General features: G+C 52.5%; 5 protein-coding genes across 6 annotated transcripts in view; all 5 read left to right on the forward strand.

Moving 5' to 3' along the window:
• The window catches only part of ZNF398 (zinc finger protein 398), a 22,881-nt gene extending 13,297 nt beyond the window's left edge, over positions 1-9,584 (forward strand). The window contains exons 5-6 of the mRNA XM_081147202.1: positions 3,762-3,875; positions 5,123-9,584. Coding sequence (XP_081003328.1) covers positions 3,762-3,875; positions 5,123-6,279 — 1,271 coding nt within the window. The 3' untranslated portion in view covers positions 6,280-9,584. The remainder of the gene's footprint in view (positions 1-3,761; positions 3,876-5,122) is intronic.
• A 7,288-nt stretch (positions 9,585-16,872) lies between these two features.
• On the forward strand, positions 16,873-37,384 carry ZNF282 (zinc finger protein 282). Its single transcript, XM_081147201.1, has 8 exons — positions 16,873-17,170; positions 19,628-20,047; positions 27,382-27,508; positions 28,285-28,404; positions 31,728-31,847; positions 32,975-33,088; positions 33,774-33,887; positions 36,548-37,384. The coding sequence occupies exons 1-8, from the start codon at positions 17,006-17,008 to the stop codon at positions 37,348-37,350; spliced, it is 1,983 nt and encodes a 660-aa protein (XP_081003327.1). The 5' UTR covers positions 16,873-17,005; the 3' UTR covers positions 37,351-37,384.
• Positions 37,385-43,345: 5,961 nt separating this feature from the next.
• ZNF212 (zinc finger protein 212) lies at positions 43,346-56,151 on the forward strand. 2 transcript variants are annotated; one of them, XM_081147217.1, is made up of 5 exons: positions 43,346-43,454; positions 51,008-51,385; positions 51,470-51,596; positions 53,315-53,404; positions 54,170-56,151. In XM_081147217.1, exons 1-5 carry the CDS (start codon positions 43,431-43,433, stop codon positions 55,027-55,029), a joined length of 1,479 nt encoding a protein of 492 aa, XP_081003343.1. In that variant the 5' UTR covers positions 43,346-43,430; the 3' UTR covers positions 55,030-56,151. The 2 variants fall into 2 exon arrangements, with proteins under 2 accessions (XP_081003343.1, XP_081003342.1); XM_081147216.1 differs by having other exon boundaries at positions 54,167-56,145.
• A 5,892-nt stretch (positions 56,152-62,043) lies between these two features.
• ZNF786 (zinc finger protein 786) lies at positions 62,044-95,246 on the forward strand. The gene is made up of 11 exons (XM_081147708.1): positions 62,044-62,219; positions 65,272-65,673; positions 65,758-65,884; positions 66,042-66,170; positions 69,339-69,455; positions 70,501-70,611; positions 72,451-73,302; positions 86,656-86,822; positions 88,781-88,907; positions 90,193-90,345; positions 91,828-95,246. The coding sequence occupies exons 1-11, from the start codon at positions 62,196-62,198 to the stop codon at positions 93,921-93,923; spliced, it is 4,305 nt and encodes a 1,434-aa protein (XP_081003834.1). The 5' UTR covers positions 62,044-62,195; the 3' UTR covers positions 93,924-95,246.
• A 6,551-nt stretch (positions 95,247-101,797) lies between these two features.
• On the forward strand, positions 101,798-118,617 carry PDIA4 (protein disulfide isomerase family A member 4). The gene is made up of 10 exons (XM_081147544.1): positions 101,798-102,145; positions 107,984-108,146; positions 109,733-109,938; positions 111,664-111,802; positions 112,896-113,101; positions 113,220-113,378; positions 114,186-114,337; positions 115,599-115,755; positions 115,974-116,207; positions 117,427-118,617. Exons 1-10 carry the CDS (start codon positions 102,058-102,060, stop codon positions 117,840-117,842), a joined length of 1,920 nt encoding a protein of 639 aa, XP_081003670.1. The 5' UTR covers positions 101,798-102,057; the 3' UTR covers positions 117,843-118,617.
• Positions 118,618-121,896: the final 3,279 nt, after the last annotated feature.

The following is a 121,896-nucleotide window of genomic DNA, read 5'->3' on the forward strand; positions in this document are numbered from 1 at the left end:
AGGAACTTTAAGCATCATTATTCAAAAAGAATGGTTAGCTTCCCGGGATTTCCCAAGTTCAGTGAAGACATGCTTAGCCAGTGAGCCGTAGTAACAACAGCCACTTACAGTTCTGGAGAACTGGCTTGGTTTTTTCAGCCCTGCATAGCTTTTATGGTCAGCTGCTGGCTAATACTGTAACGAAAGTTTGGAAGGAATCCAGGTGCCCATCACTAGGGAATTCTTGAATAAACAGTGGTGTAGCTACACAGAACAACTATGAAAGGGAGTGAGAAAGATCTCTGTACGCTGCTATGGACATGCCCAGAATATACTGTCAAGGAAAAAAGTCAAGGTACAGCACAGTTTGTGTAATGTGCCACATAAAGGGGGGACCACCAAAATGTGTACATACTTGCTTATGTTTTCACAGAGAAACAGTGGAAGATTAAAACAAAAACCAGTAAGGACAGCTGCCTATTCAGGGAGAGGGAGACTAGAGGTGGAAGCTAGACTTCTCTGAATGTTTTTACCCTCACCTGACGATACGTATTATTGATTTGAGAGAAAAACGTTGATTTCCCGTACACCCCCCAACCAGGGATCGAACCTGCAACCTAGGTACGTGCCCTGACTGGGAATCAAACCCATAACCTTTTTGGTGTATGGGATGATGCTCCAACCAACTGAGCCACCTGCCCAGGGCTATAGTTTTGATTTTGGAACCTTATAAATATTTTACTTAAAATATCAAATAAGTCAAACACATGCTGAAATAAGTAAACTGTGTATCATGTTGTACAAATGCATAGATTTCTTTCAAATGACTTTAAAACATAATATCTTACTCTATGTCCCTAGAGGGATGGGATATATCCTAATGACCAAGAGAACCACAAAAAAATGGAGTTCATACTTTTGTTAATAGTATTGGTATTATTTTGAAATATATGTTCATAAAAGTAGAGGTCATGTTAATGTCATTAGGAACCAAAATTTTCAGGGTAAGAGAGAAAAGATACAAGTATTAAATCAAAGGACTTGATTAAAATCTTGTAATCTTAAATATGAATATAAACGCATGACACTTTTTTCTTCTAAAAGATATGTATTTTATAGTTCCATCCATTGAAACACCTAGAAGCAATATTGAACCAACACTTAGCAGTTAGCATTCTTATCATCCAGACCATGGTCTCTAAATTCCATTCCTCAGAGATCATTGGTTGTGTGCTTGGAGCAGGAAATGTCCAAGGTGAACCTGGGATATAGTTTGTCATATCAGAAATGAAAAAACAGACAGATGTTTGATGATGTGAAACGACATAGAGCAGATCTGAGGGGGCTCCTGGTGGCCAAAGAAGGGACAACTTGAGCATTAAAAAGAATAATGGCTACCATGGGTGGAAACTCATCAGATGTGTGACAGTCTATGAGTTTATAATGGTAAACCAAAAGAACGTCAGAGCCACTTGAATCCCTTCGAGGTTTCTGTAGCACTAACTTGTTAGTCAGAAATTTGATGCAGAGAAGCAATTAAGCATTCTATTTTATTAAGACTTTTAAATTGATTCTTAGAAAGAGAGGAAGGGAGATGGAGAGAGAGAGAAACATCACTGTGAGAGGGAAACATTAATGTCGATGGGCTGCCTCCTACACGCCCCCCGGGGGGGATTGAGCCTGAAACCCAGGCATGTGCCCTGACCAGGAACTGAACCAGTGACCTTTTGGCACACGAATGATGCCCAACCCACTGAGCCACACCAGCCAGGCAGCAATTAAGCATTTTAAAAGACTCATATCACTGATGAATAGAAACTTTGTTCTCTGGATATCTGTTAAAAGATCCTTTCCCTTATACCTAGCCTTTTCCCTCTTGCTTCTTTCTTTATATGTGTGTATAAAATGGAGGAAAAAGAAAAGATAAGGTGGAGTATGTTTGATACATTTCAACTTTATAGCTCAGAGTGGGATTTTGGAAAGGCAACCTGCCACGTGCTACAACCTGTGCCAGCCTCTGTGCAGCCTGACAGCCTTTGGGGCTTAGTCTTGTCCAAGCTCTTGTTCCTGCTTTGGGTACACCCTTGGACTTTGGTGGTCTCTGACCCAGAGGCACTGGGAAAACCAGTGAGTTCTCATTTTCTAGGAATAAAGCCATAACCTGCCTACAAGGCTTTTCTGAGAAATAATACAGAGAGCATGAATTTACTCTCTGAACCTTGTCAGCTTGTCCTTTTAGGCCAAAAAAGGTTGTATAGGCCTTGGCTGGAATAGCAAGCACAGCTGTTCCTCGCTGACCAGATGAGGCATGTTATCTGTGAGGCTTCTGGAGGCTGTTCTTTTTTCTTTCTGAAAGAACCCCCAAGGTCTGAGGGACTTAAAAATACAATTCTCCCCTCTCCCAGCATTCAGGAAACAGTGGCCTGAATCGTTTAATAGGCAAAGGTAATATGATCTCTCCTAGAGCCAAAATTAGGAACCTGAAATTTATGTTTCTGAGGAGTCAGGTCTGTATTTATACTGACTTGACTTTGTATTCTGGAAGTGTTGCTTTTTTTTTTTTTTAATTTTTTTTTATTGACTTAGAGAAGAAGGGAAAGGGAGATAGAGAAACATCCATTGGCTGCCTCCTGCACAGCCCCTACTAGGAATAGAACCCACAACCTGGGCATGTGCCCTGACCACGAGTCGAACAAGCAACCTCCTGGTGCATGGAATGATCAGCCCACTGAGCCACACCAGCTGGGAAAAAGTGTATTTGTGTGTTTTTTTAAATATATGTTTGGGTTTTTTTATTGATTTCAGAGAGAGGAAAGGAGAGGGAGAGAGAGAGTTGAAACATCAATGATGAGAGAGTTGTCATTGATCGGCTGCCTCCTGCACGCCCAGGACTGGGGATCGAGCCCACAACCTGGCCATGTGCCCTGCCCGGGAATCGAACCGTGATCGCCTGGATCCTAGGTCGATGCTCATCCCCTAAGCCACGCCCGGCCAGGCAAAAGTGTATTTGTTTTTTAATTAACATTTAAGAAGGAAATTTTTGGTCAATCTTATTTCTTTGCTTTTTTTTCCTTCCTGTTGTATTTTAAAGCAAACCTCTGAAAATGGGGTGTTGCTCCATAAATACTTAGTCTATTTAACATCTATAGGCCTTGTCTACTTAAATGGAGAGAATATTCCTTATTTCGTTATTTCATAAAAAAGCTATGAGAGAGAAAAATGAAAATATTTTAAAAGTAATTGTGCTAATGAAATGAAAGGTATTATTGATTTTAGATTACTTCAGGGTGTTATCTCCAAAATAAAAATTGATTTGTTTTGAAATGGGCTTACTAAAAATAATGAATTAAGCTGAGTAGTACATCATGTAAAAATAAATAAATTTGAACTGGTTCCCTAGGTGGTGTATGCATTTTTTTATTTTATTTTATTATTTTATTTTTTTTTATATATCTTTATTGATTTCAGAGAGAGGGCAGCAGAGGGAGAGAGAGATAGAAACACCAATGATGAGAGAGTCATTGGGGATGGAGCCCACAACCCGGGCATGTGCCCCGATGGAGAATCAAACCCTAATCTCCTGGATCCTAGGTCGATGCTCAACCGCTGAGCCACGCCCGGCTGGGCGGTGTATGCATTTTTTTAAAGGCTGGTTCTGTTTTGTTGTTATAGTTAGTTAGAGTTAAATTTGAGTAAAATGCAGTGTTCAACAAACCAGCATGATTATTTTCACTTTCTGATTCAAGTCCCTAAAGGCCATTGTCTTTTACCCCCACAAACAGAGCCTGGCATTTCAACATCAGATATTCTGTCTTGGATTAAACAAGAGGAAGATCCCCAGGTTGGGGCCCCACAGGAGTCTAAGCAGAGTGACATATACAAGGGTACCTATGCTGGTGAGTAATGAATGGAAGAGACCTCCATGTCCAGGTCCAGCGTATGCCAGGAGTGACTGAAGACACAGCAGGTGAAATGGGTTGTGGAGGCAAGGAAGTGGAAGGAGAACGGGAAAGGGGGAAAATGGCGTGCTCAAGTAAGTTAGAAACAAAACCGAAATCAAACTAAGAAAAATTAAAATGAGGAAACACACTCTTAAGTGTGAAGACAAAATAGAATTGTCAGAGGAAGAAAAATGACAGGTAGACCAAAAACATGAGGATGGGGAAAGACAGAAGAACATTTAAAGATCACGGAGAAAGTCTAGAACATTGGAACAAGCAGTGGAGACAGAAATGTCACTGGAGAGGCACAAGTGGGACCATCAATAAAGAGCTGGCCCTCAGGAGAAACGCTGGTGGGAAACAAACAAACTACCTTCTTTCTAAGATAGCACATCTGTATTTTGCCATCTGAATTACAGAAGAGAATCTCAAGGTCAGAAGGGACCCGATGGTTTACGTAACTTAATGCACCTGATTTTTAATATCTTCTATGTTCTTTTAGACTCTAGGAAATAAGACAGTTTCTGCTCTTCAAGATATTTATACTGGGGACACATATCAATACTAGGCCTGCCTGTTGTTAAGTGTCAAGGGTGAGTGGGATGGATGACATACAAGAAACGGGAAGTTTAGAGAACATGTATTGGCTTTAGTTCACGTTTTTAGATAAGGCCTATGGAACGGTGTGAAGCCAGACCTGGGCCGCGGAAGACGGGTGTGATGGGGCCAGGGTCACGCGGAGAGCGGGTGCATTCTTCAAAAGGAAGGGCAGGATGAGCAGAGGTGGGAAGCAGAAGTGTGTGCTTCGTTTTCAGGGACAGGAAGGAGAGAGCTAACAGTCGAGGATTTATCTGGCAGAATACAGAGGGAGGGAGTAGATTAATACAGGGTTTTAGGCCTGTCACAGTGGGCAACAGAGGCTCAGAGTCTGTGAGCAGAGGAGCAACCTAATGAAAGTAATGCTCGGAAGGTTGATGCCAAGGTGGTTCTTTCCACCAGAGCGTTGAAGAGGCTCAGTGGTAAGTTCTCCGATGATTCGCCACAGGGACCGTGGACGGTGCATGAGGAGACCAGCCCTCCACTGGGCTTCTTATCAGAGCCAGTTGAGAGCTCAGAGCAGTCAGAGCTGGTGAGGGGAGAGGGGTGCGCAGAGTTGCTGTGAGACTTCGGTGATGGGTGTGACTCTGAGTCCTTTCTTTCAGATGAACAGCTGGTCGTCAAAGCCGAAGGCCTTGCCCGAGCCTCTCTGTGCCCCGAGGTTCCAGTTACCTTCTCTTCCCCACCTGCAGCAGCAGCAAAGGACACTTTCTCTGATGTGGCTTTCAAAAGCCAGCAGCCTGCACCCATGACACCTTTTGGACATCCAGCCGCTGACCTGGCAGAAGCCTCTGAGGGACAAGTGACTTTCACTCAGTTGGGCAGCTACCCCCTGCCGCCTCCAGCTGGGGAGCAGCTGTTCTCATGCCACCACTGTGGCAAGAGCCTCAGCCAGGACATGTTGCTGACCCACCAGTGTGGCCACCCTGGTGAGCACCCCTTATCCTGTGCCCAGTGCCCCAAGCACTTTCCTCAGCAAGCCGAGCTGGGCAGCAACCCCCAGGCCCAGGCCAGTGAGACGCCCCCCACCTGCCCGCACTGCGCCAGGACTTTCACTCACCCGTCAAGACTCACCTACCACCTCCGGGTGCATAACAGCACCGAGCGCCCCTTTCCCTGTCCCGACTGCCCCAAGCGCTTCGCGGACCAGGCCCGTCTCACCAGCCACCGGCGAGCCCACGCCAGCGAGAGGCCCTTCCGCTGCACGCAGTGCGGCCGGAGCTTCAGCCTGAAGATCAGCCTCCTGCTCCACCAGCGCGGCCACGCGCAGGAGCGGCCTTTCTCCTGCCCGCAGTGTGGCATTGACTTCAACGGCCACTCGGCCCTGATCCGCCACCAGATGATCCACACGGGCGAGCGGCCTTACCCGTGCACGGACTGCAGCAAGAGCTTCATGCGCAAGGAGCACCTGCTGAACCACCGGCGGCTGCACACGGGCGAGCGGCCCTTCAGCTGCGCGCACTGCGGCAAGAGCTTCATCCGCAAGCACCACCTCATGAAGCACCAGCGCATCCACACGGGCGAGCGGCCCTACCCCTGCGCCTACTGCGGCAGGAGCTTCCGCTACAAACAGACACTGAAGGACCACCTGCGTTCGGGCCACAGTGGAGGCTGTGGGGGTGAGAGTAACCCATCTGGACAGCCGCCTGACCCCCCAGGTCCTCTCCTAACTGGCCTCGAAACCTCCAGCCTTGGTGTTAATACTGAAGGTCTAGAGGCCAATCAGTGGTATGGGGAGGGCAGTGGAGGGGGAGTTTTGTGACCCTCCCTCTCCAGGTGGTCCATGCTCTCACCCAGGGCGAGAGAAAGGCCCACGAGCCCCTCCACCTCCGCAGTAATCACTATTGACTGGCACATTGATGCATTTGGGGCCCTATGCACTTGACTAGAGATATGCTTGCATTTGGGGACTTTATAGCATTACAGAATCACATTTTGAAACCCAGAAAAGCCTGGAAAGGAGCCCAGCATCCCCTTCTTTTAAAAAATGTGACCTTAGCAGAAATTGCAGAGAGATAGGAAATCAAGATTTGGCCTCTGGTAATTCATCACAGGGTAATAGATTGAGAATGATCGCAGCCCCAGGTAGAAACAGGTGCATAGGAAGAGCCCCCAAAGCTGGAAGCCCATCTGAGGCAGAGCTGTTTCCCTGAGCCTTTCATTAGCCCCCTGATGGTAAGACAGTTGTCAGAAGACAGTGTGCAAGCCTCGTCCCCTTTCCTGCTCCTCCCAACACCTGCTAAAGTCCGCTCGTGTGCTAATGGACTGCCTCTCCCCAAATGACAGCTCAGTGCAGCCTTCCTAGGTTCCCTAGACTAATTCTTCTGAGTACATTTTGTTAAATATTGGGTGAACAAGAAATTTGACTTTAAAAGCTTCTCAAGAACAGCACTTGACTTTCAGCAGCTTGATCTGCAGCATTCAGCCTCACTGGCATTTAAACTGCTGGAAACCTCTGCCGAGGCCCTGGTTAAAAAGTTGGGGGCAGTGTTCTCAGCCCCAATTTAAAAGCTAGAGATCCCAGAGAACAGCCTAACGTTTGTGCCCAAACCATGTTTCTTGGAGTCACTTACTTCCAATTTCTCCTTCTGGTTTACAGGCCAATAAGATGGCTTTCCCATTCCTGGTGTTTGATATTGATAGTCCTGAGCGGAAAAGATCACAGATCTTTCCATAAGCATTACGGAGTTTCAGAAAGTGCCAGTGGACATCCAGTTTTCGTCTCCTCAGTAGTGAGGTGCTAGTGTTATAAGGCAGCTTTCTTAAGCCCTCAGAGTGTTTGCCCATCTGGCCATTCCCACATTGGCAGTGGACAGATTGGGGAACTTCACAGATCACTGACAGCTGAGCACCGGCCACAGACAGGGATGGCCTCTTCCTGCTGGTTTCGCTCTTGGGGACCGTGGCTACCATGTGTCCTTTTGTGGGGAATCCTTCAGTCCCCTGGGAGCTTCTGAGCCTTGTGCTGCTCCTAAGTGGCTTTGTCATTGGGTGTAAGTCCCTTTCTTTCCCTTTACAGATCTCAGATTTTTGTTTGGAAAATGAGGCTGGGGAAAGAGAAAAAGTGAGCTTCTAAGAAAAATTTTTTTTGTATCTTGTGATACATTCTCTCTCCTGCCAAAGTCCTATCTCTGTCTCTGGCTTCTATCCAGGCAAAGCCAAATAAGCAGCAAAATCAAAGCAGAGACATTCCTGCTGGAACTTGACTGAAGTCAGCCTGATCTGTTGTTTTGCTCTTGCTTGGAGCCTGAGGGAAGGCAGAGCATGCAGAAGCCCGAAGTCAGGCAGAAAGGCTGTTCATACCCGCACTCTCTGTTTCCCCTGAGTCTTCCTGAGGTGCCTGGGGACAAGGTCTGCGGGTAGTTAGGACACTTTGCTGATGAAATGGTACGGGGAGGACCCCCTTTTTCCCTTATCACCTAGCCCAGCCTTTGTCCTGCCTGGTGGTGCATAACCACACTAGGAAAAAGCGTCATCACCCCAGCCTGCTCCTGGGCAGGCTGTCTGAACATGCTGCCCCTCAGGATAGTCACAGTGATAGCATCTGCTCTATGACATCCGCAGTACCAGGAATCGTGGAGACCTAAGAAATGTTTGTGAGACCATAACTTACAGAGTGAAGGCGACGGAGAGACCTAAGGGTATAGAACAAACCAAGACGTGAGGAGCAGAATGCTGGCCTGTTGAGAGCTTCCTAGCTAGGATGTGGACTCATACTAGGAGAAAATTGGGGGGTTCTGGGAATTCTAGTTTTACAGGTGACCCAGTAGGAACATGAGTGTTTTGATCCAGCTCTGGTTGGCATCTAGAGAAAAGGGAAAGGAGTCAAAGTCTCACCTTGAGGTGGTGCAGCCCCTTCTCTGAACAGGTTTAAGCACTTACATGGTGTGCTGGAGGAGGAACTCCAGGTTTCACGTCCGACTGGGTAACGTGGAAAATTCTTTCTTACTCACTGATTTACTGAGACACGGAGCTTACTAATGAAAGAGAACCCCCGTGGGTTGGAATGCTGCAGATAGTCCCTCAGGTCCTTGTGCAAGGAGCTGTGGTCAGCAGGGTCCCAAGCTTTGGCAAGAAGTGAACACAGTTCAGATACCAGTGAAGCAGGAGCCATGATGCTGAGTGAAAGGGATGGGCAGGGCCGTGGCAGGAAGACAGAGGTAGGGGCTGTCTTAATCTCGGCCCTGGTACAGACTAGGAGTTCAACCAGGGTGCATTCTGGTCTCCTCTCCCTCCCAGTCCTCCACCAGGTAGAACTCCAGGCCAGCTCCGAGTTTGCCTGAGGTTCAAGAATGGGTAAGTACAGTGGACCAATGGAAAAGGTTAAGTCCAACAGAAAGGTTTCAGGTTGTGGAGGAGCTTAGTCCATCAAGGGCTCCTGAGAGAAGCCGTGCCCTTAATTCAGCAGTTAAAGATGTCCCTGAGGGTGGGTTGTCATGAGCAGATGTGACAGGAGAGAGGAAAAGCCAGGAACATGCTCATCTGTCTGCCCTCTGGACTAAGAAGTATTGTCACGTGAATAGGCACCATCCCACCAGACTGGGTCCAGGGCTTGACTGTAACCAGGTTCACTCTGCTTACTAGGTTTTCATTGTCACTGTGAGATGAACCTCTGGTTCAGCTACAGACGTGAAAATAAATGGAAGTTGATTGTCTAGAAAGCGAAAGCTATGGCTGATCCTTTCTGCTGAATATTCGATGTTGGCAACACCATCGCTGGGCTCTACTTTACATACTCCCCTCATTGGTAACAGCCCACAGAGGTCCCACTAGGGGCCTGTGGGGCTGCTCTTTGGGGCATTTTTGAGAGATTTGAGTGTCCCTGCCTATCTCAATCAGGCCCAGACCCTATGGCTCACTGGGGAGTAACAGACGCTCGCTGTCTGCAGGAGCCTTGTTGGTATAAAAGGACCTGAGTTCCTACATCTGTTCGTTCCAAATGGTTTGGAGAACCCAAGTTTCTGCTCCAATTTCCCCTTAAGGAGGGACAAGAAAGCACCCTGTCCCTCCCCCCATAGCAGCCCAAGGGCTGCTCAGCAGCTGTGAATAAAAGCAAGTCTTTCCCCACAGGGCTCTTATAGACCAGGGACTGTTTATGTTCAGATACATGCTTTGTCTGTGTGATTTGTGGATACCTTTGACCCTGTTCCCTTCACTGCAAAGGAGGCAGGGATTGTACAGAGAACATTCTTTGACTAGTGTCAGGCTCACACGGCAAAAGGTAGTCAAGTTAGGTCAGGTCGGGGGTGGGGGAATGGTGGCGGGCAGTGCTCAGGGCCTAGCCTGAGGCCACGTCAAGGGAGTGAGGACAGCTTCATGGTGCAGAGCAGGGGTGGGGAACATTCGGCCCGCTGGCCGCGTATGGTCAGGCCCACTTGGTGAGTTAATTCACCAAATACAGCAGGCTAATTCTTAAGTTGATATTTTGTATGGCCCACGAATGATGTTATAAATATCCAAATGGCCCTTGGCAGGAAAGTTCCCTACCCCTGGTTTAGAGCATGCACTCAGACCTAGATTCAAGGCCTGCAGAGGGAGCATAGCATACATGCGTTACCATCATGGCCTAGTGTCTTTACCTGCAAAACTGGAAGAAGGATACCTCTGTCTCAGAGGTGTTAGGTTAGGGAATACCTGGGAGAGGGCTGAGCGCAGAGCCTGACACCTTGTAGAAGGTGTCAGGATGGCAGCCGTCAGGTGTGCAGGGCCAGCCAGAGCAAGGGCCGTAAAGCTTGCAGAGCCCGAAGCAGAGTGTCTATGGCACCCCGTGATTCCTGACATCTCCGCTTTTTGCTTTTTGCTTCCGTGCAGCCTGCTCTTTGACTCTGCCTTTCCTGTACTGGCTCCCACACATTCCTGTGGGTCAGGACACCCTGTGGCTCTGGTTCCCTTGGTTTTTCTTAGTTTGGATTCTAAGGGCTCTGGCCCAGCTCCTCTATACCAGACCACAAGTTTTCCGCCAGCCCTTGGATTGGCTGCCCATGGGTTGCATGCTGCTCTTGGCTCAGTCAGCTGTGGTCGGGAAGGAAGGTCCTGTGGTCCCCGCCCCAGGGTCTGTGACTTGAGAATGGGCAGACGCTGGCACAGTTTGGCATTTCTGCTACCACTGGGAGAGGAGAGCAGCTGCTTCACCTGCATGTGCCTCACCTGCATCAAGGTCCCTTAAAGCCTTCTACTCATGAGCACTGTCAGAGACCAGAGCTTACTGTCTCTTGCATAAGGGACCTGGAAGGTGCTGTTAACACATCTTGCAAAAGGAGTGATTTGTCACTTTCTAGGGTGTTATTCCTCCCTTGCTGGCCCTGCTCCAGTTTAAGTGTATAACTCTGCCCATAACTTCATATATGCACACACACATATATATACATGTGCACACACGTACATAACAACTTTTGTCAACTTGGTCAAATTGCCTCTTCAAGACAAAAAATCATGTCACCCCTAAGACCATCCATCCACTAAATGCAGAAAGATACAGTCTAATCAGAGAAGCCTCAAAGGCAGCATGCTGCAACACTCTGAACATTGTCAGGTTGCTTTTGAAGTAAAATAGCGGGTAAGCCGGGCCAGTTTGACTCCGTTGTTGAATGTTGACCCATGAACCAAAAGGTCACGGGTTCAATTCCTGGTCAGGGCACATGCCCAGGTTGTGGGCTCCATCCCCAGTAGGGGGCATGCAGGAGGCAACCAATTGAAGTGTCTCCCTCATTTCTCTCCATCCCTCTTCCTCCCTCTCTCTGAAAACCAATAAAAACATTAAAAAAAAAAAAAAGCAGCTAAAACCTCAGTGGGCTACGTGGCTTTGTTTTTATTAGCAAAGCCGGTATTTGCTGTGAAATCTTGAAGCTGGTCTAAAAATTAAGCTACCCGAGAATGGAGTCCAAGTCTTGCTCTGTATTCCCCCTGGTGCCGCGTGCTGTTAGGGGTGTGGATGGTCCATGAATAATTGTGCAGCGGGAAGACCACCTGAGCAGGGCTTAAAAACCAGACTCTGGTCCGAGCTTCACATTCTCCGCCTTCCTGAAGTGCAGCAAGCCGCTGGGTTTGTGGAGGGGTCGTTTCCCGGACTCTGATGTGCACCCTGAACAAGATGGTGGTGTGAGCTCGCAACTTCCCGGTGGCTCCCCTGTCTGGTTTCTCTCCAGCTTCAGCCCCTCCGAACAAGCACCTTGGAGAGGTAAGCGTTATTACGGAATAAAGAGTCTCGTTCTCGTTACTCCAAAGCCACACAAACTGACAAAACTTTAGCAAAACTATAACATTTTGTTGAAAATAGTGTGCCACTGATTGCATTTTTTAAGGGTAGGAAAACACACCAAAATAACTGGTGGTTCTAGAGTGCTGGGGTCATTCAGTGGTTATTTTATCCTGTAAATTCTGTGTAACATAAAATATTTTGTGTATAGCATTCTTAATGCTTTTATAAGAACAAGGATTGTTTTATTTTTAAATATGTCTTTACTGATTTCAGAGAGAGAGTGGCCCTGCACGTGTGGCTCGGCGGTTGAGCATCAACCTAGGATCCAGGAGGTCAGGGTTCAATTCCCGGTCAGGGCACGTGCCCGGGTTACAGGCTGGATCCCCAGTCGGGCGCGTGCAGGAGGCAGCCGATCAACGACTGTCATCGTTGATGTTTGTATCTCTGTCTCCCTTCCTCTCTCTGAAATCAATAAAATATATTTTTTCTAAAAAAAAGAAAAAAAAAGGAGAGGGGGAGAGAGATAGAAACATCGATCGGCTGCCTCCTGCACACCCCCTACTGGGCACTGAGCCCACAGCCCTGTGATGTGCCCTGACTGGGAACGGAACCCGCAGCCTCTCGGTGCCTGGGGCGACGCTCAACCAACTGAGGCTGTGCCAACGAGGGTTATTTTAATAAGCATGGTCCTGGAAAGGAAGGCAGGAGGCCAGAGTTTTTGTGGGTTTTTTAAAATATATTTTTATTGATTTTTAGAGAGGAAGGGAGGGAGAGGGAGGGAGAGAGAGAAACATCGATGAGAGGGAAAGGAGGCCAGAGTTTTAGCCTTGCTCTGGTTTCTCGTGTGGAGCGTGAGGTCATGCGCGCTTTGCCAAGTCTGCATCGGCGTTGGACGCTCAAATGAGGGACGGCCTCAGAAAGGGCTTTGGAACATACTGCAGGCCTAAAGAGAGAGCCTTGATCCAGCAGGCGCAGGAGAACTGATGGCTGGCCGGGGAAGCAGTGTCGGGGTGTCGTCGGTGCCCCTCACCCGGGCCTGGGAGGAGGCGGTGTCTTCACTCCAGTTTGCCTGCCTGTGCGGGGCTGGGGGTGCCTGAGACTGCAGCGTGGGAAGCAGAGGGAAACGGGAGATGCGCCGGCTCAGGCGGGAAACCACGTGGGATGCACAAAATACCAGGTCGACCTCGATGATGTGTTGACTTCCACCAGCAACGTACGCGAGATGACCAGTTCCATGTGTAGGAGGAACTGTAGTAAGTCAGGAAGGCGGGCGGGTTCCTGGAGCAATCGGGTTAAACAGGCAGAATTCAAGGCCAGGGGCGTTCCTAAAGCGACGCACACCAAGCCGGTTCTTCACTTCGAATTTAGAGTTTTTAGAAATTATATAAGAAAAGCCATATCTACAAGCCAATCTCATGAGTAAACAGCAGGATCAAAACAATGAACAAGAATAAGTAAATCAATCTTATTTTGTTTTTAGCCGATAAGTGATCCTTTAGAATGACCCCCGGGCGACCCTGTGGGGCTGAGCCGAGGACCTGAGGAGTAGCCGGAAGATATTATGTTGGTTCTTGGCCGAACGTTGGAATAACCTGGGCGGCTTAAAACACTATGAGCCCTGCCGGTTTGGCTCAGTGGTTGGAGCGTCGGCCCTGTACTAAAGGATCCCGGGTTCGATTCTGGCCAAGGGCACATACCTCGGTTGCAGGCTCGATCCCGGACCCCGGTCAGGGCACATGCAAGAGGCAACCCGTCGATGTGTCTCTCTCACATCCATGTTTCTCTCTTCTACTCTCTGAAAAGCAATGGAAAAAATACCCTCCGGTGAGGATTTTATATAAATAAATAAAGTTAAAAAGAAATAAAACACTGTGGATGGTAGAGCCCACCGCAGGCATGGTCTCATTCACCTGGGAGGGAGCCCGGATGTTTTGTTTTTTTTTAAAGTTCCCCCAAGTGACTCTGACGCGCCTGCGAGTTTAGAAGCTCGTGGAAACAGAAAGCGAATCCGGGGACTGGAAATGACCCGTTAGCCTGCTCGGCTGGAGAGTAATAAGGGGTCTTCGGGCGCACAGCGGGGAGTCATAATTTGATTCCAGAGGCAGGACGCAGAAGGAAACGAGGCAACGGGACGGTGCTCGGGGAAGTTCTGACGGATCTCAGCGGCTAGGTCAGCAGCTCCGGAGGCCGTGGGAGAAGCAGCATGCAGAGCTGTGCCCACTGCGGGCGCTGCGGCCAGAGACCTGGTGCATCGAACACCGGCGGCATCCCCGATGGGCACAGGCGGTCCCAGGGCCCGCGCCCGGCCTCCGCAACCTCTGTGGCGGTGAGGCCAGTACCTGCCTGTCAGAGCAGCTTACAGAAGAACAGAAAGGGATTTAACAACAATGCATGGTTTTAATATCTGTTGCTTTTAGGAAAAAAAAAAAAATTATTCTGCAGGAACACTAGGCTTTATTTAGAAAGATTTTTGACATATTAAAAAAAAAAAGCCGATGGGTTGCCGCCCAGCCGGCGTGGCTCAGTGGTTGAGTGTGACCCATGACCCAGGAGGTCACAGTTCGATTCCGAATCAGGGCCCACGCCCGGGCTGCAGGCTGGACCCCAGCGGGGGGCGTGCAGGGGGCAGCCGATAGATGACTCGTCTCATCATTGATGTTTCTCTCTCTCCCCCTCTCCCGTCCTCTCTCTGAAATCAATAAAAAATATATATATATATTTTTTTAAAGTTGAAGGGTTGCCCATTGAGAAGATTCAAGCGAACAGACTGCAGTTATTTCCAACATAAACCCCGTCTTCTGCGTAAAGGGCTTTAAGCCGTAGGTGCCGCTGCATCACGACCGTCGGGTGGCAAACTCAGGCACCGGGCGCTTACACACGCGTTCGGTCGAGGAAAGCACCGCGGAGGCGCCGAGGCCGAGGAGAAGCCAGCGAACCTCACCCGTCCACGGCGTCAGGACCTGTGAAGGTGACGGATGAACCGGAGACGGGAACGGTAACATTTCCCCGGACAAAGCGCAGAGCAGAGACGTCCAGGAGTCAGTGAGGAAGGGGGAGAGGCGTGAAGACCTGTGTGCGCGTCTGGCCTCTCGGTGTGACTAAAAACGGCTGCAAAAGGGGGATCCAAAAAAAGGCAGGGACGTGGAAAACTCAGCAACCTGACCTTGGAACTGTATCACGCAAAAATGCCCGGCTGTGACCCCGCGTTGTGACTCGGTGCCTCCTCTGAGGAGCCTTGGAGCTTCGCCGCCTGCCCGGCCCCCCCCCCCCCAAGGCCTGCCTCTGATCTGTAGTCACATTTTGGACGTCGGTGACTTCGAGGCCTAAGGAGTTACCCTCCCTGGGAGGCTGGCACAAGGGACAGGGTCCTAGAGCGAAGACCGGCGTTGGAATCACAGACCTGCCGTGGGCGAGGGGAGCTCGAGGCCCCCGGCTCCCATGTGTTTTTCTCTGTTTCACGGATCCCGTTGTTGTCCTCAAGCCGGCTCAGGGTGACATCAGGCACCGGCGACGCCAGGATAGGAGCGAAAAGGTCACTTAAAACCTTGGGACTCACCCAGCCTCTGTGCTCGGAGATGTAGCCCCCGGGTGGACGTGAATTTCCCTGGAGCGTTTCAGACTCGACTCGCCCGGTTCCCCTCGTGAGGGTGGACGCGATGTTCACCGTCGGGCGGCTGGTGGCCGGGGAACAGGGAAGGGAGCCCTGGCTCCTGGGCACACCACCTCTGTGCCCGAGTGCTCCTTGAGGACAATACCAGGTCCCCGGGCGCTCACTCTGCGTCCCGGGCGTGTGTCTAACAGGAAGTACTTGGGAACTGTCCCTCTGAACGCGGGCTTCTGAGGACGCGTTCACTTGGTCCGATGACGCCCTTTGTTTTACTAAGGGCAGCAGGACAGAAGGGTGCCAGTCTGGGGTAGGTCTGTCTCCACGTGGGCGCTAACAGGCCCTGGAGATCTGCGTCCTAAGGAGGGAGGGACCAGTCCCTCAGGAAGGCCGAGCGGCACGACTTTGAGGGTAATTACGCGGACTTGCCGTTTGGGGGTAACTACCTTTGTTGAGCCCGCTCTGTGCGGGCACTGGTCTCATCTCACCCGCTTTTCCAACTGTCGAGGCCGCATTATTTTTTTGTGTGTTTTTTTTTTCTGATGGGGCTTTTGAAAACCCTCACCTGAGGACGTTCTTTCTTTTGTTTCCCAGAGAGAACGGAAAGGGGGGGGGGAGAGAGAGGCCTCGACTGAGAGACACATGGCTTGGTTGCCTCCGGCAGGCGCCCGGGCCAGGTGGGGCTGGATGGCGCCTGCAGCCCAGGCACGTGCCCTTGGCCCGACTGGAACTCGGGGACCCTTCAGTCTGTGGGCCGAGCCTCCAACCGCTGAGCCACACCGACCAGGGGCTATTATTATTATTATTATTTTTTCATTTATATATGAAGAGACCCAAGTGATGCTCAGAAGTCAAACAACTCGGTGAACAGTTCCGAGCTGGTGATGGGTGATTCTGGAATTTAAACTCGGGTGTACCCAACCCCAAAGCCCAGCCTCCGCCCAAGCGGCGCCTGGCACCTAGTAAGTGCTCAGTAAATACCTGTGGGAGGAAGGAAGGGGCGCTGCCCTTCCGCTGTCCTCCAGTCGCCTACCCCGGCCGCCCCCTGTCCCTGGCCTCGCTCTTCCAAGTGACTCTGACCCACCTTTCAAGGCTTTGGAAGAAGCTGCTGTTAAAACGCAGCGCTCCTTCCCTGGGCGGGAGCGGTCGGCCCCCGAGCGCTGACCCATCAGTCCGGACCCGGGCAAAGAAAGGCCCGGGCCGGCCGGGGGGTGGGCTGGGGGGAGAGAGGGGAGGGAGGCGAGGCCGGCGAGGGAGTGAGGGCAGGGGAAGGCCGAAGGAGGGGTCGGGAGACACAATTTTTTCTTGCAAAATATTCAAAAAGGGCCAGACACCGTTCTCCTCGGGACGCCCAACGCGTCTGCAGAATTCGCAGGCATCGGCCGCGCGCTTTGTCCGGGACGGCGGGGCAGCGGCCCGCAGGCCCCCGGTGGGGGCGGCGGGGGCCGGGCCGGGCGGCCCGCGGGCGGGCGGGCGGGCGGGCGGGGCCGGGCGGCCCGCGGGCGGGCGGGCGGGGCCGGGCGGCCATTGGCTGGCGCGCGCGGCGCAGGGCGGGAGCGCCGCCCAAGGGGACTGTTTGCTCCTACGGGCTGTAGATGGAGCTGTCCGGCCCCGGCGAGGGGGAAGGCGCCTGGAAAACGTTCTTCTTCTCCCTGGCCGGCCCGAGCGGGGAACAGAACTCCCAGGATGCAGTTTGTGTCAACACGGCCGCAGCCTCAGCAGCTGGGCATCCAGGGCCTGGGGCTGGACAGCGGGAGCTGGAGCTGGGCCCAGGCTCTGCCCCCGGAGGAGGTCTGCCACCAGGAGCCGGCGCTGCGCGGGGAAATGGCCGAGGGAATGCCGCCCATGCAGGTGGGTGCAGCCCAGCCCAACGCCATGGCCGCGCCGCCGGGCCGTGGGGGCGGGGCTGCGGGGCTGCGGGCACCGGGGGCCCTGGGCGCGCGGGCGCGGGCGCCGAGGCCCCGGGCGGGCTCGCGTGGCAGGCGGGCGCCGCGGGCCCGAGGCAGGCCCGGCCCCGATCCGCGATCCCCGATCCGCGATCCGCGATCCGCGATCCCCGATCCCCGGCGCCCTGGGCCCCCGGGTGCCCGCGCGCGCGCCCAGCCGCAGGCCCTCGAGGCCGCGTGCCCGCCGGGCCCGGGGCCGGTGCCCAGGGGAGGCTCCGAGGGGCCCGGCCGAGCCGCGACCGCGTCCCCACCCCGGCCCGGGCTCCCCTCCGCCGAGCCGGAGGGTCTGCCGGCTGCACCCCGGCCGCCTCCGCGGGTTTACATTGTAGCCACTCGGACGAGAAGCTGTTTTAAATGTATTACCATGTTTCACCGAATGTAACGAGTAATTGCACTTTTCCCCGCACCGGGTGTGACGGGGCCCCTGAGAGGTGACTTTGCCTTCCCTCCAGCGGTTGGCAAACTTGGCTGCACATTGTGATCACCCCGGCAACTCTGGAGACTCTCCCGCCCAAGCCTCCTCCCGAACCAGTGAAATCGGCCTCCCCGGGGGTTGCGAGGAGGCGCCGGGCATTTCTGAAAGCTCCGCAGGGACCTCAGGGTGCAGATGCGTCTGGGAGCCAGGCCGTGGTCCTGCCAGAGGCCTGGAGGGGAGAGCGTGGAGCAGGCCCTGGGCTGGACCCCCAGAGCCCCTCTGCGCCTGGCCTGGTTCTCAGCGGGTTCTGGCGGGTCAGCCAGGAGCCCTGGGTGATCCTCCTTCAGCTTTAGGTCTCTAAGCCTCAGAAAAGTTAGCTGGGCCCCGGTGACTTCCTAAACTTCCACCGTCAGCCCTTGTCACCTTCTGTGGGCCAGACAGGCGTGAAGCCCCCGTGAGCCCCGTGCAGAGGTTTGATGGAAGTACTGCCACCTCTGAGCTGGTCTGGGGCCCAGAGCCCTGGCCCTCTCTCAGCCCCCTGCCTGAGATTCCCTGGAGGCTGTAGGATGTGCCTCCGTGGCTGTCACAGCTGCTCCCAGTTAGAGAGGGCAGTTGGCATGCCTGTCCCAGGCCTGCCCGGGTCACCTCTAAGCAACAGGTCTCCGCTTTGCCCAGCGTGGGGGCCTCTTCAGCAGCAGCAGGGAGAACAGAAAATGACACCTCTTCCTGTCCCTGGTGGCAAGGAAAGGCCGTCATTAGACCTGCCGTTGTCCAGTAAGCCCCGGGCGCTGGTACGTAGGGGGGCCAGTTCCCAGACCACCAGTGAATGGTCACCACCCTCCCTTGGTCGTAGGACTCAGCTCCCAACCTGCACCAAGGGGGCCTCGCCTACCAGGTTGAGGGCCTAGAGCTGGGGGGTGGGGGAGACCCTGGGTCATGGGCTACCACCCCTCTCCAGGAGGCAGGGAGGGGGCTAAGAGGTCTTCTCTTCCTCTTAGGAATGTCCCTTCCTCCCCTCCTCAGTGAATGACGTTTTTGGCAAACCTATTTTCATGTTGGAAGGGATATGAATCCATCGTTATATATGGAGAAAAGGGCTGCTCTTCTGCTCTCTCGCTTGGGCTCCCCGGTGTCCCCCGGGGTGCAGCCCTGCTGGAAAGGTGTCCGCAGCGCTGACCCGAACTGTGTCTTGCTACCTGCAGCAGCTCCAGGTGGCAGTGAAGTAGGGTACTTTAGAATAACCAGCTGCCTCTCTCTTTTTATTTCTATTTCTTTTTATTTGTAATCCTCACCTGAGGATAGAGGATATTTTTTTCCATTGCTTTGCAGAGAGAGTGGAAGGGAGAGAGAGGGAGGGAGGGAGAGAGGAACATCGATGTGAGAGAGACACATCAATTGGTTGCACGCTCCCTGAACGTGGGGATCGAGCCTGCAAGCAAAGTATGTGCCCTTGGCCAGAATCGAACCCAGGACCCTTCAGTCCACTGGCTGATGCTGTAACCACTGAGCAAAATCGGCTGGGGCCAGCCACCTCTCTTTAAAGCAGAGGGCATCGTTAGTGGCCTGACCTGCTTAGAGTTCCCTGGGAAATGAGGGTCAGATGACTTCCACGAAAATTCTCACCTTGAAACAGAAAACACAAGGCCACCCTTAAGGGTTCATCATGAAGTCTAGCCGGGGAGGAAAGTAGCTGTTCTCTATGACTCAAAGACAGTCATATGTGACATTTTAGGCCAAGAGTCAAGGTGGGTGAACTAGTGACCAGCTGGGCCCGGGTGGGAAATGGGAAGGTCGGGTGGGTGGCTGCTCCAGCCATTGCTGGGGCCGTTCGTGAACACGAGCCCGAGAGGCGGGGGCTTGTCAGAAGAGAGAGAATCTGTGGCCTTGGATTAGTTGGGCTCACACAGCGTCTCATCCCGGGTTGTCCCTTTCTCCCTCTGCACCCAGGCTCAAGAATGGGACATGGACGCCCGGCGCCCAATGCCGTTTCAGTTCCCGCCCTTCCCAGACAGGGCGCCCGTCTTCCCTGACCGCGTGATGAGGGAGCCCCAGCTGCCCACGGCCGAGATCTCGCTCTGGACCGTGGTGGCCGCCATTCAGGCCGTGGAGAGAAAGGTGGACGCCCAGGCCAGCCAGCTGCTGAATCTGGAGGGACGGACAGGGACGGCCGAGAAGAAGCTGGCCGACTGCGAGAAGACGGCCGTGGAGTTCGGGAACCACATGGAGAGCAAGTGGGCCGTGCTGGGGACGCTGCTGCAGGAATACGGGCTGCTGCAGAGACGGCTGGAGAACATGGAGAACCTGCTGCGCAACAGGAACTTCTGGGTCCTGCGGCTGCCCCCGGGCAGCAAGGGGGAGGTGCCCAAGGTATGCGATGGTCCCCAGGGGCAGGGATGGCGGCGGGGACCAGCATAGGTGGACAGGTTCTTGATTTTTTTTAAAAAAACCTTTTAACTGATCTTTAGAAAGAAAGAGAGAGAGAAACATCAATTTGTTGTTCCACTTGTTTATCCGCTCATTGGTTGATTTAAAAAAATATATATATATATACATATATATTATTAATTGCAGAGAGAGTAAGGGAAGAGGGAGAGATAGAAACATTGTTGATGAGAGAGAGTCACTGACCGGCTGCCTCCTGCCTGCCCCCCACTGGGGGTCGAGCCCACAACCCGGGCCTGTGCCCTGACCGGGAATCGAACCGCGATCTCCTGGATCCTAGGTGGATGCTCAGCCGCGGAGCCACGCCGACCGGGCCTTTGGTTGATTCTTGTATGTGTCCTGATGGAACCAGCAACCTTGGCATATCAGGACAGGGCTCTAACCAACTGAGCTACCCGGCCAGGGCCGCAGAGCCTTGATTTTATTTTGTCAGTCTTTTTCACAAACTCCTCTGGCTCCCCGGTGTCTCATTGAAAGCGTCTTCTTAAACCTGCCTCCTCTAAACAGCCTGGTCTGGAACGTTCTGCCTCTAGCTGGTGCCCACGGAGTCTGCATGTCTCTGCCCTTGAGACTTACCCTCCCTGGGATGTCTGGGTGTCTGCGAATTCCTGAAGCTCTCACGCCTGAGTTTTCCACTTGGCACCGACTAGCGGCCATTTGTCATTGGTTTATCTTCGTGTGTGCTTGTCCGAACGTGGCTGGCGACAGACCCAAACCACGGGATCCCTTGAAAGTCATGGTCACTACCCTCCGGTGTCCCCGCTCGCGGTTCAGAATTCAGGCTCAGGTTCCTGTTCCGTTCTCGGCCCGTGACCCCGCTCTAGTCCACTGAGAAGACGGAGCCACTCACAGGCAGCCGCGGGATTCATCTGTCCGTCTGTCTGTCTGGTGCACTCTGCCTGTCCTGTTCCCTTGGGCTCACTGTCCCCTGTCACTTACTCCAGGAAGTCACCCCAGCGTGTCCCCCTTCTCCTCTGCGTCATCAGCTCTACCCTGTCTATGTGACCCGCAGGCCGCGTGACCCAAAACCACCCCCAGCCCCTGCATCGCCTTCCAGGTAGTGCCTCGGTTCTCCGCTCCTCTGTGGAGCAGAGTCCCTTCAGCGACTCGTCTGTATGTCTCCAATTCTCGCTTCCCCATTTTCTCTCCCTCCCTTTTTAACTTTTTTCCTTTAATATGTTTTTATTGATTTTTAGAGAGAGGGGAAGGGAGAGAGAGAGAAACATCAGCTGCCTCCCGGACGCCCCCTAGTGGAGAGTCAAGCCCACAACCCAGGCGTGTGCCCCGACCGGGAATCGAACCGCGACCTCTCGGTTCCTAGGTCGATGCTCAGCCGCTGAGCCACCCCGGCCGGGCTCACCTAGCTCTAAAAGGTAAAGACACTTGATAAAAAGTAATAACCTCCGTGTTGTTGTTATTATTGGCGAAAGCCTCAACCTCCTCGGATATCCAGTTGGTGTTCACCTCTCTAGTTCTTCCAAAAATGTAATTGTTTTTTTCCATTGTTTTTTTCAAATCTATCCATTGCGGTTGCTTTGTCTCCTAAGTCTTTTTCGAATCTGTGGGTTCCTCCTCCATCTCTTTTCATCTCCCCCCGCAGTTCATCTGTGGAAGAAACTGGGCTGTCGACTCCCAGACTCCGTCTTTTCCTTCCTCTCTCCCTGGATCTTGCCCACGCTTCCTCGAATGTCAGTAAATATCTTCGCTTTGGCAGGACCCAGCCGAGCTGGTCCTCCGCCTGACACCTGTTCTGCCCAAAGTCGTCTTCATCTCCGGCGACGACAACGCCACCCTTCCACTTGCTCGAGGCAGGAGCCTTGGGGTCACACTCCTCCCCCTTCCTCACACCTACTTCCAACACTGAGTAAATGCCGTCTGATCTTTCTTCAGAATAACACCCCAGAGCCTGACCAGTCCTGCCACCTCCACCGCCCCCGCCACCGTCACCTCTCACCTGATGATTGCCGTGGCCTCCTGCTTGCCTCCCGCCCCATACGATTTATTCTCAGCAGAGCCCCAGAGGGATCCTTTAAAAATATCAGCCAGTCGTAGCACCCCTCCGCTTAAAACCCCCCCATGGCCTCCCCTCTGACTCCACGTTAAGCCCCTATTTTGCCAGTGGCTGTCCCTCTGACCACCTTTCGTCTCCACTTTGCCCCTCGGCCTGCTCCTTCCTGGCACAGTGGCCTCTTGTCATTCTGCGATCACACCGCCCACCCCCCTCAGGGGCTTCCCTCCACTTAAAAGTTCCTTCCCGCCCGGCCGGACGTGGCTCAGCGGTTGAGCGTCGACCTAGGATCCAGGCGATTGGGGTTCGATTCCCGGTCGGGGCACATGCCCGGTTTGCGGGCTCAATCAATGACTCTCTCATCATTGATGTTTCTGTCTCTCTCTCCCTCTTCCTTCCTCTCTCTGAAATCAATAAAGATATATTTAAAAAAAAAAAAAAAAAGTTCCTCCCTCCCCGGCCCCCCCACCAAGGTCTGCTCAGCCGCCCCTTGATCGGTGTGCCCTCCCGTGGCCCTGAGAGCCGCATCTCCCCAAGCCCGGCGCACTCTTCCTCTGTCTCCGCTCTCGGGTCCTCCAAGTCCTTATGTCATCGGGCACCTTAAGTATTGGCGTCCGGTTTTGTCTTCTTGGTTGCTCTTCTCTGATCACGATGTCAGTTCTGCTTGGCTCACCGCTGTCTCTGTGCCTGTAACAGCGCCTGGATTCTGGTTGGTGTGAAAAAACACTTGCTGAGCCACTCCGGCTGGAGCTCACCCTTCCCTCTGAGGGGCCAGGCCTTCTGTGTCTGTATCCGCAGGGGCAACGCCCAGTGACTCCGCCAGAGTCGCTGTCAGACAGGCGTTGATTGAGCCCTCCCGGAACCAAGTTGGAACAATGGCCTGCTACCTCCCTAAAGCAGTCCCTTGTGAGCCACCGCGGCCCCCAAGACTGGTTTTCAGCATGGCTCTTACGGCCTACCCGGCACAGTCAGCATCTGCACACACGGCCCTTTCTCTTGTCTGGGCCACGCGTTTGACCTTGGTGCTCTGTCCTTACGTGGCCCTGTGGTATGTTCTATGTGCTGGATCAGGCGTTGGGGCCCCCGAGTTGGAATGATGCAATGGTTGGGGTCCGGAGTCAGAGGACTAGGATTTGGATCTCAGCTTCATACTTACTAGTTTCCCCACCACTGGTCAAGTATGTATTTTGTTGTGACTGAGTCTCCTCAATCCCTCCTTTGAATGAAGTGAACTGTACATAAATAATAGTGCAGGAAATTCCCAGCTGGTGCCTCTGAGCATCAGTGTTCTCATCTGGATAGTGAAGGTGATAATATGCTTAGTGCATGGAGTGGTGAGGATTCGATGATTTTGTTGATGGGAAAACACTATGTATTAGTTGCCTATTGCTGTGTAACAAGTTACCCCCAAATTTAACAGCCTAAAAAAATAATTATGTATCATCTTACACTTTTTGTGGGTTAGGAATCCAGGAGCAGCTTAGCTGAGTGGTTCTGGTGCAGAGTCTCACGAAGGTGTCTACTGGGGCTCCAGTCACCTGAAGGCCCGACCGAGGTGGGAGCGTCTGCCTCCAGTGTCACTCACTCGCTCGGCCGTTGGCAGAAAGCCCGAGTTCCTCCCCATGTGGGCCGCCCCACAGGGCTGCTTGGGCGTCCTTCCAACATGGCAGCTGGCTTCCCCCAGAACGAGTGAATCAAGAGAGAGACCAGGACGGAAGCTGCAATATGTCTTATGACCTAGGCTCAGAAGTAATACGCCATCACTTCATGTATCTCTTAGAAGCAAGTCACTAAGTCCTGCCCACGCTCAAGGGGGAGAGAAGTGGACTCTGCTTTTTGAAGAGACTGTCAAAGAATTTCTTGACATATTTATTTAAAATACGTTTTTATTGATTTCAGAGAGAGGAAAGGAGAGGGAGAGAGAGAGAAACATCAATGATGAGAGAGAGTCATTGACCGGCTGCCTCCTGCACGCCCCCTACTGAGGGCCGAGCCCGAAACGCAGGCATGTGCCCTGACCGAGAATCGAACCATGACCTCCTGGTTCATAGGTTCACACTGAGCCACACCAGCTGGGCTGTGGACATATTTTAAAAACCCCACAACCATAAAGCACCATGAGAATATAAGTTCATGTTGCTGGCAATTGTCATAATTCATCGTGGACTCTTGGCCGTGCTGGATGCATCGTCTTTGTCAGATTCAGGGAGGGCTGTGGGCTCTGAGATCCAGTGTGCCCCTTGGATTCTGCTGTGTCTGTTCACTGGTTTACAGATCATTTGTGCGTAGCTTTTTCTATCCAACTAGACCGTAGGCTCAGGCCGTGGCTCTAGACTTCTGTTACATCCTGACGTGGTGAAGTTTTCAAAAGTGACGTCTGTTTCCAGCTGCGAGGGTGTGATTCCGGAGCGCTGACCGTCCACAGGAGTGGTGAAGGGAGGCCGAGGAGTTGGGATGTCGGGAAAGATAATGAACTTGGTTTTGGGTGCGTTTCGTTCGAGGTGCTTAAAAGATGATTAAGGGGAGCCACTCAGAGGGCTGTGAGAATGCAAATTGGGAAGAGAGTGAGGAAAGCTGAAGAGTGCCGTCTGCAAAGAGGTAACCGTTGAGGTTGTGAAAACAGTGAAATTGCCAAGGGAAGGAAGAAACGGGAGGGGGAGGGCGGGACCGTGGGTCTCGGGGAAGGAAGCCGTGAAGAAGCCCTGAGCCACACGGGCAGGAGGCCGCGGCATTGCGGAAACCAAGCAGGAGAAAAGTCCCACCACTGTAATGAGACCTTCCAGAGGGTGAGGGTTAACGGCAGGAGGCCACCAGTGACCTTCCAGGGTAGGGCCCCGGAGAGTGGGGCTCTTACACTCACGTTAAGGGGCCAAAGGATGTGCGGGCCGTGAAGAAGAAAGCACAGAGCACGTGTCTCAGGACATTTCGAGTGAAGGGAGATGGGGGGATGACGAGTTGGCCGAGGTAGCAGAGTTGAGTGGGATTCCTCTCGGGTTGGGTGACCCTGGAGGGAAAGCCGGTGGAGAAAGGAGAAACCGAGTGACCTTTTGGGTTGAGTTTCCCAGGCAGGAGGCGGAGGAGAAATGAAGGGCACATAGTGAGGAGTTTGGCTTGGCAAGGAGAAGGGCAGGGAAAGGAGCTCGCCCTGCCAACAGCTCCCCGCGATCAAGGGTAGACAGGGAAGGCGGGGGAGGAGTTGGAAAGAAGCCTCCCCGGGAGCGCAGCGAGGAGGGGTCACCCAGATCAGCGAGCGGCTTCCAGAGCAGCCGGAGACAAGTGATACGAACATGTGGTGGGCGTCCCCTGCAGAATTTTGTGACTTTCATGTAGCAGCAGGGAAGTAAAATAAGGAACATGGTCTGCATCGGTTATTCCAGGTTGGGGACTCGCCCGTCTGTGCAGCCTGTTTCTAAAGATGGCTGGTGAGCTATTTGCAACATACAAGTGTGTGCATCGTACCTGTGCAGGATGCCCTTGGATTATGAGCACCTGGTGCAAGGGATGAACGTTTCTAATTTATGGAAGGGCGTCGCCCACCCACCAAACTGTGCACGAGTGGGCCCGGCACCCAGAGGGCTGTCTCTTTCTCATTTGCGCACAGGTGCTCCATGGGCCAGCCGTGGCTCTGTGTGTGCAGGTAGGAGACTGGTAGACTAGGCTTAGAGCCTGGGGGAGAATTGAGGGGTTGGGTTTCAGAGTGAGGGGGAAAGGCTGGTCCAGCAGGGATGGGAAAGTGGCAGTAGGTAAGGCTCTGAGGTCAGAGACGGGAAGTTTGGTTATTAAAATCATGGCAGTGAGCCCAGCTGGTGTGGCTCAGTGGTTGAGCATCCACCCATGAACCAGGAGATCGTAGTTTGATTCCTGGTCAGGGCACAGGCCCAGATGGTGGGCTCGATCCCCAGTAAGGGGCGTGCAGGAGGCAGCTGGTCAATGACTCTCTCTCATCACTGATGTTTCTGTCTCTCTCTTCCTCTCTCTCAAATCAATAAAGACATTTAAAAATAAATAAATAAAAACAAAGTCATGGAAGTGAAACCATCTTGAACGATTTGGTCCCAGGTGAGGCCATGCTGGTGAGTGACAGACAAGGGTCCTTGTCACACTGAAACAACAGCATAAATAACAGATCGAGTGACGAGGGACTGACAGTGGACAGTGGGTGGCTCGGGCTACAGTGGAATTCCTGGTATTGGCAGCCACAATCCAGCACATTCAATAGATGTCTTTGACTTCAAACTTAGTGCTTCTGGATGCTTGGGACCCAACTGAGAAAAAAGCAGGTGGAGGTCCCGGAGCTTCCGCGCATGCCTTTAGATTTTACATGGGTAATGACAAAAATGTCACTGTACCGTGTGCTTAGAGGTGACCTGACCAGAAATACAGGTTTTATAACAGGGTTTTACTGTACTTGGCTCACCGATACCCACTCAAAACCGACCACACCTCTGTCACCCTGAGCTCCAAAAGCAGCGCAGTGACTCCAGCTCTATCTTCAGGGTACCCGGTTACCTAAAAGTGAAATTACAAAGGATATGGTAAATGCTTCAAAAAGGAAGACGGCAGCCGGGCTGGTGTGGCTCAGTGGTTAGAGCGTCGACCCATGAACCAAGAGGTTGCCGGTTCAGTCCGGGTCAGGGCACATCCCTGGGTTGCAGGCTCCATCCCCAGTAGGGGGCGTGCAGGAGGCAGCCCATCGATGATGTTTCTCATCAGCGTATCTATCTGGCTATCCATCCCCCTTCCTCTCTCTCTAAAATCAATTCCAAAAAACACAACAAAATACATTCTAATAAATAAATAAATAAAATAGAAAAGAGGGCAGTGTTGACCATCACCATTCCGGATGCACCAGGAGGTCAGGAGCAGAGCAGACTGACCACACTGAAGGGGGCCGGGCTGGGCTAGGAGGACCTGCAGCTCTGGAGAGCAAAGGCCGGGGCTCCCGGGGTCCGAGAAGGGGAGGTGGGGGGAGGCTCCAGACTAAAACTCTTGTTGGTGGCCGGCCGGGCGTGGCTCAGCGGTTGAGTGTAGACCTAAGATCCAGGAGATCGAGGTTCGATTCCCGGTCAGGGCACATGCCCGGGTTGCGGGCTCCGTCCTCAGTCGGGGGCCTGCAGGAGGCAGCCGATCAATGACTCTCTCATTGTTTCTCTCTCTCTCTCCCTCTCCTTTCCTCTCTCTGAAATCAATAAAGATATATTTAAAAAAATAAAAAATAAAAAAAATAAAAATAAAACTCCTGTTGGCCCAGGTTCCGGTGACTTTTGTGGACATTGCCGTTTACTTCTCCGAGGACGAGTGGAAGAACTTGGACGAGTGGCAGAAGGAGCTGTACAACAACCTCGTGAAGGAAAACTACAAAACCCTCGTGTCCCTGGGTGAGCGCACATCGGGCCTGGCCAGCTTCCCTGCAGAAGGGCGTGGCATGGGGGGCGTGGCGTGCAAAGGGGCGTGGCTGCAAGGGGCGTGGCATGCAGGACCTGGTGTGTGAGGGGGCGTGGCGTGCAAGAGGCGTAGCGTGCAGGGGGCAACGCATGTAGAGGAGGCTGGTGTGCAGGGGCGTGGCGTGCAGGGGTGTGGCACCCAGGGGCGTGGCCTGCATGGGGCGTGGTGTGGGTGTGGCGTGATGGGGCGTGGCGCGCAGGGGTGTGGCACCCAGGGGCGTGGCATGTTTTCCTCCTGCTTCCCACCACCTGGGCGGGTGTTTCCTGTTTGTGGAAACTCTAGACACAGTTTGCTTATCATGCGAGGGAGGTGGCATGGTTCCTAACAGGATGCAAATGAAAAACCCAGAAACGGCCTATGGCAGAACCCAGCGCCACCGCTATTTGGGACGAGATGGGCGTGCTGGGGGTGGCATGGCCGTAGACCCACCGCTGTTTTGGATACGCTCAGACAGCGTCATTTTCACCTCCCCGCGCCAGCAGCCTCGATAAGCCACAGGTGGCCTGCTGTTGGCTTCCCAGACCAGCCATCCCCACATCATAAGTCCGGGAATCTATGGGCTCGTTTTCAGGCTCCTCTTAAGAGACTGATGACCTGAGGTGCTCCTTCAGCAGGTGGGAGGAGGTTGGGGATGGGGAGAGTTCTGCCATCGCCCTGGATCGGGGCTCCTCGGTCAACTTCACTCAGTCCTTGCTTCCGACCATTCCAGACGCGGAGGGTCCCGGGCCCAAGCCAGAGGCCCCGTCCCAGGCGGAGCCCAGGGAAGAGCCTTGTGTGTGGGAGCAGCGTGACCCAGAAGAGAGAGAAATCCTGATGGATCCAGACACAGGTGATCGCAGCTGAAAGGACCCTGAGGTCCAGGGCAGGGCCTCCCCTGCCTCAGTTCAACAGGGGCTTCTCTAGAGTTGTCTGTGGGGCCATTTCTGCCACCACTGAAATTTGGCGGCCACTTACATGAAGAGATTTCAGGGCCTGAAAGCCCACCAGGGCGCTGGGTCAGAGCTGTGCAGCTCTGCACACCCAGGTAAGCAGGGAGAGAGAAGGGGCCTGGGCAGGCTTGCAGCATCCCAGCCTGATGGCGACCTGCGGTGAGAGGCCCAAGACCCGGGAGCAGCCCCAGGGTAGGGCAGAAAGGGAGTCTGCATGGACATGCAGTTTTGCTGGGGCCTGTTGCTTCTTGCTCGGTGTCGTCTCCCATTCTTACACAGACCCCCACATCAAAGGCAGACTTAGCTCAAGGCTTTCTCCTCAGGAAGGAAGCCCAGCTCCTGCAGCATCACACCCGGTCACCTTTCACTGGGATGGAAAGTGCTGGGCTTCCCATGCCAGCTCTGCACTTGGGGTCTCTTCTTGGGGCCTCAGCTCTCCTGAGCGATGTTGGACCAGGTGAAATCTGGTCCTCAAACTGCATTCTCTGCCTTAGCGTAGATCTGTCACCTGTCCCTGCCTGTGCTTGGTATTTTCGCCATGAGCATCTTTGCTGCAAGCATTTTTGCCACATACATTTATTTTATTTGATTATTATTTTTTAAAATATATCTTTATTGATTTCAGAGAGAGGAAGGGAGAGGGAGAGAGAAAGAGAGAGAAACATCAATGATGAGAGAGTCATTGATCGGCTGCCTCCTGCACACCCCTGACTGGGGATGGAGCCCGCAACCCAGGCATGTGCCCTGACTGGGAATCGAACCCCGATCGCCTGGATCCTAGGTTGACACTCAACCACTGAGCCACGCCCGGCCGGGCCATACATTTTTTTTAAAAAATTGATTTCAGAGAGAGGAAGAGAGGGAGAGAAAGATAGAAACATCAATGATGAGTCATTGATCTGCTGCCTCCTGCACGCCCCCTACTGGGGATCGAGCCTGAAACCCGGGAATGTGCCCTGACTGGGAACTGAATGGTGACCTTCTGGTTCCTAGGTCAACTCTCAACCACTGAGCCACGCCGGCTGGCTGCCACACATTTTGCCACACAATCGACAGTGTCACTAGTGAAAGATCAAGTAACTGGCACTCTGCATTTGGCAGACTTCACATATCTAAGCTGGCTGTCAGATAGGTTTCATTTCTGCATTAATGCAGTTCTCACAGTTTTCGTGTTATTAAATCTTTTTATTTTTATTTATTGATTTGAGAAAGAGAGAGAGAGAAAAAAAAACATCCATTTGTTGTTCCACTTATTTATGCATCATTGGTTGGCTCTTGTATATGTCCTGACTGGAGATCAAACCCACATAACCTTTGGCGTATTGGAATGACTCTCCAACCAACTACCTGTTTTGCCTTCTCTTGGGTTAACTGACCCATTTTTATGATTCCATTATATCTCTTGTATTGAATTATTATTTATGTCTTCTTAAATTTTTTTGGTGTTTGCCGTAGAGTTTTTTCTTTTTTTAAAAATCATTTTTTATTTTTCAATTACAGTTGACATACAATATTATATTAGTTTCAGGTGTGCACCTTGGCAGCTAGACATTACGTAACTTACTAAGTGATCATCCTGATAAATCTCGTACCCACCTGACACCAGACATAGTTATTAGAATATTTTTATTTTTTTAAAAATGTATCTTTATTGATTCCAGAGAGAGGAAGGGAGAGGGAGAGAGAGAGATAGAAACGTCAATGATGAGAGAGTCATTGATCAAGCCCGCAACCGGGCATGGGGCCTGACCGGGAATCGAACCCTGATCGCCTGGATCCTAGGTCAACGCTCAACCGCTGAGCCACGCCCGGCCGGGCTAGAATATTTTTGACTATATTTCCTATGCTGTACTCCACATCCCCATGACTACTTTGTAACTTCTGCGTGGTGCTTCTGAATCCCTTTGCCTTTTTCATGCATCTTCCCAGCCCCCACTCCCATCTGCCAACCGTCAAAACATTCTCTGTATCTGTGAGTCTGTTTCTGTTCTGCTTGTTCATTTTTTTTGGAGATTTGTTTGTTTGTTTTTGTAGATGTTCGTGTTTTATTACATTCTTCTTAACGTCCCTCTTTTATTTTTTGTTATTTTTATCTGTTACGGCTGAAATTGCCTTCTGGCCTGTTAGCTGTGCAGTGAAAATGCTTGTGGCAAAGACAGTTACGGAGAAAATACCTAGAACCTGCAGCCACCCGAGGTTGGCGGCTGAGGCGGCCTTTCACGTTGAGAGCACTGAGCTGTCCCCCGTCAGTGTGCCCCCAGGACAGGGACCTCTGTGCCCATTTTAGGGATGGAACAGGCAGGCAGAGCCGGAGAGGTCGAGCGACTCATCTGCTGGGCTGGGAGCAGAGTTCAGACCGGGACCACATCTCCTGGTGCCTCCTCTGATCTCTTTCCTGCTGCCTGAGCTGTCTCCTGCCGGGGTAGTCCTGTCGCACCGCAGAACAGCGCAAGAGGAAAACGCCCTCTTGTCACATCTTGGGGTCTACGCAGAGGATTCCTCACTGTCTTCTGTACATAAGGATGCCGTGCTCTGCATCCTAGTGGGGGGTTGGATTGCATCTCTTTGCCCAGGTGTTGTTGTTTTTAAGATTTTTAATTTTTATTTTAATATTTTTGATTGGTTTTAGGAGAGAGGAGTGGGGGGAGAGAAAGAAACATCAATGTGAGAGAGAAACATTGATTGGTTGCCTCCAGTACACACCCAGGCTGGGGATGGAGCCTGCAACCTGGGCGTGTGCTCTGACCAGGAATCGAGCCCGAGACCTCTGGGTGCACAGGGCAACGCCCAACCAACTGAGCCACACCGGCCAGGGCTGCCCAGGCTAACGTTTTTCTAATTATATATGTGTGTGAGTGTGTGCGAGTGGGTGCCTGCGTGTGTCTGTGTGACTGGGGTGAGAAACAAGGACAGGTCACTCCTACACGAAGGTCAGACTAGTCCTGATTGGCACCCGAGCCGGCGTGGGACTGTTCCTGGGACTCTCTCCCGGCCTGTCACTCCACATGTTGTTGCATGGCCTACCCCTTTGTGCTGAGTGTTGATTGCTTCTCTGCTCCCAGGACATGCTGCTCATCGGGGTCCCCTGTAGTCGCCTGCAGGAATGTGAGACCCCTTTGCTCATCCCTGGCAAGGGCCGTCAGCTGCTCTCCTGACCCCAAGAGCACATCTGGGTGACAGTCATTCAGAAAAGACACCAAATGATGTGATTCTATGTCCCCAGGAGCAGAGCCCCTGGTGCCTGCACCAGATGTGCCCTCTCAGGTGAAGCGGGAGGAAGCCCTGTGTGTCCGGAGTCAGCGGGGCCTGGAGGAAAGAGCCATCCCCACAGAGTCCATCACCGGTGAGTGAGCCGAGCAGCCGCCTTATCTGGGGAGGGAGGGAGAGGAAAGGTCCGGCAGGGCCTACGGGTCCCAGCATTGTCTGCCGTGTGTCCCAGATGGAGGCCTGAGCTGGAAATGGAAGAGCTGTGGGTCCAGGACAGACGTAGAGACAGGTTTCCCCATGGGGCACAGATGTGGCATGTGGCACGTAGCACTGGCACATCGGGGCTTAGTTTGTTCTGTTTTCTCTTTGTAATATCAGTTTTTAGCTATTCCTTTTGACAAGCAAAATTAGGGCAACACTTTACGAGGCCCTGTGGCTCGGAGAATGTATTGGTCCCTAAGGCCTGGTCAGCCACCTCACCACGTTCTTATGGATGTGAGGCTCGGACTAAGGGGGGTGAGGTTTGTAGAGCTCTGACTTGTGGGTAAGTAAAGAGCTACAGTAAGCTAACATATCTGGGGATGGCTAATTCTATGTGTCCACTTGACTGGGCTGCAGTGCCCAGATATTTGGCCAAATGGTTATTCTAGAGGTTGCTGTGAAGGTATTTTTTAAAGAGGAGGTTAACATTGAACTCAGTAGACTTCGAGTAAAGCAGATTACCCTCCATAATGTGTGTGGGTGGGCCTCATCCAATCAGTTGAAGGCCTTAAAGAAAATGCTGCCTCCTCCCCCCCCAAGGAAGAGGGACTCCAGCCTGCTGGCCTACCCTGCAGATTCTGGACATGCTAGACTCCAACATCATGGAAGCCAGTGCCTTCAAATCAATCAATTAGTCTCCCTCTACACACACACACACACACGCACACACACCCTATTGGTTCTCTGGAGAACTCCAACACACATCTGCTCTAACAGCGTTCTCATACAGAGTCCAGCTGCAATGCCATCTAAGAGGGACTCTCCAGGCTACCCCACTTATTTGCAGCAAACGCTACATTATTTGAGGCCAAGCTGACTTAAAGCATAAGTCAGCTTGGCCTCAAATTAGCACGATTTCATGCTAATTATTAGCATAAGTTAATTATATCCGATTTGTAGGAAAAAGACATAACTGCATGAAGTGAGAGATTTACCCAAAGCAAAGACTTGCGGGCATTTTCTTGTCACCTGACACCTTTGCTGGTCTGTTCCCACGTGCAGACTCGCCAGCCTCCGCCCAGGACCTCCTGTCCCGGATCAAACAGGAGGAGCCCCCGTGTGTGTGGGATCAGCAGGACCTGGCAGAGAGAGATATTCCAACGGACCCCAATTCAGGTGAGCACAGCGCTATGGACTGTTGGGAGGACAGGCTACTGATTTTTTATTTTTAATATGTTTTATTGATTTCAGAGACAGAGAGAGAAACATCGATGTTAGAGAGACACATTGATTGGTTGCCTCCCGCCTGCGCCTGGACCAGGGTGGGGGGGATTGAGCCTGCAACCAAGGTACATGCCCTTGGCTGGTATTTAACCCAGGATCCTTCAGTCCACGGTCCGACCCTCTGACCACTGAGCCACACCAGCCGGGGTTAGAGCAGTTCTTATAATGACCTTTGCTCACTGCTCCTGCCATCGCTGATTTTTAAGTCCTACCTCTCGCCCCGTGGTCCTGCGGGCCGTCGGAGATCAGCTGCCCTCCGGCTCGTCCTGGACATCCAGGCTGCCCTGGGGCTCACTGGCATAGTTCGGACACCGGGGCTCCGATCCTGGGTCTGTGGCCACGCAGACTTAGTGGCCGCCCTCCTCCTGCCTGCCCACCCCCAAGGGTTAGGAGCACGAGCGATATCCCACTGGCGAAGGCGCGAGGAGGGGGCTGCCGGTCAACGAAACAGATACCAGAACCTCCGCGTGCCCCGCGAGCCGGAGCAGCGGCCTCTGCAGGGCACGGGTTTCGAACCTTCGGGGGGACGCTCGGCGGGAATGAACAGGAGCTAAGGCTGCCTTCTCTCCACGAACAGAGTCCCTGATCTCAGCGCATGACATTTTATCGTGGATCAAGCAGGAGGAGCAGCCGTACCCGTGGGGCCCTCGGGACTCAATGGAAGGAGAGCTCGGACTGGATTCTGGCCCCAGTGAGTGCTGCGTGCGGTGCCCCCGGGACCCCTGGGTGTTTGTCCAGAGGGAATGGCTGCTCCCCCGGCCTACCCCCGTCTGTACCAGAGAGCTGTCCCCTTTGCTCTGGGAGGGTGGCAGGTCTGTTCGTTTCCTAGGGCTGTCTTAACAAAGTCCCCCACCCTGGGTGGCTTCAAAGAACAGAGATGTGTTGTGAGGCCAGGAGTCTGAAATCAAGGGGTCGCCAGGACCGTGCCCTCCCTGAAGGCTCTGGGGAATCCTTCCTTGCCTTTCCCCAGCTTCTGGTGTTTGTTGTCGATCTTTGGTGTTCCCGGACTTGGAGACGTGTCACCCCAATCCTACGTCTTCTTATAAGGACACCGTCCTATTGGATCAGGGCCCACTCTGCTCCAGTGTGACCTCATCATAACTAATTCCATTTGCAAGCACCCTATGTCCAAACAAGGTCACGTCCTGAAGTCCTGGGCCTTCAGATTTTGATATTTTTCGAGGGATACAGTTCAGCCCATAACAAGCAGGCAGGGAAGGGAGAGCGGGCTGGGACGGAGCCGAGCCAGGGCAGCCCGAGCAGTTGACGGACTCATGTTTTCTAAGCACTGGCCCGAGCCAGCCCTCAGCTGACACGCAGCGTCACCCGTGAAGATCCTGAAGCTTAAGTAGAGAGAGGGGATTTCCCCCTCCCCAAACGGGTTTCTGACCAAACGTCTCACCCAGCCGGGGTCCCCTGGGTGTTGTTTGAAGCTCCACTTCCTGGCCAGTGACCTTAGGCACACGCTGGTGGGTATTTAACACTCAGCAGCAGGTAGCCTTCCTTGCCAGACCCAGACCAGCACCCTCTTCTGGTTGATCAGAGGTTGCATCCCTGTTTCTCACACCCTCTAAGAGCTGAAAATCCATGTAAGAGCTGAGGACATAGTTCATTCCTGATCTGAAAGGCCATTTCACACCCAGGCGAGCGCATCCCACTCCCTGTGAGACAAACGTAATTCAGTGCGGAGGCCCCTCCTGACACACGAGCGACTTTCTGAGGGCAGTCGCAACATTGGGGTTCCCCAGGCAGGCACAACGGAGGACGGAGGGTGGGGGTGTCACCGTGAGTGACCAGCGCTGATCACAGAGCTGAGCTGGGTCAGGAAGGGGAAACAAAGGAGATGCAAGCAGACCGGTGCTCACACCACATTTGCAGACTGATCAGAGCAGCATTAGGACTGTTTGGGTTTCCAGGGAAACGGTCCCTGAGGTGGAGGGTGAAAGAGCGAGAGGAGCAGGTCGGGGTTGAGGGAGCAGCGATGCCCTCGCCACGCCCACAGGGTTGCAGGCATTGTCCTGGTCACTCGGATTGAGGCGTGAGCATTACCTTGCCTCTGCCCTGGCCACTGTCCTGTGGAAATGATTCTTTGCTGGTCCGTTGTGACTTGGACAGAGAGGGACAGGCTGGGCCCAGTCTGCTTAGGGGTGGCGACCTCAGGAGAACAGACCTCAGGCAGGCACTGAGGAGCGTGGGGGTTGGGTGGGAGTGTGGCAGATGTGGCCTGAGAAGTGGCCTCCAGGGAGCAGATGGGTCCTGGGCAGAGGAGAGGAAGGGATGCCCACAAGACGTGGGGGGCAGAGTGCAAACTTCACCTTCTTTATTCTTCCATGGGCTGCCCCTCCATGGGGGTGGGGTTCCTCCAGGGTGAAGGACTGACAACTGGGGGATCAGGGCGGTGATGGGGGGTAAGGGGATGAGAAGACTCCTAAATATAGTCAGCAAAGGAGAAGTTCCTCAGCCGGAGTCCTGGGCCTAAGGTCACCGATCTGGTGCTCAGAGCCTGGACTTGGTGCCTCACTGACCCCCCAAGGTGTTGGAGAACCATGAACTCGGCCTGGAGATGGGGGTGGGGGTGTGTGTGCAACGAAACAGGCACCATTGCAGGAGCAGGCCTCCTGGGGAGTCAGGCTGGGCAGCCACTTCCACAGAACGGGGTGGGCCACTTCCCCAGCCACATGTGAGGGTCCAGGTGGGGTCAGGCCTCAGGCTGGGGCCCACACCAGCCCAGCTGGCCAGCTGCTATACAAACCAGGCCGCGGCTTGCCTAGTGCAAAGGTGACCGCTACACGTGGGAGGGTGGGGATGGACCCAGCTCCCTGCGGCCCGTTCCCTTTGGCCTCTGGACAAGCTTTCCACCCTGGAGAAGTTCTGGCAGATGCCCTCCAGGGGAGAGGTTCTCCTTAGATAAATGGGGAGAAGCTTGGACATGGCAACTCAGCTGGGTTTGTCTTAGTATTTCCAGGAGAGTCCGCCTTGGAAGCTGACCCCCACGCAGGCCCCCCCAACCCTTCCCCCCAGCCCCTCAGGCCCCCCCGCGTGCTGGATGCTTTTCCTGCGCCACGTGCCAGCTCCCTGCCCTCCAGCAGGTGGCGCGGGGCAGGTCCCCGGGTCGGGGAGCCCTAGAGCCGCAGGGAAAGTTACCGCTCGCCTGGTTCAATCCCTGCATCTTTTAGAGACACTGAGGCCCAGGTCGCCTGTGACTCGCACGAAGCCACAGGGCAGGTGTGTTCAGGACCCGGGCCTCCCCCCGCACACACACACACACACACAGGGGCGCAGGGCCGGCGTGGGGTCCTGGGCAGGGCGCTGCGGGATGTCATTTCTTTCTCTCTGTCGCTCCCTCCCTAGGTGACAACCTGCTGCTGGTGAAGAACCCCGCGGCGGCCCCGCCGGCCCAGCCCGCGCCCCCGAGCCTGCCCCCGCCCGCGCCCCCGGCGGCGGCCGACAACACGGGCGGCCCCCCGAGCCGGGCGGCAGGGGGCGCTGCGGCGCTGCTGGAGGAGGGCTTCCCCGCGCCGGGCGGCGAGCGGGGCGCGGCTGGCGGGGCGCAGGCGGGCGGCGGCGGCGCGGGCGGGGGCCCCGGGGGCGGGGGCGGCGGCGGCGGGGGCGGGGGCGGGGGCTGCGGCAGCTGCTGCCCCGGGGGCGGGCTCCGGCGGGGCCTCCTGCACGGCGCGCGCAGCAAGCCCTACTCGTGCCCCGAGTGCGGCAAGAGCTTCGGGGTGCGCAAGAGCCTCATCATCCACCACCGCAGCCACACCAAGGAGCGGCCGTACGAGTGCGCCGAGTGCGAGAAGAGCTTCAACTGCCACTCGGGCCTCATCCGCCACCAGATGACGCACCGCGGCGAGCGCCCCTACAAGTGCTCCGAGTGCGAGAAGACCTACAGCCGCAAGGAGCACCTGCAGAACCACCAGCGGCTGCACACGGGCGAGCGCCCCTTCCAGTGCGCGCTGTGCGGCAAGAGCTTCATCCGCAAGCAGAACCTGCTCAAGCACCAGCGCATCCACACGGGCGAGCGGCCCTACACGTGCGGCGAGTGCGGCAAGAGCTTCCGCTACAAGGAGTCGCTCAAGGACCACCTGCGCGTGCACAGCGGGGGCCCGGGCCTGGGCGCCCCGCGGCCCCTGCAGGCGCCGCCCGAGCGAGACTAGGGCTGGGCCGGGGGAGGGGGAGGCCCGGGGCGGGGACGGGTGCGCAGGGCCTGGGGACGGCCCGAGGACCCTCGCTCCTGCCCGCGGCCGCCGTGCGCCTGCCTTCCCTCCCTCTACCCGCCGCGCTGGAAACCGGGAACAGGAATTGCACTCTAAACAGGGTCCCTGGGGTGGGTCAGGGGTCCCCCTAGACCGGTCCGGCCTCAGTGGACAGACAGCCCAGCTCATCTCATAGGGTGGACCAAGGGGCCGGCTGGGCGGCTTCCCGCAGGGAGGGTGCCCGAGGGGCGGTGACCGGGCCAGAGGCTTGGGGCGCGCTCCTCAGACGCCCCGAGCGCCCGTCTGGCCGCTGGGGTCACGCACTGTGACCAGGGGAAGCGCCAGGGAGCCTCGGAGGCCGGAGGTCGGGAAGTCGGGTCCTGAGGCTGAGACCTGCGGAGGTGTGGCCGAGCCGAGGGATGCGCCAAGGGATACCACCTCGACGACAGCACTGCCTCGCGCTGCAACAGCGCTTTGTACTTTTTTAAAACGTGTTTTCTATCCGTTATCTCTTTTCACCCTTGGCCTATCCCTCCGTGGTAGGTGGGGGCAGGGTTTGCCTGGCTCGGTAAGTGAGGACGGGAGGTGCATGTAGGTCCCATGGTTTAGCCCAAACCACAGAAGAGCGCGGCGGAGCTGGGACCAGGGCCCTTGCCCCCCGGCGCAGTGTCCCCCACCACACACGCTGCCTACCTCCGATGTTTGAGACAGACCTCTCTGGCCTGGCCTCTCCTGGTCTCTCTCCTCTCCCTTTCCCCTGACCCACCAAAAGTAATCAGAAGCCACCCGGGGCAGCTCGTGGGGTTCCTGGGAATGGGAGCAGGTTGGCTACAGAAAGCCCCCAGGTTGTGCCCCCGAGAGGCTCTTCCTATGTGGGCACTTTTGGGCCCAGGTCCCTTAGCCTGTCCCTCCCACCTCCAGTCCCTCAATCTGGTGCAGCACATCTTGTCACTGCATGGCAGTGACCCGGCCCTCCAGAGGCAGCTGGTGCCCCGGGTCAGAGCTCACCCCGATCTATTCCAGTTTCCCCAGGAAAGGGGGTGAGAGCAAGGCTCTCGCTGCAGGGGCCACCATCCAGGAATTGAGTCTCTTCCCAGGAGGGCCAGGCGCGTGGGTGCTAGAGGCCGAGAGCCTCGGTCTCTCTCCTGCCCTGAGCCTCCCAACTGGTGCTATCTGTTAACTGACCATGATAATGGACATGGACACAGACCTCCTCTGCTCCAGACCCCGCAGGCGCCTCGGGAGGCGCCCAAAGGACTCCCTTGTGTTGGTGCAATGCTCCATGGTCCTGAGGGGCCACCGTCTCCATTTCTGCGTCTTGCATGGCCAGGCACTGGGGTGGGGTGGCAGGCCCCAAGACCCTTGTTTGTGTCGAGAATGACTTTTCCTGCTCCGCCCATCCACCCCACTCCTCTCCCAGCTGGGAGCACAGTGGGCAGCCAGCAACCGGCACCGCATCTGTGAGCGCTCTGCTTCCTCCCTCATCTGCGCCGCTTGGCTTTCCCCAGACCCCTTTTTGCCATGCAAAGGGAATTCTTGAAATTAAATAAAAGGTGTCCAGATTGCAGACTGCGTGTTCACAAGGCCCAGGGTTCTGCAGCGTGGCTTCGTACAGGAAAGCTCCATGGGACTGGAATCCAACCAACTGGGATTTTCCCCTTCATTCTTTTTGAAGGAGGCAGATCTTAAGGAAATGAGTTGAGAAATTAAACAGACGTGCTCGCTGGAGTTTTATTAGAGCAGAAGGGACCCTCTAATCCAGTGTTTTGTGGAGAGGGGGCAGTGTTCTGCTTTTCAGAGGCATATGCAGAAGATCAAACTTTTCATAATCTAAATCATTGAAAATAAGACGAACAGATTTTTTTTTTTTTTTTTGGCTGTTAAAGAATATAAAGACTGGGGGAGAAATCACTATTGAGACATGGGTTTGAAACATTTGAGCATGTAGTTCAAGTGTATCTATTTTGCCCTGAAGGAGCTGATTCCCAAAAAGGTTTAGTGACTCAGCAAGTTAGAGGGCCGATACTTAGTATCTGGTTTCTGCATCCTAGTCCTGTGGGTCCCAGGGCACCAGGAGCCACCCCAGCCTCCAGCACTGGTGCCCCAGGAGGGTCCCGGAGTGAGCCCTGTCCCCAGCTGATCAAAGGTGATGACACTCAAGGTGGACCTCTCCCAGGTAGCAAGGATCCCGTGTGTACCCTGCAGTCCACTTTCTGAAGGGCCTGCTTTGGGGTGGATTTTTCTTTTCCTTCTGATAATGTGTTAATTAAAATTAACTTTTAATTTAAAAATTAATGTATGCAGTAAAAATTCAAATGGTTAAAAAAAAGACAATGAAGAGTGAAACTCTTTCCTAACTGATCCTCTGTTGAGAAGCATCCACTGCTAAGAGCTTTTTTTAAAAAACCCTCACCCAAGGATATGTTTTCATTGATTTTTTTTTTTTTTTTTTTTTGAGAGAGAAACATTGATCGGTTGCCTCCGGTACCTTCCCCTACCAGGCATCGAACCCGCAACCTTCTGTGTACGTGACAATGCTCCAACCAACTGAGCCACCCGGCCAGGGCTACTGAGAGCTGCTTATATGTCCTTCCAGAACCGGAGAAGTCCCCAAAGGGAATGAGGTGATAGGCCCAGAGGAAAGGAGAAGTGCTAAGCTGACAAAGATCAGATGTCCGCTGCACACACACAGCGGGGGTGCGGCGTGAGCCAAGCATGTTCGTGCTAGGATTCTCGCAGGCCTGCAAGCCTGGTGCGGCCTGCTCCTCGGGCTTTTTTGTTTGTTTGTTTCTGTTTTTGAGAAAAGGTACACAAAGGACATGGTCCCTGCCATCCGGACACTAGAATAGTAAGGGGAACAGAATAAAAAGGGTCTCTACTAAGTGGAATAAAGCTGTGGCCTCTAAACTCCTTGAATAAAAAATATTTGGGCATTTATATGCTAATACATATGCTATAAATCACACTGACAATAGAAAATTTAAAGGTCAAGGTAAATATTTTAAAGCACTTTATATTTGTGATTCAAAATATCTGTCCCTAAAAATGAGGGTGTGGTTGAGATAATATCTAAGGTCACATTCTTCCTGTTTCTATTTTTATTTATTGATTTCTAGAGAGAGAGAAGCATCGGTTTGTTGTTCTAATCATTTATGCATTCATTGGTTGATTCTTATATGTACCCTGACCGGGGATCAAACCCAAAACCTTGGTGAATCAAGAGGTCGCCCTAACTCACTGAGCCACCCAGCCAGGGCCTCTGCATTATTTCAATCATTCTACAGATGGCAGGATACAGGTACTAAAAGTATATTGGCTTCTTTGAAACCACCGCCACCGATGGGAATAATTGTGACCCTCATGTAACAGTTAATTCAGCAGTTGCTCTCCAAGCCCGCTCACTCGCTCTCTCCCTCCGAGAGTGTACTTTCGCTTTAATAAATCTTGCCACCGCCACTTGAACTCCTTAAAAAAAGAAAAAAGTTTATTCAAAGGCATGTGTCAAGATCTGAGTGCCATTGGGAAAGGACAAATGGGTGGCTTCTCAGAGACAACAAGGAGTCATTTATCTTGGTGAATTCATTGCAGTTCAAGGCTAGGACCTCGCCAAAGCAAAGACAAACCAAAATGAGAGACTGCCTGTTACCGAGCGCCATACGCCAGGCCTCAGCTACGTACGCATTTTATTTAATGTCATTTCTTTTCATTCCATCAGCAGCCCTTGGATATGGTGTTCACATGCTCAGTGGGAGGACACTGAGGCAGAGTGAGCATGAACCACACCACTTAGTGCGTGAGGGAGCCTGGACGCAATAAAGCAATCATGAGCACGTCTGAGCTCTTAACTGACAGGTTGTACCATAAGCATTGGACTTGAACTAACTCATTCAGTCTGCACAACTCCCTGAAATGCATGCTGTTATTTCCCACTAATGATGAGGAATTGGAGGTGCCCCAGGTCCACATCTAGTAAATGGGGGTGGGTGCTGGTTTCACTCCTTGGTCCCACTATTTTTTTGTTGTTGTTAATTCTCACCTGAGGATATTTTTTCAATTGATATTTTGGAGACTGGAAGGGAGGGGGAGATACACAGAGAGGGAAACATCTATGTGAGAGACACATCGATTGGTTGCCTCGGGCATGTTTCCTGACCCGGGCCATGGATCGAGCCTGCAACCTCGGTACGTGCCCTTGACTAGAATCAAACCCAGGATCCTTCAGTCCACGGGCCAACGCTCTAACCACTGAGCAAACCGGCTAGGGCTTGCCCTCGCTTTCTAACTCACTGTGCTACCATCTCCAAAAGCCCATGACACTGCAGAACGGTGCCTGGTGCTTCCTCCTTTGCACACTGGAAATTTGATCTAAATATTCTTCCTGAGTTCCAGGCTCAGAGTCAGGGATGCTGAATCATGCTGACTCACAAGAGACTGACTGATGGATAAGCCAGACTGTCAGTTTAATAATTTCCAGGGGTGGGCTGGACAGTTGCATCAGCCTGACCTGCATGTTGTCTCCCAATAGCTACATGCGGCCTGCACCAGCATAAGGTTACCCGGGGAACACAGAAATGAAATAGAGAGTGTGAGTCCCTTTAACGACCTCTGTGTCCTATGTCCTGATATGTCTGTCTGCACAATCTTAAGACATTTTCTTTTCTTATTGATTTCAGAGAGAGGAAGGGAAAGGGGGAAACATCAATGATAAGAATCATTGATTGGCTGCCTCCTGCATGCCTCCTACTGGGGACTGAGCTGGAAACCTGGGCATGTGCCCTGACCTTCCGGTTCATAGGTCAATGCTCAACCACTGAACCACGCCAGAGATATTATTTTCTGTATCTGCAGAGAGAGTAGGTCAGACCCTGGACGTATCTCCATGGCTGACTAGTTTTCTCCACCTGGCCCCATCTTTAAATATACCAGTGACTCGATCAATCTCCTGTCAATCTGTTTGCCCTGGATATCATGCCTTCTTTTGGAGGTGACTTTTCCTAGCCTTACTCGCTGATTCACCATTCAATCACTCAGAAATATTTATGAGCACTTCCGTGTGCAAGAAATGGAAGTTCTGTGGAGGGAGGGACATTTTAGTGAAAGAAACACATAATTAATTACCATATAAACATGAAAAAATGAGATGACTTCAGATGGTGATAAATGCTATGAAAAAATTTTCGAGAAGGGTAACTAGACTGGGGATTGGGATGGAGGAAGATGTTGGGCTGCAGACAGGGTGCACAGGGAAGGCCTCTCTGAACAGGTGAAGTCTGACCTGAGCCTTGCATGCCAAGAAGGACCCAGTCCTGTGAACATATGAGTTTAGTTCTCAGGGAAGCGCTTCACATCTGTCATTGGAAATGGAAGTTCATTGCAAGTCCCTGCAGAGACAATGTAGCACAAACTAGGCAACTTTGATTCCAGAACTCCACAGCATCCTTTCACGTGCAACATGTGCTCGGGGTTATTAAATAATTGAAATCAGGGCTATCTGGGGGTTTCCAGGGCATGTGGTTACTAGAATGAATAGGCTACAGGTGCGTTGGCCTGGGCACCTGACCCCACACCGTTGAGATGTGAAGCATTTCTAGTTTCTCAAAAGCAAAATGTTGGATTAAAACCTCTTGCCATTTGGGACCATGTCATTTTCCCCCAAACTCGATTACGTGTTCTCCCCCTCAGAGCAAAGTCTTGAGTGTCATACATTTTGGAATCTCTCAAAGCACCTAGCAGAGCGCCAGGCACGTAGCAACAACAACAACAACAACAAGCACACAAAGTGTCGTGGGTTTGCCTTCAATTCCATCAGTGGGGGGAAAAAGCTGCGCTCGGAGGGAGCGCGGAGCTGCTCTTCGCCCTCCGGCCGCACGGGGGCGCGGTGGGAATCCCGCGCGCGGAGGACGCGCGGCCGGCGCCCGTCTTGGCCTTGTGTCAACACGGCGCCGGAGGAGGCTCGGGGGAGGGGCAGGGCCGCCCCGCGGACCCGCGCGCAGTCCGAGGAGCTCAGGCGCGGCCCCGCCGTGGACGGGCGACTGGCAGCCATGGCGGAATCGGCGTCGGCTCGGGTAAGGGTTCCCCCCCCTCCCGTGGCGCGGGGGCGCATCCGGGATGGCGGAGCCGCGGGGCGGGGCGGGGCGGGGCGGGGCGGGGTGTCCCCCGGGGCTGCCGCCACCCGTGAGCACCGACCGGACCCGCGACCCCGGAGCTCTGCCCGCCCCGGGTCCGGTCCCCTCGGCGTCGGGCCGGAGCCCCAGCGCCGGGAAACTTCTCGGAGGCTTGTCCCATGTTCTGGGGCCGGTGACGGTCCCCTGGCGTTTTATCCGCGGTGCCGGCAGAGAGCCCGTTTCCCGGCTGGAGAGGTGGCGCGGGGCTGGAAACTCTGGGTCCCCCGTCGGGTGCTCCGGGGACCCCCGCCGGGTGCTCCCGGGACCTCGGGGGCTCGTTGCTTCTCGGCGACCAGCTCAGCTCGCCCTCGGCCATTGTGCCCCGCCGGCTCCCTCTGCCACATTGTCCCGCTACGGACTTGTTCTGTGCCCGGGTCGCAGCCGCAGGTTGGAGTCGGGCTGCGCCCTCTCCGCGGGGACAGGTGTTCGCTCGCCGCGGAGTTGCTGGGTTTTGTTTGCGGAGCTGTCGGGTGTCCGCACCCCCCCCCACCCCGGCCCCGCTGCAGGACCCAGCTCCGGGGCAGAGGAAAATCCCGGGCAGGGAGGCAGGAAACTGGATTTCAGCCCCAACTCGGCGGCCGGCGCCCCGGCGCTGGGCCTCCCTTTGCTCCGCTGCACGGCGAGCGTGTAGGACGAGTTGCTGCGAGTCTCGGAGGTCCCCGCCCGCTCTGACATTTCGCACGTTCTCGGAAAGTAGTGGTGAATTTGATAATAGCAGAGGATGCGCTATGGGAAGGGCAGGTGGAATTTTTATTTTATTTTAAGAGAAAGAAAAAAAAGAAGAGAAAGAGAGAGAGAAAGAAACATCGATCCGTCGTCCCGCTTATTTATGCATTCATGGGGTTGCTTCTTGTATGTGCCCTGACGGGGAGATCGAAACCTGCAACCTTGGCGTATCCGGGCGACACTCGGCCGGGAGAGGGGCTGGAATTTAATTTTTTTTTTACTTTATTGATTTTTAGATAGAGAGAGGAAGGGAGAGAGAGAGGCATCGATTTGTTGTTCCACTTATTTAAGCGTTCATTGGTCGGTTCTTTTTTTTTTTTTTTTTCTTTTTTTTTTACCTATTGATTTTCTTTCTTTTTTTTTTACCCATTGATTTTTTTTTTTTTTTTAATCCTCACCCGAGGATATGTTTTTATTGATTTTAGAGAGGAAGGGAGAGAGGGAGGCAGGGAGAGAGAAACATTGATGTGAGAGAGAAACATCGATCTGCTGCCTCCCATATGCGCCCCGAGCATTTCATGGTCTAGAAACACTTTCAAAATCATATGAGGTCTCATGAGAATTGAGGGCTAACAAGATGCACTGTATTTGATTCTTTTGTTTCTTTTTTTTTTTTAAATCCTCACCGGAGGATATGTTTTTATTAATTTTACAGAGAGAGAGATGAGGGAGAGAGAGAGGAACAGCAGTGGCCAGGGCTGTTTGATCATTGGAGGAAGGGGTGAGAATGAAGAGGGGAAGGAGTGGAGGCCTGGAGAGCACAGTGTTTGCTCTCAAGGAAGCTACAGTTGAACTGGGAGGACAGGATACAAATGTTTCCAGTGTTTACCTCCTCTGACTCCTTTCACGAAGGTGATACAATCTAACAGTTGGCTTTTTCTCAGTACTGAATTAGTAGTAAAGTGAGGCAGAAGGACAAGTTTGCTAACTTCCAGACGACTTCTTCCTGACTGGTCAGGGCACAGGGGCTTGCCTGTCATCAGCAGATCTTGTTAAAAGGAAGCCTTAAAGAGCCTCCAAAATTCACAACTGCTCCCTCAGTAACGTATGGATCTGTCATTGTAGAATGTATTTAAATTGCCTTTGGGCGTAATTCCGTTCTCAGACATTGTCCCTTCCAATGAGGATTCTGTACCTCTCATTTAACAGTGTGGCCGAGTAGGTGCCATGATGAAAATAAATAAAAATGCTGGGGGAGAAAACACAAATATATTTGAAATGTATGTTAGTAAAGAATACTTGGAGCCCAAAAACTAAGTGAAAGAGGGAGCTCTTAAGAGGTAAGGAGGGTTCTGGAACCTCTTGCTGAACACTTACCTGAGTGTTTATGGCCTCAAGGGGCCTAGAAAATAGAAGACAAAACTCGGAGCCTAAGGTGAGAGTCCAGGAAGCCTCCTACCTGAATCTCCTAAAGCTGAGACTTCAAAGGGCAACATTCAAGGTGAGCTGAAAGCAAGCTCTTACCCCCAGGTGACTGCACAGAAAGTTACATATGTCAAACCTTGGTGCTGAGAGATGGGTGCAAGGTGCCCCTTGAAAATTGGTGACTCCCAAGTGGGTTTATTGCCTGAATTTATATGACCTGGATGGTCCAAGAAACCTCAAGCAGAGAATTTAGTTTAAAGTAGAACCTCCGGCTCTGGCCGGTGTGGTTCAGTGGTTAGAGCATCAGCCTGAGTGCTGGAAGGGTTTCGGGTTCAAGTCCCAGGCAAGGACACATACCTGGGTTGCAGGTTCCATCCCTGGCCAGGTTGGGGCGAGCACAGGAGGCAACCAGTTGATAACGTGATCCATGTTTCTCTCTCCTCATTTCCTCTCCCTCCCTGTCCCCCTCCCTCCCTCCCTTCCACTGTCTCTTAAAAAAAAAAAAAAAATTCAATGGAAAAAATATCCTCAAGTGAGGATTAACAAAATAGAGTAAAGTAGAACCTCCAGCTGTCTATCAAAAAATAAATAAATAAACATGAATCTTCTCTGGAGGAGTCTACATTTAACTCAGACTTTAAATAATTCTCATAGATAAAGTTCCCAGGAAAAGGAATTCACAGTAAAAAAAAAAAAAATTACTAAACAAACAATGAAAAACTATGAGGAGAATCCAGTAAAAATAATGGGCAACAAAATTAGACCTAGTTGGTTGGAGCATCGTTTCATACGCCAAAAGGTCTCCGGTTCGATTCTAGGTCAGGGCACATACCCAGGTTTCGGGTTCTAGCCCCGGTTGGGGTGTGTAAGGGAGGCAACCAATTAGTTTCTCTCTCCCCCCCTCCCCCTTTCTCTCTCCCTCTCCTAATCAGTTTTTTTTAAATGGATAAATCTAAACAAATATTGACTGGCTAAAATAGTAATCTCTTGGAGAGTTAAAAACAAAGGCAGAGTTTAAATACATGGCATCATTGGTGTAAAAGGAAGAGACGATCAGAATTCAGGTGTTTGAAGTCTCTGCGGGGATGCTGCCTGTAATTTCTAGGATAGTTGCTGAAAGACTAGAAACGGGCTGCATAGCTTACAAATTAAAAGGGGGGTAATAGAATGAGAAAAAAACGTCTAAAAGAAGGCAAGAAAGAAGATGAAAGATGGGACAAATCACATAGCAAAGGTGGAAAATAAACATACATCAACAATTAGAATAAATGTAAAGGGACCGAATGATCAGGTTAAAAGAAAACATGGGCAGGATGGGGAAACTCAGCTGTATGGTGTATAACAGATACAGCTAAAGGATATGAAAACATATCAGGTTAATACTAATCAAAAGGAAATTGGCTTAACTATATTCATATTGCTAGAGATAGAGGGCTAATGCTATTTTTATAATGGCAAAAGACCAAATTTACCAGCTGGGTATGACATTTCTAATCTTATATGCCCCTAATTATGTAGCCTCAGCATATATAAAACAAAAGTTGACAGAAGTACAAGGAAAATTCACTACCATAGTAGAAGATTTTAACATTGCCTTAGTATTTTGTCAAGCAGAAAACAATTAGTAAGGGTGTAGTACCTCTGGTAGAACTTTCTGAGATGGTAGAAATATTCTCTGTGCTGCTCAGTGTAGCAACTACAAGTTACATGTGGCTGTTGAGCTCTTGAAATGTAGCTAATATGACTGAGGAGGTTACATTTTTTTAATTTAATTTCAATTCATTTAACTTTAAACAGCCACATGTTTCTAGTGGCTGTGTTATATTGGACAGCACATATAGAGAGGATATGATTAATTTTCCCATATATATATATATATATAATTTTGATGTATAAAGAGATTGATGAAGAAGAAAGAGAAAAGGCAAGAAAAACCCCTATTACTGCCCTGGCCGGTGTGGCTCGGTTGGCTGGGCGGCGTCCTGTGCATCAGGAGGTTGCAGGTTCGATTCCGGTCAAGGGCACATGCCTGGGTTGCAGGCTCGATCCCTGGTGGGAGGTGTGCAGGAGGCAGCCGATCAATATTGCACTCTCACATTGATCTTTCTCTCTCCCTCTCCCTTCCTCTCGCTACAATCAATACACTTTTTTTTTTTTTTTTTAAAGGGGGGAAGGTGGAGGGATTGAGGAAAAAAAAAAAAGAGGACTCTTAGATGTGGACAGCAGTGTGCTAATTGCAGGGTGGGAGGGGTGGGTGGAGGTGGCAGAGGGCATAGAGAGCACAAATGATGCTGGAAAAAATAATAAAAGACAAAAAACCCACAAATTTTAAAAACCCTGCTAGTAATGAAAGTGTGTTCTGGAGGTTGGTGCTGACTGTGGGCTGGGACCTCAGCTGGGCCATTGAACAGACGGTCACCATGCGCCCTCTCCATGTGGCTTGGGATTCCTCAGGTGACTGCAGTGCCTGCCTGCCTGCCTGCCTGTGATTTGCTCTTGGTGACACAAACTGTCCCGGCCAAACCTTCATTTAATTGCCGATTCAGGAGCAAAATAGGCGGTTTGTCTTAAGCTGCTAAATTTTTGGATTTGTTGTACAGCAATTGATGATTGGAACAGGCACTTGGAAATACACTTAAATATTGGGGGGGGGGGAATATATACATATATATATATATAAAACAGCCTTTAAAGAAGAGTGTATAGTATGTTCATGGATTGAAACATTTCACCCTAAAGATGTCACTTTTCAAATTTACCTATGGATTCGAGGCAGTTCCAGACAAAATCTCTAGATATTTTTGTGAACCTTTCAACTTATACTATCAATAGGCCCAAAATAGTCAACATGTAAAACGAGGTGGGATTTGCCTTACCAGATATCGGTGATTTTCAAAAAGCTGTGGTCATTAAGACAGAAATATTGGTGAAGCACTAGCAAAACTGACCCACAGCACAGAATAGAGATGCCAGAAACGGACTGATATGTAAGAAAACTTAGCTTATGACAGAGAGAGCAGATCAGCGGGTCAGTGATGGATGTTGCATTATGTGGTGCTAGATCTGTTGATTCCCCACATGAAAATTGGGTCTTGCACCATGCACAGATACGAGTTCTAGTTGAGGTAAACACCTGAATGGGAAAGTCAAAGCTATAAAGTGTTTAGAAGACTGTATTGTGGGTTCTAGGTTTTTCTTTTTACACCTGACAAGAAAGGTCAAACCATAAAAGTAGCTGATATGGTAAAACTCAACTCCATTAAAGTTAATGACTTTTTATCAAATGATTCTGAAACCCTGGCTGGTGTGGCTCAGTGGTTGGCATGTCAGCCCAGGCACTGAAAGGTCGAGGGTTCAACTCCCGGTCAAGGGCACGTACCTAGGTTGCAGGTTCAGCGCCAGCCCTGGTTGGGCCGCGTGCTGGAGGAACCGATCGATGAGTCTCTCTCACATCGATGTTTCTTTCTGTCTCTGTCTCTCTGTACACCCCCGACCCCGCCCTCTCTCCCCCCCTTCCACTCTGAAAAATTAATGGTGCCCTGGCTGGTTTGGCTCAGTGGTTAGAGAGCGATGGCCTGTGGACTGAAGGGTCCCGGGTTTGATTCCGGCCAAGGGCACCTGCCTCGGTTGCAGGCTCAGTCCTGGGCCCCAGGCGGGGCCGTGCAGGAGGCAACCAATCGACGTGTCTCTCTCACATCAGTGTCTCTCTCTCTCTCTCTCTTTTTCTCTCCCCTCCACTCTCTCTGAAAAGCAACCCAAAAAATATCCTGGGGTGAAGGTTAACAACAACAAAAAAGATGCTGAACAGAGTAAAAAAAAAAAAAGCGAGGTACAAGTCAGGAGAAGGTATTTGCACCATATATAACCGATAAAGATCAGTATCCAGAATTTACACGGAAATCCTAGGAGACAGGAGGGGAAAGTCAGAGAACCCAAAAGATAAACGGAGGCGACTTCAGCAGGTGGTTCCCTGAAGGGGAAGTTGGAGTGGCCAGTGAACCTGTTTCTGCTCAGTGCCTCGGGCTCGGCGTGGTCACTGTCGTAAGAGGAGCGGCCCTGAATAGAGCGTGCGCGGAGAAGGTGTGACGCTAGGGGGTTAGGACTGAACCGTGAGCCTGCGCTGGGGCTGAGAGGACAGCTTCAGGAAGGCTCCCCAGCCGTGGGTCTCTCCGAAGGGACAGACCGTGAAAATAGGGAGTCGGGGGCCTTGGATCACGTCGGTGAGCGCTTGTGAAGGGCGTGGAGGGTGCTGCTCCCTGACACCGGCTGCCGTGGGGCCCAGCCGAGCGAGCGGAGCCTTGCAGCCCTGCTCGGGAACCTTGACCAGGAGGAGCTGCTGGAAGGTTTCCGCAAGGCTGACGCGAGTGTCTGCGGAGCCTGGCAGGATCGTGGAGTCGAGAGTAGACGTAAAGTATATCATTTATCGCAGCAGAATATCACAAATAGCCCAAAAACTCAAATAGAAAGAAATTGGTTTTAAAAACGAATCCTGCCCTGGCCAGCGCGCTCAGTGGCTAGTTAGGGTGTCAGCCTGCGCTCTGAAGGGTCTCGGGTTCGATTCCCAGCTGAGGGCACACACCTGGATTGTACCTGGATGGAGGGTCTGCTCCCCGCTGGGCAGGTGCCGAGCCTGCGGAGGCAGCCAGTCCCTGTCTTTCTCTCTCCCCACCCCCTCTCTCTCTCCCTCCCACTCTCTCTGAAAAGCACCAGCAAAAATATCCTCAGGTAAGGATTAACCAAGAAAAAAAAAAAAAAAAAGAATCCTGACACAGAATATGTACGTGTGAAACACAGGTAACAAAACACATGTACAATGTGATTTCAGTTTTGTTGAAAAAAACGTATCGGAAATGCACCAACATCCTTACAGCTTCTTTCTGGATGGTGGTATTTTTACATAATCTTCCCTCCCTGTCCTTCCTTCTTTCCTTCCTATTTTTCAATATTTTTTATTGTAATATAAGTGTGTAATTTGCAGTATCAGAATACAAAAGAACATACTTTTTAAATGAAAAACAGTAGAAGCTGGCCGGGCCGGCGTGGCTCAGGGGTGGAGCATCGACCTGGGATCCAGGAGACAGGTTCCATCCCAGTCGGGGCACACGCCCGGGTTGGGGGCTCGATCCCCAGCGGGGGGCCTGCAGGAGGCGGCCGATCGATGACTCTCCTCATTGATGTTTCTATTTCTCTGTCCCTCTCCCTTCCTCTCTCTGACATCCATAAAGATTTTTATTTTTATTTTTTTAAAAAGAAGGAGAAGCTAGTTAGTGGCTCCGAGAGCTGCCGGCCCCCCGGGCCCGTGGCGCTCTTCCCTGGGTGTCTGGAAAGGACCCCGGCTGACCGGCCCGTGTCTGGCTCTGCAGCACAAGAGGAAGCGCCGCTCCACGCCGCTGGCTTCCCCCTCGCCGCCCCCGCCGGAGCCGGAGCCCGAGGCCGAGGGGCTGTCGCTGCAGACGGTGATGGCCGCCCTGCAGGCCGTGGAGCAGAGGATGGAGGCCCAGGCCGCCCAGCTGCAGAGCCTGGAGAGGCGCATGGAGACGGCCGAGAAGAAGCTGGCCGACTTCGAGAAGACGACGCTGGAGTTCGGGAACCAGCTGGAGGGCAAGTGGGCCGTGCTGGGGACGCTGCTGCAGGAATACGGGCTGCTGCAGAGACGGCTGGAGAACATGGAGAACCTGCTGCGCAGCAGGAACTTCTGGGTCCTGCGGCTGCCCCCGGGCGGCGCGGGCGAGGCCCCCAAGGTAGGCCTTTCTTTCCTTCGGGACCCTGAGCCGCGGGCTCTTCCCTGGCGGCCAGCGCTCACTGCGTGACGTCCGCGATTCCAGGTGTCCCGGTCCCTGGAGAGCGACGGGGTCTGCATCTCGGAGCAGGAGTGGGAGAACCTGGAGGACTGGCAGAAGGAGCTGTACCGAAACGTCATGATGAGTAACTACGAGACGCTGGTCTCCCTGAGTAAGAGCCGTTCCCCCCCGGGGTTCCCCCGGGCAGCCGCAGTTCCCGGCCTGGGCCGGGCTGAGCGGGGGGAGGCCCCAGGCCCTCGGCCGACGCAGGCGTTCGGAGAGGTCGTGGTGTCCGGCCTTTCTTCTCTGTACTCACATAGTCAGGTCTTTTTTATTTATTTTTTTTAATCCTCACCTGAGGATATTTTTTCTATGGATTTTTTAGAGAGTGGAAGGGAGATGGGGAGGGGGAGAGAGGTGAAGAGAGACACGTCAATGTGAGAGAGACGCATCAGTTGGTTGCCTCCCGAATGCGCCCCGGGTGCCCTTGACTGGAATCGAACCCCCTTCGGTGCCGCAGCCGACGCTCTCACCACTGACCCACACCGGCCAGGGCCAGATCGTGATAATATTTACTAATAGGTAAAATGTCATGCCCGGCCAGCGTGGCTCAGCAGTTCAGCATCGACCTAGGATCCAGGAGATCGAGGTTCGATTCCTGGTCAGGGCACATGCCTGGGTTGCAGGCTTGATCCCCAGTCGGCCGGCGTGCAGGGGGTGGCCGATCAGTGACTCTCTCACCATTGATGTTTCTCTCTCTCTCCTTCTCTGAAATCAATAAAGACATATTTAAAAAAAAAAAAGACGTCACCATATGCTTTATAGTATATCATGGATGGGGTTCCTCGTGCTGTTTTGTTTTCTTGGGTTTTTTTAATATGTTTTTATTGATTTTATTTTATTTTTTGAAATATATCTTTATTGATTTCAGAGAGAAGAAGGGAGGGGAGAGAGAGAGAGAGAGACATCAATGATGAGAGTCATTGATCGCTGCCTCCTGCAGGCCCCCCACTGGGGATCGAGCCCACAACCCAGGCATGGCCCCGACCGGGAATCGAACCTCGATCTCCTGGATCCTAGGTCGATGCTCAACCGCCGAGCCCTGCTGGCCAGGCCCTTGTGTTGTTTTTAATACTTAAGCCTATTTGATAAGGAATCCTTCGTTACCTGGGATGAGACAGGCAGCAATGGTCTCATCCCAAAAATTGTCCCGGGCACACGGCTGGAATCACAGCCAGTGGTGGTGTCAGTTTTTATTTCTGTGTCGATTAGAAAGTGCTGCTTAATCGGTATGTATATATCTTGATATGCAAAATATTAGCTGTTATATTATAAATGCATTTTGTTTGGTAGACAAAATCTTTTACAACCTAGGTCCCTGGAGGATTGTTAAGAAGGCCACTGGGACTGGAGCAGAGCGGAGGGGGCAGGAAAGTAGCACAGGGGTCAGAGAAGTCACTGCGACCTCGGCTGCGTCATGTGTTCTGCTAGTGGCTGTCACCTTGTCTGTCATGGGCGTGGGATAAGCGCCTGCCTTACCTTGCAGTGCTGTAGCTCAGGTGACATTAGGTACCTGGAAGGAAGTAGATACGTACATGCGAGGGTGCAGTGGTCTTGGCGAGACGAGCGACGGGCTCCGCGCCTGACCGCTGAGCCACAATAACTAATGAAGGAGCACCGAGGGGGCGGTCAGCCGAATGCATAATTCCAGTGGACCATAGTTTTCTAATCGTGCCAGACTGCTAGGGGAAAGTGACAGGAACAATACTTCGGACCTCATGAAGTTTTAATATCGACCCCTTGACGTTGGTCACCTTGCTGATCAGCGGATGACTGGCGTGCAATGAGATTTTACTCTCTCGGGCTCACACTGTGCCGTTTCCAACCCAGAGGTCCTCGGCCAGCCGGAAGGAGAAGCCGAGTTGGGTACGGAGATGCTGGGAGACCTGGAGGAGGAGGGCCTTGGTGGTGTCCACCCAGGTGAGTGGCTCCAGAATATTCCGCTTCTCCCCTCCCCACGCCCCGCAGCCTGCAGTGAGCTTTCCCACTGCAAACAGCCAAACACCGAGTATCAGTAACCTCGTGCGGCATTGATTTATTCTAGGCTCTTTTATGCTTATCATGAGCCCACCTATTTATGTGTGGGTCTTAACGCCCTCCCGCTATGTGGAATCCTTGGGATTCGTGCCCTGCAGAGGAGAGTGCATGGTAGACATTTGTGGAAACCCACAGGGCGCTGAGGATGGGGTTGGTCACAGCTTTGGGGGTGAAGCTGACTGGGAGAGATGCAGGGAAAGCACTCGTAAGTCCGGTGATCTGGGGAATGTGCAGGGACCACGGAGCTGGATGTGCGAGTTTTTAAGCTATAGGTTTAGTTTTTTGTGTTTTGTTTTTTAATCTTTCTTATTTATTATTTTAACACTCCTAAATTAGTACAGTTTTCAGTGTATTTAGCCGTTTTTCAGAGATCGAATCCAGTCTGTGGACAAGCTTGGAGAGCTGTCATTTACAGCGTTGTTCCGTGGTAATAGTAATAACATATTCAGATTTCCAGTGCGCTCGTCCCCGCCTGAGTGCGGGATTCGCTCTCCGGCTGTGGGAGCCGGGCAGGCTCACCCTTCTCCAGGCCGTTCTTACCCCCTTGTTCCTTCCATTTGGGCCCCTCTGGGATTCACAGGTGTTTGTTGAGCTCGGAAGGCGCCAGAATGTGATCTCCTTTGTTTGTTTTCTTGGTTTTGTCAGCAGAAGGGGTTGTCATCAAGCAGGAGATCGAGTACCCGCCCGAGCGCTCTGAGGACCTTCCCGGGGAGCTCCCGGGCCCCGCCGAGGAGCAGACTTTCCTGAGCCCGGAGCAGACCGAGCTCTGGGCCACGCAGGGCGGGCCCGTCCTCTTGGAATCCGAGCCCAGGGACGCTAGTCTAGAGGAGCCCGTTGAGGGCGGCAGAGACCCCAGCGGCGACAGAAGCCTCGGCTGCCCCCCGAAGCAGAAATCCATCAGGCCCGCGCCGCTGGGCCCGGAATGCGGGCCGGGCCTGAAGCTGAGCAGGGAAGCTTTCGGCCCCTACGACTGCCCCGAGTGTGAGCTCAGCTACCGCTGTGAGCAGCAGCTGGCCACCTACCTGCGGACCCACGCGGCGTGGGAGCCTTCCACCGCCCCGGAGCCCGAGGAGAGCCTCCGGCCCAGGCCGCTGCTGAAGCCGCCACCCAAGAAGACGAAGCAGCACCAGTGCGACGTGTGCGCGAGGAGCTTCAGCAGCAAGGCCAACCTGGCCAACCACCAGCGCAGCCACGCCCAGGAGGGGCCCAGCGGCGGCCCGCGCGTCCAGGAGAGGTTCTCGCCCAACAGCCTGGTGGCCCTGCCCGGCCACATCCCCTGGAGGAAGAGCCGGAGCTCCCTCATCTGCGGTTACTGCGGCAAGAGCTTCATGCACCCGTCGGACCTGGTGCGCCACCAGCGCATCCACACGGGCGAGCGGCCCTACACCTGCCCCGAGTGCGAGCGGAGCTTCGTCCAGAAGCAGCACCTCCTGCAGCACCAGAAGATCCACCAGCGCGAGCGCGGCGCGCTGGCCCTGGAGCAGGGGAGGCCCAACGGCCTGCTGTAGGGGCGCCGGCCCCTCGCCTGTCCGGGGGGCCGAGGGGGCTGGGTGGGTCCCCCGAAGAGACACTGGGCGGGGCCAGGGACGGACTGACTGCTTCCCGAGGGGCGTGGCCTCGACTTGCCTCGCCTCGGCCGAGCGGCAGGCCGGCCGGCCCCAGGACCGCGTGGGGGGGGCCGGGGCCAGGCCCCCCTGCCGTCTGCCCTGCTGCTGAGTCCGCGGGTCCTCGGCGCCCTCAGGTCTCGTGTTTTCCCGTCCGCGCCGACGCTCTGCACTGGGGCTGGTTCGAGGGTCCGTCCCGGTTTTTCAGGGCTTCCCATGGGGTGGAGTCAGGCCAAAGGCGTGAGCAGGTGTGCGGCGGAGCTCTGGGAAGCCTAATCCCCCATTCCTCCTCTTTTGTAGTCTCCTTGTTAATAATAAAGTAGAAGAGATAATTTAAATGAACCGCTCGCCCTGCTCCGAAGAACCTTTTTGGAGTTAGATTTTAGTTAATTTTAATAAAATATAGCCCAACACTTGTTTTTTTTTTTTTTTTTTAAATTTCCCAAGTCGTAGAAGTTGTTCCCAGCATGGAACCGGGCCTGCCATCTGGGAGGGAACCGTCTCTGGGGCTCTTCCAGCCCACCCGCGCTCCGTTAGCCCGGCGACCGGGGTGCGCAGCACGGGCGCCCTGTTGTGAGGGGTCTCAGCGCCCTGGGACGGGGCTCACTGAATCAAAAGGACCACGAGGGGGAGGGCAGCGGGGGTGGGCCCCAAGGCCCCCACTGAGAATGAGGAGCTGAGAGTTCGGGGCTCGGGTGTCTCCCCACAGCTCTCTTCCCCTTCCATCCCCAGCCTCGCAGGGTAGAAGGCTCCCTTGTTACTTAAGGTTGTTCAGCCTGTATCAGCTTGTATTTGAGTTTGTTCCTGTCAGACCAGCTGTTCCTTGAGGTCGTCCAGGTGACACGCTTTCCCACCTAGTCCTGGGCGCGACTGTTCCAGAGGTGATGGAGGGGAGGCGCCCGGTGCTCTTCTCCCCGGAGCCCCCGGAGCCTGCGCGCTCTTGCTTGGGAGTGGGCTCCTGGGCCCTGTGTGAGTGTCCCCTTCGATGACTTGGCTGTTGCTTAGAATAAAACTTGGTACTGGCAGAAAAAAAAAAAAAGTGCTCACGTCGGGTGTCTTTCGCCGGCTGTCGAGAAGACCCTCCTGGGAGCAAGGCGGAGGGGGCGCCGGGCCCGGGGCGGGGACGGGGGCCTGACTTGAACGGAGAGCGGATGAGAAGCGGGCGCGTGTGGGGGACCCCGCGGGTGGGGTTGAGGGCTGCAGACAGCCGGGGTGTCGGTTGCCGGAAGGCAGTAGGGGGAGGCGGGCGCCCCAGGAGCACTGGGGAGCAACTGGGGGCGTCGGCTTCAATATACGAGTGGTCACGTGGGTTGACCTGAAACATACGGTGCCGGGTGGAAAATGTAAGAAACTGAATGAGACCCTACGACAATACCATTGATGCAAATTAAAAATGCACGTACACAAAACAGAACAGAACATGTAGAAACCAAAAGTTACACGTTAAAGGCATCACTGCCCTGGCTGGAGCGACCCGGTTGGTTGGGCATCGCCCAGGCACCAGAAGGTTGCTGGTTCGATTCCCAGCGGGGGACATTCAGGAGGCAGCGGATTGATGTTTCACGCTCAGATCAATGTTCCTCTCCCTTCCTCCAGAAAAATCAACCCCAAAAATCTTTTTTTGTTTTAATTTTTTTTTGTTTTTTAATTCTCACTCCAGGATATTTTTTCCCATTGCTTTTTCAGAGAGAGTGGGAGAGAGAGAGAGAGAGACATCGATGTGAGAGAGACACATCGAGTGGTTGCCTCCCACTCGCGCCCCAACCAGGGCCGAGCCTGCAACCAAGGTACGTGCCCTTGGCCGGAATCGAACCCGGGACCGTTCAGTCCACCGGCCGACGCTCTAACCACTGAGCCAAACCAGCCAGGGCAATAAAAAGAAATCTTAAAATAAAATAAAGGAGTCACATTCGCCCATGGGAGGAGTACGATATGGGGATCAAAAGGAACAAATAAAATAAATAGATTAAAAAAAATTAAAAGAATTCAGAGAATAATTACAGTTAGGTGTGGGACACTGGGGAGGCTTTCTGGGGGGTGACTTTTGAACTGGACCTCTGCACAGGTGGAAGAGGGCATTCTAATGGAGCGGCTCGGCCAAAATAGGAGACATCATGGGCCTGTACAAATATGTGCCGATTCATTATTTGGCCAGAGGGTGGAGTGTGAGCAGGGGAGTACTGGGGGGTGCGGTTGGAAAGAGAGGTTGGGGTCGGGCTAAGGGGTTTGGGTTTTACTGAGTGCGTAATGGGGAGCTGAGAGTTTTGAGCAAAAGGGTGACCTGATTCTAGCTGTGATTTGGGAATATTAACCTAAGAAGAGTTCATATCATGCTTTTTTGTTGTTGTTGGGAGGGAGGGATATATATGTTAGAAGGTTTTTTAGGTGAGACCAGCAAGAGTCAGTGAGACCTGACTGGGGGCAGCTGCAGTGAGTGGGAAAGCGACAGACAGGACAGAGGGGCAGGACTGACAAGGTAGCCAGACAGAGAAGGACAAGTATCGCGTGGCCTCACTCGTGTGGGATCTAAGGAACAAAATAAACTGACAGCCCGGCCGGGCGTGGCTCAGCGGTTGAGAGTCCACCCAGGATCCAGGCGATCGGGGTTCGATTCCCAGTCAGCGCACATGCCCCAGTTGCAGGCTTGATCCCCAGTCTGGGGCCTGCAGGAGGCAGCCGATCAATGACTCTCATCACTGATGTTTCTGTCTCTCCCTCTCCTTTCCTCTCTATGAAATCAATAAAGACATATTTTAAAAATAAATAAATAAATAAAAAATAAACTGACGAACAAAGTAGGTCCAGGGGCATGGAACAGACGGACAGATCTCAGAGGGGAGGGGGGTGAAGGGGAGGAGAAGAGATTAACCAAAGAATCTATATGCGTATGCACATAGCCCATGGACACAGACAATAGAGTGGTGGTGGGGGGGGCGCGGCTGGGCGAAGGGAGGGAAATTGGAGGACATCAGTAATACTGACAATAAAAAAAATTAAATTTTAAAAAGATTGACAAGCCCAGCCAGGTGTGGCTCAGCGGTTGAGCGTTGACCTAGGATCCAGGCGATCGGGGTTCGATTCCCAATCAGGGCACATGCCTGGGTTGCGGGCTCGATCCCCAGTCGGGGGCCTGCAGGAGGCAGCCGATGGATGACAACTCTTTCATCATCGATGTTTCTCCCTCTCTCTCTCCCTCCTCTCCCTTCCTCTCTCTGAAATCAATAAAGATATATTAAAAAAAAAAAAGATTGACAAGGTAGAGTCAACAGAATGTGATGCTTTTTGAGACAGGGACTATGTCTCAAAAAGCTCCGAGCACAGGGTTTACCACACGTTTATTGCATGAACAGGTATAAGGGGAACTCACAGAACAGGGAGCTCAGTGTTGCCTGAACCAGGGTGGGCTTCAAGGAGGAAGGGGGCCTTGGTCACACTTCTGTTCTCCCTCTACTAATACTTTCCCTCCTAAGCTTTACACACCTGGGCAGGTCCACTTTAAAAACTGATACCTTCTCCTTCTCTGGAATTTGGGGCCAGGTTAGGATGTGTTACTTTAAGGTAACAAGGGACCAAATCAGTAGATGGCATCGTTCATTGTGAACCTCCTTGTTGAAGCAACGCGACCTAACAGACAGTTTGCAAATGAGCGCTGAAGGCATTAAGAGGGTCCCTAGTGTGGACCCTGAGAAGAAAGATTCGTTTGATGTGAACCCCAAGATGGAACTTATCCACTGAGATGGGCTCCCCGTGGTCAACCGAGGGCCCAAGTTTTATAAATAATAAAGAACCTAGCGGCCATTTGCTGACGGGCTCCTGGCTCTACACCAGGCACAACCACAGCCTGAACTCTGTGCCCCGCCCTGTTCCCCTGCTTTTTGCACTGAGTCAACCTCTGCAGGGAAACCCTGGTTTCATCTCCCACCAACGGACTCCCACCTGCCTTGTCCTATCAGAACGGCACGACTTTGACACCTCACATAAAAAGGACCTAATTGAGCCCTGGCCAGTGTGGTTCAGTGGTTGGAGCGTCCGCCGGAGCACCAAAGGGTCGGGGGTTCGATTCCCTCCGGGTCAAGGGCTCGTACCTGGGTTGCAGGTTTGCTCCCTGCCCCAGGTTGGGGCGCCTGTGGTGGGAGACAACCAGTCTGTGTGTCGCTCTCTCCAATCTGATGTTCCTCTCTCCCCCCCTCCCTCCCTTCCTTCCTCTCTCTCTCTGAAAAAGCAATGGAAAAAATATCCTCTGGCAAGGATTAACAGACAAACCAAAAAAAGTACCTAATTGAGAACCTGGGCGGGAACTTTCACGATAAAAAAACGACCTCCCCTCCCCTTTGTCTTGGTGGAATAGTTTGGGTTACTACCTTAGTCTGTGTTTCCAGACTGCGGTTCATTTTTTTTTTGCTCAAATAATTGCCTTTTATTCTTTATGACAGGCTAAAATCCATTAAGGATTGTAAAATACCGGTCAGTTGTGATCTTAGAAAAGAAGAATTAATGCCCAATGCAAACAGAAGAGTTTTGGGGGCTTGTTGGACAAAGATTCTAAGATGAATGGGAAATGCAGGAAAGGTAGAAAATAAAACTTACATTGCATACAGCACATTTCACTTGATATTCAGTGATTAACTCTGGTTTTCCACAGGAAGGCTCTTTGCAAACGAGGAAAACGGGCCCTATGTTGAGTACTTTATTCATAATGCCTCAGGGCCCGAATTAGGGGTGGGTTTGCTCTTGCCGAAAGCCCAGCCCCGAGCCAGAGCTGCGAGGATCCCAGCTGGTCGCTGATGTGCACGGGAAGACTGGGTGTTGTCAACGTAAGAAAACGGTTAAACCTGTAGAGAATTTTTATGAGCATATTTGAGCCAAACTGACAACAATTGCCGGGAAGCAAAATCTTAACGCCTTGAGAAAATGCTCCAGAGAATGGCAGTTTTGCACCTTACTGTATACATTGCGGTGAAAGGAGGGGACTTTAGGGGTTCCATGAAATCCTTGTAACTGGGGCTGATAGATTAAGGAGGCGGGAGAAAGCACAATGGGGAAATCTCCGGGATTAAATAAAAAGTAAAACAAACAGACACATACTTCCTTTACATTTACGGGTATAGGATAGTTAGCGGTTAACACGATAACAATTCGCAGTGAGGGGTTTCGTGGTCTGCTCTGGTCCAAAAAAAAGGAAATTATCCTGACATTTCTCATTTCTCGTCTCCTTTTTTTTTTTTTTTAAATCCTTGCCCGAGGATATGTTTTTTATTGATTTTTTAGAGAGGGGGGAAGGGAGAAAGAGAGAGAAGCATCGATCGGTTGTCTCCCGTAAGAGGAGTTTCGTGGTCTCTGCTCTGGTGCAGTGAGGGGTCCAGAAAAAAAGAAATTACCCTGGCATTTCTATTTTTTTTTAATCGTCACTCGAGGATGTTTCTTATTGAATTTTTAGAGAAAGAGGAAGGGAGAGAGAAAAATAGAAACATGGATCTGTTGCCCCCTCCACACACCCCCACCAGGGACTAAGCCTAAAACCTAGGTATGTGCCCTGACTGGGAATGGAACCCACAGCCTCTTTGGTGCACAGGAGGATGCCCCAGCCAACTGAGCCACCTGGCCAGGGCACCCTGACACTTCAAAGGTATGTTAAGGTAGATGCAAAAGGACAATAGCCAGGCTCAGTTAGGGTCAAAGCTTGACCTTTGTCAGGGGAGATACCAGCCAGGCCATCGTATGCGGTTACTTTAGGTCTCTGAGTTTGTAAGGCCCACTGTGCAGGCCTCCCCTGAGCTTTTCAGGTTTAGCATGTGGCCCCTTTTCATCCACAGTGTGGCACAGGGCTTTGGGGCTCTGCTCAGGAGGTAGGCCCCAGGGAAGGAGGGGGAGACCCAGGATTCTCAAAGCTGTTTGGGGGAGAGAGAGAGGGCTTTTTTTGTTTTGTTTTTTTTAATCCTGACCTGAGGATATTTTTTTTCCATTGCATTTCAGAGATAGTGGAAGGAAGGGAGGAGAGAGAGAGAAACATGGATGTGAGAGAGACACAGGGATTGGTTGCTTCATACTTTCCCCGACAGGGGGCGAGGAGGGAACCGGAGACCCTTGGGTGTGCAGGCTGACCCTCTAACCACTGAGCCACACAGGCCAGGGCTGCTTTTTATTTTTTTAAATATATCTTTATTGATTTCAGAGAGAGGAAAGGAGAGGGAGAGAGATAGAAACATCAATGATGAGAGAGTCATTGATCGGCCGCCCCCTGCACGCCCCAGACTGGGGATCAAGCCTGCAATTGGGGCCTGTGTCCTGACCGGAAATCGAACTGCGACCTCCTGGATCCTAGGTTGATGCTCAACCGCTGAGCCACGCTGGCCGGGCTTTTTTTTTTTTTTTTAATAAATGAAATTTTTCCCAAGATTTTTTTCTTTTTGGTCTGGGGAACTAAAAAAGGAGTTTAAAAACCTTTGTCCATCCCCCGACGTTTTTCCCTGGGCGTGAAGTACTCTACTCAAACCAATAGTCACGTCGGGTCCTTTCGGGGTGTTAGGACGGCGACTCCACGGACACCTGAGATGCCCCCCAGGGTTGGGGCGACGGGGGGGGGGGGGGGGGTACTCCCAAAGTTTCAAAAAGTCTGCGCGTTTCCCGCATCCGCTCCCTGGGCGCGGTTCCCGGGTGGGACGCTGGGGGCCCTCCGCCGCGCCACCCTGCAGAGCGGAGCGTTCGGGGCGACCCGGGCGCCCCTCCCCGAGCCGCGTCCGCGCGCGGCCCGCGCCCGCCCGACGCGTCGCCTCCCGCGGCCCAGCGAGGCGGGGCCGGCCCCCCCCTCCCCCGTGGCCCCCGCGGCCGCCGCGACGCAGGGCCGCGAACCGCGGGCGTGCGGTCCTTCGGGCTGCAGGGGGCGCTGTGCGCGGCCTCGGGCCGGGCCGCGAGCGCAGCTCTTGTTTAAAGGGCCGGCGGGGCACGTGGCTCGGACGCAGCCCGCGGCCGCCGGGCAGGGGCTCCGAGGCTGGGCGGCTGCGCTCCGCCTCCGCCGCCGCCAGCGCCCGACAGGCCGGGGACAGGAGCCGCCGAGCGGGGGACGCGCAGCCATGGCCGAGGCGGCGCCCGACCGGGTAAGCGCGGGGCGCGGGCGCCCAGACGGGCCGGGCCCCGCCGCGTGGAGCGCTCGCCCCGCCGGCGCCCTCGTCGGCGTGCGCGCCGCTTGCAGGCCGAGCGACCGGGCGGCCCAAACGCCAGGCCGGGCGAGCGGGCGCCCCGACGTCGGGGGCCCCCGCGGTCCGCTCCCGCCGGCGGTGACGGGCCTTGCGCCCGAGCGCAGCGCCCCGCTCCCCACCCATTGTCTCGGGGGAGGCCCGGCGGCCCCGAGGCGGGGAGGGGGGGTCCCCAGCCCCGAGTCTGAGGCTCGGGGGAAGGGACCGGCCCAGGGTCACTCAGGCGCGGGAGGCCTGGCCGGGGCTTTGGGATGGCGCCCCCTGCAGGGCACCCCGGAGCCTACTTTTGCCTAAGACAAAGGTATTGAGTGTTTACAGGAAGAGGGATTGGAGATGGGTTTTTATTTTAGCACGTTCTAGACTGTGGGCTGGCGATGTTCTGTGCGCACAGGTCAGAGAAAGCTATCCTTTGGCCGGTTGGATACAGTAGAAGAACACTTGCAGAGAGACCTCTATATATGGTGTCTGTTGTTACCAGTGCATGTCAGTGAAGTTTCTAGAACCTTGATTTTTTTTTTTTTTCTAGATGCTTCTTAAGGACGAACTTCCTCTCCTCCCCCTTCCTTTAGGTCTCCCTGAGTGTCAGGGAGAAACCTGGGGTGGCAGTTCTGCAGGTTTATGGCCCTGGTTTGCTGGGGAGAGCCCCCCCGGGATGGCCTCGCTGTAACGGGACAGGTGACCCCTGCAGCTCCCACCTAGCCCAGGACCCCTCTCCCTCAGCACTCTTTCTGGAGGTTCCTGCCCACTCGCTTCTTACCCTCTGCCCACTTGCATCACCTGAGGTTCCAAGGAAAGCCCCCCAAACAGGAGTGATTTGCCCTCGGCTTTTGTTAGGCCGTGGGTATCACTCTTGTATTTCCATACAGAATTTCTCTCCTGGAGATGGAAGAAAGAGCCATGTCATTTTTCTGCCCCCCCCCCATTGTACCTTAACGGTGGCAGGTGTTCGGTAATTGTTAACCGAATGAACGTGCCGTCGAATTGTTCATTCATTCATTCGAGGGACAGGTATTGATTGAGCAACTGTGGTGAGTGAGGCGCTCTTAGAAGCTGGGGATACAACATGATTAGCACCTACACTCCTGGAGCTTATGTCCTTGTGGGGAAACCGTAACCCGGGCGGACACACAGAGTTGTCATAGGTTATTAGTGCTATGAAGAAGGGAATTAACAGCCCCCCCCCTTTTTTTTTAATTAAAATGAGAATTGGGCCTGAGAATTGAGTGTCAACAACTTTTATTTATTTTAAATATGCTTATATTGATTTCAGAGACAGGAAGGGAGAGGGAGAGAGAGAAACCTCAATGATGAGTCATTGAGCGGCTGCCTCCTGCACGCCCCCTACCAGGGATCGAGCCCGCGACCCCGGGCATGTGCCCTGACGGGGAATTGAACCGTGGCCTTCTGATTCATGGGTCGATGCTCAACCGCTGAGCCACGCGGGCCTGGCCAGGCCGGGGCAGGGCCCTATTTTACATGTGTGGGTCTGTGAAGGTCCCTGTGAGGCAGTGACTGAGCCGGAGATTTGTGTGAGGAAGCCAGGCGTGCAGACAGACAGGTGCAGGGAGAGCCCATGCAAAGGTGGAGGGAAGCTGGGCGATTGGACTGGGACGCATGAGTGAAGTGGGGGGTCGAGATGTCTATTCGTCATTCCAGCCAGGCTTTTAGCAAGATGAACTGGGACTGCCCTGGCTGGTGTGGTTCAATGGTGAGAGTGTCGGCCTGCGCACTGGACGGTCATGGGTTCAATTCCCAGCTATGGGGCACATACCTGGGCTGCAGGTTCCATCCCCAGCCTGGTCGGGGCGTATGCGGGAGACAATTAATTGATATGTCTCTCTCACATCAATGTTTCTCTCTCCCCCCCACCCTTCCACTTTCTCTAAAAATCAATGGAAAAATATCCTCAGGCAAGGATTAACAAAATAATAGTAATAATAATAATAAAATGAACTGGGGACTGAGGCCATCCCGCGTGCTCAGGGAGGCACCCAGGTAAACTGAGGCACTTCAGAAGCTTTTTTCCAAGGTGTTGAAGGACCGTGGAATGAAAGAAGTGAAACAGAAAGCCGTCTGCACCATTCATACTGCATCCCCGAGCCAGACCGTCAGATCCACAACATTCTCATCACTGTCATCTTGGCTGTATCAGCACAGGGCTCACATTTATTGAGTAGCCCAGACTAGACATTGTACGGAGTGCTTTTTACCAAGTTGTGTCATTAATTCTCACAATCGTGTCATGTAGGTACTATCGTTAGCTCCATCTTTTAAGTATGGAAGGGACATTGAAAGGTGTTTAAGAAACCATGCCCAGCCCAGCCGGCATAGCTCAGCGGTTGAGCATTGACCTGTGATCAGGAGACTGAGGTTCGATTCCCGGTCAGGGCACGTGCTGGGTTGTGGGCTTGATCCCCAGGAGGGGGCGTGCAGGAGGCAGCCAATCAATGACTCTCATCATTGATGTTTCTGTCTCCCTCTCCCTCTCTCCCTCTCTCTGAAATCAATAAAAATATGTTTAAACAAAAAGAAATCTTGCCCACAGTCAGCCAGCTTGTGAACGGTGGCGCTGCTAGTTGCAGCCAGGCTGGCTGAGTGCAGAGCTCATGTTCTCTGTGCCTCAGGCAAAGCCTGTCCCTTCATTTTCAGAGGAAGAGACCAAGACACCCAGGTAGGGAGCCACCTGTCTGAGACCACACATAATTCTTTCTCTGGCTCTGTTTTCCTTCTGTTTCCCACTTGCTAATACCTTGGTCCAGCCAGTGTCTCCTGCCCTGAGGCTGGACTTGTAACTGATGTCCCCACATCCCCATCTCCGACCCGGCTGCCTGATTGGCCCTCAGGATCCCCAGCTGGGGCTTTACCTGGGCAGGTGCCATTCTGAGGTTTCTTTTCGAGGTGGACGTTTTGATTGTATAGTCCTGATGTTTCTCCTTTCTCTGCTTGTGGACAGGCTCCAGAAAGGGACAAGCAGACAGAGGACGAAAGGCCTTCGACACCTTCTTCATCGCCCCAGCCGTCTGCCGAGAAGAGCTCCTACCTCTACTCCACGGAGATCACCCTGTGGACGGTGGTGGCCGCCATCCAGGCCTTGGAGAAGAAAGTGGATTCCTGCCTGGCCCGCTTGCTGACTCTGGAGGGACGGACAGGGACGGCCGAGAAGAAGCTGGCCGACTTCGAGAAGACGACCCTGGAGTTCGGGAACCAGCTGGAGGGCAAGTGGGCCGTGCTGGGGACGCTGCTGCAGGAATACGGGCTGCTGCAGAGACGGCTGGAGAACATGGAGAACCTGCTGCGCAACAGGAACTTCTGGATCTTGAGGCTGCCCCCGGGCAGCAAGGGGGAGGCCCCCAAGGTAACCCCGGGCACCTGGGGTGGGACCGCCCGAGGGGCCGTGCCCTTCAATGTGGGTGAGCGTGCGTGACCCCTGTGGTTCCAGGTGCCCGTGACCTTCGATGACGTGGCCGTGTATTTTTCCGAGCTGGAGTGGGGCAAGCTGGATACTTGGCAGAAGGATCTGTACAAGCATGTGATGAGGGGCAACTACGAGATGCTAGTGTCCCTGGGTAAGGCCGCGTCGTCGCATCTGGGCCTCTGCCCGGAGACTGGCCTCCTGCAGTCTGTCCGTGTCGTTGGCTTTGGTTCCTCTGGTGTCTGCATCTCTGTGGTTAACCGGGCGGCAGGTGACCAGTCCTGATCCAGTTTTCTCCATTATGTCCACAGATTATGCCATCTCCAAACCCGACATCCTCGCCCGGATGGAGAGGGGAGAGGAGCCTTGTCCTGGAGGCCTGTGGGGCCAGGAGGAGGGGGAGGAGAGAGAGGCAGCCGGCGCAGGGAGGCCGGACGCTGGTGAGTGGGACAGGCTGGCGAGGGTGCGCTGAACCATGTGCGCTCTCCTGGGCCTCCCAGACGTGCTGTGAGGCCCGAAGGGAGCGCAGGCCCCTAACCCACGGTGGGGCGCGCCCTGCCCCAGGCCGGCGGTCAGGGCTGGGCGCGGGGCCTTTGCCGAGCGCCCTATGGTTTCTGCCTCTGCAAGGGAACAGCGGTACTTGCCTCCCCTGGCGGCTGTGAGGACCGAATGGGACGGCAGGTTTGGTACAGCTGAGCATTTTATAGTCAGCGGGGACTTCTTCCTAACAGCCCTGCTAGCAGCAGCAGCGTTGTCACTGCCTCCTGTCCCCCTGCACCTCTGCTCCCCACTGTGTAACCTGCAGCTGTAAGGCCAGGAAGGTACGGGCTTTCCTTCGTGGAAATGGACCCTCTCAGGAGCTTCGTCCCCACCGCTGGTGTGTGTATCTGGTGGTTCCAAAGTTGACTGCGTATCAGAATCTCCTGGGGAGCTTTTTTATTTTTTAAATACAAAATTAAAAAATAAATGAAAGTACAGAGAATAGTACAGTGAACCTCCAGGGGGTCATCACCCAGGTTCACCAGTGATCAAGGGTTTGCACATTGGCTGTATACATCTCTTTTTTCCCCCCTAAACATAACCAAAACCAAAACACTTCTGTCTCTGGCTCCTTTCACTTAGCATGTTTTTAAGGTTCATCCATGTTGTACTGTGTATTGATACTTTATTTCTTTTTTTCTTATTGTGGTCAAATACACATAACATAAATTCACTATCTTAGCTGTGTGAGTGCAGTTCAGGGACGTGAAGTGCATTCACAGTGTTAGCAGCCGTGACTGCCATCCACCTCCAGAACTCTTTTCATCTTGTAAAACTGAAACTGCACCAGCGATTTTCAACCTTTTTCATTTCATGGCACATAAGCTAATTACTACTAAAATTCTGCGGCACACCGAAATATATTTTTTGCTGATCTGACCAAAAAAAAATAGGTATAATTTTGCTATAGCAGTTTCGCTCCGTGGTTAGTGTGTCAGCCCGTGGACTCAAGGGTCCCGGGTTTGATTCCGGGTTCGATACCTCGGTTGCAGGTTCAATCCCTGGCCCCGTGGGTGTGTGAGTGGGAGGCAACCAGTCGATGTGTCTCTTTCGCATAGATGTGTGTGTGTGTGTCTCTCCCCCTTCCACTCTCTATGAAAAGCAATGGAAAAAATATCCTCAGATGAGGATTTTTTTTAAAAAAGGTATAGTTTTGATTCATTCCCACCGGATGGCTGTTGTTCTGTTGACTGTTGTCATTTTTTTATTTGACAGTCTAAGGGAAAAGAGGTCAGTGCCCCTCACTCAAGAGTCAGGTATTGCATGTCTTAAACATTCTTGGGGCACACCGGTTGAAACTGTTGTTTTATACCATTAAATATTAACCCCTCATTCTGCCTCTTTCCCAGCCTCCAGCACCCACAATTTGATGATTTTAATTACCCTGAGTACCTCATATAAGTAGAATCATACAGTATTTGTCTGTTTATGACTGGCTTATTTTATTTAGCATAACGTTCTCCAGGTTCATCCGTGTTGTAGCCTGAAGAATTTCTTCCTTTCTAGGGTGGAATAATATTTTATTGCATGGAGAGACCACACTTTGTTTATCCCTTCGCTCTTGGGTTACTTTCATGTTTTGACTCGTGCGAATAATGCTGCCGTGATTGATCATGGATGTATAGATATCTGTTTGATACTCTGCCTTCAGGTCTTTTGGGTATATATATACTCCAAATTGGAATTGCTGGATGATATGGTAGTTCTGTCTTTTAAAATTTTTTGAGGAGCCACCATACTGTTTTCCACAGTGGCTATACTGTTTAGTATTCCCACCAACAGTGCTCAAGTTCTCTCTACATTCCTGTCAACACTTGTTGTTTTCTGTTATTTTTTCAATAGTAGCCATCATAATGAGTGTGAAGTAGTATCTCATTGTAGTTTTGATTTGCCTTCCCTGGATAGTGATGTTGAGAATCTTTTCACGTCCTTATTGCTCACTGCCGTTGACTTATTGAAATGTTTTCTTTGGAGAAATGTCTATTCAAGTCCTTTGTCCATTTTTTAAAAAAATATATCTTGATTGATTTCAGAGAGAGGAAGGGAGAGGGGGAGAGAAAGAGAGAAACATCAATGATAAGAGTCATTGATCGGCTGCCTCCTGCATGCCCCTGACTGGGGATGGAGCCGGCAACCCGGCATGTGCCCTGACTGGGAATTGAACCCTGATTGCCTGGATCCTAGGTCGGCGCTCAACTGCTGAGCCATGCCAGCTGGGCTCATTCTTAATCTTAGAGGAAAACCTTTCAGTTTCTCACCATTAAATATGACGTTCACTGTGGGTTCCTAATATGTGGCTTTTGTTATGTTGAGGTAGTTTCCTTCTGTGCTTACTTTGTTGAGTGTTTTTATCAGGTAAAGGTGTTTAATTTTGTCAGATGCCTTTTCTGCATCAATTGAATAATCTTGGGTGTTTTTCCCTGTTCATTCTGTTAATATGGTGTCATCCATTGATCTGGTTTCATGTGTTGAACCATCCTTGCATTCCAGGAACAAACTCCATTTGGTTATGATGTTTAATCCTTTTACTATGCTGCTGATTTTGTTTTGCTAGTATTTTACTGAGGATTTTTGCATCAGTGTTCATAAGGGATATTGGTCTGTAGTTTTCTTGAAGTGTCTGTCTGGCTTTGGTAGCAGTGTGGTTTTCATGGTACCCCTCTTATTATGAGTGTGGTTGAATATATTTTTATTTGTTTATGGGTCATTTGAACTTCTTATTCTGTGAAATATCTGTTCATGTGTTTTGCCCTGGGAAGCTTTTAAAAAAAAAATACAAACTTCCTATAAACATCCATATCTACTGATGAGAGTCTTGGGGGTGCTTGTACACTATTAGATAAGTTACCGTGCTGCACTGTTTCCTTCTCTTAGACATGGAAGCTTTCGCCTAGAATGTAGTCACTGGATGGTCAGTGAAGTCCACTTAATTCTCACACCCTGTTTTTGAACGGATGTCCCAGGTCCCAGTGACCACACTTAGCCATTTCCCAGAGGCTCTGGCTACCTGGGGGAACTCAGCGTTGTCCTCGGTGTCACTGATTAGCGTATCCCCACTCTCCCTCCAGTTCCAGAGCACATTCCCAGCCCAGTCAGGTCTGACCAGGAGGGACCAAATGAAAGGCAGGCCCCCGAGCACCAGAGAGACTCAGAAGCAAGAGTAACCCCGCCTGCAACAAGCACAGGTGAGTGAGGGCTGCCAGGCAGCAGTGTGACTGGCATCTCAGCAATAGTACCAGGCCAGCAGTACTGAGAAGAGGGAGGGGGTGGCTGGGGTCAGCTGGGCTGAGTGGGACCAGCTTCCTGGAAAAGGGGCCTCTGAGATGGGCCATCGAGGAAGAGTCAGTTTTGCTGGGAACACAGGGCATGTCAGCAGGAGAAAACGGTGTGAGTAAAGGTATGGGTTCCACAGGGGTGTTGGGGGCCAGGCGCACCGGTCTGTCTGGAGTGAGGGGCAGGGCACAGGAGAGCAGGTTCTGAGCCCTGACTGTGGGTGTATTAAGGGGAGGTATGTGTCATACACCTGGCACGGGGCAGCCGTGTGCTCCTCAGTTCAGGCCGTCTTTCTGAAGGCCTGTGAAGAGCTTGGTGGCTTCCGTCACCGTTTCCATTGTTCTCTGCTCCCTTTTAAAGGAAACTCATGTCCATCCTTTCACAAAAGTGGAGTATAATACAGAGGGCATCCGCCTAGGGCTTGGCAGATAATTCAGAGCCTTGTTTTATGCCTTTAGACTGCGCTTTGCTGCCTTGGCGTCCCCTCTGTCGCCTCCCTCCTGCTGGCCTGACTTTCAGACTCTGGTCCTCTCTCTCCAGTTATTTCTGTGCATCTCCCCCATTGAATATGGCCTCCCTGAGGTTGGAGGTGACACTCCTCCCTTCCCTGTGTCCCTCCTTCCCAGACACTGCGTAAGGAGAGATGGGACCCTCTCATTCTCTCTGTCTGTCACAGACCTGCCACTGTGCCCCAGGGGCCTCCCCAAACCCTCTGTCCTTTTGAGGCCCATCAGAGTGACACTGAGATGCCAGGGAACCAGTTGTTGGCACTGGGGGCCGTGTGGCCTTCACAGCTCTCGTCTCACCTCTGAAGAGGAGGCTACAGTCCTCTGAGCAGAGCCTGGGGCCCCCTCTTCCTGGCAGGTGCTGGAGCATTTCCAGGGCCTGCTGGGAAGCGGCTGTCGCCCAGCAGGAGCCTGGTGTCGGAAGAGGCCCTCACGGGATTCTCTCCCACAGGGCCCCCGGCCAGCACCAGCATTTTGTCCTCAGTTAAACAGGAGGAAGAATCTTCAGATGGGGAGGCCCCAGCCTCCCCTCCCAGGGACATCCTGCCCGGCACGGGGCCAGGTGAGTGAAGAGAGAAAGCCCTGGAGCCACTGCAGAGCCTCAGAGGAGCATGGGGTCCCTCTAGGAGTGGGCTGGTGGTTAGCATTTTGCAATCTGCTAAGTTTCCTCCTGATGAGTTCCTTCCTCACTGGCCCCCCCAGGTTTTATTTCCCTGGGGCTCTGGGGATGCAGAGCGTCTGTAGTTTGTTCCTCCCTCACTGAGGTTCGGCCTAGCTGGAAAGCTGCTACTTGGAAACAAACTGCAGGCTGCCAGATTAGTGGTCTGGTGACAGAAAAGTCTCACAGCCACTGTGGAGTGGCTCGGGCTCCCAGGCTCCAGTGTCTTACAGCTTGTGTGTGGAGGCCTGTGACTTAAATTTAGTTCCCACTTAGAGTCTGTGTATTTTCTGTAAACCGGGCTGACACTGATGAGCAAGGGGAAAAAAGGCGATTATTGCCCATTCTGGCCTTGGGGCAGGTTTTCTGTCCCCATAGAAAGGGATCCAGCTCTCCCCTGGTTCCATCCTGGTACCTGCTTCAGACGGAGGCAAAGGTCAGATTTGGGTCCACCACGGGGTCGTGGCGTGGTGGGACCAAGCTGCAGATGGGCTCATGTGAAAGGATCCGGGCACCTTGGCCTTCACTGGTTCCTACCGTCAGGAATGCCATGGTAGCCCATTAAATGCAACCCCATTCTACCTCAAAGTTTAAATGATTCTTACAGACTCAGTGCTTCTGTAGCTGTAGAACTAAATTACTACCAGTACATCATTTCTAACAGAAATAAAGTTCTGTCCTGAGATATTTGTGAGGGTTACGGGTGAGCTTCAAGGAGCAGAGGACCCACAGCCTTGCCATCCGGTGCTGTCCCTGGAGGGCCAGCAGTGAAGGGCTCCCGTGTGCACTGGCCTCCTGGTTTGAGGTTTAAGTTCAAGTTTCAGAAAAACAGAAATGACTCTGGTCCTAGATCTTGGAAGTTGCTCAGAAAGGGCTGAAGATTTTCCTTTTAATATTGCAGAGGGTGGGGTTTGAGGTTACCCTCTGAGCAGGCCTTGTGGTCTAGCCGCTGAGGCCACCAGGTGCTGGGGGAGGTCAGAGTGGTGTGGGGGGATGACTGCAGGGAAGACGAGAGGTGAACAGCGGTGGGAGGACTTGGAAGGATGCACAGTGTTTCAGGCAGGGCTCAGTAGCCAGGACCTACCTTCCCAGCGTGAGGGACCCCTGGGACCTGCTGCCTCAGTGCCACCCTTTCACTGCTGTGTCCTGGAGGCTCCTTTGCCTCGGTCCTGTCTCCGAGTCAAGTGTGACCCACACTGAGGCCCAGCAGAGAAGCCCAGTCTTCATGTCACCTGTGTGTCACCGAGGTCACAGTGGATTTGTGACTCGGATGAGTAACTCTTGTGTGGTTGAGGCATTCAGCGCCTCCAGGCCTGAAGCCTCTGGCCTAGGCCGGAGGCAGTCAAGGCCCACAGGGCTCATTGTCATTCAAGATCAGAACTAAGGTCATCACATCAGGGGGTCCTGCATGGCCAGCCTATCTCAGGGTCCAGGGTCTCTGCCTGTCCTTGCCGCCCCTCCATTTTCCCACCTGTATGTCTCCCACTGGTCTGACCCCTGACATCCTGGCTCCCTGGTTTGGCAGCACTGTCTTCTCTCTCCTGACTCCTTAGCGGCCATGTGACAGACAGACTGGGTGACTTCAGGAGGCAGTGCCTGTGGGTGGAGCTGAGTGAGAGGCCCCCCTGCGCCCTGGGGTGAGCCCTGCGGGAGAAAGGATCCCGTGAAAGCAGGAGAGGGGCCAGCCTGGGGCAGAGGCGCGGCGGCCCACAGGGAACCACCGGACGTTCCTCCTCCCGGCAGGTGGTGCCCGTGGCGTGGTCATCAAGACGGAGGCGCTGTCCGAGGACGAGTTGGTGCCGGAGCAGCTCTTCCTGGGGCAGTCCCCCAGCCGGACCCAGAGTACAGCCCCCAGGGGGCCGGAGGGCAGGCCCGAGGGCCCCCGCCAGCTTCATGCCCAGGGGGTGCCCAGGGTGCGCGCCGGGGACCCGCGGCCTCGGCCGGCTGGGGCGGTGGGGGAGGCGCCCCGCATCCTGCCCCGCCGGCGACGAGAGCGGACCTTCCCCTGCCCCGACTGCGGGCAGAGCTTCCGCCTGAAGATCAACCTGACCATCCACCAGCGCACCCACGTGGAGGAGGGGCGCGCGCAGGCCCGCGGGGGCTCGCCCACGCCCGCGCCCGGCGCCTGGGGCGACGCGCCCTCGGCGCTGGAGCCCGGGGAGGTGGTGGTGCCGGGGCCCGTCATCCGCTGGCTCCCCGAGGAGCCCGAGGGCCACCGCGCCCTGGCCGGCCGGCCCTTCGTGGGGCGCAGGCCGGCGGCCGCCAAGGCGTACCACTGCAGCGAGTGCCTGCGCTTCTTCCAGCGGCGCAAGAGCCTGCTGCTGCACCAGCGCCTGCACACGGGCCACAGCCAGGGCTGGCCGGCCTGCCCCTACTGCGGCAAGGCCTTCCGCAGGCCCTCGGACCTCTTCCGCCACCAGCGCATCCACACGGGCGAGCGGCCCTACCAGTGCCCGCAGTGCGGCCGCGCCTTCAACCGCAACCACCACCTGACCATCCACATGCAGACTCACGCGCGCGGCCAGGCGCCCCCCGCCTGCCCCGGGAGCCCGCCGCGGCCGCGGCCCCGGCCCCGGCCCGGCCCCTCGGAGGACGGCTGAGCCCGCGGGGTCCCGGCGGGGCCCCCTCTCCGCCTGCCGGCCGCCCCGCTGGCTCCTGCTGGGGTGGCTTTGGGGAGACCTCCCCCCGCCCCCTTCAGGGGGGAAGCGGCAGCCTTTTTGGTGACAGCCTAGGAGTTGCCCCCAGGTCCTGTTTTCTGAGTTTGTCACTCTTTGCTGCCTTTTCTACATTCCTGACTTACAAAGGATTCCCTGAAGGCTTGGGGGGGGGGGCCCTTGGCGGGTTCCTTGGACCAGAGACGCTGCCGTCCAGCAGGGGGCGATGGAAACGTCGAGGTCCTGGGTGCAGGTTGTGTCGGCAGAGGGGGGGTCTGGCTGCAACGTGAGAAACAGCCGAGGGGACGGCCAGCCCGAGGAACAGGCACTTGGAGATGGGACTTTTGTACTTTGTTATTTTGAAACTGGTTTTTTTTTTTTTCTCCTTATAGAGCTTTTCTGGTGCTTTTGTAACTGTTGTGTGTGTGGTTGCAAAGGGGACCAAGAGCTCCTGAGGGGCGGGACTGTTCTGCCACCGGCTTGAGTGTGGGGACCGCAGAGCCCACTGCGCAGACCAGATGGGGATGCCTCGGCTGCTGTCCTGGAAGCCAGGCATCTTCCCAGATGTCGGCACCTAGGCCCAGACTGACACCCAGTGTGCCCAGTCCTTCCAACAGCAGGTGCTGATTGACGTTGTTAGTAGAGAAGGGGGACTGAAGCCCAGAGTAGACGACCCCCTCTTCTCTGTGTTCAGGGTGTGCATGCTCCCTGCCCATGTGTCACCAGGAGGATGGTGTCTGCAGAGCCCAAGAAGCTCCTGAGAGAAAGGGCCTGGTTTGGGTGAGGCTGGTCAGCCAGCTGGATGGTTTGTCATTGTTGAAGGAGGGAGCTGTCTCCCAGAACTTGGGCCTCCCGCAGAGTTAGACCAGGAGATCTGGATACATCTTTTCACCACCTCCAGCCTCGTGTTCCTCGCTTGTCAAAGCGGCGATGACCCCAGTGCTTCCTACCTCACCTTAGGGTTGTCAGGGTCGTAGCAGCCGGACAAATCGGAAGCCTGGTTTCACCTCCCTTTCAAGTTCAGGGCTGCTGCTCCCTTCCACGTGGATCCGCGGCCCATTCCCTTAGAGTCTGTCAGGGGGGACCTTGATTTTGTGGAGTGAGTGGGAAGTCCCATGGGGGCAGAGTGAGGCCGTTTTCCCCCCCTGGAGCGCTTTGAATTTCAGTGAAACAAATTCTTACCAAAGTAAAGAGTCAGACGGTGGAAGTTCAGGTCGTAGCAACAGGCCTCACGGAGAAGACAGCAGCAAGCTCCTTGTGCCTCTTACATCACACCACTCAGGGCGCTGCCTACAGACCCACCCTCAGGGTAAGTGACTTTGAAGCTGGAGTGATGGGTCCTCAGCTGTTCTGATTGTCATATTTGTCTGCCACTATGTGAAGTGGACTGCATCCAGGTGCCCAGGTCCCTGGCTGTTCCGCTTCCTGTTGCCCCCTCTGACTCTCGACACCTCTCCCAAAGTTGTGAACAGAGTTGGGGGCGGATGGTAACATTGCCATCATCTCTGGGGCACCAGGGAGTATGTAAGTCGGTGACAGTTCAACCAAGCTCCCCTGGGCTTGGGAAGAAATGGGGCCACCCTCCCCTGGTGTGGATTCTTCTTGTCTGCGCTGGCACCCCCCAGCCCTCTCCAGGGGCCCCACAAGTCAGGGCTGGGCTGTCAGCGAGGCTCAAACAGGATATGATGCAAGTGTAGCTGCTCTGATCTTCACTCAGCTGCAAGAGCTGGTCTCAGGTGTTTCCTTGGGATGCCTCAGGGCTGAGAGTTTCTGGGCCGGTTTGCTAATGTTAGTGCCCTTTGTCAATGCAGGTATTCGGAAGCCAAACGTGAGAAATTGCAAAGCACTAGCGCCCCCTTTTCTTCCAAAGCAGTAAATGTGCTGAGCCCCTCAGTGAGGCCTTGTGAGTTCTGACACCCAATAGGTGTTTAAAGAAAGTGCTTTTCTCCAAAATGAGTCAAGGGAGCCTGCGTGGTGCAGGAGCAGAGCGCACCTCAGGGACTCCGGAGGCCTGAGCCTGGTATGGTCTTAGACTCTCTGCCAGCTCTGGGTCTGGGCTTCCTCATTTGTAAGACAAAGAAAGGTGGAGTCCTGGTGTTAAAGGCCCTAAAGAACTGATGATTCCTTGCTCCAAGGCTCAATAAATACATTGGACTCAATGCGTGCTTGCATGTGGCCTGGTTCCTGCCCTTGGGTAGACAGCTCCCTGCAGGGCAGTCTCTGGGTGGGCTGCTCCTCACTAGCCCAGGGCCTGGACCCGTGCTCACTCTGCCAGGTGCCCACAGGGCACGCTGGGCGGTGGTGGGGAATTGCTCTAGAACATGGGGACTGAAATAGTCTGGGTGTGCATCGGTACCCTGGGAGGTTTTCTGGACCCGGGTTTCTCACTCACTTCCTATCTCCCGGGCTGTGTTCCTGAGTGAAGTGGTTGGTTAAGGAATTGACTAAGATTCTGTCACTGTGTGTGGTAGGGCTAGGATCCAAATCCTTTCCACTGTTCATTTATGATGGTGATGCTTTCTTAGTTCATCTTTTACTGCTCCTGGGTCTTGGTTCAGGATTCTCCCCATGGGGGCCCTGTGGGGTCCAGCATCTGCTGTCTTTGAGTCTTCCAGGTGTTTGGGGGTCTGACCACTGAGGCCTTTGGGTGCCTGAAAGAAGTTTCCCCCTATTCTAGAGCATCCTGACCTTCTCGTAGCAGGGAATGGCTCTGGACCCCTCTCCTGGTGGCTGTCTCACCTCCTCACATCTAGTCACAGGAATGGCTTATGGGGCTCAAATCCAGTCCGCAGAGACCTGCCTTCTGGCCATGTTGGCTGCCACACAGACTGAGAGAAGATGGAATCCCCAGGCTGTCTGACAACAGAGCTTGGAGGGATGGACAGGGACACCAGAGGACAAGCTGGCTGACTTTAAGAAAATGACTTTGTAGAGAAGTGTACACCTGAAACCTATATGATTTTATTAACCAATGTCACCCCAATAAGTTCAATAGAAAACAAACAATGCCTGGCCAGCATGGCTTAGGAGTTGGGCGTTGACCCATAAACCAGGAGACCATGGTTTGATTCCTGGTCAGGGCACATGCCAGGGTTGTGGGCAGGATCCCCAGTCGGGGGTGTGCAGGAAGCAGAGGATCAATGACTCTCATCATTGATGTTTCTGTCTCTCCCTCTCCTTTTTAAAATTAAAAAATCTTTATATTTTTTATAGAAACATCAATAATGAGAGCATCATTGATCAGGTCCCTCCTGCAGGCCCCCGACTGGGGATCGAGCCTGCAACCTGGGCACGTGCCCTGGCTGAGAACCGAACTGCAATCTCCTGGATCCTAGGTCGATGCTCAACTGCTGAGCCGCACGCCCGGCTGGGCTCTCCCTCTCCCTTCTCTCTGAAATCAATAAAAACATGTTTTTTAAAAATGCCAGAAAAGTGTGACACAGCAGAAAGGTCCTCTGTGGCAGGCGGAGCCGCTTGGTTGGGAGGGGTATGGTTGTGCCCGTTACTCCAGAACGACCCCTGAGGATGAAGACCCGCTGGTGTAGGAGAACTCAAGGGAGATGGGTATGTACCTAGGAGAGGGGACAGGAACCCGGAGCCCCGACCTTGGGTCCTTTTAGCTGCCGGTCCCTGCCTTTTATCTGAAGGAAACAAGGGGGAGATGCTTTGACCAGCAGTGCCCTCTGGTTCAGGGAGCGGGAGCAGAGACTGGAGCTGATTTGAGCTGTTTTCTGAAATGGCTGTAACTCGCATTGGTGGGGGCGCCCTGCACCTCCGGGTGCCTGTGACTGCTGGAGATGTGGCTGTGAGCTCTCAGTGCCTGGAAGACTGGCAGGGAGAGCTCTGCCAGCTTGTCATGAAGGGGACCATGAGACGCCTGTATCTCTGGGTAAGAGGCTGGCTCTAAGTCCTTGGTTTTCTTCCTTTATTGAATCAAACGAGCCTTGTGGATCTGAGGCCTGCAGGTAGTTGTGTCCGTGAGGGCTGTTACCGCAGGAGCCTGGGGAGGCGCTCCCTTCCCTGGCGTGCAAGGGGACTTTGGCCACCAGGCTGGGCCCCTAAGGCGGGGTGACAGGACTGGGAGGTGTGGAGCAGGCAGGGCCTGGCCGAGGTGTCCCTGGGTCATAGGCCCCCCCAACCTCAGCTCAGCTGTGCCATGGAGCCAGGGTTTGCTCCTGTGGGGCTCAAGTGAGCACAGAAGCTTTGAGAAATGAGATCCTCAGGGGATTTGGGTCAGCCCTGTAGTCTTAGCAGATTTCAACTAATAACCGAGCAGTGACTTCCTTGCGTCCCACCCTCTCTGTAAGCCTTCCAGCCGCATCAGGGGAGAGCCCTGCTGCTCCCCCAGCCAGGCCAGGCCTTGCTCTGAGGGCCGCTTCTGCTCCCTCCGACCCGACAGTGCAGGGCAAGACTGCGTCATTTACGGGGTGCTTTCCCCAGGGCTCTTCCTGCCAGAATTCTAGGAAAGGTGCAGACAGATGGGTCTCCTTCAGCAGGTCTGGGGGGTCTCAGTTTTAACACGTTCCCCTGGAGAGCCAAGGCTTAGGAGAGCACAGGAGATATGAAATCATTCCAGGTGCTACGTAAACCAGCCCGTGGGGTCTTGGGCCCTCCTCAGTGTTTCTGGACAAAAGATCTACTTGCCCAAAGCCCTGTGAGCAGCATGGACTTCCCAAGAGACTCTTCTGTGTGGGGAAGAGATGGGGTTGGGCAACACCCAAAGCCTTTCTTGGCTTTTCCATCAACGTGGAGGGTGGGGGCGCTCTCTCCGGCCGTGTCCCACACTGGCCCCAGCCTCTCAGATCAGAGGACAGCCTCCTTCCTGGCGGCCTCCCTGTTCCCCTGCTCACAGAGCTGCCTGCCTCTGCTGCCAAGTCCCAGAACCATCTCCTCCCTGCGCAGGGGACTCACAAGCAAGTTACCAAGGTCCCACCCCCCCCTCCCCAAATCAGTTTCCCCTTGGGAGGGAATCTGGAGCTGGTTAACCTCTTTCCTCCACACCCTGGTTGAGCGGATGAAGGGGGTTGAGTGGATGAAGCGGGTGGTAGACGGGAGAAAGGAGCCGGCTGTCTCAGGGTGTGGTGTCCCGGCCAGGTTCTTGCCCCAGACCTGCTGCTCTATCCATACACCTTCTCTGCCCCTCAGGGCCCTGGCGCGGGAGGGCAGGAGGGGACCGGGGCTCTCTTAGGCTGGCAAAGCCAATGACTGCCCACGGTAGGGCAGACAGACCGGGGTGGCAGATGCAAGTGCAGCCGGAGAGGGAGGGAGAGAAATGGAAGAAGGAAGGAGCCTGGCACATGGGAGGCGTTCGGCAGGTGTTTATAGGTGGACGAGTGAGTCAGTGATGACAGGGGGAGCCAGGGTGTCACAGGGCGGGGTGCCTGCTCCCGGGAGCTGGGCTGTAAGAGTCCAGAAGCAGTGCGCAGTTCAAGAGGTGTCATTAGGGTTCATAAGCAGGCATGGGGGTATAGCTCAGGGGTAGAGCATTTGACTGCAGATCAAGAGGTCCCCGGTTCAAATCCAGGTGCCCCCTTCCCAAACTCACTTTTAGTCTCACCTAGAAAATAAGGAGGCAAAGGACTGTTCTTGTCATCCACATTGGCCCCCGGCCCTCAGACGCCTCACGCCCCACATTGACTGCGCTGTGTCCTAGGGCCCGTGTGGCGCTCCGGTGCTCCCTGGGCCCGGCCCTGTCCTGGCTAGACCTGGAGTTAGACAACAGAAGGGTGTCTGAGAGAATTAAATGCGGTCATGGCTTGTCACACCGCGTCACCCGCCTTCCCTCAGTCACAACGGCTGAGCCCCACTCTTGGGCGAACAGGAATCCAGACTTCCAAAATGTTTCCCGGTGGATGAGCACACGTGTGTGACACAGTCTGACGCCTCCCTGAGCTCCAGACATGCCTGACATGCTTTTACCTTTGTTTTCATTCCTCCCATGGCCTGAAATCCTCTCCAGCTTCTTCCGACAAACTCCTCCTTGTCCACCTCCTCCAGGAAGCCCCCTTGATGCTCCAGGCAGGGTAGCTCCTCACTCTCTGCTCCCACAGCTCTCTTCTTGGGCTTCTGCCACTCCTGTGGAAATACTTTGGTTCATGATTCTGTCTCCTATTGGACTAAGGCTCTTTGAGGAGCAAGGACAATGTTTTAGGTCCCTGTGTCCTCACATGCTCTGTTTGTTGAGTGACTGGATGAACAGATGAATGGATCAATGAGCACCCTTCTTGAGGCCTCGGAACAGGGGTGAGGCTCTCCCCGCTCAGCGTGAGGGTCACTAAAGCCCCGGACCCGACCATCGTTCTGATATGTGCTCACGTTCAGGTAGAAACACGAGTGTAGACTCAGATGGCCCTTCCAGGTGTAGAGGCTGGTGCCGTTCCCACAACCTGAGCAAGGGGAGGGCTGGAGGGGGGACTGGTGAAGGTTGGAGAAGGGAAGGCAAGAGAGTGGACGATGGTGGACTTACCACCTCCTGGGACGTGCCTAAACCACAGGGACGCATAGACACGGAGCTGTCCTGGGCGGAGTGCGTGGGTGAAAAGGCGCTAATGGAAGGCTATATGCGAGCGGGGGTATAGCTCAGGGGTAGAGCATTTGACTGCAGATCAAGAGGTCCCTGGTTCGAATCCAGGTGCCCCCTACTTCTTTGACCCTTTTAGTTACTGAAGCTGGTGCTGAAATATGTGCCTCTTTCTCCCACATTTGCATATTAAATGTGATTTTTTTTTTTTTAAAAGTTAGGGTTTGAATCAGCACCAGCTCCAAGAGTCCTCCCCTCACCATCACCCAGACAGCAGCTACTGTGGTCACATTAAACTGAAGAGGCTGAGGAATTAGCCCAGACCACCCGGGACCGGGACGCTGGCCCTTCATGGCCTGCGTGAGGACTTTATTTTCTTTCTAGTAACGTCACATTTCCTCGACCTCGCTGTAATGTCCAGAAAGGAGGCTGTGTCCTTGTTCTTGCTGCTACCACTTGCGGAGTATGGATAGACATCTTTCGCCTTCCCGGAGGTGACTGTAAGGATTTGAGAACCAGGTCAAAAGCAAAGGCTCTGGCCCTAGATGGTTTGACTCAGCGCTTTAAGCATCAGCCTATGGACTGAAGGGTCGCAGGTTCAATTCTAGCCAAGGGCACGTGCCTTGGTGGCAGATTCCATCCCTGGCCCTGATCCCACAACCAACTGATGTGTCTCTCTCACATTGATGTTTGCCTCTCTCGCCTACTCTGGGTCAGTATTTTCTTGATGAAAAGGCTTAGAAGTAGACCCTACTTTATATAATATTTTTTAATTCAAAAAAGTATAAAGAATCCTGCAGGGGAATCTGCACATTCCTTCATGAACAAGGTAATTTGAAACAATATTTCCTTCAAAGACACATGAAAAATCTGGGAAAATATGTAAAACATCTCGTTAAAAGCATCAAAGAGCTATCTAGTTAGACAGGAAATACTAGATGGGGATTTGGGAAGGATGGGAAACAGAAAGTTAAAGCTCCACACCCAAGGCCCCCTTGTCCCTGAGTGTGGTTTTCAGTCCAGGAGAGGGAGCTGAGAGGCTCGGTGGAACTTTTGGAAGCATGTCAGGACTTGGAGGGTAGAAGTCAGAATTCCGGGCCGCTGAGAGTAGGGACACTGGTAAACTACCTCTGGCTTTGGGCTAGCACCCTCTAGGGTAAGGGCGAACTGAAAGAAAACAGCCACTGCAAGAATTTGTGGCCGGTCTTTGTGCATCTGAATGGCCTCAGAAACGCAGGCCTTGAAATTATATTGAAGTATCTTGACTGCTAGAGTCTCACAGATACCTGAAAATCAAGAAAACAAACAAACAAACAAACAACTGAAGGGTGATATTATCTGCACCCTGCCTAAAATTCTACAAATAAAGTTTTGAATCCAATGTTCAACACATAGCCAAAGATAACTATGTACACAGGGAAGCAAAAAAAAAAAAATCAATGAAAATCAATAGAAACAACAGGCCACAGAACTAAACATGGGAACTTTTTATATTAGAGCTGCCAGAAACACACAATAAAATAACAGTGTTGCTGTGTTCAAGGAGCTAAAAGCCAGGCTAGAAAATTTCGGTAGGAAGCTGGAAAGCATTAAAAGTGGCTAAGAGGCCCGGCTGGCGTGGCTCAGCAGTTGAGAATCGACCTATGATTCAGGAGATCTCGATTCGATTCCCAGTCAGGGCACATGCCCGGGAGGCAGCTGATCAATGACTCTCATCATTGATGTTTCTCTCTTTCTCTCCCTTTCCCTTCCTCTCAAATCCTCTGAAATCAATAAAAATAAATAAATAAATAAATACATAAATAAATACATAAATAAATAAATAGTGACTAAGACAGTTTGATAGAAAATTTTTATCTAAAAGTCAGTAACAAAAATGAAAAACTCAATGAATATATCTGTGTTCTACTCAGTTAATAGGTTCAACCAAAGAGAAAATTGTTTAATTAGAACACTCGAAAGAAATGTCCATTTTTCCATTATAAAACATGGAGAGATAAAAGTGTGGCAGACAGACTAGAGAGACACAGTGAGAAGGTACATTTAAATGGAGTCCAGGGAGAAGAAATGAGAGAATGGAGTTGATGCAATATCTGAGGAGACACCACTGAGGCTATTTCACAACTAATGAAAAAAACATCAATCTTTACATTCAACAACCCCTATCAATCCAAAACATAGTAAAAAAAATTAAATCCATACCTAGAGGGAGAGCACCAAAACCACAACCTTTAAAATGATACCATAAAAATTTTTGCATGCAAATTTTAATATATGTTAATCAATATCTTTATCTTCCTCCAAATTACGTAAACATTTTAACTTTTATGACCCCATTCCTTATGTTATTGTTAACCAGTATTTTAGTTATTTTTTAAAAAACTTTATAAATTAGACATTAATACTGTGTTATATGGTCAATAATTTTTTAATTGCTTTTAGAGAGAGGGAAGGAGATAGAGAGAGAAACATTGATCTTCTGCCTCCCGTTCGGGGGATCAAACCCACAACCTGGGTATGCGCCCTGACCATGAAACAAAACCGCCACCTTTTGGTGCATGGGACAGCACTCCAACCAACTGAGCCACACTGGCCAAGGCTATGGTCAACGATTTTTAGATTTACTTACATATCTTATAATTTCCTTGTTCAACTTTCCTTCTTGTATCTCAGATCTCCCATCGAGGATTATTTTTCTTTTCTCTGAAGTATATATTTAAAATTTTCTGCAGCGAGAGTCTGTTGGTGGTAAGCTCTCAGCTTGTGTCTGTTCTTAAAGAACAGTTTAGCTGGGAATAGAATTCAGAGCTGACTGTTGTTTTCTCTCAGCATATGTGTCCACTGCACCATCTTCTGACTTTCTTTGCAACTATTGAGAAGTCGACCAGTAGTCCAACTATTGTTCCTTTGTCCACATTCCACTCTGGTCACCTGCAAAGGTCAGAGTCCTCAACCTCAGGCAAGAGATCAAGTTCACATTGGAGAGCATGGGGACAGGTGAGGGAGAGCGGGCGGATCGGAGGAGTGGGACAAACACGTCACCTGAGCAGAGCTGCCCTGCTCTGGGCAGGAAGGGCGTCCTCAGCTTCTTCCCCCTTTGCAGGAAGACTCAGATCATATCCAGAAAGAGGAGGGGACACTGGAACCCCTTCATGACCTTTAGTGACTAAAATGCTAGGGGGCACCCGGATTTGAACCGGGGACCTCTTGATCTGCAGTCAAATGCTCTACCCCTGAGCTATACCCCCTTGCCACACCAGGGAGGCCCAATGGACACCCTTTCTCTGTGCAGCCACACCCAGAGCTTCTGCCCCAGATGCCCCTTACGCATGGCTTGGCTTAGCTGTCAGACCTGCTTTACTTCTAACTCATCTGCCCACATCAGAAGAAGCAAGAGGTTCCCTCCTCCCACAGCCCCACAACCTCCCCACCTTCAGCGCCTGGAGGAGGGCAGGCCTCTGGGGAGCATCCCCTCACAGCCGGAAGGATCCACACTCACATCTAGATGGTGGGTTTTGTGCTGAGCATCTGAAAACACTCAGGATGCCCCATGGCCTGAGCAAGCATGGAGCACCGCACAGAGAGCACACACATGACTGGCTACCGATCAGAGCCCTGCACTGTGCCACACGTGAGGACGCAGGCTGACCTCTCCCCGTGCCCCGAATCTCTGTATCGTCAACCCTTTAGCTGCTGGGAGAGATGGAGAAATGTGTGAAGAAACGATGGTCTCTAGGCTCCAAGTCCCCCTCTCTGTGCTCTGCTCTGTGATGCTGGCCTGTGCCTCGGTAAACCGGGCTCCTCCTTGGCCGGGTGGCTTCCCGGCTGGTCCTGACAATAGGGCTCCAGAAGGAGATGGAGGGTTGGAGCAGGAAGAAGCACTTGGTCCTGCCTGCCTGCTCCGGGTTCCTGTCACTGTCACCTGGCAGCAACAGCCCATCCAGTAGCAACCGTGATTGCCGCGTGCAGTTTGGTGCTCACAGGCCCAGCTTCGTCGTGACTCTCCAGGGACAGCAGCTTAGGGATCTGAGTCCCTGAGCCCCAGAGACGCTCCCCAAGCCTGTAAGATTTAACAAGTTCTCCTCTCCTGTCTGTCCCCAGCCCTGGAGTGGTGGCTGCTTCTACAGAAACCACCTCTATGGCACTGAGTCTTCCCTTTCTACCCTCTCACTTTTAACTCCTGGTTGTTGTGGGTTGAATTGTGTCCCCCAGATGATATGTTGAATTCCTAGCCCCCAGTGTGCAGGAATGTGTCCTCATTTGGAGAGGGTCGTCAAAGACGGAGTTAGTTAAGATGAGATCACCACGGAGCAGCGTGGGCCCTAATCCAGTGTGAATGGTGTCATAAGAAGAGAAGAGACACACAGAAAGAAGACAGCCATGTGAGCACAGAGGCAGAGACTGGACTGATGCAGCGACAAGCCAGGGAGGGCCAAGGACTCCCCACAAGCACCGGAAGGTGAAAGAGCCAAGGAAGGACCCATAGAGCCTTCGGAGAGAGCCTAGGCCTCTGACACCTTGATTTCACACTCTGGCGTCTAGAACTCGGAGAAAACGAATTTCTGCTGTTTATGTCACCCATTTGTGGTGCTTTGTTACAGAAGCTACAGGAAATTGATATACTGGTTAGCAGTTATTTATATTAAAATTCGGTTAAAATAACTGGCTTAGTTTTTGTCTCTGGACTGGCCTCTGAATGATACTGAAATTGGTTCCAGGGAACACACACAGAGAGGGCCCTGGGGATGGATTTGGTCTTGGTCTTGGTCCTCAAGGTCCTGCCCAGTGCCTGACTGGATCCTGAATGAGAAGGGATGGCCACAGATGTGCCAGGTCATAGGCTCTGGCCAGCCTCCTCCTGTAGGCGACTAGAGAATGGCCAGCATAGAACTGATTTTGTCAGTTTAGCTCGAACAGGAAAAGAGACTCTGGAAGGGGGCACCCGGATTTGAACCGGGGACCTCTTGATCTGCAGTCAAATGCTCTACCCCTGAGCTATACCCCCTCTTCCAAATGGTACATCGTTAATAAAGTTCTTTACACCTCCACTCATACCTGAGTTGTTGACTCAGACTCGGCAGAGAGCTGCGAGTCCTGCTCAACTGTACCTGCACCTCTTACGCCATAACCATTCTCATTTTCCAAAAAGGCCCCATCCCTGCTTGGCACCAGCTCGGAAAGTCACTGGTTTCCATCGGAGGCAACAACGTCTGTGCCCGGCTTGGTACACCAGGCAGGAGATGCAGCCCAGAGGCAAGCTGATGCCTCATGAGCAAGGACGGCCTGTTCTTCACCCGCTGTTCCGTTGAGATTACTTTCAAGTGACCCACAGCGCGGGACCAAGAGACCTCCCTGCCTCCCCTCCGAATCCCGCACCTTTGACGGCATCTGCACTCCAGTTGTTATTTCAGCTTTTTGTCTCGTGTATCCGGCCCTCACTGCTCACTTCCTCTCCTATCTTTTCTTTAGCCATTCCCGCCAACTAGAATTTTTCAAGGGGATTTACCCTGATATGAAATTTCTGAATTATATGCATGCTTTTAATTTTACTATTATAGTTTTATGTAATTTTTATATTTATTTTACAATTTTTTATGCAAAAATGTTCTCCGTAGTGAGTGTACCAATTATACTCCCATTGTGAGCAAATAAAAATACCATTTCCTCTCACCAGCACTTGATTCAGTCACATCTCAATTCATCCTAAGTTTTGGAGGGGGAGTGAAAATGGTGCTTCTCCATTGTTTTAATTTTCATTTCCCTGATTTTTGCAAAGTTGAGCATATTTTCATATATTTATTGGTCATAAAATAGCCTCTTCTGTTCTTTTAATTTGAGTAAAAAACACATAACATAAAATATATCATTTTAAGTGGACAGTTCAGCAGTGTTAAGTATATTCTCATTGTTGTTCAACAGATCTCCGTAAGTTTTTCGTCTTTCTTATATTTGGTACAAATCCATTCTCCATCATATGTGTTTCACAATCCAGAGTTTCTCATTTAAGGAATGTTTTGTCAGATGAAAATTTAAATTTTGATATCATCAAATTTACCTCTTATATAAGTTTTGATTTGCAGGTTGTATTTAAGAAATCCATCCCTGGGTCATATTAAACTGAATGTGTATGCCCCTCCCCAATTCATTTGTTGAAACCACATTATAATACATATTGATACAGACAAAGCATTTGAGAAAACGAAACATCCACTCACAACAGAAACTCTCATCAAAGTAGGAATGGAAAGGAACTCCCTCAACCTGGTAAGATATATTCATAAAAAGGGACAGTTGATATCGGCTTGACTTGTGTCCCAGTGGACCTGAAGTGCCCTCCCCGATGAGGGACAGGACTTGAGGGATACCCACCCTCTTCGCAGGGACAATTCTCAGGGGTGGTCTGCACACTGAGTCCCCAGCAGGGTAGGCCTCCAATTACCCACACGGGACCTGCTTGTTAATGCTCCTTGATTGTCTCACGTCCCTAGCAATGCGATTCCTGGGGTCACCTCGCAGAAAACTGGGGTCGGCTTTGGAGAGGAACCAAACCCCCCCACTCCCTCTCAGTCTCGGTCCAGTCAAGTGTCCCATCCCTGTCCCCTCTCCATCCATTTCCAGCTGACTCAACAATCCCACCTCTGTCTCCGTCCCTCTCATACTCTTTAAATTCGCCTCGGTCCCTGTCTGCCACCCTGGAGCCGCCAAGGGAGTGGGAGGAACCCACCCCCACCTAGGCGGCGGCTCCCCAGGCAGCCAGGCTCGGGTCCCGCGCAGGGCGCGCCACCGCGGCGGCTCCGGCAGGCGGCGTTCGCTCCTCCCGGCCGCGGGGGGCGCTGTGGCGGGCGGGGCGTCGGCCGGCCGCGAGTCCCAGCGTGCACCGCGCGGGGCCGGGCCTGCGCGTCGGGGCGGAGCCGCGGAGGGTCATGGCCGCGCCGGCTCCGGTAAGATGGGGGCCCCCTCCCCCCGCGCGGACGCCCAGGGTCGGGGCGGGTCTTCTGTTTCCAGGTTGGGGGGGCGGGTGGGGTGGCGCGAGGCCCGGGGGGCGGGCTCGGCCGGGGCCTGACAGCCGAGCGCAGCCGAGCGCGCGCCGGGCCCGGGTCCGGGGGCGCGGGGGGCGCGGGGGGCGCGGGGGGCGGGCTCGGGGAGGCCGGAGCGTCAGCCCGAGATGCCCGGGTTGCGGTTCCATCCCCTGTCAAGGCACAGGGAATAAAACTGTGCAGCTTTTTCTGTCTGCCAGTGGATGCATGAGTGGGTGGAGCAACAGATCACTGTTTCTCTCTCCTTTTCTCTCTAAAGTCAATAACTTAAAATAAAAAAAATTGCCAATGAGATGCTGAAAAGGAAAGATAGGAGCCCTGGCCGGTGGCGCAGTTGGTTAGAGCGCCCTGCCTCTGGTCAGGGCACGTACGAGCAGCAGCCCATGAATGGATAAATCAGTGGGACAACAAATCCGTGTTTTCCTCTCTCTCCCTCCCATTTCCTCTCTTATTTTAAATAAATTTTAAAAGCCCTGGCTGGTGTGGCTCAGCTTGCTGGGCATCACCCACCCCTGAAAGGTCGCCAGTTCCATTCCTGGTGGGGACACAGGCCCAGGTTTTGGGGTGGATGCCTGGAAGGGGGCCTGCAGGAGGCAGCCGGTCAGTGTTCCTCTCTCACATTGATATTTCTCTCCCTCTCCCTCTAAAAAAATCAATAAAAAAAAATATTTTTAAAACATTTTTTAAAAGAGAGGAACCTAATAAAAGCAGCACGGTTTTATGTATATTAAATGATTAAGGAATAATTACCTTTAAAACGACCTGAAATTTGCTTGTGGACGTGGATTGCAAGAAGGGGTGGGGGGCTTGTGAATTATGGTGAAGTAGTGGAAGGACTTACCTGAAGTCAGGTGGAAAGTTGTAACGCCGGGTGTGGAAAGGTAGGGCTGGTCACACAGGGTCAGATAGGTACTTGAAGGGCATGTGTGTGCGCATTTTGTATATTCTTGCTCAGTGGGTTCTCATAGTAGCAACTAAAACTCTAAACTCCCTAGGAATTAACCTATCAAGAATTATATAAGATCTGTATGAATAAAACTGTAAATGTTATTAAAAATATCCAGATAAATGAAGGACACGTTTCTGGGTGGGGAGATCCCATATTTTAGAGATCCAGTTCTCCCCAAATTAATTCATGTACTGAGTGTATTCCCATCAAAATTGCAATAGAATTTGTGTAAGTTTGGCAAACTATTTTTTTCTGTTTACTTAGAAGAGAAAATAGACAAGAAGTCAAGACAATTTCTTGTTAAAAATGATGGAGGTGGTGATAGATGGCCATTCCCTCTTAAATAGCAAAACGTTTGATAAAAGTGTAAGAAAAAGTGCAGTGTTGGAGCAAGAATAGGCAAATCCACCAGTGGAACAAAAATATACCCAAGTATAAGTGGAAAACTAGTTTATGAAAAATGATCCCAAATCAGTGGGACAAGAACAGACTATTCAATAAGTTTTGTGTCAGTTGACTATCATTTGGAAAAACAATTAAGTTCCTTCTTGTTATGATACACAGAAATAAATTTCATATGGGAAAAATTCTCATTGTAATAAAGCTATAAAAATGTTATGTAGCCCGGCCAGGCGTGGCTCAGCGGTTGAGCGTCGACCTAGGATCCAGGCGATCAGGGTTTGATTCCTGGTCAGGGCACATGCCTGGGTTGCAGGCTCGATCAATGACTTTCTCATCATTGATGTTTCTGTCTCTCTCTCTCTCCCTCTCCCTCTCCTTTCCTCTCTCTGAAATCAATAAAGATATATTTTTTTAAAAAATTAAAAAAAATAAAAGTCGTGTAAATTGATGAGAAGGAGCCGGAGTCATTTTGAAGCAATCAGGACCGTGTGTATTACGTATGCACTTTCAGGTACCTCTGACGTTTGAGGATGTTGCCATTTACTTCTCAGAGCAAGAATGGCAGGGTCTGGAGGCCTGGCAGAAGGAGCTTTACAAGCGTGTAATGACGACCAATTACGAGATTCTGGCTTCTCTAGGTAAGAAGCGTTCAGCTTTGTGGGTAAGTCATGGAGCTGGCTTCTGTAAAAGGGCCAACAGTCATTTGATGTTCCTGTTTGTCAGGTAGCCAGATTTCTCAGAAATTAGCTCAAAAAGGCACCTTTACCCCATATTCTTCTGCTATTACTCCTGTCGGCATCACTAACCCTTACTCAAGGGTAGACATTGTTACCTGAGAATACCTGAGGCAGCATGGATTGTGAGGTGGTCAGGGGTGACTAAATAAGTATGTTTCAGGGCATTTAGTCACCATGTACTCTCAGGTGTGGTAGTGGTGGTGGGTGGGGTGGCATTTATTTTACTAAATTTATTCTTAAGTATTTTACTCTCTTTAATGTTATGTGAATATCATTTTGTTTATTTTTGGAAAAATAGCTGTATTTTAAAAGCTGCTGGGAGTTCAACCCAGATGAAGATTGATAATAGATGTATGGATTTAAATATAAGATAGTGATTTCTTTTTTCATGAGACCAGCCTTAGAATTCTTTAGGTGTTGAAGTCAAATTTCTGAGGCTAAGGAGGAATCAGGAGCAGTGTGTGATCACTCTCCACCTGTACATGCCACTCTGACATTTTATCCCTGAGGTGATTCCCAGTTTGTCCTCTGTCTCTGATCTGGGCCATCCACTAATGTCCTTTAGCAGTCCATGAAGCATACTTTTGGTTGTATTAAACATACACATTATTGAAAGAAAGTTTTACTTGAAAATACAGAGAGTAAACCTTTCTTACAGGGGAATGGGAACATGCATTAGAGAATCTTGTAACTATTTAATTCATTTCATTCATTGCAACTCCTACTAGTCTAGCAGAACTCAGCTGCGTTTTAGGTTGTTGTTAGCTGTCACTAGAAGTACTTCTGAGAGTATTTTTGCTGGAGCCACCTACTTTGAAATTTCCATTCCAGTTCTCATTTTTATATCCCCCTCTTCCCATGGGTCTCCAGTTGTCCCAACAGTTGTCCCACCATTCTGAGAGCACATGTCTAGTGAGTTTTATGAAATCCCTGACAAAATGCAGCATTGTTAGATATATGGTGGCAAAGACAAAATTAAAACAGCACAATTCATCAAACAGGCCCAGACAGCTTATCTCATTTTCCATGTAGGAAGTTTTGCTCTTCTTTGTGTGAATCTATAATCTATTTTTTGACATCTCTTCCCCTACATTGTCCCAAGTAAACTTTAAGAAATTTAAAAACAACTCTGTGCTTTAAATTTCACACTCAAGGAAACCAAACTCCCTTTGACTTCTCTGTGCAGATGGTGGGCTTCCCAAACCGGAGCTGATCTCCTGGATTGAACAGGGGAGAGTGTTCTTCAGGAATTTAGGAGAACCCCAGAACTCAGGAAACATAATTTGCAACCCTGCTGACTTGTATTTTGATCCAGTTGTTGAGGGACAGCAGTTTTGGGGTAAGTATGAAGAAATCAGGGGCCCTGCCTTAAGATGTCACACTCAGGTTTCTTAGTTCCAGTTCTCTGATCTTGCCTTCTTGTTTGGCTGAGCTGAGGCTTGACATCTGGTAATGGAGTCTAGTGGTTAGGAGTATGGGTTCAGGAGCCTGACCCTGGATCTTGCCTTTTCTGGGTGACCTTGGGCAAGTTATTCAACCTCTCAGTATTTCATTCCTGACCTATAAAATGAAGCTACAAAAAGTACCTGCATTATGGGATTAAAGTGTTGAAATGCTACCTGGCACACAGTAAGAGCTCAGTAAGTGTGAGCTATTCTTAGCAGTGGGTGGAGGAGTTGCTTTCTCCTCTTTGGAGACTTGTCTCTGTTTGAATGGCTAAATCTTAGCTCTCCTGTCGTTTCCTGTTCTGACGCAGAGTCTGAGACTTTCGATGCCTCAGATACGGAATGAGAAAGTCAAATGGGGGCATCGTTCTAAGAGATCTTGTCAGTAGTTTGTTTAGCTTTTAGCTGCTGCTTTCTGGAGAGTGTAAGTTTTTCTCCACAAATTATTTTACTTTTTGCCGCCTGTATTCCTTCAGGAAACCTTTTTTTTTTTAAAATCCTCACCTGAGGATATTTTTCCCATAGCTTTTCAGAGAGAGTGGAAGGGAGAGAGGGAGGGAGGAATATAGATGTGAGAGAGGTGCATCGACCGGCTGCCTGCATGCATCCTCACCGGGTTCAGGGATGGAGCCTGCAATAGAGGTACGTGCCCTTGACCAGAATTGAACCCGGGACCCTTCATTCTGCGGGCTGACGCTCTAACCACCAAGCAAAACCAACCAGGGCTCAAAAAACAGTCTTAAAAGGTTGGAAGGAATAGTGTAAAGAGGGAGGACAGAGACAACACCTTGCTCCTGGCTTAGGAGCATCTCATGGATCGCACAGAGCCACATGCCAGTCAGGGCTCTGGCAGTGATCCTGCTGTTCCTTCCTGACTCCAGGACTGTGCACATCAGAGAGGGGCTTGTCAGATGGTCCTGCAGGCATAGCCGTGGTGAACTTGACAGAGGACGTGCAGCCCACCAGGCCCACGCTGAGCACCCAGCACATGTTAATTCATTCTCAGGACAACCTCATTGTCCCCCCGTTTCTACAGGAGAAGGACCTGAAGCCCAGACAGAGGAGCTTGACAAAAGTGGCAGTGGGCACATGGGGTTCGAACCCAGGCAGTCTGGTTCCAGAGCTTAGGCTCTACATTTGTGATCTGAGTTCTCCTCTTTTCAGTATTATTCTAAGAAAGTCTGTTCGGTATAGTTTCAGCTGACTCTCACCAAACTCCTGGTTATGAAATAGAACCAATGGAAATGTACCCTGGGTACAGCTCAGTGGAAACTGGGGCTGAGGCCACCGTGGGTCACTGTTATGGGTCACTTTACTGGTCACATAGCCTTTGGTCGTGCCATAGATAGGAATTCTGACTGAATTTTTGGTTTCAGTTTCAGGAGGCCAGCAAGCTGTGATTTCAGAAGAACCCGAGTGCCATTTTCAAGTCGATCCTCTTGAGAGCCAGGGCTCCTCTGACCCCTTATTAGGAAAAAATGAAGACGTTTCCTTCAGGCGGGACCAAGGCATCACCCTCATGGCACTAGACACACACGATCCGCGGGCTCTACCCCCAGCAGCCCACCGTTCCAGGAAACCCACCCACAGAGAAAGAATCCCGAACCCCAGGACTCTGGGTCCACCAGGCCTCCAGGAGGTGCCCTCCTGGGAGGGCGCCCCACACCCCTGCCCTGTCTGTGGGGAGAGCTCTTGGAAGAAGAGTCACATGGAGAAGCACCAGGGGAGCCACTCCAAGGAGCAGCCGGATGGGGCCTGGAAGAAATTCAGCAAGCACGCTGACCCGCAGCCCCAGCATCATCAGCGCAGCATCCCGGAACAGAGGCACTTTCGGTGCCATGAATGTGGGAAGAGCTTTCGCCTAAAGCGGAACCTGCCTAGACATCTGGCCACCCACCCGGGGAAGAGCCCACTGCCCTGCCCGGAATGTAACACGTGCCTTCATCACAAGCAGGCCCTTCTCAGCCACCACCTTCCACACCAGGGGGAGAGGTCCTCCCAGTGCCCCAGGTGTACCACGGGCTTCCTCCCGAAGACCGGCATGCGGGCTGATCAGGGCCAGCGCAGCAGGGCCAGGCCAGGCTCCAGCAGAGAAGGCGACAAGGCCTGTGACAGGGCAGAGCTGAGCAGTGTGCACTCAGAGAAGCCAGGCCCTCGTCCGGCTCGTGAGGGGCGCTGCCACCTGTCGGGGGGCACGGAGGTTGTCCCCCAGCGCTGCCCTGCCAGGGAGAGGCCATTCTCTTGTATGGCATGCGACAAGTGCTTCTCCACCAGGGTCAGGCTCGCCAGCCACGTCCGGGTGCACGCGGGGGAAAAGCCCTTCCCATGCCCGGAGTGCGGCCAGAGCTTTGGCCTGCTGCAGGGCCACCAGCGCGTGCACAGTGGGGAGAGGCCCTTCTCCTGCAGGAAGTGCGGCCAGGGCTTCAGCAAACAGTGCAGGCTTGCGGAGCACAGCCGGGTGCACAGCGGGGAGAAGCCCTTCTGGTGCGCGGAGTGTGGCCGGAGCTTCCGCCAGAGGGGCCCACTGCTGCGCCACCAGCGGCTGCACACGGACCAGCAGCCCTTCCAGTGCCCCGAGTGTGGGCTGAGCTTCCGCCTGAAGAGCATGCTGCGGGCCCACTGGCTCCGGCACGGCGGCCAGAGGCCCTTCTCCTGCGACGAGTGTGGCCGTGGCTTCACGCACCAGTGCAAGCTCCGTGAGCACCTGCGCGTGCACAGCGGGGAGCGGCCCTTCCAGTGCCCTGAGTGTGACAAGAGCTTCCGCCTGAAGGGCATCCTGAAGGCCCACCAGCGCACCCACAGCACGGAGAGGCCGTTCTCCTGTACCGAGTGTGGCAAGGGCTTCACCAGGCAGTCCAAGCTCACTGAGCACCTGCGCGTGCACAGCGGGGAGCGCCCCTTCCAGTGCTCCGACTGCGGCCGCAGTTTCCGCCTCAAGGGGCAGCTGCTGAGTCACCAGCGCCTGCACACGGGCGAGAGGCCCTTCCAGTGCCCCGAGTGCGACAAGAGCTACCGCGTGAAGGCCGACATGAAGGCCCACCAGCTGCTACACGGCGGCCAGATGCCCTTCTCCTGTGAGTGTGGCAAAGGCTTCGCGAAGCAGTCGAAACTCATAGAACACATCAGGACACACACGGGGGAGAAGCCTTTCCAGTGCCCCAAGTGTGACAAGAGCTTCCGCCTGAAGGCACAGCTGCTTAGCCACCAAGGCCTGCACACAGGGGAGAGGCCTTTCCACTGCCCTGAGTGTGACAAAACCTTCCGGGAAAAGGGACACTTGCTTAGGCACCAGCGCATACATAGGCCAGAGAGGCCGTTTGCCTGTGGCGACTGTGGGAAGGGCTTCATTTATAAGTCCAAACTTGCCGAGCACATCCGCGTGCACACAAAATCCTGTCGTGCTCCGAGTGAGCCCGACATTCAGAAACGGCTCAGCCAGCTGTTTGCAATGATCGAGGCCGACTGGAGCTGAGACAGTGGTGGCCGTCCAGATAGGCTGTCAGCGTTTCGTGGTGCCTGAGGATCCGCAGCAACCGTAGGTGTTAGGAACAGGGGCCCTTTTCTTGAGCAAGAATGTAATACAGGTTAGGAGAATGAGCAACCACTGAGGATTTTCGTCCTTAAATCATCACCAGTTATATTTCCTAGCCATTGATAAAGAGAGACATTTGTCCTTTCTACCATCTTAAGTGGTAATTTCCCTCCAAGTGCTAAGCTAGCTTTGACATCCCAGCTCGAATTTAGACGGGAAATGCCCCCAGCACTGGCTGTTACACATTAGCTTCCCTTTTTTCATAGTATGATCCTAAGCTGGGGGCTTAAACCCAGTGAATTTTGTTGTAGGCCTGATATGACATCAGATGTGGCTTAGATTGATTTATTTGGAAACTGAGAGTAATAAAATGAGTTCTTTTTGAATCGCTGTTTATGTACGTGCTGCAGTTTCACAGCAGTTCCATAGCCATTATGCATGGTTCCCCCAGGGAAAAGCGGATAGTTTCAGCAAAATTTGGCTAATCTGAGTTGAAGAAACATAAAACTGAAGGTGCTGCCCTAGCCAGTTTGGCTCAGTGGTTAGAACCGGGGCCTGCGGACCGAAGGGTCCCAGGTTCGATCCCAGCCAAGGGCACATACCTCAGTTGCAGTTTCATTCCCCGTCCAGGTGCATGTGGGAGGCAACCGATCGGTGGTGTGGCTCTCCCACATCAATGTTTCTCCCCCCCACACTCTTCTCTCTGAAAAGCAATGGAAAAAATATCTTCAGGTGAGGATAAAAAGAAAGAAAAGAAAAAGAAGGCGCTAAGATGTATGGGACTAGAATTTAGCTAAGAGATCAGGAAAGGCGGTGTCGACCTGGGAGCTCCAGAACAGAGACACTATTTGCAGCTGGGAGTGGATGCGGCTCCCATTCATAGACAGTGGCTGTACAAGCAGATGAATAAAACCCAAGATAAGACAAAGGAACAGGTGGCGGCAGCTTAGTGTGGAGAGTTTTCAAGCAAACATTAAAAGTAAATGCTATACAAGTAGAAGTCCAGGAAAATACCGCCATTGGTATGTTAGGTGAGGATTTTTATGCTTCAGGGACAGAGGTGTATTTCACGCAAAGAATTCCTGGCTTTCAGGGGGTTCACATTTCATGTAACAGAATGGCTGGCCTGAAATTCTGAGGGATGACAGAAAATGAGATTGTCGGTAAACTGTAACAGATGTGACTATGAAACAATATATCACCGATGATTTTGTGTGGAACACTAGCTCCAAAGATATTCTAATAAAAATTACATGGACAGTTTGTTTAAAATTGAACAACTCTTTCACCCCCACCCCCCAACAATCCATGACTCTCCAAGAGGAAGACCTCAGGTGAAGCATATTCTGAATATACTCGACCTTGGCGTCCTTTTCTTTTTCCTAAAACACTGTGAGCTGTGGATCTTCTGCAGGACTCATTTTGAAAAACATTACTGAAGAATAGTCCTGACTCCAACAGAGTAACCCTTAGTTTGTTCAGAAGAGTGAGAGTCCCAGGAAATGAGGTCTTAGATTTTATAGGACAAAGAGAACAAAGGTCTGCTGACCTTTAAGTCAGATTAAACTAATAGTTTTATGAGTACCCTTTCCTCAAGGGATGGACACTAACAAGGGTGGTCGATAGTACTAAGAGATTGTATCATTTAGGCAGGTTTCTAATCACTCGGAGAACCATTGCTATCTGTTGTGTTTGCAGGGTTGCCAGCCTCACGAAGCACAGAAATAGACTCAGTGTAGCAAAGAAGGGTGGCTGCCTGCCCCAGAGCAGGAAGAATATGACTGAGCCAGGTAGCGGCTTTGAGGTAGACTGAAGGCCATACACTAAAGTCGAGGGGTCAAGTTAATCCCTGATCAGGGGCACATACCTAGGTTGCAGGGTTTTTAAATTTTTTTAAATTTTTTAAAACTTTTAAAAATATATATCTTTATTGATTTCAGAGAGAGGAAGGGAGAGGGAGAGACAGAGATAGAAACATCAATGATGAGAGAGTCATTGATCGAGTCTGCAACCCAGGCATGTGCCCTGACCAGGAACCGAACCCCGATCGCCTGGATCCTAGGTCTTCGTTCAACCGCTGAGCCATGCCTGGCCGGGCTAGGTTGCAGGTTTGATCCCTGGTTGGGGCACATATGAGAGGCAACCAGTTGATGTTTCTCTCTCACATTGATGTTTTTCTGTCTCTCCTCTCTTTAAATATCAGTGAAACATATCCTCAGGTGAGGATTTACTATATATATACAGTGATACCTCAGTTTTTGAAGGTCTCCATTGATGAACGTTTCTGTTTACGAACGCTGTAAACCCAGAGTAAATGCTTTGGTTTTCCAACACGCCTCGGAAGTCGAACATGCCCCGCAGCTTCCGCTGAGGGCAAGATCCTGAGGCCCAGCTGTCGGCTGTTGATCCCTCAGTTTTCGAATGTTTCAGAACTCGAACGGTCTCCCTGCACGGATCACGTTCCAAAACCAAGGGACCACTGTACACTGAAAAGGTTGCAGTTTCAATCCCTGGTGAGGGCACATGCAAGAATCAACCAGGGACTGCATAAATAAGTGGAACGACAAATTGATGTGTGTTTTTCTCTCTCTCTCTCTCAAAAAAAATGAGTACAAACAAAAAGATGCCCAAGGGCTACCAAACCACGCTGGAAGCCATTGGCTCCTCCTGCCTCTGGGAGGCGCTGTAGAAGCCAAATCCCCGAGCAAGGAAGGCAACGTACCCAGGATGCCCTGCGTGTCGCCGGGCGGGGCTGACGGGCGCAGGCTCCGCCCCCGGGGCACCGCCGGGACCGCCAGGGCCTCCTCGGGGCACAGACCGGGAGGCGCCCGCGGGTACAGAACTTTGCTGGCGCCGGTTGGTGGGAATGGTGAGGTCTGGGCCGGGCAGAGAGGACGGAGCGCGGGCGCAGGAGGGCAAAGCCGGCTCGGGCTCTTCCGCGCCGTCGGGGCTGCTCTGGCTGTGAGACCCGCAGCCCCGGCCCAGCCTTCAACCCGACGGCGCTCGCGGGTGGGGGGCCCCGGGAGGGCGGTGCCGGGAAATCCGCGCGCACCCTGGGCGCCGAGCTCCCTGAAGCTCAGACTTTAATCTTTATCCATCCAACGTGTGGCCCCCAGAGGGCGCTCTGCGAACACTTGTTGAGTCAACCAAAGGCTCCCTGCGAGTCCTACACGAAGCCACCGATTTTACAGACAGGGTGACAGTCCTGTTCCCCTGAAACTCAGCTTGTGTGCTGGGGACACTGTTGGTAAGGTGCAGAATGGAAGAAAGAAGAACAGAGGGCGTTATGGCTGAGAAAAGGAAAGGAGTCCCATAGGGGGACATCTGATAGTGCAATACTAAACTGCAGTGATAGGGACTGGCACTGTAACAACAGTTCTTTAGAAATGGTAAGGATGGTTGCAACTCTTACTTTAGTGTTAAGTCTTTTAAAGACCCCCAGGGGTGACAGGAACTTAGTTTCCCCATACTTAGCCTAAATTGAAACAATGTTTCCCAAGGAACATGACAATTTCTTGCCTTTTTCACTAATGGAAATAAATAGTAGAATCCTTAGAAATTAACCTAACTCCCTCATTTTATGGACAAGGAAAGTGAGTTACGGACAGGTTGAAATGACTTGCTCTGGGTCATGTATAGTGATTGGGAATGCAACTTAGGCTTCTGGAGTTCCAGTGCTGTGCTCTCCCTCCTTCCCTTCAAGAAATATTTATTGGGACTTCTCTCCTTTAATAAATAAATATTAATTATTATTTTTCACAGTATTGCTTCTCTTGGGTTGTGGCTGCCTAACCAAGCTTCTGTCCCACATTTTTTCAGGTTATCAGGAAGCTGTGGGGCATTTTCCTTACTCCCCTTTGTCACCTTCTTCTAGGGAAAGTGATATTTTGATTTTGGGTGCAAAAGGTTTTGAAGAAGTTAATCGATGATCTATCATTTCTTTCTGACATGTCTAATGCGTTCTTAGGGGGCAAATAGTCACTTTTCATTTTAAATTTCATTTTATTGGAGTGAAATATAGTCCCAATTGTAGAGGCTTCCGCAGATGTAACTTTCTTTCTTATAAACACGTGAGTGGGTATTTTGGATTTTTTTAATCTTCACCTAAGGATATTTTTTCCATTGCTTTTCAGAGGGTATGGAAGGGAGCGAGAGAATCATCGATGTGAGAGAGACACATCGATTGGTTGCCTCTCTCATGTGCCCTGACCGGGACCAGGTAGGGAGCCTACATCTGAGGTACGTGCCCTTGGACAGAATCGAACCCGGGACACTTCAGTCCTCAGGCCGAGGCTCTAACCGCTGAGCCAGACTGGCTCGGGCAACATGTGAGTGTTTTTAGGATATTGCACAGAAAACATTGAAGACAGTTCTATGCAGACTTTTATCGCACAATACTATAACATGTTTACACTATTATGTCCTGCAAGACTAATATAGTGCTTATATGACCGTGTCCTGTGGTTTATGCTCAGATGTTCATTTAGCTAATCAAACTGCGTATTCGTTTCATGTCCTGTTTCTCCAGTTAGAAATGAGTATTTGCAGAGGTTCCAAATGACTGGCTTCTTTATGTTTTCTCCCCACTGTGCCTGTAAAACAAAGGCCTGTTTATTCAGTGTTCCACCTCGTCCCGGGTGTGAATCTGCTTTATTTGCAGCCTATGTTAACTTTTGGAAGAGGGATCAGCGAAATGATCACAAGCTCTTCCTGGTATCATGTCACCAAAACCTTGCCTCTTTCACGTATTGAAAAGTCTGGCTTCTCAAGATCCATTTTGGAACTGCTTATCTGAAATGAGCAAACGTAGAGGACTTTTAACTGTTACTGGTGAGGACAGGTGTGAAGCCGTCCTGAGACAAAAGGGAATGTGTCCGTGGGCCCAGGTGGCCAGCCATCTGTTTCTGAGCACAGGAGTAGGACAATCAGGAGCATCAGAAAGAACTTTACAATAGCCTTGGCTGGGTAGCTCAGTTGGTTAGAGCACTGTCCTGATACACCAAGGATTTGGATTTGATCCCCGGACAGGGCACATAAAAGAATCAACCAACGAATGCATCAGTAAGTGGAGCAACAAATCAGTATTTCTCTCTCTCTTTCTCTCCAATCAATCAATAAAAAGAACTTTACACACATGGTAAGGAGTATCTATGAAAGTGATCTCTCTAGACATGATGTTTTTATTAAAAATTTGGGTATATTTATTTTTATGTCGAGTATATTTATTTTTAAGTCTCTTTTGAAGATGCAGCAGTGATTCGGTGAGTCATTGACAAAGTGGTGAAAGAGTGTAACTGTCCGGAAAATTATCTGCTTCCACCATTCTCTTACAGTTTTCATGCAGGGAGAAAACGACCTGTAATTTTACTATTTGAAAATCACATCATAACTTCCTTATTCTATTCTACTTACATGGGGGGAAAACACCTTTCCTGCTGGATATGTATATATGTTTATATGCTTTTTTAATTGATTTTAGAGAGAGAGGAAGGGAGAGGGTAGAGAGATACAAACACTGAGCAGCTGCCTCCTGCACGCCCCCTACTGGGGATCATCCAGTGGAAACCTGGGCATGTGCCCCGACCAGGAACCTCCTGATGCAACCACTGAGCCACATTGGCCGGGCTTTCCTGCTGGATGTGAATGAGGAAAGGTGGAGCCCTAAGAACTGCTGAACTAACACATGGGAACGGAACTGAGAGTCAGAGGAAACTTGTCCTGTTAACATTATTTGAACTATGCCTGAACTTAAAACTATCCCTGGACTCAATAGTTACGTGAACCAGTAAAATTCCCTTATTGGTTAAGATATGTTGGAGCTGAGTTTTCTCTTGCCAAATTGAGAGTCCTAAAAGGCATGGAAATTGTTAACAAAATGGGGGGTGGGCTGCATAAAGAAAGCGGGATGGAGGGAAGAGATGACTGTCCTGGTCTGAGAAGTTGACAGTCTTTGTTAGGTAGTAACTGTCACCTGTTGTATCTTGGGACTCAGACCATGAAGCACTAATATGAAGCACTGGGGACTTGGTAGGTAGTTTAAAAAGTTCAGGTATTGCACCGTGCTGGCTTCAGCCCTCAGTAAGTTTCTAGGAAAAAGACAGCCTTGGGCTGTCGGGACCTTGATACTTTTCAAGAACACAGGGCAGTTATTTTGCAGACTGTCCCCCGATTTTTGTGTGTCGAGGACATGTCTTTGTGATTCGGTTCAGGCTACTTATCTTCAAGGGGGTAGCCAAGAAGTGATGCTGTGTTCTCATTGCATCTTACTGGGTAGCATGTGATTTGTTTGTTCCGTTACTGATGATATTCACATTGATCACTTAATGAAGGTCATGTCTGCCAGACTTCCTCACTATGAAGTTGCTTTTTCCCCTTTGTCATTAATAAGTGTTCTGTGCCCTGGCGGGTGTGGCTCAGTTGGTTGGAGCATCCTCCAGTGCACCTAAGGGTCTCGGGTTCAATTCCTAGTCAGGGCACATACCCAGGTTGCAGGTTTGATTTGATTGATGTTTCTCTCCCGCCTCGTCCTCTCTGTAAAATATATAAGCATGTCTTTGGGTGAGGATTTTAAAAAATGATATTGAGCCCGGCTGGGCGTAGCTCAGCGGTTGAGTGTCGACCTGGGATCCAGGCGATCGGGGTTCGATTCCCGGTCAGGGCACATGCCCGGGTTGTGGGCTTGATCAATGACTCATCATTGATGTTTCTATCTCTCTCTCTCCCTCTCCTTTCCTCTCTCTGAAATCAATAGATATATTAAAAGAAAATTAAAAAATGATATTGAACTATTTTATATTCTACATTCACAGCATTCTAATAAATCACTTAGTATATACTCTGGCTTTAAGGTCTTTCTGCCCTACAAAAGTGAAGGAAAACCATCAGGTTCACAGGAGCTCAGTAAAAATATATTAAATTTAAATATTCTAACTGCTTAAGCCTGAGAGGCGGGCTTGCTTTCTTCCTCACTTAGTAATCTGTATAGACAGAAAAATACTCCTGTTTGTCTTCTCTAACTCTGCAGGCATACTAATCCTCCGGCGTTAAGGAAACCTCAAACCCTAATACACACCACAGGCTCGACATGAAAAAAAATCGTTATCTTAACCTAGTTCTCTTGTCCTAAGTTGTCAAGAGGGAACACCTCAAGGTTATATTTGGGCTTTTGTAAACCACTAGAATTGCCTATCTAGCGTTTCACTTTTGCAGAAAATCACGAGAGAAATAAATAACGTGAGGCAAAGTTTGGACACGAACCCGATGGCCTATTCATAGATGCAACCGGGGAGATAAGCTTCCCCAAATCCTAGTTCTGGACTCCCTCTAGTGCACGCTCACCCCCTCTCCAAGCCCAGGAAAGAAATGCAAGCTTTGATTTGCTCGCCGAGAAAAAAAACCCACAAGCAGCCCATGCGCCTGAGGCCGAGTCTCGTCGTCTTCCCACCAACACCCTGAATAGATCCCGAGCCTCCAGGGACCCCAGCGGGTGAGGCAGACGGCACGTATCCCCGCCCCTCTTCTAGGGCCACGTGTTCTTCTTGCCAAACCCAGCGGCCGCCCCGGAGCCCCGCCCCGTCGTGCATTTCCAGGCCCCGCCCACCTCGACGCCGGCCAATCACGCCGCGATGCGTAATACGGCCCCGCCCCTCCGGCTCGGGCCCGCCGCCTTTGTTCTCCCCGGTTCGGTCTCTTAGCCTGTGCGCTCCAGGCAAACCGAGTGGCAGCCGCTGATTGGCGGCCGCGGCGCAGCCAATCAGAAGGGGGCACCTCAGGTTAGGGCTCGGAGCTTTAAACGCCGGAGCGGCGGGGCGCGCGGAGGAGGCCGGGGAGGAGGGCGGGCGCGGAGGGCGGTACCCGGCGCCCGAGGCTCCGCGACGACGCGCTGGGCGCGCGGCCCTGGTGGCGCTGGGATTGGCCGGCCCTCGGCTCCCCTCGCCCGCAGCCAATCTCCCGCTAGGACTTCCCGGGGGGAGGTTTCCTTCCGCGCCTCGCTTCTCGCCCGCGGTGTCAGGGCCCCAGGTCCGGGATCGCTCACGCGCCTCGGGCGGGAGGAGGCTGCGCTCGCACCGCCGCGATGAGGCCCCGCAGAGCCTGCCTGCTGCTCCTGCTCCTGGCGCTGGCGCAGCTGCTGGCCGTGGCGAGCGCCGGGGGCGCGGACGAAGGTGAGCCGTCGGGCCTGCGGGCTGGAGAGCGCCGTGCGCGGCGCCGGGGGCGGGGGCGACCCCGGGACCCGTGCGTTCCGAGCGCGGCCCCTCCAGGACCCACGCCGGCGCCAACACGCTGGAATTGGGAGGGCGGTTGCGGGTGCCCAGCCTGGCGGAGATCCGGAGGGAGCAGCGCGGTGGAGGGGACGCGGCTGCGGAGCCTCTTGGGGAGCAAGCGCCCGGCCGCCGGGGCTTGGCACGGAGAGGGTGCGGAGGGTCTCCTTCGCGGCTGGCTCCTGCGCCTCAGTTCTGCGCAGGTTTTCCTCCGGCCCGGGCTCCCGGGAAGGGGCGTTGGAGAATTGCTTCGAGTTTCCGGGCGCACACGCCCCGGGAGTGCTGGAGGAGAGGGGGGCCACTGTTCTCCAAACGGGATTCCGAGAAGGCCGGGGCGCGAAGGCGCAAGGGGGAGCCCGGAGCAGCCGCGGGCAGCAAGCGTTTTACTTTTTAAAAAAATGCCTGTAGATTTGGAAATAAGGAATCCAAGGGTTCTGGTTGGAGGGAGGAACGGATGGCTTGGTTTGCATTTTATTAACACCGGAGATCCCAGCCCCAGGGCGAGTATTTATTCAGCACCTACTGTGTGCCAACCTCAGCGCAGGGTTCCGGGAGTCCAGGATGAAGCACCTTCTCTCGCCCGAACGTTAGACGGCTATTAGTCATCGGTCCTGCATTTTGCTTTGAAATCAGCTAGCTCAGAACAAATAGCTAAGATAACTTTTTTTTTTTTTTTTTATGCAAAGAGAACTTTGAAAATTAGAAAGTACAGGCAAGAAAAGAAAGCTACTCATAGAGAATAGGGCATCCTGTTACTGGTCTCAGCTTTCTTCCCCCCTGGTCTTTCTCCCCAGGACTAGGCCCCCAGTGAGTTTGTTCCAATATAAATAGCCCCCCTTTTCTAATATTAGTGTGTAGGGGAAGTGTGACCTTTATACTCTCTCAAACAGATTGAGTAACTTCTCTGGGGTCACTGAATCAAGAATCTTGACCCAAATAGGAACAGAAGTAAAAGCCAGCACCTAGTGAAAAAAACACCTGCCGAAAGGAACTCTAGATAGAAGCGTGGGTGGCCTTACAGGTGTGACTTGGGACCTTTATCCAAATCACCTAATGCTCATTTAAATACAAGTCCCAAAATATACTGAAGCAGAAGTTAGGGTGGGGCGGGGGGGCTGGGCTCTGCATTTTAAACCCTTTCTTCACGAGTTCATAGAATAAATTTTGGGAGGCACATTAAAGTTTGGGGACCAGTGGGGATGGAGGGTCCTTTTTGGAATGTCGCTAAAAAGTACAGTCGCTTGGACACCAAGGGCTACTAGTAACCAGTACGTTTACCATTTGGGTCACAGGTCACTAAGGCAGTGGAGACCTGGGAAGCAGTTGCCAATGGGGTGAGCCCGGGAACTCTGGTGTTGTGATGGCCCAGGCAGGTCTCCCATGGCATCCTCTGGGGTGGGGTGGGGTGGGGTGGGGTGGGGCTTCGAGCCCTTACCTTGACTCTTTCCCATCCCTGTGTGCGTCCCTGGCCCTTCACTTTCAGTGCCTATCACAGATAACTTGTCCTGTGAACTTAATTTGGGGCCACCCCCCCATGTTCCAAGTCTGCAGGGTTTTTAGTTTAGTTTTGTTTGCCTTACATTTTAGATTCAAACAGCACAGTGGTGTCTGGGCTCTAAATGCCCCCCCTCCCAAGAATATGGCTATTACATAGAGCTTGAGCTCTGAGGACTGAAGCCTCCGTTTGCAGATCATGTCTCAGATTTGAAGTCACGTCTGCTCCCTCCACATCTTTCCAGCTAACAGAGTGAAGGAAGATTATATATATATATATATATATTAAATATGTCTTTATTGCCCCACTGGCGTGGCTGAGCGGTTGAGCATCGACCTATGATCCAGGAGATCACGGTTCAACATGTTTAAAAAATAAATAAAAATACATAAAAATAAATATGTCTTTATTGATTTCAGACAGAGGAAGGGAGAGAGAGATAGAAACATCAATGATGAGAGAGTCGTCTATAGGGCTGCCTCCTGCACACCCCCCACCGGGGATGGAGCCTCCAACCTGGGCATGTGCCCTGATGGGATGGAACCATGACCTCCTGGCTCCTACCTAGGTTGAGGCTCAACCGCCGAGCCACGCAGTTGCAGCCGGGCCGAAGGAAGATATTTTGTTACCTGCTTTTATTTGGGATTGGTTTAGATTTTAAAGTAAGTGGGAATTCACTTGGGTCTAGTGTTCAAGAACTCTTTAGCTTCCCTTCTCTTTTCACTCTTGAGAAGTAATTGTAAAACTTTGGGCGTATTGAGAAGAAAATGTGATAAGACAATGTAGTACAGCAGTGGAGTGGTCAGGACCTGCCACTGAGGAGCTCTGTGGTCCTTGGGCAGATGACCGGGGCTTTCTGTGCCTCAGTTTCTTCATCTGTGAAGGGCATGTAATGTGTTTCCCTCCAGGGGTGAGAGAATGTTTAGGAGCTCAGCACAGTCCTGTCATCCTTATCAGCTACAATGTTACATCTGATGACACACTTCTCTTTTGCAATGTTTAATATAAACTCTTCAGTATTGACCTAACGGTTGAGTTTGTCCAACTGCTACAGGGACCTCTCTAGTGGGGCTCGGAAGTGACCAGCTAAGAAAGTTGATGACATCCTGCGAGGAGCTGCCAGCATCCAGACTGGGCAGGGATCCGGTCTTGTTGCCAGATGTACTGGTGGGGGTGGACAGGGACCTTAGTGACCTGCTTAGAGGAGGGGCCCCATTTTAGGAGTGGCCTTACCACGTGGGCTCAGCACTGGAGGGGATGCAAGAGACTGCATTGGCCTCACGCTCGGGAGGATGGCACCCTTCCAGAAGGTGCCAGAAGCCTTTGGGTGTTTTTCTATCCAACTTTAGATGTTCTATCCAAACATTTCTATCCAATGTTTAAAGTAAGCATCCAACTTTAAAAGTGAAGCCCAATGAAGGGTGGTCTCCCCACTAAAACAAGTGTTTTCTTTGCAGGAAAGTGTGGGTCTCTAGTAGGTAGGAATATAGAGCCAGCACCTTCTCAAATTGCGGAGGAATCAGTCCTTTGGTTGTCTGCCAGTTGGAGAGGAATGGAAAGTTTATTTTTAAAAACAAGAAATGAATTCACTCTTAGCTCTGGCCCACGGTAAATCGTGAATACCCCCATTTAATCACAAGAGCCCCATCATTAGTCGGGCTCACAGACCACTTCAGGCCAAGCATAGGTAAGGAAGCATCTTTGCTTTTCTTTTTTGTAAAATTCACCTTTTCCCTGTGTGTTGAGTGGATTACCAAGTCCCTCTCCATCCCTTTGCTGTGTTTCCTTGACGAGCAGACTAAGTTCCCCAGCGCTTTCTTTCAACCTTCCTCTCGTCTTTCCATCTGCCTGCAAGTACATATGATTCTGCAAGTAGATCTGACTGGGCGGAGCAGCCAGGCAGTGAGAGTGGATATGCACGGCCCACGAACCCCACCTCACTGCCCGCAGTGGCCATCCAGCCAAGTGAGCTCCCAGATCCAGGCCAGGCTGTGGGGTGTCTCCTAGGCACCCCAGCTGGAACACAGAGCCCTGCACCAAGCCCCCTGGTTTGCGGCCCTCCTGCAGGTCGCTTTGGGTCAGACTTGCAAGTGAGGTCGTCTTCCCCTGCATCCCGGACTCCTTCACATCCAGGGAACCTCATTCTTTGTGATGCGGCCTGATGACAGTGCTGGAGGCCTGGGGCCTCTACAGGCCTGTTCCTGCGTGGAGGAGGGAGGGATGTTGGAGAGCTGTGGCCCAGAGTGCAGGGGGGGACTGGAAGGAAAGCTGAGAACAGGAGAGGGAGCTTGTCCCAAGAAACGTGGAGGTCTTCCTGGTTTGTACCAAAATTGGTAGGGGCTTTTGGGGGAGGAATTTTAGAGCTGTTTCTCCCTCCCCTGACAAAGAAATGTGGCAGTCGGGGGAAAGCAGTGAGATGTGGAAAGGGACATGGATGGTTGAGGAGGGTGGTGGTGTGGGGGTGGGTTTTTTTTGTTTATTAAAATTATTAGGGTGACATTGGTTAATAAAATTATATAGGTTTCAGGTGTACAATTCTATAATACACCATATATATTGTATTGTGTGTTCACCACCCCATTTGGTTTGCTTTTTGTAATTAGTTTGTGGATTGATAAATTTTAACGATAAAGGAACAAAGCTGACTGCCCCACCCAGACCAGTTCCCTGGCTGCCTGAGAGCTGTGGAGAGGGCCCTGGAGTAGTTAGAGGGGATTAGTTAGGGGCGGGGCTGAGACTGGGTAAATCCCAGAGATTCCAGGATCCCAAGGGCAGGTTTTCTTTTTTTTTTTTTAATATATCTTTACTGATTTCAGAGAAAGGAAGGGAGAGGGGGAGAGAGAGACATAGAAACATCAGTGATGTGAGAGTCATTGATTGGCTGCCTCTGGGCATGTGCCCTGCCTGGGAATCAAACCTGGATCTCCTGGATCATAGGCCAATGGTCAACCGCTGAGCCACTCCGAGTGGCTGAGTGCAAGGGCAGGTTTTCATGCCCTGAGTTCACCCTCAGGCCCCAACTTGGTAACTGTCAGTCTTGGTTATCTCTTGGGAAGCATCTCCAAACAGGAATAATTGGCCCCTTGAAATGTTCTGGCTCTGGAGTTAATGAAATCCTCAGGCTTGCTAATGTGACCAAAGCTGGAGAACCTGATTAAGAAGAACCGTGCTCCCATGATGCCTTGTAGCTGTAGTTTGGCAAAAAAATTAACTAAACCTTGATAATGAGATGCACTTGGATTCCATGTCCTGGGAAGAGATGTGTGCTTCCAGGCTGGAAGAGTGTGGGTGTGGGTGAAAGTTAACCTTACTCAGGAGCAGATAGTGGGAGCCATAAAAGGAGGTGTTCCCAAAATGCAAAACACAGGCAGTGCAGGGGAGCCTCGCTACAGGGGTGAGGCCTGGAGAGACTGCAGGGGGGTTGCTGAGGGGCAGTGGGTCAGCTCTCAGTGCGGAGCTGGAGAAGGGGGCTGATGTTGGGGTCTCCGTGTTCAGGCAGGAGGCATGCAGAGCGGGTGGGCCGTCTGTGGGGAGGGAAAGGGTCCTGCTGCTGCTTTTTTTTTTTTTTTTTTTTAAATCCTGAGAGAGTGGAAAGGGGAGAGAGAGACACACATCCATTGGTTGCCTCCCACACATGCTCCAGCCTGGGCTGGGGATCGAATCTACAACTGAGGTAGGCGCCCTTGGCTGGAATCAAGCCCGGGAGCCTTCAGTCCAAGGGCCAGCGCTTTAACCACTGAACCAAATGGGCCAGTGCCTGCTGTGGCATTTAGACTTTCAATTCTACCTCTGTGGTTTTCAGACTTACTTTAACCATGACATCTCTCTAAATGAAATTTTAAGTGGCCCCCCCCAGAATGCAACCTTAGAGCAGAATCTCTGGGGTGTCAAATCCAGATGTCACCACCCTGTCTGGTGGTAACCCCCAGAGACTACTCAGGGCTCCTGATATGCTTTGAAAAATTGGGGTTCTAGGGGGAAAAATTTTTTTTAAAGATATGTCTTTATTAATTTCGGAGAGAGGAAAGGAGAGAGAGAGAGAGAGAGAGAGAGAGAGAAACATCAATGATGAGAGTCATTGACCGGCTGCCTCCCGCGCACGCCCCCTGCTGGGGATTGAGTGGAAAACCCCCGGCATGTGCCCTGACGGGGAATCGAACCGTATCGCCGGGATCCTAGGTCAACGCTCAACCTCTGAGCGAAGTCACCAGTTAGTCCCCTAACCAGTGTGAGTGTTTTGCACTCAGATTCCAGTAAAGAAGAGGCCGTGGAGGAGGAAGACGAGGAGGAGGAGGAAGAGGAGGACCTGGAAGTCAAGGAGGAAAACGGCGTGCTCGTCCTCAGTGACGCCAACTTCGACGACTTCGTGGCCGACAAGGACACCGTGCTGCTGGAGTTCTACGCTCCGTGGTAAGGACCCGCGTTCTGGGGGCTCCAGGCTGGGTGCGCGCCCCCGCTCCCGTGCTTGGCCCCAGCGGGGCGGAGCGGCGGCTGCAGGGGCTCAGGCTCCGGCTCCAGCTCCAGCTCAGGCTGCAGGAGCCCCGCCCTCCTCCCGCCTGCCCCGCATCCCCGGAGCCAGCACCGCATCCCCGGAGCCGGCCCCTACAAAGTACGGCTCCCTCCGTGTAAAATACGGACACGCCTCTGATAGCTACAGCTGGGGAAGGGGGTGGTTAATAGGCTCTGATGATGCCAAAACCTGTGCTGGTGACACACAGCCAACGCACTTCAAGCCACCCACCACCTTCCTGCTGCCAGGGGTCGAGCAGCTGCCCACGCGTGGGCCTGACACGCGCCACCCCTGGGAGGCCGAGCGGCGCCCGCTCCCGTCCCCGTCTTCACCCGCGTGGTGCAGCGCGTCCCGCTCTGTCCTTCCCGCGGCCTCTCTTGTCCTCTAATCCCTTCTTTTCCTCGCCCTCCCTGGTTCACTTTGGAAACATAGTAGTCAAGATATACTATGTATCCAGTGCTGGATGTTCAAGTATAGTGTGAGGCTTTTTATAGAAAATATTTACGCAGCGCGCCCCGCCTGGTTTGGCTCAGTGGTTAGAGCGTCAGCCTGTGGTCTGAAGGCTGCGAGGTTCAATTCCGGCCACGGGGGCTTTCTGTACCTCGTTTGCAGGCTCCATCCCCGGCCCTTGTTGGGGTGTGTGCTGGGGGCAACCTTCTCTCTCTCTCCCCCTTCCAGCCTCCCTGAGAAGCAATGGAAAAAATATCCTCAGGTGAGGATTGAACAGGCCTGTGAGGTTTTATTCCTATTTTATAGATTAGCAGTTCTCAAACTTTTTTTCTTAATTATTTTTATTTATTGATTTTAGGGAGAGAGAAAAAAAATAAAACATTGATTTGTTCCACTTACGTATGCATTTATTGGTTGATTTTTGTATGTGCCCTGACCTGGGATCGAACCCGCGGAACCTTGTAGTATTGGGGTGATGCTACCCAGTCAGGGCAGTTCTCAAACTTTTTAGTCTTGGGAATCCCCTAACATTTAAAATTTGAGGACCCCCAAATAGCTTTCATGTGGGTCATGTTTATCATATTTACTATATTAGAAATTAAAACAGAAATTTAAAAATTGCTCATTTTTTAAGGAACAGTAACCCATTACATGTTAACATAAGAATGCTCAGTCAGTGTAGCCTCTGGCAAACCCCACTGTAAACTGCTGAGAGTGAGTGAAAAAGACAGAAAATGTATCTGTAGAGTTTCAGCTCACAGGCCCCTTGCAGGGGGTCTCTGGACCAAATTTTGCGAAACTTATAAATGAAAATACGGGCTTCAGAGACACTGAAAGTATGTGCCCAAAGCAGAGCAGGAAGTCGAACCTAGATCTGTTTGACTTCCAGCCACCGTGACCTCCCCGTGGGGTTCGGTTGTGTCTCCTCTAAACTGCAGACGTTCCCTTCCTGATGCCCCTTTTTTGTGCACGTTGCTGGAATGAAGCCTCCACAGGTACAGTTAACCTGCTTCTCTTTCCCCAAACTAATTCTTAGGTGCGGACATTGCAAGCAGTTTGCTCCAGAGTATGAAAAAATCGCCAGTACCTTGAAAGAGAACGACCCTCCCATTCCTGTCGCTAAGATAGACGCGACCTCAGAGACAGCGCTGGCCAGCAGGTTCGATGTGAGCGGCTACCCCACCATCAAGATCCTCAAGAAGGGGCAGGCGGTCGACTACGAGGGCTCCAGGACCCAGGACGGTGAGTGCGACCTGAACGGTTGGAGGAAGCTGGGGCCAGGACTCGCTCCTCCAGGAGGGGAATTTGGATAATAGAAAGGAGAACAAGTTGAGGGGACTGGGAGTGACCCCTGGGAGCACCAGCTTCTGGGAGTGCTCTTTGCTGGTATGTTTGCTGGTATGACTGAGATCAAAATAAACTTGTCCTTGGGTGGGAGGTGTACCTTCCCAGTTCAGACCATGCAACAAGATCTGGGGTAGGTGTGTTAAGAAATGATGTAAAATCAACTATAACTGAAAAACTAAAAAAAAAAAAAAAGATACAAGACATGGAGGATCTCACTGGTGTTCTAGAATGGCGATTTTTGATCTGTGTGAGGCAGGAATGTTTAAAACATGCAAGACCTGACTGTTTAGTCGGGAGCACTTACCTCTTTTCCCTTAGATTGTCAAATAAAAAAATGACAACAGCCAACACAACAATAGCCGTCCAGTGTAAATGAATCAGAATTATACCTGTTTTTTTTTTTATCAGATTGGCAAAAAATATATTTTTTGGTGTGCCTCAGAATTTTAGTAATTAGTTTATGTGCCGTGAGATGAAAAAGGTTGAAAATCACTGCCTAGAGCAGTGGTTCTCAATGTTCAGCTTGCATCAGAATCACCGAAACGGGGGAGGGGTCCTTAAGACAGATCTCAGAGCCCCATCTTCAGAGTTCCCTGATTTAGGAAGTTCCAGGTCAGGCTCAATACTTTGCTTTAAAGAAGAAAAATATATATATATATATATATATATACACACATATATATACACACATCTTTATTGATTTAAGAGAGAGGGAGAGAGATAGAAACATCAGTGATGAGAGTCATTGATCGGCTGCCTCGTGCCCGCCCCCTACTGGAGATCAAGCCCACAACCTGGGCATGTGCCCTGACCAGGAATCAAACCTCGATCTCCTGGATCAAAGGCTGAGGCTCAGCCGCTGAGCCAGGTCGGTGGGGCATTGTTAGCATATCTTAAATACCATGTGTACCTTCGTGTGTTTACATAACAAATACATCTCAGCCATATCCGTTCGTAAGGAACTGAATCTATAAACGGGCTGACAGTGGGATGCTTTATGGTTGGGAAGGGAATAGGTCTTTCTGTTTGCCTGGAGGCATGTGGTCCAGCTGGGAATCTTGAGAGCAGGCTCCCTGGCCTCCCCCACGGTAACTGGGGCTCCGGGCACCCCGGGGCAGGCGGTTCACTCTGCACGTTTCAGTCTGAGAGTTCGCGCTGTGCGGGAGTGGCTCTCGGACCTGGTCCTTCGTGGATTCCACAGCCAAAAAAAGAACAAAAAGTTTGCTACCGGTCCTCCTAAGAACCACTTGGAAAATGTCTTATGACAATAGACCCTGTGTCCCACGCCCGCCATTGCATCCATCTCTGGGGACGGAGGCCACAAGTGGGCCCTTTTATGACGGGGGACACGGATGCAGCGTGGGAGCCGCCGCTCTCCTCATTTTCCTCGATGTTTGCGCACGTTTGATGAGGCTGTAACATGCCGACGCTAGATGCGCACATGTGGAGGGGGTGCCCCCAGAACTGCCCACCAGCCACGTGGGCAGCGCTGGGCGGTGACCTCGCGGGGTTCGCGTGCAGTTAGCGCTGCAGTCCGGTGAGAATGGAGCCTCCTCCGTCAGGCTGGCCTCGGGCTGTCGAGAAGTCTGCCTGTGCTCAGTCTTCTTGGGTTTCTTTCAGAAATTATCGCCAAGGTCAAGGAGATCTCCCAGCCCAACTGGACGCCTCCACCAGAAGTCACACTCGTGCTGACCAAAGATAACTTCGATGAGGTGGTGGATGGTGCAGACATCATCCTGGTGGAGTTTTACGCTCCCTGGTAAGAAGGTGTTGGTCTCGTGTCAGTCAGTCGTTAGGCCTGTCCCGTATCGGGTACCCTGCTGGCATTGCACGGGGTGGCAGAGACGGCCGGAGAGCAAGCTGGGTGCAGCATCCCCACCTCACACAGAGGGCCAAGTGGAGCTGCTAAGGGTTCTGGAGAGGGGTGGTCTTCCTCGGGGGATGTGATGAAGCTGAACATAGGCCTGGGGCACGGGGAGAGGGCAGCCCACGTGGCCCACACAGAGGGCTGCCAGGTGACCCAGGGCCCCTCGAGGCTGGAGGACACGGCTGAGCACCAGCCTGTGCTTGCGATTGTCGCTGCACACTTGTCCTGGGAGGAAGCACGTGTGAAAGCACTTTGGCAGCTGTGGCTCTAAGCAGTGAGGTGACACCTCTCACCTCCGGCAGGAGGCATGGAAATGCTGCTTATGGAAGGTCACCGGCTAGGAAAGGGAGGAAAGAGCAGAGCTGACAGCTGGTGGCCTCGCTCCCCCATCCCAGGTGTTGTCATCTCCTGAAGGGTGTGAGCCATAGTTTTCTCTGTCTCTGTCTCTGCTCGTGGCTGTTTGTTCTGGAGTGAATCTCGGAAGAGGACCCTCAGCTGTGCACACTCGACACGTGTTCCCTTCTCATGCTGGAGCCTCCGGGTTCCCCCAGCTTTCCTGCCTTGTGTCCCCTCCCCTCACCCCTCTTTTCTTGGGCCAGTGTTCACTTCTTACCGGTCTCCCTCATGTCCCAGCTCAACTTTCACATCCTATATGAAGCCATCCCTGAATTGTGTCCCTACATGGCCCAAGTCTCCAACCAAGAAAACCTCCCTTCTTAGGACGTTGTCTGTCTTGGCCTTTCCACATTTTACTCCGTGTCACAGTCACGCTCCGGTCTGTGCCTGTGTTTGTGTGTCTGTTTCCCCGCTGTGTTGTGCTGGCTCTCCTTAGGGGCCCAGCTCAGCGCCCTCACCTGGACACATTTGGAGGTTGGCTGGATCTCAGAGTTGCTCAGGAACGCTGGCTGGGTTTCTGACCCTGTGCTGCTGGGAGGCTGTGTCCACACTGGAGCAGACCCCTGACAGAACCGACTTGCTCTGGCAGGTGTGGACACTGCAAGAAGCTGGCCCCCGAGTATGAGAAGGCTGCCAAGGAGCTGAGCAAGCGCTCTCCCCCAATCCCCCTGGCCAAGGTGGACGCCATCGCGGAGACAGACCTGGCGCAGAGGTTCGGTGTGTCCAGCTATCCCACCCTGAAGATCTTCCGCAAGGGAAAGCCTTTCGAATACAATGGCCCGCGAGAGAAATACGGTAGGGGCTGCTTCCTTCTGCAAGCTCAGTGGGGCGGGGAAGCTCCCTGGCGGGTGTGGGCAGCGGGCAGAGCGTCGTGGAGCCCCAGCCCCTCCTCAGGCCAGTGCTCTGCCCCCAGGGATTGTTGACTACATGATCGAGCAGTCCGGGCCACCCTCCAAGGAGATCTTGGCCCTGAAGCAGGTCCAGGAGTTCCTGAAGGATGGAGACGATGTCATCATCATTGGGGTCTTCCAGGCGGAGAGTGACCCGGCCTACCAGCTGTACCAGGAAGCTGGTGAGTAGTGGCCATCGCAGTGGACAGACCACTGTCTGTGGGGAGTATCCCGGCTGGTACTATGTCGTCATATGATCCACAAACCTGGGGTTTTATCTTGGGGGTTTGACAAGATTTAAATACAACATATATAGTAAAAGAACCACATTTAGGGCCACAGCCCACCAACAGGCCCCCGGAGTTTAAATCCTCAGAAAGTACTGTGTGTGCAGACTGGCCACGTGCACTCAGCAGTGTGCAAACCTCACTGTCCCCTCGAGAGGGACTGTCTGTCTGGGATCTTGTGCTCCCCAGCACCAGACATGGCAGTGGACCTGAACGCCTGGCAGATTAATTCTAAGTATTTCTCTGAACATACAGATTCTGAGATACAGGTATTAAGGTACAGTGGTCCCTTGGTTTTTGAATGTACTCCGTTCCGGAAAACCGTTCAAGTTCTGAAACGTTCAAAAACCGAGGGATCCACAGCTGACAGCTAGGCCTCAGGATCTTGCCATCAGCAGAAGACATGGGGCATGTTCGACTTCCGAGGCGAGTTCGAAAACTGAAGCATTTTCTTCCGGGCTTACGGCATTTGTAACCTGAAATGTTTGTCCACGGACACGTTCGAAAACCGAGGTGCCACTGTATTAGGCCTTTACCAAGTTTTAAAATCCAACGTTTAAGCTCAAGGTGTCCACACAGAACTCAAGGTGGTCATTACACTACTTCCCAGGCATTTGCTTTGGTTGATGTGGTTGTGAGTTAAATCTAGATCGTTTAGGCAATTTTATAAATTGCGTATTTATCATTCTGATCATTTTTCAGCTAACAACCTGAGGGAAGATTACAAATTCCACCACACCTTCAGCACTGAAATAGCAAAGTTCTTGAAAGTCTCCCCTGGGAAGCTGGTCATGATGCAGCCTGAGAAATTCCAGTCCAAATATGAGCCCAGGAGCAACGTGATGGACATCCAGGTGGGTGAGGGCACTCAGGTCTCAGTGGCCTCTCTGAAGTGCCAGCCCCTGGGCATCCGATCGTCATGAGAATCCTGGTGGTGCCACCTTGGGGGTTTTGAAGCGGGGAAATTTCCCTCCACCAGAGGCTTTGGGCCCCAGAACACAGTCAGTAGGGAGGCTCACCGTCGGGGTTTACACGAGGGGCCTGGCAGCTCTCACACACCTGGCAGGTGCAGGGCCCTGGTCGCTGGCAGAGCACCTCTCATACCATATTCTCAGACCTCCTGGCACCAGCCTTCCTTAGGTGCCCCCCACTGTGGGTCTGACCTATGTGTCTGTGTTGCTCATGGCCAGGACATGCTGTCCACTATGAGCTGAGCCTCACTTGCCGGCAGGCGGCCCAGGCGCTGAGGGCTACCGGTGTGATGGCAGGCCTCTGTTGACTGCGTGAGGCTGTGCAACGTGGCTCATGGATTTGGCCATCTCCTGAAAGGGTGTGACACTCACTTCTAGAAGGGAAAGGGGGGTTCCTAGCTCAGTGAGCAGATCTTCACATTTGGAAATGACCTTAGATCTTGAATCCAAAGCATTTTTGGTTTTCTTTTCATAGAGACTGGGATACAGAGAAGTGAGCTGTTTCACCCAGGGTCGCATAGCCAGTTAGAAGCAACGGGGGGGGAGAATGCAGGTGTCCTCCTTCCTGGGCCAGGCTGCTCCGACTGGACGGTGACCCTTGCCACTTGGGCTGAGGGTCCCCTGGGCATGTACCACAGGGAACAGCCATGCCCGTTCTGGTCTGTTTTTGTGAACTGGGAACATGACAACCTTGGAGACGGACCCGAATCTTTCTGATTCCAGGGTCTTTAGTCCCATTACTGTGTTCCTGTTGACTGTGAAATGTCCCCATAGGACTGTTGCGAGGATCAGACAGGGAAGATGGACCCTCCTGCTCAGTTGGTTTTGTTAACAGGTGCCTTTCAGCAGCCAGGCCTCCTCCAGCAGTTCCTAATTGGATCACAGCGAGCCCAGCCCCAGGGGACAGGGCCTGGGGCACCTGCCCTGGCCCAACAAGCTCGCTTAAAGTTCACTCGGGGGGAGAAAAAAAGGGGACCCCAAAGACAACAGGGAATCACTGGGATGTGCTTGAGTGGAGCCCATAGCATCTCACCTTCAGTGGCTCGTCCCATCTTGACTCAGTAACAGTGGCTGCAAAAGGTGGAGTGTTAGGAAAGCCCTGTTTTGGGGTCAGGCCGCCCCTCACCCGTCCCCCTTTTTGCAGGGCTCCACGGAGGGCTCGGCCATCAAGGACTTCGTGCTGAAGCACACGCTGCCCCTCGTGGGTCACCGCAAACCCGCCAACGACGCCAAGCGGTACGCGCGGCGCCCCCTGGTGGTCGTGTACTACAGCGTGGACTTCAGCTTCGACTACCGAGCGGGTGAGGCGGGCGCGCGGGTGCTGGGCGGCCTCGGGCGGTTTCCTCCCGTGCTGCGGGCGCCCGGGCTCGTGCCAGCGGCGCGGGCCTCTCGGAGGTGGGGCTCTGGACCGAGGTGCCCCCCCAGAGATGGCTGAAGCCTGAGCCACGGCCGCGGGTCCGAGCGCCCCGAGCCTAGGCGTCCCCGCCCCGGGGGCTCACGGCCCTTCGTCCCGTTCCAGCCACTCAGTTTTGGCGGAGCAAAGTGCTGGAGGTGGCCAAGGACTTCCCCGAGTACACCTTCGCCGTGGCCGACGAGGACGACTTCGCCTCCGAGGTGCGCGACCTGGGGCTGAGCGAGAGCGGGGAGGACGTCAACGCGGCGCTGCTGGACGCGGGCGGGCGCAGGTTCGCCATGGAGCCCGCCGAGTTCGACGCCGACGCCCTCCGCGACTTCCTGCGGGCCTTCAAGAAAGGTGGGCCTCGCCGGCGGGGCCTCCCCTCCCCGCCCCAACGCCTGCCCTCCCCCCTCCTACCCTCCTCCAACCCCTACCCTCCTCCCCAACGCCTGCCCTCCCCCAACCTCCCCTCCTCCCATCCTCCCCTCCCCTCCTCCCCAACCCCTCCCTCCCCCCAACCTCCCCTCCTCCCATCCTCCCCTCCCCTCCTCCCCAACCCCTGCCCTCCCCCAACCTCCCCTCCTCCCCAACCCCTCCCTCCCCCCTCCTACCCTCCTCCCATCCTCCCCTCCCCTCCTCCCCAACCCCTCCCTCCCCCCTCCTACCCTCCTCCCATCCTCCCCTCCCCTCCTCCCCAACCCCTCCCTCCCCTCTCCTCCCCTCCCATCCTCCCATCCCCCTCCTCTCCTCCTCCCCTCCCTCCCCCTCCCTCCCCCTCTCCTCTCCCCTCCTCCCCCATCCTCCTCTTCCCCTCCTCCCTTCCCCCTCCTCTCCTCCCTCCCCCTCCCTCCCCCTCCTCCCTATCCTCTTCTCTCCCTTCCCTCTCCTCCCTTCCCCTCCCCCTCCTCCCCTTTCCTCCCCCTCCTTTCCCCCCCCCTGCAGGCACACTGGGCACCTCTGCACCCCTGTCCCTCGTTCTGAGCCTGATCCTGGGTTTTTCTAGTACCTCAGCAGGGGTGGAGACGGGGAACCTCCATTCTCTTTTCTTTCTTTTTTTCATAATAGAAAAAAGGGCAGGTGTGTCTCAGGAGTGTCAAGAAGTCTTATTTTAAAAATACTTAAAACAGACTTGGTGTTTGTGGGAAGCTGTGCGCGTGGAGGCTCCTTTGCGGCTTTACACGCACGTCTTTACCGGTCCTGCTGAGCGCATGGCCGGGCCCCCAGCCAGCGCCAGCCTGTCCTGGGCAGGCCTCCTGGTTCCCTGTCTGCTCGTCCAGTCTGCCCCGTGCTTTTCCCTGGGCACCGGCTCTCCCTGCGCCCTTCTGCACCAGGCATATCTCATGTGACAGCCTCCTTGGACAGGACCCAATGGCAGTGGCACAACTGGCCTGGATGGGGTGGGGCCACCTGCACCCTCTCTGGAATTTGCAGGGACTGGGAAAGTAGAAGATTTGAGGAAACCAGGGGACTAAGGGGTGGCTGTTGGAGACAAGGCCTGGCCTGGTCCAGGCAGGGCCACCAGGGTCCCTGAATTTTCCATCACTCACATCCCTCCCCTGCTCGCTTCCCTCTGCAGGAAAACTGAAGCCGGTCATCAAATCCCAGCCGGTGCCCAAGAACAACAAGGGACCTGTCAAGGTCGTGGTGGGGAAGACCTTCGACTCCATCGTGATGGACCCCAAGAAGGACGTGCTCATCGAGTTCTACGCGCCCTGGTGCGGGCACTGCAAGCAACTGGAGCCCGTGTACGCCTCCCTGGGCAAGAAGTACAAGAGCCACAAGAACCTGGTCATCGCCAAGATGGATGCCACTGCCAACGACATCACCAGCGACCGCTACAAAGTCGAGGGCTTCCCCACCATCTACTTCGCGCCCAGTGGGGACAAAAAGAACCCGATTAAGTTTGAGGACGGAAACAGAGACCTGGAACATTTGAGCAAGTTTATAGAAGAACATGCCACAAAACCCAGCAGGACCAGGGAAGACCTTTAAAGGCTAGGAGGGCCAGAGGGACCAGACACACTGTGGCTTCCAGTGGCCGTGGCCGGAGCCCGCGCCAGCCACCCGGCCCTGCTCAGCGCAAGGCGGTGTCTCGAATATCTTGTTGTTGTTGTTTTTTTAAATTTTTTATACTCTGGTATTTCACCTCATGCTCTGAATACTGAATAGATATGAATGATTAAGTAGAGTAGCCCAGATTTTTACAGAGGATACATCTATTTTCATCCTTATTGGGGGTTTGATTTTTTTTTTTTTTTAACCTTTCACTTTCTTTAATATTATTTCTTTTAAGCAGATAAGTTGAATCTCTTCTTGTGTAAATTTTTTTTTCCTTTTTTTAATTTAAAAATTTCAAAACCTTTGCCAAATTATGTTGATTTTTGCCCTTTGTCGCCTGAGGATTACTAGTCAGAGTGCTTTAGTTTTTGTCCCTTCCTGTTGCATCATGGCAAAGTGAGAGCCCCGCCGAGGACGACCTCTCAGCCTGACAGCCGAGCCGCCGCCCAGTCCAGACAGAAGCAGCACCTGGGGGACCAGGCTTCACCGAACCTTCTCCAAGGACTGTAGGATGAGGGGCCTTTCCCAGGTCCCCAGGCCCCTCGAGCCAGGGTCTGAGGTGCAGCCTTGGAGAGAGAGGAGGCCTCCCCTCCTCTTCAGAATGGACGTGGTTGGAAGAGAGATGACCTAGAGCACAGGCGGATACTTTAGGGGGATAGTAAGGACCGGTAGGCTGTCGTGATGGAATAAAAGAAATATTGAAAATTAACCTGCATAACTGTGTCATAGGACACCTGCTTGCCCAGAGCCTTGATGGAGTTGAAGGTGGAGAGGCCCAACCTGGGCAGGCTGGGGAGGCAGTGTGGGGGGGTCATCCAAACCCTGGGGGCAGGGCTTTGGTGGTCTCAGCTCTGGGTTGTGTGGAGGTGAGCAGTGACACATTCTGTCAGAATGGGGACAAAGGAGCCCGCCGAGCACTTGTGGGGCTGGGACCCGGTGGGACACTGGTCCAGCCCTTCCTTGGGTTGTGGTTGTATGTGTGATGTGAGCTCTGTGTGATCCTGATTTTGATGGCAACAAAGGTGGAAGTTGCTTGAGCTGGTGGCAGCTGTCTGGTGACTGGCGTGTTTGTTGCCGGGGTCAGCTGGGGGCACCAGAAGGGGCAGCCTAGGTGGGCCTTTCCGAGTGATGTGTCTGCAGCTGAGTCTGGCTGAGAAGGACTGGGGATCGGTGGGAAGTGGTGTCTGGTAAGTTATCAGAACCTCCAGTGTGGCAGGGCGTTGTCTGCACCGTCCTCGACGTCCCCAGGAGAATGAGCACCCACCATCTGGGACTTGATGCCAGAAGCTACCAAAATAAACAAGAACTCATCCAGTACCCAGTCTATAACCAGATTTCCCCAATTCTCTCAAAAACATCTTTTTACAATTGGTCTGTTTGAATCATCAGCAGTGTCTGCACTTTGGGTTTTGTCTCTTAAGTCTTGTTCTAGAGCAGTTCCTGTCCCCACCACTGGAACTCACTGCAGAAACGACGAGATCATTTGGGTCGGTTGAGTTGTGTTTTGTACGTTTGAAGAATGTTCCATTGTCGCTCTCTCATTGGTGTGTCTGGAGATATATAGAAACCTAGAGAGATCTGAGCGTAGAAAATGGTCCCGGATCTTACAAGACTGATAATAGGTGCCATTGATTGGGGGCTGCCTACCAGCTGTCAGGGACCTGGCATATGTTATGAATCAAAGATTCAGTCCAAGCTGACTCTGCTCTGTGAGCAAGTTGCTTAACTCCTCTGGGAGCTTATTTTCCCATCTGTAAGATAAAGACACAGCCCTCTTCACACAGGGTATTTGTAAGGATTCTATGTGACAATGTGGGCAGGGGGCTTAGCTTTGTTCCCAGTGTGTGGTCACCACAGGGGGGAGGGTGGGTGTTTCCCCAGGTCACGCAGGGAGCAGCTGAGTCCCAGGCTTGGCGTTCCCGCTAAAGGAGGCACAGCCACCTTCTGAGTGGTTGTCTTTTAACCTAGTATGTGCTGAGTCAGTGACGTGATTCCCAGTGTGTGACAGAGGAAATCTGTGCACAGATCCTGGGACACCAACTCAAAGCTCTGCAGAGCCTGAAATGCTCATGTGGAGGCCTCTCCCCCTTCATGTTGGACCTCATCGCTGTCTCTCCTGCCTGTTCCGATGGGCCAGGATGGGGCCACTGACCTGGCATTGGGCCAGGTAGACCTCAACTGGAGGGTGTGGGTCTGTATAAATTCAGATTCCTGCACCCCAATTCTGGCCTAAGTCAGATGCAGCAGGGGTGGAGCCCAGTGTCTGTTTTCAAAACCTCCCAAATCTGGTCACATTTCAGCCCTCGGTTGCAGGCTCCATCCTGCCCGGGTTGGGGTGTGTGCAGGAGGCAACCAATTGATGTGTTTCTCTTTCCTCGGTGTTTCTCTCCCCCTTCCACTCTCTCTGAAAGCATGGAAAAAACATCCTCTAGTGAGGATTAAAAAATAAATATGTACAATGCATTCTGTGGGACCTGTACTAAGGTAAAGAACCCTCCTTGGATTCCGCCCTGCTACCCACAGGACGGGAAGTTGGCTGTGCCAAGCGGAGGGCTGGGAAAGCAAACCCACGCGGGAGCCCGGGGCTGAGCGCGGACTCACAAAACGCCGTGTGGATGAACCTGTGGAGAACTGGAGACCTCGGGTCCCCCGGCTGGAGGGCCTCCCCTAATTCATCATGTTCCCACCTTAGATTATGGAGATACCATGACCCAGGGAAGACAAAGGACCACTTGTTACAAAGACTGAGAGGGGGCCTCTTAGAAAGCTGTGTCGGTGGCTTGGGGAAGGAATCGTGCGGGAAAGGAGCCCTCTCCGTCTTCCTGGATTTTCTCATGGAAAGAAAGTGGGCTCAGCTGCGGGTGGATTGAAAACTGGTGCCTCAACCACGGGTGAGATGGGATCAGATCCTCTCACTCCCCACCTGCTGCAAAAGCGTCCTCAGAAACCATAGGTAATTGGGAGGCTGGAGACTCGAGAGACCGTCAGGGTTGAGGTTGAAAACTTCAGTGTTCAAGGAACCTGACAGGCAAGGTAAACCACATGGGGCGGGATGGGGGCAACAGACCCCCCTCCCACGGGGCCATGGGAACCCAGGTGTGTCTTTTGTTTCGTTTGGGGGGTTTTGTTGTTTTATTTTCACAATTCAAAGGCAGGAGGGGCTCCAGAAGGGAGAAGATTCGCTTCTGGCCAACTCTCTAGGTGGGTTTTGGTGAGTCGTGAGAAAAAGACATGGCTTCTCTGTATGTACCCTAGTGTTTGGTGTCCATACAGTTTTAAGTATTTCCACAGGGATTTCTCGTTGGCTTGTTTTGATTCCCCTTTTCCCCCCGTAACCCAGGGCAGTACCATGAGGAGGCTGAGAGCAGCTGAGATGCAGGAGGGTCTGTCCCTGTTCTTTAAGGCCCAGGGAGTGAGTCAGTGCCCCAAGCGCCTCACTCACCCACCCTGGCCCCAGCCCAGGGATGCCTAGGTTTAGGGCTCTGGGAAACTAGCTAGACTGCGGAGGAACCTAGGGAAGTGTGTGGCAATGACCACAGGCTCCCGACTCTGCATAGCAGGACAAAAATCTTGTCAGATTGTAGGGCCCCATCTCGGAAAGGGGGAGCAGATGTTGCAAAAATGGGACCCTTCACAGGTGGGTTTTGAAAGAAGGGAGGGAAGAAAAGGTTGAAAGAATGTCCCTTGACCTGGGAGGGTACATAGATGGGCAGTGGGAGGAAAATCCTGCCCACATAAAGCACTTTGGGAATGTTCTGGAGGAGTTTTTGGAGGAAATCAGGGAAAACTCCATTCTCTTTGCTTTAAATTAGTTTATTAGAACTTTAAGACAGATATAATCAGAAAGGTTTTCAATAAAGTACCTCTATTGTCTGCTTAAGGTAATGTTAAGCAAGGGCCTACCCTGGCCACACCGAAGCTTCATGGGGTTGACCAGGTGCACAAGCCCAAGGGTCAAGAAATCATAGACATTGGCAGACGGCTCCAA

Source organism: Miniopterus schreibersii, assembly GCF_964146895.1.
Source record: "Miniopterus schreibersii genome assembly, chromosome: 9".
NCBI classification, from domain to species: Eukaryota; Metazoa; Chordata; class Mammalia; order Chiroptera; family Miniopteridae; genus Miniopterus; species Miniopterus schreibersii.

Excerpts from the sequence above, each read along its gene's own strand:
- ZNF282 (XM_081147201.1), top strand. The coding sequence starts at position 17,006 with ATGCAGTTTGTGTCAACACGGCCGCAGCCTCAGCAGCTGGGCATCCAG. Across the intron at positions 20,048-27,381 it reads GCAAGGGGGAGGTGCCCAAG|GTTCCGGTGACTTTTGTGGA; the intron begins GTATGCGATGGT and ends CTGTTGGCCCAG. Across the intron at positions 27,509-28,284 it reads CAAAACCCTCGTGTCCCTGG|ACGCGGAGGGTCCCGGGCCC; the intron begins GTGAGCGCACAT and ends CGACCATTCCAG.
- ZNF212 (XM_081147216.1), top strand. The coding sequence starts at position 43,431 with ATGGCGGAATCGGCGTCGGCTCGG. Across the intron at positions 43,455-51,007 it reads CGGAATCGGCGTCGGCTCGG|CACAAGAGGAAGCGCCGCTC; the intron begins GTAAGGGTTCCC and ends CTGGCTCTGCAG. Across the intron at positions 53,405-54,166 it reads CCTTGGTGGTGTCCACCCAG|CAGAAGGGGTTGTCATCAAG; the intron begins GTGAGTGGCTCC and ends TGGTTTTGTCAG.
- ZNF786 (XM_081147708.1), top strand. The coding sequence starts at position 62,196 with ATGGCCGAGGCGGCGCCCGACCGG. Across the intron at positions 65,885-66,041 it reads CGAGATGCTAGTGTCCCTGG|ATTATGCCATCTCCAAACCC; the intron begins GTAAGGCCGCGT and ends TTATGTCCACAG. Across the intron at positions 70,612-72,450 it reads CCTGCCCGGCACGGGGCCAG|GTGGTGCCCGTGGCGTGGTC; the intron begins GTGAGTGAAGAG and ends TCCTCCCGGCAG.
- PDIA4 (XM_081147544.1), top strand. The coding sequence starts at position 102,058 with ATGAGGCCCCGCAGAGCCTGCCTGCTGCTCCTGCTCCTGGCGCTGGCG. Across the intron at positions 111,803-112,895 it reads GTGGAGTTTTACGCTCCCTG|GTGTGGACACTGCAAGAAGC; the intron begins GTAAGAAGGTGT and ends TTGCTCTGGCAG. Across the intron at positions 114,338-115,598 it reads GCAACGTGATGGACATCCAG|GGCTCCACGGAGGGCTCGGC; the intron begins GTGGGTGAGGGC and ends CCCTTTTTGCAG.